General features: G+C 32.1%; 14 protein-coding genes across 22 annotated transcripts in view; 7 read left to right on the forward strand and 7 right to left on the reverse strand.

Annotated features, from left to right (window-relative positions):
* Nucleotides 1-428: 428 nt before the first annotated feature.
* Nucleotides 429-6425, reverse strand: LOC125858117 (beta-galactosidase). Of its 2 annotated transcripts, XM_049537800.1 has the most exons (20): nucleotides 6084-6415; nucleotides 5807-5902; nucleotides 5612-5724; nucleotides 5465-5531; nucleotides 5252-5344; nucleotides 4988-5131; nucleotides 4179-4267; nucleotides 3968-4073; nucleotides 3783-3870; nucleotides 3463-3581; nucleotides 3214-3378; nucleotides 2927-3099; nucleotides 2706-2815; nucleotides 2311-2420; nucleotides 2102-2212; nucleotides 1911-2021; nucleotides 1593-1798; nucleotides 1173-1509; nucleotides 921-1068; nucleotides 785-875 (listed from the first exon to the last, which is right to left on the reverse strand). In XM_049537800.1, the coding sequence occupies exons 1-19, from the start codon at nucleotides 6249-6251 to the stop codon at nucleotides 958-960; spliced, it is 2517 nt and encodes an 838-aa protein (XP_049393757.1). In that variant the 5' UTR covers nucleotides 6252-6415; the 3' UTR covers nucleotides 785-875; nucleotides 921-957. The 2 variants fall into 2 exon arrangements, with proteins under 2 accessions (XP_049393756.1, XP_049393757.1); XM_049537799.1 differs by having other exon boundaries at nucleotides 429-1068; nucleotides 6084-6425.
* A 17356-nt stretch (nucleotides 6426-23781) lies between these two features.
* On the reverse strand, nucleotides 23782-30617 carry LOC125860284 (uncharacterized). The gene is made up of 7 exons (XM_049540210.1): nucleotides 30325-30617; nucleotides 30108-30229; nucleotides 29041-29130; nucleotides 28178-28230; nucleotides 27192-27294; nucleotides 26865-26970; nucleotides 23782-24334 (listed from the first exon to the last, which is right to left on the reverse strand). Exons 1-7 carry the CDS (start codon nucleotides 30548-30550, stop codon nucleotides 24321-24323), a joined length of 714 nt encoding a protein of 237 aa, XP_049396167.1. The 5' UTR covers nucleotides 30551-30617; the 3' UTR covers nucleotides 23782-24320.
* A 992-nt stretch (nucleotides 30618-31609) lies between these two features.
* On the forward strand, nucleotides 31610-35787 carry LOC125860798 (uncharacterized). Of its 3 annotated transcripts, none has more exons than XM_049540818.1 (3): nucleotides 31617-31823; nucleotides 32143-32322; nucleotides 35235-35787. In XM_049540818.1, exons 1-3 carry the CDS (start codon nucleotides 31781-31783, stop codon nucleotides 35552-35554), a joined length of 543 nt encoding a protein of 180 aa, XP_049396775.1. In that variant the 5' UTR covers nucleotides 31617-31780; the 3' UTR covers nucleotides 35555-35787. The 3 variants fall into 3 exon arrangements, 2 of the variants coding, with proteins under 2 accessions (XP_049396775.1, XP_049396776.1); XM_049540819.1 differs by lacking the exon at nucleotides 31617-31823 and adding an exon at nucleotides 32043-32049; XR_007445878.1 differs by lacking the exons at nucleotides 32143-32322; nucleotides 35235-35787 and adding an exon at nucleotides 31917-32035 and having other exon boundaries at nucleotides 31610-31823.
* A 3010-nt stretch (nucleotides 35788-38797) lies between these two features.
* On the forward strand, nucleotides 38798-42409 carry LOC125859968 (cytochrome P450 90D2). Its single transcript, XM_049539829.1, has 8 exons — nucleotides 38798-39098; nucleotides 39756-40080; nucleotides 40645-40794; nucleotides 40912-41160; nucleotides 41542-41631; nucleotides 41712-41897; nucleotides 41980-42101; nucleotides 42202-42409. Exons 1-8 carry the CDS (start codon nucleotides 38860-38862, stop codon nucleotides 42296-42298), a joined length of 1458 nt encoding a protein of 485 aa, XP_049395786.1. The 5' UTR covers nucleotides 38798-38859; the 3' UTR covers nucleotides 42299-42409.
* An 8560-nt stretch (nucleotides 42410-50969) lies between these two features.
* LOC125858589 (protein FLX-like 3) lies at nucleotides 50970-58607 on the forward strand. The gene is made up of 5 exons (XM_049538415.1): nucleotides 50970-51173; nucleotides 53715-54252; nucleotides 54382-54527; nucleotides 58086-58165; nucleotides 58271-58607. Exons 2-5 carry the CDS (start codon nucleotides 53726-53728, stop codon nucleotides 58352-58354), a joined length of 837 nt encoding a protein of 278 aa, XP_049394372.1. The 5' UTR covers nucleotides 50970-51173; nucleotides 53715-53725; the 3' UTR covers nucleotides 58355-58607.
* A 7136-nt stretch (nucleotides 58608-65743) lies between these two features.
* Nucleotides 65744-68636, forward strand: LOC125860179 (thioredoxin-like 2-1, chloroplastic). The gene is made up of 4 exons (XM_049540077.1): nucleotides 65744-66105; nucleotides 66555-66734; nucleotides 67794-67958; nucleotides 68292-68636. The coding sequence occupies exons 1-4, from the start codon at nucleotides 65923-65925 to the stop codon at nucleotides 68349-68351; spliced, it is 588 nt and encodes a 195-aa protein (XP_049396034.1). The 5' UTR covers nucleotides 65744-65922; the 3' UTR covers nucleotides 68352-68636.
* Nucleotides 68637-68785: 149 nt separating this feature from the next.
* LOC125860178 (phospholipase D alpha 4) lies at nucleotides 68786-72477 on the reverse strand. The gene is made up of 4 exons (XM_049540076.1): nucleotides 72385-72477; nucleotides 71449-72003; nucleotides 69783-70974; nucleotides 68786-69342 (listed from the first exon to the last, which is right to left on the reverse strand). The coding sequence occupies exons 1-4, from the start codon at nucleotides 72469-72471 to the stop codon at nucleotides 68909-68911; spliced, it is 2268 nt and encodes a 755-aa protein (XP_049396033.1). The 5' UTR covers nucleotides 72472-72477; the 3' UTR covers nucleotides 68786-68908.
* A 5506-nt stretch (nucleotides 72478-77983) lies between these two features.
* Nucleotides 77984-78817, forward strand: LOC125860202 (PRA1 family protein F3-like). The gene has a single exon (XM_049540113.1). It carries the CDS (start codon nucleotides 78076-78078, stop codon nucleotides 78622-78624), a length of 549 nt encoding a protein of 182 aa, XP_049396070.1. The 5' UTR covers nucleotides 77984-78075; the 3' UTR covers nucleotides 78625-78817.
* Nucleotides 78818-79807: 990 nt separating this feature from the next.
* LOC125860603 (uncharacterized) lies at nucleotides 79808-83525 on the forward strand. The gene is made up of 10 exons (XM_049540600.1): nucleotides 79808-80157; nucleotides 81071-81133; nucleotides 81600-81681; nucleotides 81822-81899; nucleotides 82064-82142; nucleotides 82249-82294; nucleotides 82654-82760; nucleotides 82933-83002; nucleotides 83312-83394; nucleotides 83492-83525. Exons 1-10 carry the CDS (start codon nucleotides 79960-79962, stop codon nucleotides 83520-83522), a joined length of 837 nt encoding a protein of 278 aa, XP_049396557.1. The 5' UTR covers nucleotides 79808-79959; the 3' UTR covers nucleotides 83523-83525.
* A 630-nt stretch (nucleotides 83526-84155) lies between these two features.
* Nucleotides 84156-89366, reverse strand: LOC125860671 (inactive protein kinase SELMODRAFT_444075). 2 transcript variants are annotated; one of them, XM_049540672.1, is made up of 11 exons: nucleotides 89063-89366; nucleotides 88711-88817; nucleotides 87766-88059; nucleotides 87212-87366; nucleotides 87021-87115; nucleotides 85905-86926; nucleotides 85429-85589; nucleotides 85144-85220; nucleotides 84921-85068; nucleotides 84652-84801; nucleotides 84156-84551 (listed from the first exon to the last, which is right to left on the reverse strand). In XM_049540672.1, exons 3-11 carry the CDS (start codon nucleotides 87944-87946, stop codon nucleotides 84300-84302), a joined length of 2241 nt encoding a protein of 746 aa, XP_049396629.1. In that variant the 5' UTR covers nucleotides 87947-88059; nucleotides 88711-88817; nucleotides 89063-89366; the 3' UTR covers nucleotides 84156-84299. The 2 variants fall into 2 exon arrangements, with proteins under 2 accessions (XP_049396629.1, XP_049396630.1); XM_049540673.1 differs by having other exon boundaries at nucleotides 88671-88817.
* Nucleotides 89367-100363: 10997 nt separating this feature from the next.
* LOC125860674 (inorganic pyrophosphatase 1-like) lies at nucleotides 100364-115940 on the reverse strand. Of its 3 annotated transcripts, none has more exons than XM_049540679.1 (4): nucleotides 115707-115940; nucleotides 101268-101389; nucleotides 100987-101185; nucleotides 100364-100860 (listed from the first exon to the last, which is right to left on the reverse strand). In XM_049540679.1, exons 1-4 carry the CDS (start codon nucleotides 115842-115844, stop codon nucleotides 100495-100497), a joined length of 825 nt encoding a protein of 274 aa, XP_049396636.1. In that variant the 5' UTR covers nucleotides 115845-115940; the 3' UTR covers nucleotides 100364-100494. The 3 variants fall into 3 exon arrangements, with proteins under 3 accessions (XP_049396636.1, XP_049396635.1, XP_049396637.1); XM_049540678.1 differs by lacking the exon at nucleotides 115707-115940 and adding an exon at nucleotides 101481-101672; XM_049540680.1 differs by lacking the exons at nucleotides 100364-100860; nucleotides 100987-101185; nucleotides 101268-101389 and adding exons at nucleotides 114748-115123; nucleotides 115216-115414; nucleotides 115494-115615 and having other exon boundaries at nucleotides 115707-115928.
* Nucleotides 108057-109313, reverse strand: LOC125860675 (inorganic pyrophosphatase 1-like). The gene is made up of 4 exons (XM_049540681.1): nucleotides 109156-109313; nucleotides 108943-109064; nucleotides 108662-108860; nucleotides 108057-108569 (listed from the first exon to the last, which is right to left on the reverse strand). The coding sequence occupies exons 1-4, from the start codon at nucleotides 109291-109293 to the stop codon at nucleotides 108213-108215; spliced, it is 816 nt and encodes a 271-aa protein (XP_049396638.1). The 5' UTR covers nucleotides 109294-109313; the 3' UTR covers nucleotides 108057-108212.
* A 3472-nt stretch (nucleotides 115941-119412) lies between the features above and the next one.
* Nucleotides 119413-121121, reverse strand: LOC125860673 (inorganic pyrophosphatase 1-like). Its single transcript, XM_049540677.1, has 4 exons — nucleotides 120885-121121; nucleotides 120680-120801; nucleotides 120394-120601; nucleotides 119413-119952 (listed from the first exon to the last, which is right to left on the reverse strand). The coding sequence occupies exons 1-4, from the start codon at nucleotides 121020-121022 to the stop codon at nucleotides 119596-119598; spliced, it is 825 nt and encodes a 274-aa protein (XP_049396634.1). The 5' UTR covers nucleotides 121023-121121; the 3' UTR covers nucleotides 119413-119595.
* A 15898-nt stretch (nucleotides 121122-137019) lies between these two features.
* LOC125860672 (serine/threonine protein phosphatase 2A 55 kDa regulatory subunit B beta isoform-like) overlaps nucleotides 137020-142788 on the forward strand; it is an 8107-nt gene continuing 2338 nt past the window's right edge. For 2 of the 3 annotated variants that reach the window (XM_049540675.1, XM_049540676.1), the window contains exons 1-9: nucleotides 137040-137479; nucleotides 139805-139908; nucleotides 139999-140097; nucleotides 140328-140447; nucleotides 140722-140928; nucleotides 141640-141731; nucleotides 141830-141948; nucleotides 142072-142195; nucleotides 142399-142522. In XM_049540675.1, the coding sequence (XP_049396632.1) occupies nucleotides 137362-137479; nucleotides 139805-139908; nucleotides 139999-140097; nucleotides 140328-140447; nucleotides 140722-140928; nucleotides 141640-141731; nucleotides 141830-141948; nucleotides 142072-142195; nucleotides 142399-142522 (1107 nt within the window). In that variant the 5' untranslated portion in view covers nucleotides 137040-137361. Of the gene's footprint in view, nucleotides 137480-139804; nucleotides 139909-139998; nucleotides 140098-140327; nucleotides 140448-140721; nucleotides 140932-141639; nucleotides 141732-141829; nucleotides 141949-142071; nucleotides 142196-142398; nucleotides 142523-142788 lie in introns of all 3 variants that reach the window. The other variant, XM_049540674.1, reaches the window with a different exon arrangement.

Below are 142788 nucleotides of genomic sequence, written 5' to 3' on the forward strand. Positions count from 1 at the left end.
AGGAAATTTAAGTGAAAATGAGTTTTTTGTGTCATTTATAAATTAAATAGAAAAAAATGATTTTTTTTTCTATATTTTTTATGTATAAAACTAAAAATCTCTCGTAAAAATGACAAGATTAAAAAAAAATTATAAATAGCCTACGAAATCAATTCTCCTGAATTTTAGTGCTTAGATGGATAAGAGGAGATCTTTGATATAGCTATCTATGTGTTGAAAGATCATTTATTCTCTCCTCGAGATAGAGTAAGATTTGAGTACACTTTATTCCCAAACCTCACATATAAAATAACAACTACCTAAGTAGTTGAAGTATTAAAGAAACAAAACTTTATCCATGTAGCAGTAAATTCACAAAATTATTTGGTCACATTAAAATTATTGAACCTTGCCTGGGAACAAAGTCATAAAAATACTGAAGAAGAAGATTTCAAAAACATCTGTTGAAGAGAATTTTATGTTTATGTCACATCATCATAGTAGCATTTTTGCAGGTACAAAGCAATGAAATATTGCTATTTTTACATAAGATAAAAGAGTATTAAAATCCTGAAACCATAATACTTGCAAATTCTAACAGTAACAATATTTACACATGGACTAATCAAGAATCAGTCTCAATGTGCTTCTTTTGTTACAACTGCAGTATCTAGGCCAGCTTGTGCAGACCTCGACTATTCCTCCAGAACCACCTACCTCCCACTAGCACAATCTCGATGCGCACTTGAACCAATGACTATACTATTGTTTTACATTTGCAAACCAATATCAACTTGACATTATATGTACAGAATCTTGGGCCATTGCAATTCATATGAGCCTCAAATGGAAAGGTGTGTTGCATATCTGTACAACTTCACCTCCATCAAAGCCAACTTTTTTATATGTAATGGATCTTCAAATATATATCTTCAGACAACTAACTGAAACCACTTTATTTGTTTATCCTCAGTGTCATCAACTGCAAATAACCTCAACTGAGAGTTTCTTCATAACACGTGGACATGGATCACCTCCAAAAATCTCTGGTGTTACAGGTACTGAGCACGAGTTTTGCCCGATGCAATACTGGAAAAAGAGAGAGTTGTTCAATCAGGTCTCTACAGAAGATAGCTACTTCAAGAATGAAAAGAAACAGGTTTATCTAACAAAGAGTAAAGATTTGTAAATACCCTTTCAAAAGCATCATATGAGTGGAAGGCATGGCAACTTCCTTCACGGAAGCTTCCGCAGACCCCCTGTGGTGTTCCAAAGCTTGCAAATTTGATTGAAGTAATCTTCTGACCAGAAGCACACGAGAGGTGAGCTTTAGGCCTCAGTGGTTTGTCAACTTTACCAGATGCTTGCATTTGCCAATTCACCAACTGTGGTTGCCATTCGTTTATATCTGCACAAACACTTGCAACTTCTCTTTTTACCAAAGAGATTCCATGAGGCTCTCCTCCCGATTCCTCAAATAGAACTAACAAATTTCCAGTAGGATACAGCCAAGAACGAGGAACATGATACCTGAATTATATAATTCCCAGTTAAGTTAAGTTAGAGCTTCTTGTTACATCGAATGAAAATGCACAAGGTTTACCATTACTTACATTCGTTGTGAAGCCTCTCCACAGTTACTAAGGCATTTTTTCTCATTAAACCAGCCTGCATAGTTACAGGCACCGCAGTTGCCAGATGCTTTATATCCAGGCCAGTAGCGTCCGAGGCTTTGACCATTTATCCACACTTGTCCTTTGCCCATGGTATTCAAGTCTAAAGCCAAAGGATCATTTCCAGCTGGAGCATTGAAAGTGCTCTGTATAGATAAGACAAAAATTTAAGTATGCCTTCCTTGCAGAGGGATGACTTAATGTCAAAAATGTACAACTAAGTTGGTACAGAAGAAGGTTTAAGTATGAGGTATGCACCTTGTACCAAGTGAGTGGCTGTCTCTGAGCCACCAGAGAGCCCTCGACCCATTCAACGGACGAGCTACCACTGAGTGAATGAAGGCTCAAGGCCTCTCCTTTCAGACCAACCTGATAAAAATGTGGAAGTTTAGATAACCATGCATTGGAGCATCCGGCTTATTGTTTTGGAACATTTTATACACACTAACCTTGTAAGACCATTTCTGCCATGTTAAATCTCTTTTCCCCTCGTCAAGACCACTGAGTGAAACTGGACCAAGAACACCAGCATTCCATGTCTCAAAATGTGGGCCAATATTCTGCAGTTGAGCACATGAGGAAGGAGGCCAAGTAAGCACATGTTCGACTAATATGCATATATAATAAAGTAAGAGGGCAACAGTGAGAGAGAACACACCGGAAGGCCAACAGCAATGCTCAGCAGAGAAATCTTGTTAACACCTGCTCTCAGATTTACAGCTTTACTGAAACTTAGTTTTGGTTTTTCTAAACTTCCATATGCAGTTCCTGCAAGAAATTTGAACAAAGAGATGTAAATACAAAAACCGCCACAATGCGACAGGGTGATAGGGCCTTTAGTTTTTTTATTATTACACAAACTGTATACTTATTGTATTTGCTTGATGAGACCAAATAGCCCTCAGCTTTTGATTTAAGAAACTTTACAGCAAACAGATAAACTGAAAATGGTCCACCACTTTTTCCTTTTTAACATATAACCAGTAGTATAACGCGCACAAGTAATGATTCAAATTGTAAATCACGTCAAATACAATTAATTATGCCACATACCTGCTAATTGACCATTCACAAAAACATGCAATGCATGGCCAGCTGACATGATCGTAAGCCAAGGCCATTTTCCGCCTCTCAAAAACTGTTCTCTTGAATCAATCTTGACACTGAAGACAGAAAACAATCATAAACATGTGGCTGATCCAATGTAATTCAAGTGTGTGTGTTTTTCTTAATTCAATATGTGGAGAGGAGTCGAACGCTACATAGGCACTTACTCGGTTGAATACCACAAATAATCAGACACATCTCTTGTTGTATTTATCTGTTCCAATAGCCCAACAACTGTAAAACTACTGTCTTCATAAGATGATGTCTCTTCATTGAATGACTGCCAGGGCAATCCTCTGCTGACTGGAGTCATCTTCATCTGAGCGCTTTGAGCACCAATCTTCACATGGAAACAATAACGTTATCAGTTAGTTAGGAGGCAATCTCCAGGTCATGAATGATTCTCTAAACAGCATAAACTATTTCAGGGAGAAACTATAGCCTTTCTTCTTACCCGTGCTGTATTAAATACAGTGTTCTTGCAGTCGGGAAGAATGCTGATTGACCATGGTGGCAAGTTGTAATGCCTGTTTGCAAATGACACGGTAGCAAAAGAGTGTTGGTCATAGTTTGCAAGGAATGCAGCACAAGAGCCAGACTTCGACGTAAAAACATGGGCCTGTAAAAGAAATGAAGCTCCAGTTACTCTCAGTGCGAATGTAGTAATAGTGACCAGTTCAAGAAGCACTCAGTTAAATCTCACCTCCTGCTGGTGTCCAAGTGCTGTCACAGCTGGATCTCCAGAGACTAAAGCTGGTTCACAAAGCTTTATTGCTCTATGCAGATCTTTCAGGTGACCCCATTTAGGTTGTCGCAATAATCCTAAAGACCAAATTGAAAATGTTAAATTGGGCTAAATAATACATTTCTTAAGATGCAGATGATCTCTTCTGAGTTTCTTCCTAGTTCTAAATCATGGACTCGATACTCAATAAATCTCATCCATAAGAAGTTAGAATTAACAGCTAATTGACTAACTGAAGAAACTCAATCTAAACAAGATTACAAAGAAAAGGTGCATACCATATTCATCAAGTGGTGCATCATAGTCATAACTAGTAGCAATAAATGGACCACCAGCAGTCCGTCCAAAGTTTGTTCCTCCATGATACTGTGGCAAAAAGGGAAAAGAAAATCATAAGCAACATAATTTTCTTGGCATCAGAAGAAACACCAACACTCTTGAATATCAGAGATGATAAACATACCATGTAATAATTGATGAAGGAACCTCCCTTCTGTATAAATTTTGCAACAGCAAATGCCAAGTCCTCAGCAGGACGGTAAGGAACTGGATTTCCAAAACCAGTAAACCTGCCGGAAAAAAATTACGACAGAAAGTTATCCCCACATGAACTCTAGCAACATAAAACTAGAAATTTTATTTATTTAATGCATTGGAAAGATATATGTACTTACCATGCAGTCCAGGCTTCAGTCCATATCTTTGGTTTATAAGCCTTGTTTGGAGAAAAGTAGTCACAGTAGAAGCCATTGCAAGCATTTATCTGAACAGGGGAAAAAGGTATATCAAAGTAGGAAACTGAACGACAAGGATAAGGTAAAAAAAGAAAAAAATTATCACCTAGATATTTTAACAATATTGACAAAGTAGAAAATTCAGATGCAAGAATCTCAATGTACTGAGCAAGATTACACATATTAAGACTACTATGGTACTGACTCCAAAGAGTGAATACTCCCCCACCTCTAACTTTTCACGTGACATGTTTAAGACCATAAGACTCAAAAGTCTTTACTTTCTTAAACTTCGTATCAAGTCAAAACCAGACAAACAAATTGAAACAGAGGGAGTAATACATTATTTTGCATAAGACTACAAGGGGAAATATGGCAGAGGTACATTACAAGAGTCAAAGACCATTGAATGCTTGATGAAGAGAAAAGGAATACAGGAAGTAGTTGGAAACAAAAGCAACCCATGTGCAGAGTAAGTTTTGCAATTCTGGACCATCAAGGGGACAACCATTGGCACTTAAGAACCCCACTAGGAACAGGAAACATAGAATGAAAGAAATCAACAAATATAACAACAACATCAACGACCCCTCAATCCCAAGCAAGTTGGGGTCTACTCTATGAACTCTCACAGAACATTTTGATCCATTTAAACTCATTCCAGACCAATATCATACAAAATAAAAAATAAAAAGAGATATAACAAAGATAAGAGAAAAATACTGAACTGTAACAAGGTCAACACTTACAATAGGATCAGGAGCATCGTCTTGCTTGCACATAACCCATGGGACACCAGTGTCAAGACCCACAGCCATTTTGGCTGCCCACTGTGCGTAAGATTTACCAGGTGCTCCCAGTTCCCATTCCATGGGTCCATATTCATTCTCAATCTGTCAAAAGTTTCAAAATAAAGAAAATCATCAGCCCCCCTTATGTTTTGGAAAATCATAACTTCTTTGCAACCAACAATAAATGCAGCAATATTACTGAAATGACCACTTCTGAACAACCTGAGATAGAATTATTGGCCCCCCTTGAGTTTCATACAAACGTTCCGCTTTCATCATATTGACAATCTTGGTAGTGAATTTTTGCATTGCAGCCTAAGGTACAATATTTTGACATGAAAGGGTATACAGTAAACAAAAATTAGAAACCAATCACATCAAAAATAGAAACTTTTTGAGAAACACTAAAGATTAAAAATTTTCATATTCTCTAACCTTGAAAGGTCCATTATCTGTTCTGAAACTGATACCTGGAACATATTTGAGCCAAACAGGAAAACCCCTGAAATCAAAACAGATAAAGTAAGCAATAAAATCCATTATTATTCTTTTTGCATATAAGATAGTAATTTTGATGAATACCCAAAATTCCATTCAGCACAAGCATAAGGTCCAACTCTAAGATGGACATAAAGTCCTGCTTGGTGCACCAGCTTAATAAACTTCACTAAATCATATCTCCCTTCAAAATAATACTGAGAACAAAAAAAATATATATCAAGAACTGATAAAAAATACCAAAAAAAATAAAAAAATAAAAAGTCCAATTTAACTCACTTTCCCTTGTTGAGGCTCATGACCATTCCAGAAAACATAAGTCTGAATCACATCCACACCTCCTTCTTTAGCCTTTTGAATAATACCTGGCCACATCTATATAACCCCAAAAGAAAAAAAAATCAAGAATCCACTTTCAACAAAAAGACTCAACTTTTAACATTTATTAACACACCCATTCATGCAAAAACAGAAAAAAAAAAAAAAAAGGAATCTTTTCAACAAAACATGGAACATAAATAACTAAACTTTTGAACTACATTTCACATAACTCTACCTCAGGAGTGCTTCTTGGGTAATGAACAGAACCAGAAATAAGTATTCTTCTTTGTCCATTTACAATAATAGCCCTATGGTCATATGAAACAGAAGCTGTTCCAGAAAAAACCCATGAACCCAACAACACAAACAACACATTCAACATTAGTATAAGCTTACAACCCATGTTGTAAAATTATCTCCTTTTTTATCAAGATTGTGCCTTTTTTAGGCAAAATGAAATTTTTTTTGCCCCCTTAAACTTTATTTTTCTTCTTTTTCAAAATGCAAAAAATAATGAATTTTAGCTGTAATAAATGAGAGTGAGTAATAAGTGTGAATAAATGAAAATTGGGAGTTGCAAAATATTGATACTTTGCAGCTGCTTTTAAATACACAAGAATATGGATTGTTTGAACATGAATGTGGGGTCCATTCTTGAACTTTGGACCCACAAAATGGGACCCATATACGCGGAGCATCATCCAACAAATTAATTTTTCAGTTTTTTCAAAAAAAAAAAAATTAATTAGAGAATTAAAGGCCTGTTTGGCTGTTGTTAAAAAAGTGATTTTTTTATTTTAAGGCTGATGTACAAAGATTCTTTACGGTCGGTTCCTGTGTTTTTTTAGGAAATAAGCGTTATGTTTGCTTCTGGTTTGGTGAATTCTCAAAACGATTAATAGCGCGTGAAGTGTATTCGCGAGGTTTTATCACATGTAATTGGTAAGTGTATTTCACGTTGTAGGATAGAGCGTGGAGTAGAATCTGTCTTGGTAATTACGTCTGTAATTGTGATTAGATTTTCTAATAAATCACTTTTTGACTGTGTTGTTTTGTCTGCGCAACCTCACGGATTAGGTTTAGCCTAATTTATAGATTGCTCGGATTTTAAAAAAATATTGTGATACTTGTGTTGGATTTGTATAATTTGTGAATTTTGTCATTCACGACATTTGAAAGAGTTGGAGCAATCATAATAATTTAGCGTCAATCATGGGCAAAGTGAATTTCACAAAATTTAATAGTTTTAATTTAAAATGATGTATATAAATTTAAAAAATTATTTAATATTCTCTTTAGTCTATATTAAGCAAATTGGTGAGGTATAGCATTTTTAAAAAAATAAATATATTATGATATAAATGAAATGCTATTTTTTATCATTGTCGTTTTGATTATTCTTAAAATATTCTCTTAGAAAATCTAAAGTAGTTAAGTACCTCGTTAAATGAAAGGTAAATATATTTTTGTTATATAAAAATCTCCACAATTCTTTTAAACTTTGAAGAATATACCTATTTAAACTATTAAAGATCTCAGTAATTTACTTAATATGAACCAAAGGAAATATATATTTATAAAAAATCATAAACTCAAACATCATACTTTTAAGAGTTATGTTGTACTGTAAATGGTGCTAATATATGGTAAAGCATTGAATAGCCTTTAAGATTCCCATGAATATATGGTCCATGTTTTAAGCTAAATTATATAGCATGAATTTATTGTGATGAAAAGTGTGAAAAAATAATTCCACTATATAAACTACACTTCCTATTAATTTTTAAAATTTATATCCATCTCTAAATGCATTTATTATAATATGGTAGATTTGTTATCTGATCCAAACTCCTATATTCCAACTTCAAATTTATGGATAATGAAATTATTCCATTGTAAAAGATCTAATATCTACTTATCGATATTTTTGAAAAGTTCAAATAACATATAATGATATCATATTTTATACGGAACCAAATCTTAACCGTAATAAAACTTAAATTTTAATTATTTTATTTTATTTTGGATACACAAATATTATTAATCTAGCAAATATTATACATTATCAGACCTAAAACATAAATGTTCTCTTCCTTTGCCATTACAACTGAACATTTCGACTCGAATTCTATTTATAGTATAACTTTTTTTATAAATTTATATTTACTGTCAAAAAATAAGTATCAAATATAGTTATACTTTATACCGTTAACTTAAAATTCAAATCTTTCATCCGTTTTCTTCTCTCTTTTTTATTTGTTTTATATAATATTTTTTCCTTATGTGATAATACTTAGAGGCAGAGCTAGAGTGTGATTTATCGTTTATAGAAATTCAATAATTTTTGTATAAATAGTGACGAGACAGGAATTTTTACTATTAAGATTCAAAATATGAAAAATAAGCATATGAAGAAGCCAAAGAGAATTCAGCTTCTACGATATATTATAATACTAATAATAATTAACCATATATAAACAACATAATATTTCATCGAAGGATGTTCAAGTAAATCTCCTTTGCTCTACCTAGCTCGACTTGTATGCATAAACCAAGTATAAATAAATATTTGTCTATGTTTATTAACTTGAAATTGCCGTAGAAAGTTGTAAAGTTAATACTCGATGGAATTGTGCATGTTGAATGTTAGCGTGTGAAGGTAATCAAAAGGAAAATGCGAAATCTTTCACTTTCAGTAATCAAAAAAGAAATAATTATTTGTTAGTTTACTTGCCGGGAAGAGAAAGAAAAAGAAGTAACTAAAGGAAAATCAAACAAACTAAAATTAGTTATTCCTTTCTGTTTTTTTTGTTAAAAAAGTCTTTATTTATTTTCCTATAAACAAAGCAATATGTTGCATGCACTTCTCCACTACTCACCTCTATGCATCATTGCACACACCAAACACCATTCATTTTTTCCCTTTAGATATTTTTTTTTTGTTTTTTAACTTTCCCTTCTTTTAAAAAAAATAATCTTTATCTCTGTATTATCAGTGACGGTGTTAAAATTTTCATACAAAATAATCAAAGAAGGTTCAATATCTATCACGTATACATAAAAGTAATTTCAATCACATATAAATAATATAATTTTCTATTAAAGAAGATTTGAACGAAGCCCCTGACTAGCCCCAAACTGGCTCTGCCTTCGTGGTACTATTAAGTATAGTGGAAGCTTAAGTTAACAAATTAATCATCTGAAAATATCAGTTTCTTCAATTATCTTATGATTTAAAACACGCTTGATAAATCAATAAGGTGACAATTCTTTTTTTCCTTTCCTAGCTTGTTGCTATTTTGATGTGTGTCAAATCAATAAATATATTACGTGTTTGATTTAAGGTACATTCTTATCATTTCATCGTGATTTTAGTTAGATAAAAATCAAAGAAAAAGTTAAATGTCGTCAAATCAATAAATATATTACGTGTGTAATTCTTTTATGTACATTTTTATCATCTTATCGCGATTTTAGTAAAATAAAAATCAAAGAAGAACTCATGCATAATCAAATCAATAAATATATTATGTGTATATATAATTCTCTTATGTACATTCTTATCATCTTACCGTGATTTTACTAAAATAAAAATCAAAGAAAAATATATGTATCATCAAATCAATATATATATTATGTATGTTATTCTCTTGTGTACATTCTTATTATCTTATCGTGATTTTTAGTAAAATAAAATTAAAATTAAAAAAACTTAAATATCATAATTATAAAGATTTTAATATTTGCAGTGTTGGAAATAAAAGTTCATATATAAGGGATTTAAATACTTATTTAGTATTGATTTGTTTGCATGTTCCTTCACGTTGAAAACACTCATGATTTTTTTTAATTAAAAAAATATTATATAAACCACGACACATAAAAGGAATTATAAAACATAAATAATTATGCAAATAATTACTATATATTGTCAATATTATCTATAGAAAATCTTTCTTAATTCTTCAATATTGTCTTGAATATTAATATAATGAAAGCCAACCAATAACCTTCCTGCAACGAACCTTCTTTCACTAATAAAATGGTATATATCATCGCAATTGGGAATTAAGAATAATGAAAGTGATTATGTTAATCAAATAATGCTTGAAAATGCCCAAATAATGGGAAATAGTAGGAGTAATTATTATTTAGTTTAGATGGATCGTGCAAAGTTAACAATCTAGTGTTATTATGATACTAATCAGCAACGGCGGAGTCAAAATTTTCACTAAAGAATTTCAATATATATATGAAGAAGTTGCAATAAAGGGGTTCAACATCTACTATATGTGCATGAAAAATCATTTTAATCACATATAAATAATATAATTTTTCGTCGAACGAGTTTGAATGATCCTCTGAACCCTTAGTAGCCCAGTCCCTACTAATTAGAGTACTCCAATAAAAAAAAAAAACTAGTGATTTGATTGATTATTTTCCTTCTAGAGAACACATGATATCTCACTGTAATGCACGTAGAGGAGGTGAATTATTTATTTGAAAAATAATGCTGCAAATTTAATACTCTAAAATTGAGTTAATTGATTGGATCGTGCAATTTTTAAATTATGTTGTTCAATAATTCAATATATTTTGTCAACATTTTGGTATATTTCTTTATTTCTATTTATCCCTTGCAAACAGTGTGATGTGAACGAAGAATTAAGAGTCAACTTATTAGTTTATCTGATAACTGTATATATTTAAAATATTTAATTTTGTTTTACATGAACGTGACACCACTCTTCCCACACCACTAATAGAATTATTATAGTTCCAAGTCCAAAAATAATATATTGAGATTTTGGAACAATTATATTATATATATCAAAATGCTACCTTCCAAATCATCAAGATCTTTTTACTGCTTCATTCTTAATCAAAAAAATTGGGTTCTAGTTCCCTCTAGTTATGAAGTTACCTTTATTAGGGAGTGCATTACCTCCAATGTGAAACTTTCCAACACAATATGAATTTAGTCGGACTCCAAATTGAATATTGCACATTAATTGGGAAACAAATAATTCTTTATTTTATTTTGAAGTTCCAATTCAAATAAAGTGCCAAAAAATAAACACAATTAGGTATTGAATAACTAATGAAAAGAAAAAAAACGTAATATCGAAGTAATTGTAATGTGGAGGACAAGCTGGTGAGTGGGACTTGCTTCTAGCTAGGGCCATCTACCTTAATGTTTGAGTTGAAATTAGGGTTTAATCATGATTCATAAGCTAATCTACTCAATCAATTACCCCTTATGTTTTATTTTATGCATCTTGATGAGACTCAAATTTTTAAAATATAAAAATAATTAAATTTTATTTCATTAAACTTAAGATATATAGTATAACATATTAAGAATACCTTTTAAATCTTGTGAATAAAAGAATGTTCGGTCAGTTTTGATATAATAAATCAAAAATCAGTCTGGTTCAAATCAAGCTCCCTTCCCAAAACTCCTTTAAAGCCCGATTCTCTAATCGGGACTAGTGTAACTCAAAAAAATGGCCCAGCCCGGCGCGACCTCTAGACACATATTTCTAGGACCATCCGTTTTTGGCTTAATTTTTTACTGTACGATGAGGCATTTAACACTTGACTTTTTATTGGTACATAGGTTTCCAGTAGATCAATGACCACTCAGGTGTGACCATTGTAATTTAATTATCTGTTTTCAAGCCACTCTTGCCAAACATTTTTGATATTTCAATTTCATTAGAAAGCCAATGTACATAATGATAGAAATTAAAAAAAAAAAAAAAACTCTAGACTTTCATTTTAATCTCTAGAGAATATGGGAAACTTAAATTACAATGGGTAATAATGAGATAGTAATAATCATGTGTTTATTATTGCTTACTCTTTCCTTCAACAAATTTAATAAGATGGACATGACTTATAATTGGATCAAATATTGGAGACAATGGGTGGTTACTTTTAGGTAGTATATAATATCTAAAGGTGATTTTAACTCTCGAGGTGAAGACTGTGTAAACCATACAATGAAAAACTCATCATCTCATTCATCAAGGTTATACAAGAGTTCAACATTATGTAAATAAAATTTAAATGGAATTGACTCTGATAGTGTAATGAGAATGCGAATTTTGAATTTAAATTTTCGTGAATTTAGGAAATAGCAAAGGAAGACAACCTTAGTAATGAATTTGGAAGACATGTCCAAATGGGAGTAATCCAATTGGGTTAGCTAGCTAGAAACAACTGGAATATTGCACTAACATTAGTTGCTAAACAATTATGAAGCTGTTGCACATGCTTTTTTCACATCAACAATTTAATCTTGTTAAGTCCCCACCCTCCAACTCCCAACTAGACAAAAAAAAAATAAAAAATTTCTGGTAACGTATCGATATTATAGATTACGATTTAAAAATTATTCTTCAATAAGCTAAAAATCTAATAAGAAAATATTAGATAACAATAATTTTTTTTGTAATGTAATACTTTATCAGACTCAAAACTCTATATTTACATAATTTTAAAAAAATCTAAATGATGGACTTAAAAGGGAATTTGCGTAAATTGGCAATAATTCATCTCCATTTTTTAATTAATAATCTCATAAAAGAAATAGCGACACACTATCTTACGGTGGGCCAGCAATTATGTGATAAGAGAATAAAAGTCCAAGCCAAAATTATAAAGTAAAGAATCTAATCCACAGCACTTTTTCCTTTAATGTTGTTGCGTTGCCTTTGAATATATACTTATATTCTTATAACAAATAATTAAAATTTCATTTTGAACATGTCATTCAGTAATAAGTAAGATTTACATATATGATTGAATATTTTTATCATCAATCGATAGATTAAAGAGTGAAACGTAAAAAAGAAAGGAAAAATTCTATAAGGTAAACATGTGGATCCTATGAAATGCACTTTTTAACTCCACCGTAAAAAAAATAATTATCATTACTATTATATATTTCTCTTATTAGAATATATAACAAATTATGTATGATGCATAAAGTTCCCCAAGTATCTTTCCCTTCAAGGATAATGACAATAACATATTATATAAGTTTTACTCTCTCCGTCTTATTTTATGAGATATAATTTAATTGAATTTAGAAATTTATACGATTATAAGTTATTTTATTAAAAAATAATTTAAAAAAAATAAAATAAATTATTCTAAAATATGGATAGGTATATCTTTCATTTCTACTTTTCTATCCCTCCCCACTAACACATTCACCACACAACATACCAACAGATAAAAACAAAATAAATGAGGAAAATATGAAGTTTATAGAAGATTTTTGTTGTGTTCTTGAATGGAGGTTATTGATGGGTCAATTCACAAAGTAAATATAGTAGTTAAAGGTGATTCAACATTGGTTCCATGTGCATATGCCATTTCATCACTTATATTATTCTTGATTCATTTTCGCATTAAATGATAGAGAAAAGTTGAAATCTGAAGAGTTCATTTGAATTTCCTTTTATTCAAAAATACAACGTCAGTTACATTTTTCACTCCTCACCTAATATCTTTTCTTTTTTGGGTTTCAAGACAAGCATAATTCCTTGAACCTAGCTAGATAACTTAATTATGAATTATAGTCTATTATTGGAGTTGCCTAACTATAATGTACTTTTATATAATCATTTTTGGTGTCCAAATTAACTTATCTAATTGTTCATTAATGGCATGAACTCAAAAGCAAGATGAGAATGCCGATTAAGCAATAGATAGTGGGGCCATAGTAAATAAACCAAGATGAGGATGACAAATCAACCACACACGTAGGACCAAAAGTACAACAACGACAGCCACCAATCATTTTAAAATTTTTTTTTTTTATGATTATTATCATATACACTTGTATTTTTACCATAAATTAAACAATTTTGATAATAAAGCAACTTCAAATTCTAATAAATCTAAATGAGTTTGCTAAGCACAAAATATTTCTTTTAAATACTTATTTGAAAAGTTACTTTGTCAAAATTGATCTGATAAGCATTTTTACAATCTTGATCAGACAAGTTCTAGCCTCTAAGTAATATAGAGCTTAGTGATCCACAAATTGATTTTTCTATCTTGAATTCTTGATTTTGTTAAGGTTTTCTTTTGATTTTTTTAATCATATTTGAGTTTTACTAAACACAATAGCATTACTTGTTTAGAATATGAAAGTCTTGATCAAATCATATCAAATAATATGTTTTTAAGTATAGTTTTACGATTTACAATTATTAGCTATCGGATGACGCTCTATCGATTTCGATCCCAACTGATTTTTGGTGCCATCGAAGATTCTTGTTCTTGCATGTTCATCCATTAATTTTCTTAAAAAATAAAAGTTCAAGATTTTCTATTTTAATTAAAGAAAAAATGTTGGATGGGAAAATGGCCACGTAAATTTCAGAGAATAACTTGTTAGTTTCTTCATCTCATCATATAGTAATGGGCCTTGCTTCTTTTGGTACACATATATTTACCTCTAAAATCTCATATTTCTTTAATGTATTTGAGCCAGTATTTAATGTATCTGAGCTATATATTATGTATCTGAGCTAGTTTTTAATGTATTCGAGCTACATATTATGTATCCGGTTTATGTTATAATGTATCTGAGATACTCTTTAATGTATCCGAGCTACATATTAAAACTATGAACTTATCCCATTACGACAGTAGCCATTCGGAGAAAAATGTGTGGGTCATATTTTAAACCATTAATGAAGTTGCCTAAACAACAAGCTAGTAGTGATCATCTTTGCAATGTCCTCTTTTTTTTAAAAAAAAAAAGTGGGCCTATTATATCTTTCAAATTTTTATAGTTTAATCGATAAACAATAAGTCATAATTCAACCTATTTAACAAAAGAAACAATAATGCATTAGAATAATGTCAGGTTCACAGATCGACGTAACTGGTTCAAATCATACTTAGACCATTTTTTCTATTTGTTTGTGAGTTGTTAGTTGCAAGTAGGAAGGACAAATATGTGGGTATTGGTAATATTTAAGATTGGATAAAAGAAATGGGTATTGGTAATATTTAATTCATAAAAACAACAAGCAAACAAATGGGTATTGGTAATATTTAATTCATTTAAAAGGGAAAATTATATAAAATAACAAATTATTAATTCAAATTAAATGTTATAATCACAGTTTGATTTAATTGTAATCCGTAGCAAACTGTTGTCATTCACCTCTCTTCCTGAAATTCTCGCTCGTCACTCTCGTTTTCTCGCTGGCAGTCTCTCCTTCGCCTCTCTCACTTTTATACAAACACAAATGTATAAAATGAATTTGTGTTTGTATAAAGTGAGAGAAAAAAACTATATATATACATCTTTTCGTTCGCCTCTCTCCCCATAGAATCTCGCTCGCCACTCTCACTCGCCTCTCTCACTTTATACAAACACTAATGTATAAATTGTGTTTTCTTTTGTCTTTCTCTCCTTCTCGCTTTATACAAACACAGATTATACAATTGATTCTTTTGTATATGTATAATGAAATATACATATTAATAGTCATAGCAAACATAAGGTTTATTATGAAGGGCAATTATACAAACTATAGCTATAACATACAAATATAATTTTTATATTTGCTAAACCTAAAATTTACTCTTTTTAAAATGGTGAGTTATCCAACCATTTTTGTCAATTCTAGTCGCAAATCACGACTTAATTTTGTCATCAATAATAATAAGAGAGTTAGTTAAGAAGACATAACTCATAGCATAAAGTGTACAAATATTTTATTATAAAGTATGTTTTAATATTCAATTTTTTTATGGGTAAATTACATAAACCACATACTTTTAAGACAAAATTACAATCTATCCCTTAAAAATTTATAATTACAGAAATCCCTCAAACGAATATAATAATATAAGCGCTGATACATTAATCTGATGCGCGATATACATTAATCGTTAAGTAAGATATATTACATTTTATACATGATACACTAATCTGATGTACATTTTTTACATGATACACTAATCTGATGCGCGAAATACACTAATATGATGTACATTTTATACATGATACACTAATCTGATAAGCGAGATACACTAATCTGATGCGTGAAAATGAGAAATTTTGGAGATTTGTAAAACTTATAGGGGATAATGATGATAAGTAAACTAAAATGTGGGGTTTCTGTAATTTTTGCTTTTTTTCTTGGAAGATTGAGGTGTGTCATTATTACGTAGACCAGAAAATAAACAAATAACTCATAATATCTGTCGTGCCAAAAAGAAGAGCACATTATCTTTAAAAATAAAATACATATTTTGTAAGGTGGGGGAAAAGATATATTAGTGTACTACTTTTTTCAAGCATAAATATGTTGTTGTCTTTATATTGCAACCTGCGATTTAATTCCTTTTTAAATATAATACATTATTTCAGAATCCAACTCCAAAAAGAAAAGCATACAATAATTATATTAAAATTTACAAAAGAGAATTAAAAGTTAGAGCTATATATATATTCTAGGCTTTATTTGGAAATTGAAGAATTGGGCACGATAGCTAGCTCAAACCAATATTATTTAATATTTTTCTACTTGCCGAACCTATCATTTTAGTCTTTATAGAGTAAGCATAAATAACATAATAGTCATTAAAACTACTTCCAACCATAATGTTACGAGTTTAAATAATTTATGATGTAATATTGACTCTCTTATTGAAACTTAATTTACAGTTGATTTTAACAATAGTGTTATATAATACTATTGTTATTGATACCTCATCTTCCAATAATGTATTTCAATATGTCACTTTCAATTCATATTTTAAGAAAGTTTTAACACGTGTTTTCATTCATATATTAGATAATTAAGTTAATCATATAAAAACATGTTATTTCCTCTATTATACACTTCAACTTCAAAACATTTCGCGTTCACACAAAGTTCGTAAAAGAGCTACACCCTCAGGGGGTGAAATAGATAGTCTATAATAATGTAAACACTAGTAGAGATAATTTTACCGTTGATCCAAAATAAGAAAAAAAAATAAAAAAAAAATAAATAAAATAAAAAAAATATATATATATAATGCAAATGGTTACGTGATGTGTGCCACTAAGATTTATATTCTTGAATAATTTTGAGAGTTAAAAGTACATATGCATTTGTGTCTTTTGCGTGATTACACTGTGCAGAATAGCGCAACCGCCAATTTTAAATGTTCTATTAAATACCTAATCACTTGACATATATAATGTTCCAATAAACCAATGTTAATCTAATTAGTGGTCCGGGTTTGATTTAATTTATAGTATAATTTACCTAAATCACGTAGTGTTAAGAGCTAATTACATTATTTTCCTATTCTTTTTCAAATTACAAAAATTGCTTAAACTTTATGGATTTTGGATACATCATTAGACTTCCGGATACATCACTGTATTTTCAGATACTTCACTGGACATCCTGATACATAAGTGAGGGATGTATCAGAGAGGGGAGAGATGTATCAGAGAACGGATAGGACATCCGGATCCATCAACAAACATCCGGATACATAAGTGATGGATGTATCAGAGAGGGGTGAATGTATCCGTGAGGGGATGTATCAGTTAGAGGAGAGTGATATATCCGAGAGGAATTTTTGAATTTTTTTAAATGGTAGGGAATTAATCCCAAATTTATCTAACTCCACATTGAATTACATATTATGTCTGGTTCGATGAAATAGGGATTTGTTCTATCAGCTTTTAGTTCTGATATATTCGGTTTATATCCAGTAATAATTAAGAAAATACCTTTTTAAAAAAAAAACATTCTTTTCTAAGAAAGTTGATCTTCTGTATGATAGTTTTTTTCTATTTAAATTATAACTGAACGTAGGAGATCTTTTCCTTTATCAATCCTGATAATTATTTGAGAAAAGTAAAAAAAAACATCTAATTTGAGACATGTACCAACAAGGTGAAAGTTTAGATAATCGACTAATTTAGAGAAAAAAAAGGTGTGGAGTAAAAGGCCAATTCAAATTTACCTAATAGATTGAACTTACTATAGATGGGCCAGGCCTTGCCATGATTTACTGGCCCACTTCCTCCTTAATCTAATTTCAGGCTATGGGCCCATGGGCCTCTCTATTTTAAGCATAGATCCGAGGAGAAATTGTGTGGGTCACGTTAAAAGGGTCAAGTTGCATACCAAAAATAGTGACTACTATTTCTATGTAAGAAAATAAATATAATACAAAAAATGTATGTATTAAATGGGATATTTCTAAGAAAAAGATAAATATTAAATCTATTTTATTTTTTTAAAAAAAAAATATAAACTTTTTTGGGAAGTAAGATTAGAAAATAGAGTGGGATTTGTATGAAGTGAATGTATGAATTATTGAAAAAGTTGGAAAATAAGAATAAATTTGGGAGATAGTTGCTATCTCTTATCTTGCAAGTTGGTTATAGTTACGTGTGAATTTTAATTATATACATTTAATTTATATATATCAACTATATGTTACACTTTTTGACTATGATCTTATCCAAACCCAAGATTTTGTCAATAATTTTCTCATATTGCATGAACATAACAAAAAAACATGTATCCTCAAGTGGCTTATGGAAGGAGTAGTGTGTACAAAGCTTAATCTTATCTTGAAAATTAAAAAAATTATTTTCGATAGACTCCCAACTCAAGAAAAAGCATATTAAAGTAGATTGAAGAAAATAAATAATGGAAATCGAGATCAAAGCCAAAAAAATATTTAAGATAATATGACAAAGCAGAACAAAAAAAATTGTGCAAAAATATCAATACCTATACCTCAATCCCAAACTAGTTAAGACCGAACAACAAAAATGCCCAAAATAAAGGAGAGTAAAAGTGGGAAGTCATTATTATTATTTGCAATATGTGTTAATAATAATAAAAAAGCCTTCTGCCCCTATAAAATAAAGACTGATACAACTTGCATATTAAACATGTTATTATATGTTTATAATAAAATGAAATAAAAGAAAAATGGGATCTAAATGAAATAAATGGAGTGGTTACTATTAATTTGGGAGTGCTAATTATGATATACCGTAATTGTTGTCTGAGGGATGAATGTAGCTTTCACTTAAAGAAAGTGACCCTTAATAAATAAAATCACAAAAGGAGATTTTAATTTTTATATTTTCCATCAATGAAATGCCTTGAATCTTGATGGATTGATGTGAAGGTAATTATTGATCTAATGTCCTATCATCCTCTAATTTTCTTAATAGAGTATTTAATAGGTCTATGATATTATATAAAATCAAGAGTCAAAAAACACACTTTTTTTTATTTTTAAGTTTCATATCTGAACTATTAGATGTGTAAATTTTCTATTTGAACTATGAAACACACTTTAACTATCCAGTGGTCACTACTATACGTTCAAATCTATAGTTGAATAATAATAATAAATAATATATTTAATATAATTTTGATAAATGAATTTAAAAGATTCCTATTTTTTGAGGTACATAAACTGTTTCTCATCAATAATTCTCAAATTAAATTTGCCTTGGCCAGTCACATCATTACCAAAAAGTAATGCGAATATTTACTGTTTAGGATAATCAACTGACCATATTATATACATTCACCTAATTAATAAGATGCAAATGATGATGTCTAATAATATTTAAAAGCAGACGCTTCATGTTAAAGCATAAAATTTATTTTAATGACTTAATTAATCTGTTAGTGTTACCCTAATTATTGTCCATGACAATATAGTAAGATCTAATTAACTTTGAGGATCATGCAGAATATCATTACACTTGCGACTCTTTTGTAGCAATAAGTTTGGAGTGTGGACTTTGCTTAAATACTACTCCCTCCGTCCCTATTTAGTTGTCCATATTTTCTCTTTTAGTTGTCCCTATTTAGTTGTTCATTTTGACAAATCAAGAAAGGATAACAATTTTTTTCCTATTATACCCTTATTTAAATAAAATTATCATAAATAAAGTAAATAAACTTATGAACTTCCTAGCATTGATTAATTATCTTGAGTGAATTTATTTTAGAATTGTAAATTGTACTATAAGGGTAAAATTGTAACTTCACTGTGCTAATCATTGTTGCCTTAATATGTGTGTCATTTCTAAAGTGGACAACTAAATAGGGACGGAGGAAGTAACATATTCAGTGAAATTCATAAAGTAAAATTTTGTTTAGTTATGTTATATGTATTTTTAATTTGCTTTAAAATAAATATGTATCGAAGATAATATGTATACTACACCTAATTAGAAGGACAAGATCCATTCTATATGTATTTAATGTAAATAATGTTGTGTAGAGTGTAGAATAATAAATAGTATACATGTCAAAATTCACCAATTAATGATGGGGTGAGGAGGAATATAATAAAATGATTGGTTAAACAATTGGACCAAAACTCATGTTGTAGACTTGTAGTAGGCACAGTGGCGGATCCAGGATTTTAAGATCATGGGTGCTCACTTTTTAATATAAATGTATAATTATTTTAATTATCGTGAAAATAAAAGGCTTATTATTAGAAATAAGACTTTTAGTCATAGGTTACCGAGCGAACTACGATTAATATAATTTTTTTTTTATTTTAAAAAAAGCTTCTAATAGTACGATTTTTTGACGAACTTTCATATTTTGAAGATATTGAATAATTGTATCATATCATTGCATGTTGACAACTACAAATATTTACACTTTGGAGTTTTTAGAAACTTAAGTATTTTGTTGTAATAAATGAGATATAGGAAATTCAAAAAGTGAAAAAATAAACTAAAAAAAAAAGTTAAGATTGAAATGTTAGCGGAAAAATGGGCGAAGATTGAAAAAAGAAAAAAGAAGAGAAAATGTTTAGTAATATATGAAAGGAGTTAAGTAACAAACCTAAAAAGAATTGCTTCCCCCGAGATTCGAACTCTTGTTATCTCGGGTGCTGAGCGCTGTATATTCAGCTTCAGAACCAAAGCGGCTAAAGCACTTTAGTGTTTGTGGGTGCTCAACTGTTTAATATATTAATTTTTAAATATTTTATGTATAACTTTATACATTACGCGTTGAGATTAGTGGGTGCTCGAGCACCCAAAATCTACAACGTAGGTCCGCCCCTGAGTAGGCATTGGGTCAATGGTGACTGTTTTGACCACTTATAAAGGGGACCATGAAATGAAAATAGACTCCTCAAAATCTGTTTGTTTTCCATTTTGTTTGAATACTTTTTTTTATAATCGAGTTGATTTTTTAGATGATCACTAAACTAATCATTATTATTTCATAAAGTCATCTAATTTATGATTTTAATATTTTTTTTCAATAAAAAATAATAATTTTATAATACTATCAATTGAGTGATCACGTGAGAACTAGGGGTGTGGAGCAATGTTCTTCAATCAGACTTATGAGATATTATCCGTCTGTTGGACTCAAAAAGGCCAACCAATCTGTACTTTTGGACCACTATGACTCTACCATTCTATTTTCAACTTTTATTTTCCACACATTTTTTGTAATTAGCGTTCCAGTTTACGTATATCTCAATCATTTTATTAGATATTTGTTATGTTTTAATCATTAACATAATTATCAGGTAATTTTATCCATCAAAATTTAGATAGATGAGGAAATTAAATCACTTAATTTTTAGTCTTTGCAAAAATTTGAACTCAGATCTCCTCATAATTTCCACCTACTTCATTGACCAGTAAGTTACAATTTACACTCCTAATTGTCGATCCCAAACTTCAATAAAAAAAGACGAGTCGTTGGAGTCTAACAACTAGCGTAAACCTAAAAGGTTTAATGTCCTAAAATCAAAATTAAAACATAAACTTGGAACCAAATCTTTTTAAACATAATTATCACTCTTTCTTCTTATTCTTCTTTATGAATCTTCAATGTTAGTACTGTTGATGGCAGCCATGTATGACTTGTTCAATCACCATATTAAATAATTGACAAAACCTCAATTGCTTTCTTCCATGATCCACTTGAAGAATCATCAATTGAATATATTGGAATGGATAAAACTTATATTATCTAGTCATACAAGAAAAGACTTTTTTTTTTTTTGCCTTGTTGGACTTGTCATCCATTTAGAGAAGCAACATAGATTAGATGCATTGTTCTAAATATGGACGGAACTAATCATACATACAATAACTACGACTCAATTCTAAACAAGATAAGATGGCATTCGCTAATATATGAAGTTTACAGTATGTTACACCATTTAAACCCGTCTCAATCCAAATATTATTTAAAATAATATGCTATTTTAGAATCTAAGTAAGAAAAAATGTTGTCCTCCCAAATGAAAGTGTTATCCTAGTGTTAATGGATTGGGTTGCCACATACACTTGGGGTTCAAAAGTGTTTATCCATATCAAGATACCACAATCAAATGGGCCCAATTTAATCCATTTCAAAAAGTCGATTCCTTGTCATGGCATAAATTCTGTTGATTGAACCAAAAAAAGATGTTGACGAGAAATATTATTTTTTAATATATATTTGTCAATATTATACTCCACAGATTTCTTCAAGGATCTGTATGGATATTAAAAATGAGATAAACACTTCTTTTTGGGAAAGAAGGAATGCTTTTCGACAAATATTTCCACGTCCATCCCTGTCCGATCATTGTCAACTTTGGCATCTCCATTTCATGTTTGGTCACTTAAAAGACTATATTTATCTACTACTTACATTTTAAATATATGTTGAGTAATGTTAACATTCTGCCTATGGCAAGGCCCAAGAAAGGCTGGGTGACTCGGATTGGTGTCATGATTGAACATGACGCTTGCTTGATGAACTTAGTTAAGAAATAAAGTTGTGCATTTGCTATCAGCTATAGCTTTTGACATGATAATAAACGCTTGTTCCTAATATTATAGTTCAGTGATTGGCTATTTGAACTTCCAATTTGTTGGTCAAGATTCGATTTCCTAGTAATCCCTCTCCTTACTCACAATTTATGTCATTTGTCTGCACTTTCCTCCTCCTTGACCTTTGGCTTTTCATTTTCACCTAGTAAGTGAACAAGTCAGGTAAAAAAAAAACTCAATCTAACAGTAATGCTGCTTAATAATGCAACTCTACCAGGTTGAAGCTCAAATTTTTCATTATATCACTTCTGCTACACGTTCCCCAGTTGAAAATAATGCGCGAAAAAATAAAATAAAATAGTAATAATCACTGAGGCAACAACGAATTTCAAATTCAGGTATTGAGCTGACTGGAAACTCAGTTTTAGGTGTTTGGAACAGGCATATATCCCCCAAGAAAATGGCCTTCTTCCTCACGTTTTGTCAAACAAATTAAGTCAACACTGTAACTTAGTGGACTGCAAATTAATACTAGAACTCTCTTGTCATTAAGCAAGAAAAGACTTGTTTATGCGTCATTTCCTTTACATATATCACAGCCACACCACATTGGAAAAATTGCAACAAAGTTTCAGTGCACTAACTTGCACAGAGATACTGTTCACTATCGGGGTCTTGATCAATAAAGTATATCACAAGTTCATTACAGGCATTGCAATTTCATTTAATGAGTATCACATTGAGTACAGAGATCAGATGTTAAGACTACAGAGAGACAATTTTCTACTAAGAATTTGAGACCAAGGCAAAAGTTCACAAAACCTGTACAAAAGTAGGCTTCTGGTAAGCAAAATAAGTACTATCTCTATAGGGGACAGACAAAGAATCTGAGTAGCCACATCGCCGTGCATCATGTTCTTGTTGTTCTCCCTGTATGTCAGGAAGATGACAGAAAAAAAGGAGAAAAATTGAAAATCAATTTATAATATTCTCCAGCCATGACTGTTAAGATGGAATGGTGTAGATTCATATCTCCAGCCGCTTTCATGGCCTATCAACAAAGGGAAGTAGAAGAAACTGATGGACAGATAAGAAATGGCAGGAGAGGAAATGCAGATGGTGAAAAATAGAAAGCCTCAAATTATTCTTTCCACAATTCAAGCTTAACGCATATTACATGACAAATGGACCTGATATAAACATAGTTGCTTATAAACGTGTCCATGTACACATTTACCCTCATAACTGACAACCGTGAATGAGTAATCTAAACACATACCTAAATCCATTTAGCTGATGATGCGTATAACTTTTGACAAGTACTCAAGTGGAGATCATATCTCTATTGTAAGTCTAAATGTTTCTCCATTTAAGAACTAATACGACTTCTTTTCTAAATGTTTCTCCATTTACGAACAACTAATACGACTTCTTATTTTCTTTCTAAGCTTTGAAATACTAGAAGTCCACTCACATCCAAGATCTTGTGATATTTAAATGATAGAGCACATGAAGAGGTGATGGCAACCTTCCTCAAGTCTCCACAAACTTTGTTTTTTTTGAGAAACTCATTTGTTTCAGCATGCTATTGGAAATGTTCGTCTTCTTTATCTACATAGAGCTTCATGAACTTCATCTCTTCCTCCGGCATCACCTTGTTGTACCTATGACATGCAATATTTGTCAAATTAAAAAATATTAATCTATTAAAAATAAACAAGATTATATCCCCCAGTCTAAACAACAGTTCCAGGCACGGAGCACGGATGATATTGAAAAGAAAATAGTGAGAACCAGTTTATCATGCACACATACCAATTACTAGGGCACTTTTACATCTTTCCTATATGGTGTATATTCAAAATGGCAACACAATAGCCTGCACTAACCAATGGCAAAAAAAAAAAAAGTTCCACCATCTATCTGATAACAAAAATTCAGCTGTTATAACCATCCGTGAATACAAAAAGAGAAGAAAAAAGCAACGAGCAAATAACATGAAAAGGCAGAATCTATGCCGTAACCCAGAAAAAAAAGAAGAGGAAGATAGCAAGGGCCTAGCGACTAGCGTTCAACATGAACAGGTAAATATAGTTTTTAACGACAAGTAGGCACATAAATTAGTCTTTCAATTTTGTGATAATCTTACTTAAAGGAAAAGGACATATCATATGCCCCTTGGAAATGGGTCACATATAAGATGAAAATACGAGTCAATTCCAGAAGTCATCCCATCCTCAATGTCATATAAAGAAAAAGTGTATTGGTCTTGGGGTGGGGGTGGGGGCCATCTTCAATGGAACAAAGCTTAAAATTTAGCTATGTACAACTTCTGTAGATAGCTTTAAGTTCTTCGACAAACAAACTATCATCGGAGAATATTTCACTAATTTATGTGTGAAGGAAAAAACACAATGATGTGGGCAGAATAGTGACTCATGTCTTCCATTTTTCAACATATTTTAAAATGTTCAATCCATTGGATTAAGAGTAGAAATTGCATGTATGACCTCAAAATTCCCGTTTTAGGTGCAAAATCTGTCACTTTCAGCAACTTTGGAATAACTCAAAATCAAGAATCCTGAACCTTGGAATGTAATATCATCAATGGCATAGGTAAACAACAATCTAGATTCAAGTTACTGGGATCTGCTTGGTTTTTTCTTCAGCAGGCTCGTATCAGTTGACCCTGAGCCAGCTCGAGTATAAATAACTGCATGTGCTACAGAGAGAGAGAGAAATGAAGAATCCCTAGAGATTTATGACACAGTGATTTATACTACTCCCTCTGTCCCAATTTATGTGACTTACTTTCCTTTTTAGTCAGTCCCAAAAAGAATGACACATTTCTATATTAAGTAACAATTTAACTATAAAATGTCTATTTTAGCCTTACTGAAATGATTTACAGCCACACAAATTTCTATCATTCATTTTGGACCACAAGTTTTAAAAGTCTTCCTTTCTTTCTTAAACTCCGTGCCGAGTCAAAGTACCTCACATAAAATGGGACGGAGGGAGTACTAATTTTGGATAAAGACTCGGGATATAATGTCAAAGAATGGACATCCACTGAAACACCCATCTTTCCCCACTCTCTGCAGGGAAGAGAGGTTAAAAGGAAATTTGAGGACCAAAAAGAGCCAATATGTTTTCTACATACAGGCAGAAAAGGAACAAAAGAAGAGAATGAATAAGGAAAAGGACTTTCATTTAGGAGTATGTAAGGTAGTATTCACTGTAAATAGCCATAATTTTGAAACCAAAGGAGCAAATGTATCTCACTTCAGAACTGGTTTCCATGTGCTACGAATGAACTCAAGTAAGACAACAGAACTAGGCCTAAGATGTGGTGGATTTCATTGAAAAAAGATGTGATTTAAAACTGTCTAAGAACTGTTTCAGCAGGAGAACCACTGTTGCAACTGTTAGTCACTTGCAGAAGTCAAACAGAGAAGGAGGGGGAAACTGGGGAAGAATTTATGCGGGAAATATTGATAGTGTTCTCTTAGCAGGGAAGCGGCAGTTAGGAAAAACAAATCTTCATCTAACAAAATATACTTGGCAGCCAGTAAATGCTTCTAGAATTATAAAGCCCAAGGTTCTATTCACACAACATGCACAAATTTACTGTGGCACCCAAAATATTTTCAAAAATTAAGGTGGTTGTGTACTTCAAGTCTGTATTCATATTCGCCATTGGTATTCTTTTTAGTCACCAAGTAATTTTATTAATCCATGAGAGTATCTATGTTAATTTTAAATGTTTCAATTTCATTTGAATAATATTAGGGAAAGTGCATATCAAAATTCTCAGGTCGAATCTGTTTTAGATTTTTACCCACTTTGCATCTTAACGCCTCGAGATTCTTAAAGTATGCTTCGAAAGAAAGAAAAAGAACCAAATAAAAGGCCAAAGTGACTACCGAAAGAATAGAGGACTTCTTTCTGAAGAAGAAGCTATAAACATAATACCAAAACCCAAATTCACCAACCCACAATGTGGAACCCATTTTGTCATGATAAAAACCATCTGAACCAAGTTTGTCACGGGATAATTATGGGCTCAACTCATAAACCCATTTTTGGATATCATTCAATCAGCCTGCATAAATATGGGTGGGCTAGACGGGTGATAGAGAAATGGGCTTAATTGCTAAAATTTTAGAGCCAAAGAAAGTAGAAACAGCTTACCATCTATTCTCTCCACAATTGGCAGGGAAGAGTCACCTATGTGGAAGCCCAACTTCAGCATGATTTCTTCAAGCCTTTGCACATTTGTAAGGTAGAGATAACCAACCTACAAGAGAAAAAACTACACAAAATTTAATTTTTAAGTGAAGAAAATCATATGTATACTGAAGATTGCACCTCCCAAAAACATTTCATCAGCTTCAGATATACCAAAATAAAAATAAAAATGATATACATGCATTAAAAAAAAGCACACGGCAATCAGCAGATGAAGAACAGATAAAGCAGTTAATTCAATATTCTTAACAGATGGTAGAAGAAACTGACAAGTGTTTCAAGTGAAGAAGCTCTGTTGTAAACAGCCACACCAGCACGCTTTTTCGTCTTCGTTTTGCCTGAACCAACATTTTTTCCCCAACGAAGCACACCCCTTTTAACATGGAAAAACATATATGGTCAAAATCACATGGTAAAGAGGAGGTTTTGTTTTCTTTACTAGTAACACTTCTTTTGTGGTTTAATGGGGTTAAATTAAACAATACATTTAAAGGATTGAGACATGTCAATTTAGATGCCTAACAGCCATCCCCCAAAAAATTCATCCATGAAATCAACAATTACGATTTAATGTAATGTAAGAGGCTATTGACCAATTGTTGAATTCCTATTAGGTTGAAAAAGAAAAAAGGAATGCTGAACTCGGCTGAGAATAGAAGCCATAAATTTGCCAAATATATTTATCATGTTCACCAATAAGATTAATTATTTTTTCAATTTGTCAAACGACTTATCTATGGCCATGCAACATTAATATAATTACCCTCCTCCAAGAGTTGGATTTTATTAGAAAAACCAGCATGAGTGATCCGGCTTCAACAAGCAAATTGTTCGTGTAGCCCATGTTTTATCATCTGTTTGGCACTAGCTACTTTTCAAAACAGTTGTAAGCCATAAAATATTTGCAACAAGAAGCATATTTCAAAAGGGTAAGTGTCAACACAGGATGAAGGCTTGACTACAAGATAGGAATATATAAAGCATTAAAGTTAACTTCATGGATATTTATGTCTATTGAATATATGAAAAAGCTAACTTGGGCTTGTTTGAAGAAGGAGAAAGTTGCTCTCTTAGGGAACTTTGTTTTTAATGACAGTGGTGCCTGACCAGCTTGCACTCTATTTCTTATATTATAAATCTGTCAGCACAACAAAACTTGAGATACCCGCAAATTTCTAAGATGAGGACTCATTCACATGTAAATCACAGATGAACATCCAAAAGGAAAGAAACCAGCTCAAATGCAATATATCTACCTTTCCTCTTCGGACAATATATTGTCGTTCAAAAGTTTCTGCAACATAGCATCCTGCAATAAAGTATCATACATATTCAACCAAGTATCATCACACACAGTAAGACCTCAAAGGTCCATGTCCAAGGAAGTGTTTCAAAGGAAAAAAGTTTCCGGAAGTAGGGGTTTGGGTGGGGGGGGAGGGAAAGTGATATTCTTGAATTGTTCTGTCTTAATACCTTCTCAGATACCTATCAAGAAGAACAACTCCTCAAATAGAAACCTAGGTAATTGAGATAAAAGAGGTTTTTTTTTTTTTTTTTTTTTTTTTTTTTTGAAACTGGTAAGGTTGTATTCTTCAGCATTAAGGGCATGCTGGCCACCACCAAAAAGTGTCAATTACAAACTTCCTATCAAATCTACAATCTGATCTGTATCTACTATACACAACTGTTTACACCAAAAAAGTAGAGATACTATACAATTCCATTTGACCTTTTTGAAACTGGTAAGATTTTTTTTTATTTTTTATTTTTTTTTTTTTTTTTTTTGATGAAAGATAAAAGGGGTCATCTTAAAACAAGTGTGCAGCAGAAAGAGTGAATTCTTAACATGTCAAAGCATGTATACCCAGTTGTCATGCAAGTAAATACAAAAGATTTCACATATTATGAAGAGTTTTGATCCCCATATAAATCCATAAAGAGGATATAAAAGGATTATCAAGATGATCCTAAAACATATTTGTCTCTTATGGCAGACATCAATAAGTACTCTTAAAACAGATTTCTCCCTTGAGGGAGACATCATATAAGAAAATCATAGAAAGCATATATCAATAGAATGAATCTTCATCAGGTCTTAAGACTTGTAAGGTAGCCATACTTGTGCCTCGCAACGTACTACTGCCATGACTCGATCATTGTACTCTTCGATGCTCAATGGTGGGAACAAAAAATGTCTTCTTGCATATAGCTGCACATCGAAGGCTCAACAAAATTAGATATACATTTTCTAAGTTACATCCCTATTGACTCTTCAATTTTGATACTGTAACTTTTATACATAACTACTACAAGTAATTGAAGAAAATCATATGTTCCCAATAGAAACCAATCATTCAAATTTCCAATAGAAGATACTGGAGTTGTACCCACCATTAATGCAAGTGACTCTAGGAACAGAAATGTAAATACCAATTTTGCTTATCTACTTCCTACGTAGAGGTAAAAAGTTGCCCTTAAAGATGTCACAATGCACTACAAAGAGAAAAGAAAACACGGGTATTTTCACATGCACATCTACTTCCTACACATGGTTGGAACTTGTCTTTATGAATGTCACAGAGAACGCAGAAAATCTACCCTAAGCAGCTTGTAGAGTTAAGAAGGTTACATGTTTGTCCTGGTCCAAGCTTGCCATCTTTTTAAAAGTAATATCTCCTATCGTATCAAGTTATCAGACACATATTACCGCAATAGTTGAAGTTTTATTACATCTAAACAATAGTATGCCCAAAAGCAAAACTAAATGTAACCTCTAAATGAGTTTAAATCGTTACTATACGAAAGTAATGAGGTTTTTCCCCCAACTAAGTGTTAGATGAGAGATTTTGCAAATTACAAGTCTGAGATCCAGATATTGGATGCTACTAAATCACCTAAGTTTGCCATTTTGGAGGCTGTTCCTCATCAGGTAAAACATTTTCGAACTTCCTCGCATGAGTGAGTGACACATATAGCTACTGGACCTCTCACCTAACAGTATGACTCAAACTTAATTCTCTCCTCTATATCAATCCAAAATAAAAATGGCATAAAAAAATTCTCACTGATGAGTATCACTTCAATAATATTCCAATAATTCTCCCAAATTTAGTACTCCTATGTTTTTCACACAAAAAAATAATAATAAATTGACAATAATCAACAAGTATAAGCGTGAATCAGAACCTCAAAGATGCAATCTCCAATGTAAGCTAGCGAGGCTGCATTAAACACAGACCGAGGCTTCTCAACTTTGTGTGCTCTTGGTAGCCATACGTCGTACCCCATATATGTTCCATCAGGTTTCACTATTTACATGACAAAATATAACATCAACATGTATAAAATACAAAGCACAAAATCAAACTATGCACAAAAGAGAAAGCAATTAGTCGTTTAGTACCTTCCGTAGACTTAGGAATTTCACGTTTGAGAAGGTCCGACACTGAAATATTCGACCGGCTGGTAGAAGGGGACAAGGAGATAGTTGAAATGGCGGATAGAGAATCAGGGGTTTGGGGTTTTTTAGGAGTTGTACGGTGAGGAGTGTACGGAAGTCTTTGGGTTGTGTCAACTGAAGAAGCTTTTACAATTGGGGATATGGAGAACAAAGGAAGAAGAATCGCCATTGTTGAATTACAGTAATTCTTCAGCTACTCGCGGGACAATATATCTTCAAAGGATAAATTGTATTCCGCGGCATTTGGTCCGTTTAGTAACGGAGTGTTTGTTAGGGTTAATTCTAACAACACCCCTAACTTGTTGCAATTGTAAAAAAAAGGTCCCATAACTTCTTCAGGTTATAATTTGATCTACTTCTGTAATTATATATATTAAGGGATGGGGAGAAATCGATAACATGACAATTCTTTCTTTCTTTTTTTGATAGATAAGATAAAACGTATGTCCGTAAACATTATACAAGATATCTTCAGTACTATCTATTTTCACAATTGTTAATACTACAAAAAGAAAAAGATGATGTTCCATGGCTTGACATTACCGCTGAATTTATGGCTCTTGTTTGTAAAACATCTTCTTGATCTTCCTTCATGAGATCACTAACAAAAGTAAGACGCTACTCGAAGATTCGGATGTCCTAGCATGTTAGTTCTGTACCAAAACGTGCTAGTTGATCAACAACTAAGTTTTGCTCTTTGTACACATGATTCACTAGTGGATTAAACAACTTGCTTAGGAGGTGCCTGCATTCAGCAAAAATAGGAGAACGGTCCGAGTAATTATAGTCTAGTTTGATATGAGATGAATTGAAATAGATAAATATGATTTGTGATGATTCACATATAACTAATTCAAATTTACTCAAAAGCATGGTAACAATCATTATTGTAGCTTAATTATATCCTCAATATATTGAGTATAAATTTATAAGATAGACAATATAAATACTTCTTAATAATAAAAAAACACACTTATAATTAAAGATCGGATATGCTTAGTTATACATTACAAGGATCAAAATTAAAATTAATGAAAGATGGCCAAAGTGTTACAATCCCTTTATTAAATTTGCATAAATTCACAAATAAATGATCAAAATTGAATATTTGAATTAATTATAGATTAAATATATTAATTAGATATCATAAGGACGAAACTCAGAATTTGCCTTTATTTCAAGGATTAAAAGAGCAAATTCTCTGCATTTTGTTTTAATTAATTTGTTTTTATTTTTTCAAGTCTGGGTTACCACGTCGTCGTTTTATGGCGACTGCCGTAATTTACCTCAACGGGAAGAAGAAGAAGAAGAAGAAACGACGGCCGGCGACTGAAGACTGTAAACAGTGTGAATTTTCAGCAGAGTAAAGAGGAAAGAAGGAAGCTATAGAAAAGACGTAATGGCTGTGTCTCCAAAATTATACATTAATAAACCTAAGAAAGGTAATCGCTGAATTATTTTCTCAATCGAGAAGAATCTCCTATAAGAATGACATTTTTTAAAATAATAATATCCGTTTCTATTCGGATTTACAGCGCAGCTGAAGCAAATTCAGCAACAACAGGCATCTTCTCCGACGCCGGTGTCGGCGCCGACGGCGCCGTCATCTATGGCGCGCGGTGTGGCTCCACCTCCTCAGCCGCCTAAGGAATCCNAAACCTAAGAAAGGTAATCGCTGAATTATTTTCTCAATCGAGAAGAATCTCCTATAAGAATGACATTTTTTAAAATAATAATATCCGTTTCTATTCGGATTTACAGCGCAGCTGAAGCAAATTCAGCAACAACACGCATCTTCTCCGACGCCGGTGTGGGCGCCGACGGCGCCGTCATCTATGGCGCGCGGTGCGGCTCCGCCTCCTCAGCCGCCTAAGGAATCCTTTATTCGACGTTACAAGTACCTATGGCCTATGCTCTTGGTTGTCAATTTCTCTATTGGAGGTTAATCTTTTACTCTTCGTTTTTTTCCATTGTTGGATAATGCCTTTTTAATTTCATTATAAGGTTCCGAGCTTTTTGAAATTAGACTTGGGCATTTTTGAGGATCTGCTTTATATGTTGTAATTTCGTTCCATGTCTGCTATGGTGATGTTATTGTTGGAGTCCCATGTGTTTGTGGGATGGGAATTTGGTCTCTTATATGGTGTAGGCAATTCATAAGTTAGTTTTTGGTGTTGAGTCAGACTCAAGATCCGTTCTTTAACATGGTATGAGAGTTAAACTCATACCCTTTCGTTGTTTTCGACATTGGTCCCCTTGTCTTATATTGTCCATGCTTTAGATGTCTAGTCCTGGGAGTGTTGGAGTGCCACATCACAATGGAATTTGGTCTCCCCATATGGTCTTCGGCCATCCTCCTTCATAAGCTAGCTTTTGGGGTTGAGTTAGGTCCAAGATCTACTCTTAAACAGTTATGCTGAAATTGGAGTTCACCGTAGAAAATGCAATCAAGTCTTGTTTAAGGAAAGTCTCTAGGGAAAGGGTGCAGAGTGTTGGAAAAAGTTGATAGTCATGGAACTTCTATTTAGTATTCGAGTTTCATTATTGTATTAGTAGACAAATTTCAGTCTTTAGCTTATTTTCTTTTTCATAATTCAATTAGGGTGTGGCTTATATCTCATACTGTCATTTCCATAATTCAGAAGAATTTTCTTTTCTTTGAGAATCCATTCTAGATGCGTACTTATCCTTGTTCCTTAGGCGGCAGGGTAAGTAGCTTTGATTAGGTAAATGACTGAAGAGATGATACAGAGTAATGTTGCAATAGGCCTAGAGTAACTATGTCATTGTTACAGCAGCTGTCAGATTTAAAAGAAAATGATTTACAAATGGGAGAAACCTCCAGTCATCCTTGAATTCACTAGTCATTTTCTTATCTTTCTTGCAACCTTCCCTGTTCCATTGTTTCTCTAAATTGGTTTGCTTTCTCTTCATTTTGGGTTCTTGTTGTATGTCAATAGACACAGTTTTCCTCATTTCTAGTTTGAGTGTTTTGTGATTGTTATGTGACACCACAAGCCACAAACAATAAACATAAGTTCTGTTGCTTATGTGTCAAGCACCATATTGGTTGTTCTGAATTTTGAATGATGTGATCCATTTAGAGTCCTAAACCAAAAAGGTTTAAATCCGAACAGACTGATATAAATAACTAGTAATGCAACCATCTTTAGTCTAAAAAGCCTTCACCTTGCCCTTCTGCACTAAAGAGGAAAATAATTCTCACATGTAGGGTAAGAGAGGGAAGTACGACATGGAGGGGTCTTGAAATACTACCCAAGAATGTCTGAACGTATACGGTTGAAAACTGCACTATCAGTGAAGATGACATGACAGTTTTTTGTAAAGCTTTTGTGTTTTGTACCTTCTTTGGAATATATTGCCCTGCATCCCCACGTACAATAGAAAACTTACCAAGCAGTTCATGCATCATGTTCGTTGCCATCATTATGGACGAGTAAGATACCTTTGGTGGAGGATCATTTCTACTCTTTTATAGTGATATTATAACTTTACGAACTCGAGTACTTTAAATACCATGGTTTCAAACATGAATGTCTTGAATGGTGTAATCCAGCTGGTTTAAAATGATGGTTTATTCCATCTGATTTATGATGGTTGAATGAAAGTTGTGTGGTCCAAATCTGGTGCAGATTATTTTGGTCAAAGGGACCAAATGATCATCAGAAATGTACTGATTCTTTTGGAATCGTGACAAGAACTTTCCAAAAGTTGTTATTAGCAGTGATGGAAATTATCAAAACAGACATATCCTTGTAAAATGGAACCATAGTCACAGTCTATTTGCTTGGACTCTTCAATAATGTCGAGAGTTACGTGTCGGACCCTCCAAAACTAGTGCCATTTGGAGGATCCGACATGTGTGTGGCAACATTTTTGGAGACTCCGAGCAACATATGACTCACAGTAAATAGTCCAGTAGTATGACTGTGCTTAAAGAGAATATTCATAAGTTTTAATTGTACTGTATCTCTTTTTTAAGTTAGTTTCAGCAAGGACAATTAATAATTTAGAAGCAAGCAATATTGATCGAGTCCACCAAACTTTGTTAAAGCACATGTTCAGCTCTGATTCCCATTTCTAACTTCCATGCTGCAACTGTTATTTGGCTTTAATTTCATCTATGCTCTAAACAGTGATTCTCTTTTAGATTTGACCTACCATTAGGTGAAGGTCCAGAACTTTCACTTGGAAGTTTCTGCAATCAATGCCATGTTAAACTTGAAAAAGAAGTAAGCATAGTTTGTAACTGTTTTTATTTGGTGCTGCACAGTACTCATGATTATATTTTAATATGGAATGGAATTGTATGAAACTGGATGTACTGTGAACTAAGATCTACTGCTTGGCTAGTAGTCCTTGTGCTGCTCTATCTTTTTGCGTAATTCTATTCTCCTAGTGATGGCGATAATGTTCTTCTAGAAATGCATACAAGTGGAACTCCTTTGTGTGCACTATATTTGTTTAGTGTAAACATGTGATGTTAATACGGAATGTTTATGTCATCTTCTTGTGCTGTAATTGTTACTGGTAAGAAGAAACAAAAGGTCAATAAATTGATCTTCCTGCTTTATTTGTCTCAATTAGTTTTTAAAAGAACAGAAATATTAGTTCAAGTTAATAATCATTGCTTCTTTTTCTGTCTCTCATTTCCATGTTACATTGTTAACTTGTAGAGTAGCATGTTTCTTTCCTGTATCCCCTTGCCATGCTCACAACCTTATGATACCTGGACAGCTATTTGCTGCCGGTCTTTACAGTTCTGTTTTCAGAATTCCGTAAACTTGCTTTTACATTCGTGGTACTTCCATCTGTTTTTGTGATTTGTGTAGCTTACCTTTTCATGAGGACAAAGAAAAAGGATGTGGGAACTGAGGAAGCAGAAATATTAGATGTTCCTGGCGCCTCTATTTCAACAGTAGCTGCTAGCACAGTTAGTGAAAAGGAAAAGGAAGTCACTGCTACACCTACTCTTCAGCCTGTGATTGTACGAGAACCAATACCCGAGAATCAACAGCGTGAACTATTTAAGTGGATGTTGGAAGAAAAGAGAAGAGTTAAGCCAAAAGATCAAGAGGAGAAAAAGCGCATTGATGAGGAGAAAGCCATTCTCAAGCACTTTATTCGAGCCAAGTCCATCCCAGTTCTGTAATTTTTGACTCTGACGAATTCCAATACTCGTAGGCTTGGATGAAAAATTTATCCTCAGGTTTGATTTTCATCTTTTTTTGGCTTTTCAAATATAAACACATGTTGAAGTAATGAATTTGCTTGGACAATGAAGTGATGTCTAATCCCTATCTCCAAATCTTTGGTTATTGACAAGAAATTTGTAAATACATTTGAACACTTTCTTACACAAATATGAAGATTGATGTTTCCTAACTAGTTCGGGATTGAGACGTAGCAACTAGCAATAATAGCATCAGTAATCGTTGTTGAGACTATTAGAGTGTCAACTCAAGCAAACAAGAGCAAGGGTCCAAAATCCCAACAACTGCAAAAGAGGCTCAGTTTCCAAAAATGATTCTTGACTGCGTTAGAATATTCTGCCTCAATATTAAGCTTCTTGCTCTTTTCATAACAATGGGAGCACTAAAAATTGCGAAAATAGCGATGGATTTTAGCGATAAACCATCCTATGTTCTTAAGTAACGATGAATTTCCTATGTATGCGAAAAGTTAGAATTAAAGAGTTGTCAAAAAAGAAAAAGACATTCTTTTTTAAACGGACTAAAAGAAAAACCAAAAGCAATTGAAACAAAGAGTATTAGCGACGGAAATTGAGCTTCCACGAAATGAGTGTATCGAATCAATAATTGCCGTCAGCGCATAATGCATCTAACTTTAGTTCATTCAAAAGTTTAGTTAGTAGTATTAATTTATCAAGGAAAAAGATAGAATCATAGTTTAGTGCATTAATTAATAGGATATACACCTAGTGTACAAGAAATAATATTCTCAAACGGTTTTGAAGCTAAGATTTGGTTAATATACTACTAACAATAACAATTTAAATAAAAAGGAGACGTATCTAAAGGAACTTAATGGAATGATGACATTAGAATGAAGCACACGCTTACACTAATGATTATTAACAAATTAAATCAGTTAGGCCATTCGAACAATCATGGAAAGAAGAACTTAATTAATTAATATTGGGGCATGGTACTTAATACTCTTAAATAATCAAAGCCAAAGACCAAAAGTTAATAATTACAGTCAAAGGGACAATGTTAATTAAAATTAAAATCACATATGTATTACCGTCAAATTTTATATGTCATCCTTTTCTATAAATAGTTAAACCACAATATTTGCCATTTTATAAAATTTATGCATAAATTACCATATTTTGCCTATTATACCCTTGATAGAGTAGTTGATTAATCTTGAAAATATATTCATCATTTATTATAAAATTGACTTAAGAAAACATTAAATAAGGGTAGAAGGGTAAAGTTACATCATTTCTTAATGCAAGTGCAAAGTAAAAAAGTGACATATAAAATGGAACGGAGGGAGTAAAAGAAGATTAGCTAGTCTTGCATCTTAATTAGTACTTAATTACTCATAAGAGACGTATAAATCAAGAAATTAAGGATAAGAATGGGATTAATTAGAAGAGAAGTTTGGCCATGGCTTGTGTAGGGTATTGAATATGATGATGATTATATATAGTTAAAGTGTTGGTTTTGTACTTAAAAAAATAAACTCACATGCCGGCACAATTGTGTCCCATATATATCATGATGAGCGTAGGGACTTGTATTATTATTTGATACTAATTCTATGTACTTGTATAATATATAGTTTACATATCTTAACAAACTTCTCCTTGTACCTACCAAGAATTTGATTTGCCTTTACATGTTAGTTTTGGACCACTTAATAAAATATTCTTCCCTTCTTTTGAATATATATATATAAATTTATTTTTGTTTGTTTAAATTAAAACTAACAAATTTCATCTCGTATGACATAGTGATTAATGAAACGGACAAAATAATGAAATTTCATATTCAAATTTTGACAAAAGCACAAAAAAATACTAATTTTTTTTTTTGTCTATATTATGAAGGATAAAAGTATGTTATCCAATATTTGTCAAGTATCTGGTAAAATAAATCGAGCACAAACCGATTCGGATACCACAGAGAAAAAGGAACTAATTGGCTATGGGATACATACACACACATATATATATATGGTTACCTTAATGACCATGCAACTGTATAGTTTGACCAATAATCGACACAAGCGGCCACCAAATCACTGGCCTCTACTTTTATACATTTATACATATTTTAGTGTATAGTTTTAATATCGTAGGATCTATTATAGCTTAACTTTTTTTTCATTTTTACCAATACAATCATATGGCTAGACTCTTTTAATGATCAATATTGCATGAATTGATGGTGGGTCCAAATTATTAAAGATGTCTACACATAATCAAGATAGATGCTAGACATGATTTACCTAGAGATTGATCCTCCTCATGATCACTTTGGGACAATTTTTGAAAATAACTATGGCCTATATATGAAAGCCAGTCGTTTGCGATATGCTTTTTAACTTGATCTCATTTTATAAGTACGTCCTTCAACTTCGAGTGTGAACAAATAGACACTTAAATTTGTATAAAATTATACAAGTAAACACACACGTCAAACAAACTCCAACAACCTTAATTATTTCCAAAGAAAATATAATCACTATTAAAAAAATATGAAATTAACTACAAAATTTCTTATTAAATTAAATATCCATATTGCTAAATAGCTCTTAGCTAGTTGGCTTTTCAAATGATTCGTCGTTAATCCATAACTAGGTGGGATTATCATGAGATTTTTATTGTTATGCTACAAAATTTGTCCATTGCTAATTTTTTATTTTCTTATAGCAAATAAAATATTCCCTCTGCCCCTAATTACTTGTCCATTATTGAATTGACATATCTATTAAGAAATCAATTAATGACATAGTGAGTTTACCATTTTACCCCTATTAATTATGAAGCGGATGAAAAGTTCGCATTTTTCAAAGTAATTAGTCATTTAATTGAGGGTATAATAGGTAAAAAAAAAATGGTCGTTTCTTGATTTGTCAAAATGGACAAGTAATTAGGGATAATTATAAAAGGAAAATGGACAAGTAATTAGGGACAGAGAAAGCATGGTTTAATTAATGTATGCCTTATTATATTTGTCTTCATCATGACTAATCCGACTAAATTAAAGTTTTCTAAACTCAAGTACCCAATTCCAATTATTGTACAAGATTCTAAAAAAAACACTTTTTCTGCTTTAATTACTCTCCCCCCCCCCCCCTCCACCCCCAACCCCCCAAACACAAATAATAACGAAAGGCGTTACAAACACAAGTTAAAAACACTACAAAACCATTTTAGTCTCAAACAAATTCTCTAGTTTTGCCTAGAAATAATTAAAGAAAATGATGTATAGTTATAGTATTTGGAGTTTGTTAGCAATTGCAATTTTTATCATCATTTTTCATAAGAAATTATTCATCATCATCAGCCATAGAGTGAAACGATACACAAAATCAAACATGACGATTTCACTACTTCCTTTGGGAAATCTTGGATGGCCTTACATTGGAGAAACCTTAGAGTATATTTCTTCTGCTTATACTCATTCTCCTGAATCCTTTATGGACAAACGTCGCCACATGTAAGTCGTTACATTCTATACAACTAAAATTAAAATTAGTTATGAACTTTGTCGTTAAATTTATACTCGCAACTAACAATTTTTTTTTTGATAAGATATCTATGTTGTTATTTGAGAGATTTGTGATGAATTTCATTTTTTATAGATTTGTCCGTAGCTAATTTCTTCACAAGAAAGCTATTTTTTTTTTAGTGATTGATATGAAAAAGAAGAAGAAGTCATTTTTTAAGGAAAATATTTTACATGATCTCTCGTTTATGAGTGGAATTTATTGTTTTGTAATTATTAGCTAAAGTTTTTATTAACTTCACATTACTTAACTTTGACCAACACTTAATTAAACCTTATTTTTTTCAATGTCAATTTTTTTTCAAAAAATATATATTTTCATCACTAGCCAAATTGTTTTCTACTTTGTGAGACTACAAGGATATGTTATTGTTGTTATAGTTGTACTATACAAAAATAACGGATAATTAATATTTTATGTAAAAATAATTTTTGTCGTATCAAACACATGCTTGATTTATACGAGTAATAATATGATCATTATCTTTCAAATTTATTTTCTCTATTAATGAGTCGTAATTAGTATGTTCTGTTAATTAAATTACTAATTATTTAGTGTAATATTATTTTATTTTTGGCTATTTGAAGGTATGGAAAAGTGTTCAAGTCACATATATTTGGCAGTCCAACCATAATTTCAACAGATGCAGAAGTTAATCGAAGTATTCTTCAAAGTGATGCAAAGACTTTTGTGCCCTTTTATCCAAAATCCCTAACTGAATTAATGGGAAAATCATCCATTTTACTAATTAATGGAAGTTTACAAAGAAGAATCCATGGCCTAATTGGATCTTTTTTCAAATCTCCTCATATTAAAGCTAGAATTACACATGACATGCAGAAATATGTACAACAATCTATGGCTAATTGGCAAGAAAATTGCACTGTCTACATCCAACACCAAGCTAAAAATGTTAGTTTCACTTTCCCCTATCTTTTCCGCGCTATCAAAAAATTGCTAATTTTCAATGAATGTTTAATTGGAATTTAGCCTGTCGGTAATTTTATTAGCAATTTTCTAGTAGTGCCACTTGTCTATTTTTTCAATCAAAGTATTTTATATTTTGGTACGGCAAGGGATTTAACTTATATGTTAAAAGTACTTTATAGTTTATATGCTATTAGCTATGGATAAAATTTTGTAAAATTTCGTTTAGCTACGTATTAGCAATAAATTATAAGGAAATTTAATTAGCTAAGAGCTTTTCAGCGATGAATTAGCTAGGGATTACTGATAAATTATTTCGTAGCTAATTTCATATTTTGCAAGCTTGAAACTAATTTGTTATACATTGTCCTATAGTGAAAGTTAGTAATTATGACTTGAATCGTGGGGTTTATGCTAAAACTTGATGAATTATGTCGTTAGTTAAAGTGAAGTCATTTGTTATAATTATGTTTGGGATATTTAAACATGTCTAATTTCAACATTATCGTTAATTTAATTTTATTTATTTTTTAATATGTAAATATTCAGATTGCTTTTCAAGTACTAGTCAAAGCATTGATTGGTATAGATGGAGGTGAAAAATTGGATATTTTAAAGATCAATTTTCAAGAATTCATTGCTGGTCTTATGTCTTTGCCAATTAATTTCCCTGGAACTACACTTTATCGTTCGTTACAGGTAACGTAATTTATTTTAGAGCAACTTTCACATATTTTATTATGGTTTGAAAAATAGTCGTAACGACTATATTGATCAGAACGAATTAAGTCATATATGGTTGTAATTTTATTTCAGGCGAAAAAGAGGATGGTGAAATTGATACAAAATATTATACAAGAAAAAAGGGAAAAGAACATTATGTCAACAGTAAATGATGATGTAGCTGATGTTTTGTTACACGATACAAGTAGAGAATTAACAGATGAATTAATATCTGATAATATGATTGATTTTATGATACCTGGTGAAGATTCTGTTCCAGTATTAATAACTCTTGCTGTTAAATACCTTTCTGATTCTCCTCTTGCTCTCCAACAATTAACGGTATGTATTTTTTCTACTCTGCTCTAATTTTTAGGGTTGAGTTTAGTCCTGTATTGATGAAATAAGGAGAAATTAGTCTTTTTATATGATGTTGGACTATTCACTTCTTGATCTAGCTTTTCGCGGGGTTGAGCTAGATCCAAAGGCTCATATATAACATAATATCAGACTTATGCCCTATTAAATTGTACACGCTTTAAATGTTCAATTCTTGACCTGAGGGGGGAGGGGGTGTTAAGTGTCACATATCGGCAAAAAAGACATAGGTCGTAGCTAATAATTTGTTGTCAATCCATTCTTAAACAAAATTAGCAATAAATTTTATTGTTTAGCTACATAATTTATTTATCGCTAATTATTTTTCGTGATGGTACTTTATAGGAGGAGAATCTAACACTAAAGAGGTTGAAAGAGAAGAAAGGAGAAACACTAGTGTGGAGTGACTATTTATCATTATCATTTACACAAAACGTAATTATTTGATTATATTTCAACTTAATTTATCAAACATAATTATTGAATTAGTAATTAATTACTCTCTTTTTTTATAGGTGATATCAGAGACATTAAGGCTGGGAAACATAATAATAGGAGTAATGAGGAAAGCAGTAAAAGATGTGGAGATAAAAGGATATTTAATTCCAAAAGGATGGTGTACTTTTGTTTATTTTAGATCAGTTCATCTTGATGATAATCTCTATGACTTCCCTTATCAGTTTAATCCTTGGCGCTGGCAAGTAAGCACGATAATTTTAATTTTTTGAAATATTTGTTTTAGTATATTAATTATTGTGATTTATATTATTTTTATACGTACAGAGCAAGGATACAAATAATTGTAACTTCACCCCCTTTGGAGGTGGACAAAGGTTGTGCCCTGGGCTGGACCTTGCTAGGCTGGAAGCTTCTATTTTTCTCCACCACTTTACTACTCAATTCAAGTATGTATGAAATTTTTTAGGAATAATTAACGATAAAAACTTGCTTAAAATTGAATTATCAAATTAAAATTTGAATTTTATTTTTTGAATATTCATATAGGTGGGTGGCTGAGGAGGATTCAATTGTCAATTTTCCAACTGTAAGAATGAAGAAAGGAATGCCCGTTCGGGTTAAAAGAAGAGAGAACAGTAGCTAGGCTTCATACAATAACATATATACATATGTTAGAAGAACAATATAAACGAAAGAGATTAGAAAGAAAGAAAAAAAACTGTTGGTTTTCGAACACTGGTGTGAAGGGACTATTCTTGAAGATTGAGTTGCGATTTTCATGAAGGAATAAATTAGTCCTCTTTATATATTTTTTGAACTATAAATATAGCTAGCATATATCAAAATTTAAAATATAATAACTGATCTACAAATTAAAATTATTTTACCGTTGTTTTTATATCATTATGTGAGATTTAAAATATCTAGTCACTTACTTTTTTAAAATCATTTCTTCACTTCTTTCATTTTTATTTTCTTCTATGCTTTTTGTTTAAGACTATCTCATCACACAAATATTTTTTCTTCTTCATTTCATTCTTACATTGTAATCAATTTGAATTGTTAGTAAAAAATAAAAATTAAAAAGGCACACGTAATATCATAACCACAAAAAATGTAAGCATTTTGCAGCTAAACATAAGAATGATTGTCTGAAATTAATTATATTTTCTGTAGTTCTATTAAAATTTAGTGCTACTATTATTATTAGTATCACTTATAGTACTAGTTCTACTTCAATATTACTATTTTTTCTGTGGGACCTTATTAGATATTTTTATTTTTTTGTATTCCACTTTCATATTATTGTTATTAATATGTACGAGCACAATAAAAGAGAATTAAACGTGATTAAAAGAGCAATATATGCTATAGAATTACTAAATGTTATATATTTTAATATTTTGATATTAGTGATGAAGTCATAATTTATATTTGCAGAATGTCAAAATATAAAGTAAGCACACCGTGGTAAATTGGGATATTGCTGGCCATATGTAGTTTTAAAAAAATTATATAAGGATGTTGTTGTTTTAGTTGTTTAAAAGAAAAAAAATGAAAAGAATGGCTGAAGACAGTATCCTTATAAATATGTTGTGAACTAGAATTGAAAACACGACCTTTTTTTTGGAACTTTTGCAACTCCTTAATTACTCTCCTAAATTTTTTAAAATTGTATCAAAAGGTATCAACACTAGTATATATACTTAAAAATTAGAATTTGACCTATCTATACAGTGTTAGAGGCGTATTCGGGGGAGGAGGGTCACCGAGTTCACGTGAACCGATGCTCCTCTCCCGAGATCATATATAGTAGTATTATATTTTTTAAAAATATATTGAAATATAGATGTGTGAACCCACACTCGGAGTATCACATAATGCGATAATGACTGGGTGCACCGCTCTATGTGAGGTTAGAAATTTGAAATTTTATATTTATCTTGTTTTATTTGTCTTTCTAAAATTAGATAATACTTCTCTAAGTGGTAATTGGTAGCATTGTTGGCATTTTAATTAATTTAATATATATATTAAATTATAATAATGTAGCTAAATATCGAATCGATCAAATATTAAAATTTTAACGGTTTTTCAGTAGTAAAAACTTAAATATCGAATCGATCAAATTTATCTCTTAGATCAACATTTTTATAATTATAATAATGTAGCTATCATCTCAAAATTCTAAATACGCTTCTGTGTAGTGTATTTATTTTTATGAAAGGATCGCTTAATACCCTCCGAAAAAATAGCACCGCCCTTGTTGGACATATAATATGAAAGCAAAAAAAGTATATCTATGGGACTATATACTATGTTGTAATGACATCATCCTAATAATTTTGAAGGCTTTAGTGAGAATTATATGTGCAAAGTTAGGAGGGACAAATGAGCGGGTCGAGTCGAATATGAGTCGATCGAAAATGAATTAAATAAAAATGGGTAAAGTACTAGACTTGACTCATAATTTAAATGGGTAAAAATGAGTTACTCAATGGACAAGATGGGTATCCATATTTACCCATATTATTATAAAATAAAAAGAAAATGGCTAAAGACAATTTATAAATATGTTGTGAACTAGAATTGAACACACGACCTTTTTGGGAACTTTTGCAACCTCTTAACTATTGTGCTAAATTATAAAATTGTATCAAAAGGTGTCAACACTAATATATATACTGAAAAACTAGAATTTGATCTATTTATACAGTGTTAGAGGCATATTCGGGTTAATTTAAGTTGATTTGGGGATTATAGGGGCACAAATAATGAAATTAGTAACGGTAGGGATAAGAATAACTTCATTTTAACGGTAAAGGCATAGTCAACTAATAAACCAAAGTTGAGGGGTATTTTTGACCCTTTTCCCTTTAAGAAAATATGTTACCGTTATATATTTATTTTTATATTTTTTGCGAGATTTAAAAAATCTGATTGCCCAATTGTTTGACTGTTTTTTTTTTTCATTCTTATCCTATTCAATACACAATATTTAAGAAATATCATTACCTACTTTTTCCCCCTATATATATCAAACAAACGCATAGAAAATGATCAAAATGGTCCTTAATGTATATGAATTACTTTATTTTGATCCTTAATATATTTCACATGATCTACATAGTCTTTAATTTATCATAAAAAATACTCAATTTGATCATTTGCCCTAAATATAACATGGACATGAGTTAAGTTTAATGTTGGACCCCACTGAAAAATAAAACCACCCAAAATATTTCCCTTTCTCCTTCATTCTCTAGTCCTCCCATCAAAAGCTCTGTTTTGAAGAGCTTGTATGTGTTTTTGCCTCAGCCATAGGAGGAACTTCCCTCTTCCACTTTTAAAAATATTACTTCTGGTTTAGATAGTTGAATTTTGCTTTTGATAAATATTTAAGGATCGAGTTCATATCATATTTCTTCTTTTGGATACATATGAAACAATTACATAAAATTATCATTTTGCTATTTTAATTGATTGATATTTGATTTTTCATCCTTTAACAGTTGATTTTATGTTTTGTTGAATATAAGCTCTTTAGACGAAACGATACAAATGAAAGAGATAAGAAAAAAAATATGATTTTGAAATATTGACTAGGTATCATAGAGGACTGATTCATTCTTTCAAGGAAAACACTATCAGTCATTTAAGATATCTCCTAATACTCATTATATAGTAATATCATGATGGTTGATTCATTCTAAAAAAAAATGAAACTCAATTTTACATGATACTCGTATGATATACATCATATACTGATAGGTATCAATATATAACTGACCCATAGGATGTATCATATATTAACAATATATTACAATGAATTGTTTTATTTCTTCAAGGAATAACTTAGTAATTAATGATACCCATAGTATATATCATATACTAGCATGATATCATATAGATTGTCTCATTCATTAGAAACAAAAACAAAAATAGCTCTAAATCCCCTGTGATACCCACATGATATATTTTATAGGAAAAAAACATAAATTCACCCTTGAACTTATCTCGAAAAGTCAATTACACACTTAAACTACCATGACGACCTATTACACACTTATTCTGGTTAAAAATATAACTAATACCACCTTCTAACGTACAAAATCAGTCACAAATACTAGAGTTCTGTGCACGCGCCTGCCAGATCTATGCAAGCATACACGTGTAATATTTTTAATTTTTTTCACCTTTTTCCCAACCAATTTTGCCTCTATCTTCTTTTTTTCACTTTTTTCCCAACCATTTTTACCTCTATCTTCTCTCTTTTTTCTTACCTGAATGACACCATTTTTGTCTTTGTTTTCTCTCTTCTTCCTTACCTGAATGACTCCATTTTCAATATTTTCTTCTGATTATAAAGCATACAAAACAAACTATTGTGACAAATAAGATCGACGGAGTAGCAACGATGGTTAGAAAGTTCGTGAAGGAGTAGGGAACATGGATAACAAATTAAATCAAAGTTATTATTCAATACAATTTCATACCACTTGTCATCATCATTGACATAATTTTGAACTCAAACCTTATATTTCTCAGCTTCTTTACCTTATCTAAACACCTTGCTTTCTTTTGGGTTTTTCAAATACGGGTCAAATGAACTTTAATTGGTAATGATTTATTTTGAGTTTTCTTTTTAGTTATTAGTGTTTTGATGGTAATGGATTGTGAAACTTGAAATAAATATTTTAGTTTGATACTGGTCCATTTTATATAGTCGAGCCAATTTTGATTTTGCATGTATAAATCATCATTGAACCCAAACCCTTGCTCTATCAAATTTGCAGCGCTATGTAAACTTGATAATCTTGATATTTGGGGGAGGGGAGCAATTACCTTTTCTTGGTAATAATTGTTTGGGAATTTAGGGGTTGACTCTTTAATGTTCTTTGATGATAATGGATTGTAAAATTTAAATTGGAAAATTATCTTTTTTGGTGAATCACTTTGCTGAATTAAGTATGAGTCAAACTAGTTGAGAATTCTCAAATAAATGATGAAATTGAGTGAGAAATTGTAGAGTTTTGATAAGAAAAAAAATGAGGAAGAAGTCTAAAGGAGAATGGGAGAAGATGAGCATGAAGAAGGAGAATAGCGAGGGGTGGGGGTCAAAAAAAATATTTTATTTTATTTTATTTTTGACTCAAACGCGCCTATTTTACTTTTTTATTTAATTTTATTTTCAGGTTAGCTTTTGGGTGATATTAATGACACTTTTATCAAGAATAAGTGTGTAATAGGTCGTCATAATAGTTTAAGCGTGTAACTGAATTTTCGGTACAAGTTGAAGGGTGAATTTATGCCTTTTTCCTATTTTATATTAACAAAATATCATAAAGAACTAGTTCATTTCTTGAGAAAAAAAACTTCTTCAATTGACTAATAAAAGACCTAATGCAATAGGTATATTGAGCAATAATTAAAAGTCCGGAAAAAAATAAATGTAACTAGTTTTAATGTCAAGAATAACAATTAATTAATTTCGGATCGATTGTTATTTTGAATATTTTTCATAAATCAAAGACTAACACAAAATAGGAGTAAAAGTGAAAATGATTATTAGGAGAATTTTTATTTGCACTAAAAGTAACTCTAGTTTTTGCTCATTACTATTCAATTTCAAGATATTACAAAAAAAAATAATGATTTAGCTAAGACTTTCGCAGTAACTGAATTGGTCCTTAAATTCACAGAACACATTTTTTAATCCTTATTAGTTATTATAGCTGTTCAAATTTATTATTTATTTTTAATTGATAAATTATATACTAATTAGACTAATTAGTGCGCAATTGAATATGCGTCTATTTAGATTAATTTTTTTTGAAGCATTATGTGCCTAGAAAAGACAACAAACTATTTAACACCTAAAAATTATTAGTTACACTAAATTGATTAACGTTGTCTTAAGTCTATTATAAAAAGTTTAAGTTTTTGGTTAAAATCATTCTTGAAGTATGACTTAAATCTAAAATACATCCTTGTGTTATATAAATGAACAAAAAACATCCTTTCACTATTCAAAAAGTTGCAAAATTCATCCTTTTGTCTATTTTTTTAAGAAACTCATCTACCAACAAAAAAATGTGTCAAGTCGAATGAATTTATGTACATCTGGTTAAGCTAGTCAAGTTGGGTGATTTTTCAATTTTTTAGAAATTGAGGATTAAAATCATATTCAGACAAAACATATTCAAATTCTAACTATTCTTTGTAAAAAGTATGGCCAAATACAACTCCAACTTCAAAATTTTCAAATAAAGTATTTTTTTTATTGTCATAACTAAACGCCTACATAATTTCACTAAATTTTCAGCATTTATGTACATTGTATAAAATGTGAATTGCATTGTATATAACGTACATACGTATTAAATATTTTATTAAAAAGAAAATTTCTAAATAGTTGGGCGTAATATTTTTAAAATTAAATTTTTACATAATCTTTCTAATCATCAGAACCTACAATATAAATATTTCAAGACTTATGTATTGTTGCAATTAAATTTACTTGATGATGCAAAAAAACATATAAACTAACAACACACAAAATTTAAATTATGGGAATGATAAATTCATTTCCTATCCATATCCTTATTCTTTTTAGGTAACTTTAATTTTCTCATTGTGGCTAAGACATGACTAAATTAAAAAATATATTTTTTTATTGGTACAATCAGTTTCTTAACATAAATAGACTGAAAGATGTTTCTTGTTATTTTTTTGGATAGTATAATGTTATATTTTGCTCACTTAGATAATATAAGGATTCTTGTACATTAGATTTGAGTCATAGTTAAGGAATGATTTTAACCAAAACAATAATTATGAACACCCGATCGGATCTGTCAAGAATGAGCTGACGGCTACAAGGGAAGCACTAACTGAAGTCCCTGAACCCGCAAGCCAAAGGTTTGACTTTCACCTACCTTTGCTAAAAGAAGAGAGAAAAGAGAAAGACAGATGACAGAAAGAAATCCTTCCAACCACGAAATTGAACACAAGACTGATTTCGGTCAGGTTCTTTTATCAATCTCCTGGCCCTTACTTAACTCCTTGTTTCGTAAATCGGTCGCCGATAGAAAAGGTTTTCTCACACTTTGAAGCATAAAGTTGTATATGTACAGATGGCAGAAAGAAATCTTTTTTCTTTTTTGGGTTATTCTCTTTTACCTTAAAGAAATTATGCTAGTCTTTCTGACTAAATAAGGTTATTTTTTGTACATTATCTCTCCGAGTATGATCGATAAAATAAAAACAATATAGAGAATATTAACTTGAGCCCGTAGGACGCTAACATAAATATCTGGGAAAAATTACTAAAATACACGTCTTATGTTTCCCGTATTTCTAATATTCCCTTCTATTTTTAAAAATCTCTAAAATCCCTTATTTCTTAATTCTAAATTATTTTATAACTAATAAAATTACCCGCGCTTTGCGCGGAAATTTAATATCATGGATTTATAAAGTAATACTTAAAACCTATCCATCATTAATAATTTAAAGAAAAATAAAAATTATTACATCTTATCATTTATCCTTAATAACATAAGCATAAATTTATGACTATAAATATACATACCAAGATCTGTAACATAAGCAATGGTGTCAGTGAGCCACTCAACATGAGCAAAGTACACAAATATTTATTGTGAAGAAGAAGAAGAAGAGGAGGAGGTTCATAATTTTCATTATTTTAATATGAGAGGAAATCCCTTTATTTATAGATAACAAAGGATAGTGTGAACAAATGTTTATTGTGTCTTATCGGAAATGTTACAACTATTTGGAAAAGTTGTAACCCTTCGGAAAGGTCACGACCTTTCATAAAAGTCACAACTTTTCATAAAAGTCTCAACTCTTCATAAAAGTCTCAACTCTTCATTAAAGTTGCAACTTTTCATAAAAGTCACAACTCTTAATTAAAGTCGCAACTTTTCATAAAAGTCACAACTTTTCATAAATTTCACAACTTCTCATGAAAGGGGAAGGGTAGTTTTGTAAATAAATAAATTAAAAGAGAATTATGGTTTGTGGTGGTGTCACGTAGGCGGGCCTAAGATTCTCTTATATATATACTAGATATGAGACCCCGTGCCAGCACGGGGCCCAATATATGTTACTGTTTCTGTTTTAATTTATGTGGTACATATGAAATTTGAAGTTAATTAATTTTTTAGTATGTTTTTATATATTTTAAGTTGGTAATTATTTGTATTTAGAGTATGTTTTACGTAAATATATTAGAAATCACAATAATTAACAAGTTAATATAAAAAAAAAACTTATAAAAAATTCATTGACTTTTGAAAATTCATTTGTATCACATAAATCAGGACCGCGTAATATATATGAAAATTACATAAAACGTACTATAACTCACAATAATTAGCAACTNTAAAAATCAAATAAATCAATTTTTTAATTTCTTTAACTTTTCAAATAGTCATCTTCTTCATATTTGGTCACAAATTGAGCACTAGATTCATACCCATCAGATCAAATTCTTCTTGATTTAACTTGTAAATTCAACTACAAGTTCACCAACACAAACTCAATGAACCCCAATCAAAAAATTTAAGTAATTTTACAAATTCACAAGACCCATTTATTATTTTTTAAGCTTTTTCAAACTTATCAATGGAGTTTTAAAATTTTCAATAGTCACAATCATTCTTCACATTATCTGCATCTCCTCGTTGAAACCAACTAATAAAAGAATGATACTAATATTTTTCAAACCTAAAAAACGAAAATTTTAGAAGAAGTTGAGGCTACTGATTTGTATTAAAAAAAAGAAGAAGAAGAGGCGGAGAGGAGGCGGAGAAGAGGCGGAGAAGAGTGAATGTGGGGGTGGAGAAAGAAGAATGGGCTGGAGAAAGAAGAAAGGTGAGGGATGTGGTGAGGGGTAGAGGAGAGAGGGCTGGTGGAGAAGAAGAAATGGTGGGTGTGGGTGAAGGAGGGTTGAAGAAGATGATTTTTTTTTTAATTTTGTTAAATTGTTTTTTTTTTAAAAAAAAATATTGTTTTAACTCGCTTCTAAGCGCGTGTAATCACGCATATTTCCAACTCACCAATATTAATGCCACATAAGCTCGGTCAATGGTCAGAGGGGTTTAAAATATTGTGTTTTGATGAGTTTAAGGGTTTGATTAGCAAAGTGATGAGTAGGAGGGTCCAACTGACAAAAGGAGCCAAGTACAAGGGTCTTCCAGGTCATTCCGCCATATAATTATAAACTAAATAGAAATAGATTGTAATTTCATATTAAAACTGTGATTCCTAAAATTTATGGTAGGCCCAATCCCCAAAAGGTCCATCCATGAGCTAACCATGATAAACTTTCATGGAATATATAATTTACTTTTATTTTCACTTGCACTTTCATCGCTAAAATACCCTAAAATATTTCTGCACAAACAATTCTGCACAGCGGCGGAGCCGGAGCCGGAGGCACCTCTACGGCTACTTGTCCGATCACATCCAGCTTTCTCTAGTTCCATAAGGTATGAAATCCGATCACATCTTTCGATCTTTTCGATTTGGCTATCTTCGAAATATCACAAATCTGCTTAAGTATTAAGCGATCTTATTGCGGAGACTTCTTGAAGAATCTTATTTCTTTGTTGCATTTCTCCTAGATAGAAGATGACTCTTTGTAAAGATCCACACGTGTAAATTGTAGAAATTTCTCAGGGACTTATTGATTATTGTTTAGTAGAGAAAAAAGAGATTTCTTAGGGACTTACTGATTATTGATTAGTAGAGAAAAAAGGTAATCCAGTAAAAGTGAAGAAGAAAGCAAGATAACAAAAACCTTAGTCAAGAAAGAATATAAGGAGACGGGAAAGGAAAGAAATAAAGAGAGTAGGTAAACGGCAAAACCCCACTCCTATGCAATAGCTCGCAAACCACACGGGAGAGTAACCCACACCCTAGCTCGACCCAGAAGGCAAACCCCTTGCTTTCGCTGGCAAGGGGTTTCGAACGTGAGACCTCCAAAATGGAAGTCTCAAGCCCAAACCACTAGGTCACCCGAATGGTAACAAAGGTGATTGTCTTATAATTCTATTTAAGGTTTAGCTCACATCTAAGCAGGCATCAAATAGTTAAGTAACGTTGTCTAGTGGTAGTTTTCTTGTGCAGTATCTGAGTCTACCAATAAAATGATTTCTTTTTTATGGATCAGTAAACTGCGTTTTGCAGTTGTCATTATTTTTCAAGTTGATCAACATTCAGATGTGCATCTTTTATGTCCGATCACATCCAACTTCCTCTAGTTTCGTTAGGTATGAAATCCGGTCACATCTTTGATTCAATCTTTTCGACTTGGCAATCTTTGAAATATCACAAGTCTGCTCAAGTATGAAGCGATCTTATTGTGGAGACTTCTTGAAGAATCTTCTTTCTTCGTTGCATTGCTCCGAGAAAGAAGATGACTCTTTGTAAAGATACACACGTGGAAATTGTAGAATTTTTATTAATTAGGTAAAAGTGAAAAAAAGAAAGCAAGACGACAAAAACCTCAATCAAGAATGAATTCAAGGAGACGGGAAAGGAAAGAAATGAAGAGAGTAGGTAGACGGATGTCAATAGAATTGAAATAAGAAAGAAGAGGAAAACAAAAGAGGTGATTATATATATATATATAAACAAACTTGCAGCTGCCACTCTTTGGGTGCGGACAGGGTAAAACCCCGCTTCTATGTAATAGCTCGCAAACAACACCGGAGAGGTAATCCGCACCAGGTTAGCTCGACCCAAAATGCAAACCGTTTGCTTTTGCTGGCAATGGGTTTCGAACTTGAGACCTCCAACATGGAAGTCTCATGCACAAACCACTGGACCACCAACGGATGTGGTTGTCTTATAATTCTAGTTAAGCAGGCATCGAATAGTCAAGTAACGTTGTCTAGTGGTAGTTTTCTTGTGCAGTATCTGACCCTGCCAATTAAATGAATTCTTTTTTTTGGATCAGTAAACTGCGTTTTTGTAGTTGCCACTATTTTTAAGTTGATCAACATCCATATGTGCTTCTTTTATGTCCGATCACATCCAACTTCCTCTAGTTTCGTTAGGTATGAAATCCGATCACATCTTGTATTCAATCTTTTCGATTTGGCAATCTTTTAAATATCACAAGTCTGCTTAAGTATTAAGCAATCTTATTGTGGAGACTTCTTGAAGAATCTTCTTTCTTTGTTGCATTGCTCCGAGAAAGAAGTTTGACTCTTTGTAATGATACACACGTGGAAACTGTAGAAATTTGATTGATTAGGAAAAAGTGAAAAAAAGAAAGCAAGATGACAAAAACCTCAATCAAGAATGAATTCAAGGAAACGGGAAAGGAAAGAAATGAAGAGAGTAGGTAGACGGATGGTTGTTTAAGCGGTAGCAATAGAATTGACCCTTTTTTTAATGGATTTCCTGACTTTTCTCCGTAGTATCTTCTTTTTGTTTTACTTTTGAATGAAATGAGTTTCTACTAGATTTTGTCTGTCTACAGGTTTGGATGTACTTCTGTGTATTTACAAGCTACATGTTTATCTGTCTTAACTGATTGACAATCTTAGTATTATTCTCACTCTACTCTTTCTTTTGTTAGCCTTTCTGAACTTTGGTCCTTAGTTTCAATACAGTAGATTTTTCTGGAATGCCACCAGGCAGTGATAGTCTGATAGACTTGTTTTTTTTTTTTTTATAGAACTTGTCTATCTCTATATACTATTTCCTGGAATTCCTCTCTCCCCCTTCAACAAAGGAACTTGAATTATAAATTTATGTCAAAATCTTTTTTTGTTTTCTCTTGGCATTATCAAGAATTGTAATATTATTAGGTCTGCGAAGCTTCCCTTAACTTCTGCAAATTTGTTTTTGTAACTTACATCTCCTGCTTTGTTTTAGACTAAGTTTTTTTTTGAGTGAACTGCCTTACTCACCTGCTTTGTTTAAGACTTAGTTGAACTGCTGTATCATTACTTGTTTCCAAGATAATTGTTCCTTATTGTTGTGGTCTAATCCTTTTTGCTGCTGTTACTCTTTTACAGCACTGTGTGAGATGGCAGGAAGAAATCGCATTCCTCGGGAAGCATTTGATAACCGCCGGGGCTTTCTTGCAGAAGGGCATATTGCCCGGGGTCCTATGCCTCGACCCACTCCTCATCCTGCCTTGTTAGAGGAGGAACTTGAAATACAACATCTTGAGATACGCAGACTTCTGGGTGAAAACAGGAGATTAGTTGAAGATCGAATAGCTCTTCAACGGGAATCAGCTGCTGCAAAGGAGGAGGTATATCGAATGAACCTTGCCATAGGTGATATGCAAGCGGAGCATGAAATTCGCTCCAGGGAACTTATCGAAAGAGGTTTGAAGCTTGAAGGGGATCTTCGAGCTACAGAACCTCTGAAAAATGAGGCTAAACAGCTCCATGTTGAAGTTCAGAAGCTTAATATTATGAAGCAGGATCTAACTGGCCAGGTACAGACCCTCACCAAGGACCTTGCCAAGCTACAAGCTGAAAGCCAACAGATTCCTCATTTCAGGGGTGAGATTGATGGGCTGCATCAAGAGCTTTTGCGCGCTAGGTATCTGCTCTTATTATTTTTTTTTCTTTTTATGGAGATATGATTAACATGGAATGCTGTTATGTCACAAACCTGCCCGGTGCCCATTAGGAGTTGAAACCCTTGTATTAATTTGCTCATGACTTCTAGGTCTGCCATTGAGTACGAAAAGAAGGCAAAAGTTGAACTCATGGATCAGAGACAGGCAATGGAGACAAATTTGGTTACTATGGCACGTGAAGTTGAGAAGCTACGAGCTGAGCTTTCTAATTCTGATGGTAGAGCATGGGCTGCAGGTATGCTCTTACAAGTTTATTCCTTTTATTTTAGAAGCATGTGAAGAGAAGCTTACATGTCTTCCTTTCTAGTGGAGGTACTGTTTTTCTGCTTCTCCAATTGCTATTGGGAGCAGATTTGACCCAATCCATCAGTAACCATTGATGCTAGAGTCTTGGGGATTTCTGATGCTGAAATGGCAGAGTCTAAATAGAATCATTAGTTTATTTTTTCCACAATCCATAAGACTCAGTGTTGGGAACTTTGAGAAGCATTAAAGTTTGGGCTTTGGGTGTCTGCTGCGTTAATTCCCATGATAGTGCACAATCGGTTTTTTCCTCTGAGACTGGTAAGCTGTATTTGTCAGCATTAAGAACGTGCTAGAGACCTCCAAATATTTGAACAATTTTGTTCTAAGACTAATTATGGAGACCCTAGAATCTCTACTAACTCGTAAGCCTCCTCTACATTAGCTTCTTTACATCTTAATTTTAATTATAGAATTAAATCTGTATTCGGAACACCTCCCATTTCTTTCCCTCTACAGTGTCAACCATATTCATGAAGGTCTTGCTGCTCCACACCATCTCTTTCCTTTGACTTTGTCCTTGAATCCTTCTACTACAAGCGACCATTGCTCAAACTTAAAGTAAGATTTCTTGTACTCCAGTTCACCACATGTAAGCAAATGGGCTATGATCATAACTAAGTTTAGGAAGGATGGACTGATCTGTAAGAATAGTTCCTCTCACTAGAGTAGAGAAACCTGTCAATTCTTGATGCACTCCTATGATTTTCTCCCCTTCTCAACGCATAAGATCCTCCAAATAAAGGAGGATCAAACCGTACCACATCATTAATCAGTTCTGAGAATTCAGCCATTTCCCCTGATATTCTGTTGCAATTTGTTCTATCTAGTAATGTTAAAATATGCACATATCTCCGAAGGCCCATCACATATACTTCTAACAGCATCCAATACCTAGCAGATTTCCTCCTTTCAATTTTTATCAGTCTGTGTAGACTACTCCCAGGAACGAATTGATTCCCACAAATTTGCAAGTTATCATCTGATTGCCACTATCCACTCTCTCTGCTGTCCCACAACACCACATACCCCCCACTACTCTCTATTCAGTTTTTTTTTTTTTTTGAAATAGGTAACTTTGTATTCACACAAAAGGACCTCATCAAGAAATTGATGAGGAGGGATTTACAAACCCTCAGGGGGTGCCATCATTCTCAAATCCAAAACCAAATTTTCAAAAATTTACAATTGTCCTATAAACTCCACTAAACTATCTACTTCCCCCACTAAATCTTGCTTACACCAAAAAAACAAAAGACTAAGGCATCTCATCTTGATCGTCTGGGCTAGTCCTCCCTTCAAAGCACCTTCCATTCCTTTCTTTCCATAGTGTCCACCAAATGCAAGCAGGTACATTTTTCCACCAATCTCCCTTTGATCCTCTCTTCCCAATTCCTTGCCAGCGTGTTAGTACCTCAAAAGTGGTTCTGGGCATTGTCCAATTAACCCCGAGATAATTTTAAGAGAACATAGATCTTTTGAATCTAGTGGAAGCAAACTCAATAACTATTCCCACACTTTTAGGAGATAATTTTATTTAGAGAAATATATCACAAACTTCTTTATTTACTGACTTATCGTATGAAATGAGAGGAAGTATGCAAGGAATGGTGATGGATGGTCAGAAATGAATCAGAAAGTTTAGAAATTGGAAGGAGAATAAGGGGCTAAAAATATAGTACTGTACTGTATTTGATACAAGACACAAGATCATCAAGGGAAGAAAAAGCACCGCCGTTTTCCTTCTTTTATGTCACATCCCCGATCAATTGTTTTTGCAGTGCAGCATAGCTTTTTAGAGTGCATCATAGACCTGGGTTCCCCAAGTCAAATATAGGTAAGTTTATAAAATTTGCAATAGTATTACGTGTGGTTAGAAAATGGAGCACGAGTGCAAGTGAACCCAACATGTAGATCCACCATTGGTTATATTTTTCCTACACATACTTCTATTTAATACAATATATTCCATTGGTTACAACCATGAGTCCCCCACCTTCATTGCAGCCGGCAGCCATTGCAAGGCACAATCTAGTTTTCTTGAACAACTTCCTTCTTACAGCTGGATTAGATTTCTTCAATCCGATAAAGCATATGTGTGACATTACATAATGCCTTAAAGTAGTGCAGCTATAGGCCTACCTGTGTCATGCTATTATGATATAAGGAACCTGATCTTATTATGTAGCTCTAGCCTCTATGTACAATTTAACTAAACTAATACTCCCAAAGAAAAAGAAAATAGAAGAGGAGATCAGATGGAGTGATCTATTCTCGTCCAAAAAAATATTTCAAATGGTTCAGTAAGGGCCATGTAGATTGAATTAGCAAAAGATCTACTTAACATTATCCTGTTGTTACTATGTGAATTCATTGCTGTAATTTTCTTATATTGGTTCCTTTCAAGTTTCTTATAATTTCTTAAATAGCTCTTATATAAGTATTGTCTATACGCTTTATTGGGATATTGTAATTTCTGTGTTGTGTTCTTCCCAATTTGCTGTCCCAGGTTAGCCTCCATGCTTATTCAGGTATTGCCTAATCTGGCAATCCTAGGATCTGGGAGCTATTCTTCTATAACCCAAACATGTTTTTTACAAGTTACACAGTGAACTCACATAGGTGAGTTTTGGGGAGGGTAGAGTGTATGCAAACCAAACATGCTTTTCATGAGATGAATAATTTTATTGGTAGTAGGGGCAAAATCCGCCATCGACATGCTTTTGTATATCAAAGAAGTAGGGATCACAAAAACATGTGATGACTCTCGGATCCAAAGGCCCCAAACATTCAGGTGGGTGGGAAGAGTTGCTGAGTGGTAATTTTTGCCTTGGATTTTTATGGGTTTTTAATGTATGAGTCACTTTAGCATTATCTTTTTAAATTTTTTGAGGCTTGAGCTATTACGATAGGAGTTCCTTTTTTAACCGGTTGTAGAGTTAGGTTACAAGGCTTTTAGTTGTGATTCCAAGTAAAATCAGCCATTTCTTGATCAGGATTTTCTAATTCTATTTAATGGATTGCAAGATTTGTACTTTGAGGCAAAATGGTCTTGAGACTTGGGAGTTGTATAGAATCTCATTCTGGAGTTGCAGTGAAAAGTCCCCTTTAGTTTCATTTGTTCGATGTTAGAAGTAGGCCTATCTGCCACCAAGTAACCCCCCTCCAAAAATAAAATGTAGATATAGGAGAAGATATATACCTTACATGATGGACTCCATTCCTTTTATAGGATCTTTTGGTAAGTTCTTCAAAATCCATCCTCTTACCTTCTTTAGCTAAAGGTAGTGAGAAGAATGATTACGAGTTGTACCTTAATAACCCTCTTCTGTTTGAGTAGTAGACTTGAAAATGTTTCACTCTTGATCACCAGTGACAAAATTAGATCATACAGTTTACACATCCAGAGTGGTTAAGCAGTTTAAGAAATCAGAGGATGCTTTGTTCTTTTGGTTGCTTATGTTAACGATTTATTATCTGTTTGCTAAAGGTGGATCATATGGGATGAGATATGGAAGACATGATGCAAGTTTCCCTGCACCTTATGGCGAGGGATATGGGGTTCATATGGTATGAATATTTCCAGTCACTTGATTGGGAGTTTATTTTAGTGGTCATAGCAAACATCATAGGTAGAGTCGACTTGGTGCATTGACATTCATCCATTATTCTCAGGGTGCTGCTGACAAGGGTCCTTTGTATGGTGCTGCTTCAGCTTCACGGGGAGGACTTGAGAAACCTCAAATGAATCGTCGCTGAGGTGTTCTCTGTTCGCTTGCTGTCCAATAGGAAGAAGGGCCTCTCTTTTATTCTTGTAGTTGTGTTTATATTTTCGAGTCTCTGATGTGGAACCATAATATTCGGGTACTGAAGTACTGTGTGCTGCCTTTTATCTTAAACTGTATAGGGTAATTAAGGCTCTTCCATAGTTGATGGAACTGGATTTTTTTAATTAATGCCTAATGTTATGACTTTGTAGTTTAAATAGCAATGTTTGAGTTCGTTGCGTACATATTCCCTGTCCAGTTTGTGCTTTCTGAGCATTTGATTGTCTTGATAATTCTAGCGAGCAGTTTAAGTTTCTATTATCACGAAGCATTTTGCAAGGAACTAGCTGATGGATTCAGAAGTATGATGGTGTATTTAGTTATCTTAGTAGATAGTGTAGAGAATATGAAGTTGCCAATGTTTTGGCCTACTAGCGGTATTTTGGGATGTGGAGCTTAACCATGAGGTGGTTTGCTTTTTGGACATCACAAACCCGTGATTTCTCGATTTTATTCTTTTGGACTTCCCTTGAGCAATGTATGTTGGCACTCATACTGGCAGAAGAAGTTGATGCAGTGCAATAATCCGCATCAGAATATGCACCACTAGACTCACTTGAAGAAGTTCTGCACTGCATATTATTACTATTCTGCAAGCATGTAGGATATTTTCTTGAGGCCAGAGTAATTAGTATAAAGTGGAAATGAATGATGCCCCCACAACCGTTATGGTAGATTGCTGTGTGAGGATTGTATTGATGATATTTCTCTCCTGTTTCTTGAAAATTTTGGGAGGTTCTTGTTAAGCTGCTCTGGTAGGTTACATGTTTTTGAAGAAAGTCAGCAGCAGTGCATGTTTGTCTCATAAATGTTGCACTTGATAATGGCAGTCTGCTCTTGTTGTCGTCTGCTGCAAACATAGCAATGCTATGAAACTGTTGTTACTATCTTATCTCAATTTCATTTGAGTTAGAACCACGAAGTTGATGGTTAATGATGAACTCAAATCGTTATGAGTACTAGAACAACGAAGTTGATGATTAATGATGAACTCAAATCGTTATGAGTACTGGAGAGAAAGGATTGTGCCTTGGGGAGATAGCAGGTTTAGTATTACTCAGTGTTTACTGTGGGTTGGTATATCAAGTTATCAGTTCTATTGGAGGCTGCCACCACAGCTCAAAATAGATCAACATGGTCTTGTGACTCTTGTCAGTTCTTTGGAATGATCATGGTTACAAGTTGAGGGACAGGCAGAGTGGTGAAGCTGGCATAATCTTGGAGTTGAGAACTGAAATACCCTCACTGATCTGATTTAACCCATTTTCGAATTTGAAAATGCAGCATCCACGACAACTTCTGGGTAATTCTTCCTTAACCTTTCGCTTAACAGGTGGCTGTGCTATAATGCTCATAAGGCCAGTCATCCTGGCTGCAGCAATGGAAACCCGAGTTGCTCACATACATTGAGATGGTCCTTGAAATCTTGAGTGAAGACAGTGGAAGCTACATTGGCAAGTGATGACTGCCTATCAAAATTCCATAGGCAAGTATTCTGTTTCGATGGGCCCTAAAATTGTACTATCTTTCTACCAGAGATTATACTTGGATGTGCTTCTCTATCTTCTTTCTGTCTCTGCGTTTATGTTCAGGAATATTTAGATGTAGATAACTCCCATTCCCACTCTTCTTCTGTATGCTTATGAAATAAGACTTTATTTTCATCAAGACTAATTCTTGCCGAGACCAGCCTAATGTTTAGGGTACTGATTGTGATGGTTATAGTCTAGGTGTAGGTCTTAGTTACACTAACCTATAGATCCTGGGGTTTTCTGAACCTTTAGGAGTTGTTTGGATTGAGGACAAGTTATGCATGAATTAGTTATGTAGGGATATATACTGCTGACTTTTTTTGTTGGTCATTTAGCAGTTCAATCCATGCATTACTTAATACGACTATTCCTCACTTCATCCCACATAAATAATACATAGTTTCCCGCATTTGTATGTTTATTTATGTGGGAAACAAAAAAAATCTACCAAACATTAGATTAAATTTCCTTCATCCCCCACTAAACTTGGTATAAACTTATGATGAATTTGGTGGAGATTATATACCTTGCAACCCAAACCAAATGGGCCCATATTGTTCTTATTATTATGCTCTGTATCCATTCCTTTCCATTTTACTAGTTGCATAGAAATATTATGGGGTTGAGACGCATCCTTGTTTTATCAGACCACTGCAATTCATAATTAATTGAAAGGAAGAATATATTTTGGGTTCCATTGACTGGGAATGCAGTGTGGAAAGGAGTTTATGTTGAGATTTTCAACTTTTAGCCTTTTGTTACCAGTGCTTGCTTCCTTTGTTGTGTTGTCGCTTCCCCTTGTTGTTAGGGAACTGTTTATAGGAAGTTCCTCTTGGGATGCAAATGGGAAACCAACGTTAATCAATTGAGGAACTGATAAAAAAAAACATGAACTATTATTTAGTGAAACCAACATTGATTTATTGAGATGATAATTAAAAACACATATGAGCTATAATTTTTTCACGAGTTCAACACCTCAACTATTAGTTCTTTTTTCCTACTTGAACTATCATTATCTATCCTTTTCCTGCCTAAATTATCACCATCTATGTATAAAATACACCTAGTTGAGTAGATTGTGATAGTTCAGGTAAGAATAGGGAACAACGGATAGTGACACAAAGTTACTGTTTTTTTAAAAATAAAATAGGGAACAACTGACAGTTGGCCTAATCAGTTTTGAGGTGTGTTTTAATACATAGATAATGATAGTTAATGTAGGAAAGGAAAACAACTAATAGTTGAAATGTGAAACTCGCGAGAAAGTGATAATTTAGATGTGTTTTTTTGACCCTTAACTCTAATTTGTTATATGAGGATTTCACTTCGACATTCAAGTATTTACTGTATGAGCTGCTAATTTACTTGTCCTGGGAAAGGACAACATATTTTTAACAGTGGTTGAAGATGCAAGTTTCGTGAGGATTCATCATAATTTGGTCAGCCTATCGTAGTCCTCCTCTCTTCAGGCTTTAGACGGGTAATATGAGCAAGCTCACATAAGTAGAGTTCAGATGGGAGTGAAATGGGTGATGAAGAGTTATATAGGACACTTTTAACTTGTTTGGGATTGAGACGTAGTAGTTATTGTTTGAAGAAACAATTATGAATCTACCTTGCTGATAGTAGGCACCTTATTTTTGGATGACAGACACAATGGTACAGATGAGACGTAATAGTTATTGTTTGAAGTAACAATTAGAAATCTACCTTGCTGGCATGTTATTATTGGATGACACAATGGTCGTCCTATGCTTAGTTTCATCTTGCGGTCTTTTATGTAGTAGTTGAAACACTTGTCCTCTTTAGTAGAGGAAGCCAATGGTACTAGAACTATTTACAGTGTGACAATCTTGTATTTATGTGGAAGCCAACTTATTTTGAGTGTAATACTTGGTTTTGGGTGCTTGAATGGGTGACCTTTTACCTGTAGTTGGTAAAAGACATTTAAAGGAATCACACTCATATCGGCAGAAGGTGGAGTGAACTTGGTTCTTTGCTTGATCGTTGAAGTTGCTGACATGTAAAGGTTAACATTAAAATTTGAACTATGCTTGCTTTTCGTTGGCAATTTTCGTGAGGTATTTTATGAGGTTTTACTGTTCAATCCTCACTGAGGACAGTTGGGTTTTAGTTCAGGGGCAAATTTGGAAGAAAATTAAGGTTAATGGAGGAATCTGTTGGCATTTGAGACAAGTAACCTAGGTGCTGTAAGTTCCAGAATATCTTGGCTCACCATCGTGCAAGCAATTCTACAGAATGGACACTATTGTTCCACTTGGATTGCTCATTGATTTAGTCTTTCTTCTCTACTGCGACAATAACATACCTTGTATAATCTTGCAAGTGGGGTTTGAGGAGGATAAGATATACACAAAAAGGCGATAACACTCAAACTACCTACCAATCTTCTACCATAATCCCAAACCTTCAAATTATCCTATCTAGGGTCATGTCCTTAGTAAATTGAGGTTGTGTCCTAGTGTAATCATCTCCCCCTCAGTTCTTTTTCACTCTACCTCGACCTTTACCTCTCCTAACTCCTACTACAACCAACCTCTCACACCTCCTACTAGCGCATCAATACACACGGCCTTAACGGTCATACCAAATTGTTCTGTATATGTATAGGTTTTTTCCTGTGTTAGCATGCCCACACACCCATTTGAGCATCATCATCTTTGGAACATGGATGTTTTTGACTGACCAACACTTCGCTCTATTCCGTAGAACTTACCCTTAAGCTTTGACTTCACATTTTTATCTCACATACTTTACATGTAATCCTCCATTTCACCCACTTTGCATCAATTTGATGCAAGACATCATCATTAACCTCTGTCTTCTGTCCAAAAGAAAAAAAGGATCAGCGTATCTTGTGGTTCTATCTGATGGTTGGTAGATTTCCCTATTCACATTCCTTTGTCTTGTTATGTGGTTCTCAAACTCACCATGCTGTATGTAGTTGCATTATTCTCCACAAATCTCTTGTTTATTATAATCATTTATGATTCTTAAATTTTCTTGCAAACAGTGTTCTCATCATAGTTCCTTCTTTCCTTTTTTGCAGATGAAAGCTGGAAGCTTTGTTCAATTTACCTTTACTTTTATCTTGCTGTCTTTATGCAATGGTATGACATTTGTGGGCGGCTGTTGTTGAGGAAACACTCAAGGATCGAGTTACCCAACTTGATGGCAAGGGGGCAAGTGTAGACGATGGCAGAAAGGCTGTGGGAGCTCATGACGTCTGATTTAAGCAATGCCTATGAATGATAAAGAGGGGTCTAGGAACTCATGACGATCTGATGTAAGCCAATCTGAATTGGGGTATTTCTGAATGAGATTGAATGGTCAGCAAAAGCAATTTAATTGACATTCCCACTTAGGGCTGAGTTGAAAGGTGTTCTTATGATTGGGAGGAGCTTTTGACTGTGAATCAGCTCACACCCCGGCATCCTGGATAACTAAATCAACATATGTGAGTCGCATAACAAAAATTTCAAATGGACTGACATGTTTTTAAACATATTTATGGTCCCAGAGGTTGTGTTTATGAGCAGTAACACAATGTTGTGCATGCAAAAGCGGGACTCTAACATTGAGGGGATCCAAAAAACAGCTTGTTGGATTGATAGTAAGATCACAAAATTTACCAGGACCAACATGGCACATACATGATATGGAAATATCGGGACCGTAAGGTTGCATAACCAGATCTTCACAATGCTGAAAATGTTTGCATCAGCATACTGGGTTCACATTTGCCATAATTTTATTTGTCTTGTACTGGACAGCTTGTTGCTTATTTTTCATTATGTTATCAATTTCTTTCTACTGGGAATCTCAATGTTAGATAAGCGTAAACTAACATTTCTTTGAAGCTCATCAGAAGAGGATCCTTTGCCTTTATGGGTAATAGTAATACTAGATAGTGGGTGTCCGTGCTGGTCACAGACGTTAGCCCTGACACGGTAGGGAACGTCTAAATTCAGAGCTGTCATTGCCTCTTGCTTATACAACACTAAAGCAGCTAAACAATACCTCTTTTACCTACTGCCAAAGGGTCGTGGTGGAGTGATAATGCCTTGGGTACAGAGTCACCACCTTTGTTGGGAGTGGTAAATATCGGAAAACAAAAAATTACATTTTTTTTCAAAGCCTGTTGGGTATGAAACACTAATTCAACTTCAGGAGTTTGAAACACAACTCCAATTTTCAAATATAATTTAACTTTGAAAACAATTTTTTTTTCCAGATACAATGTTCACGGTAACCCCTCCCCCTTTACACAGAATATATGGGGAAAAAAAAAGTACTTAGTAGAACTCTGGAAATCTCCTCATTTTCCTATTCTGAATCGACACAGAACATAATTTCGAAGCTAATACAATGGATGGACATAGCAGCACAAATGAGAAAAATCAATAATCAGAATAAGAGGCACAAGGCAAAACTCTCTATCTGACCAATCAAATGAATTTGATCTTTACTTTAAGCATTATCACCAAAATACACACATGCAACTTCTTTGAAGACCAATATTGCATATAACCAATTATTATATGAATTTCAGAAGTGCAATTTAAGCAAATCTTAATCGATATAACAAAACAAACAGAGAAAAAAAAAACAAAGGGATCTACAGAGAAAGAGAAATTGAAGGAAGATGAAATTAGGGCCTAAGAGGAGAGACCGAGTAACTGAAAGGAGAAAAAATGGGAGAAGAAAGGGGCATGCAATGAGACAAATTAAAATATTTACTAAAGGGGAAACATATCCACACCGTTAGACAAAGAATACTTATGTTGAACAAGCTTAAAAAGACACATAAATGCTTGAGGTAATCTTGGATGAAATTTCAAAAGAAAAAACTTGATGCTACGGTATAGCAAAACCTTACTCTATTATGCACTAAACTATCACCCAAGTCTATCACACCGAAAAATAATATAATATTCAATTATCTACTGACCTTTTACCCTAATTTGCGACCTTCATACCTTCCTATATAATGTCATGTATTCCATAAGCTGAAAATGTGTCACCTTTCTGCAATGCTTCTTCGGTTTAGACCTCTCCTTAAACCCACATTAGCCAACCTCTTACACCTTTTCACTGGGGCATCTACATATGTCCTTTTTACACAACCAATTATTGTAGTCTCACTTTATTCATCTTGTCAATTTTGAAGGTTATTGCCACCTTGGCACGGATCTTATCTTTTCTAGTAAGCTTGAACATTCATTTCAACATACTCATTATTCGTAATTATCATATTTTGAACATTGGTATCCTTAACTGGGCACACTTAACCCCATAAAACATAGTTAGCCTAGCCATCACTTTTTAAAATGTACCTTTTAAGTTTTGATGGTACATTCTTATCACATAAGACTTCGGTGACGAGACTATATTTTGTTCACCCCATATGAATATGATTTGATATTGTAGTCAATCTTCCCATTTCTTTGAATTAATGACTCAAGATACTTCCAACTTCCTTTCGTGAAATGTTTTGTGTATCAAATCTCACTTCCACACTAACCTTAACTCCAGCCTATAGTCAATTCGGCCTTGAATCTCATCAATCAGTACCATGTCATATGTAAATAACATACATCATAACACATGTTCATGAATACGACACATCAATTCAACCATCACCAAAGTAAATAAAAACGGATTAGAAATCTATTTGGATTTTAGCTCCATCATACATGTCATTAATAATAAATATAGAAATTGCTAGTGAATGGGATTGGAAGGAGTCGAATGAGCCCGTGAGCAAAAGCGCTTGGCAAAAATTACTCGCCATTATTGGGTCAACAAGCATCCTGCTATGGAAGCATAAATCACCAGCTTCAACTACTTCACTCTCTCTGTTCATCTTCTTCTTGTGGATTCTGGAAATTTGGGAACTCGAAATTATTGTACTTGTTGTGATGTGAAAAAAGAGAGACGGAGTATGCAGGGCCACTCTGTGTTTTCACTTAAAGTTTCTTCCTTTTCCCCCTTTCCTTCAAACCCCACATACTCTTCATTGCCCTTTAAAGCTGCTAAATTGAACTCATGGGGGAAAAGGGTTGTTGATTCTCGTGTTGTCAATCCTTTTGATTATGCCCCAAATAAGCCTTTGCTTTATTTCAAGGTAATTTCTGGTCTTTTCTTGTGTTATTGTGTGTGTTTGAGCAAGCCCTTCTGCATTCTCAATTTGGAACTATTCAATTTCTGTTCGCTTATGGCTCATAAATTCATTGATCTAAACTGAAATTTGGGGGATTCATAGTTAATTAACATTGAATTACATTAGATTATCGAAGAACCAGTTGCTGAGTGTTAATTTGTTTATAGAGGTGCGGAATTTTGGAGCTTTATTAAAGACTAGGTAATCATCTCAATTGACTTTAGCTGCTGCTCGTAATCGTGCTCCATTCCCCTTTCAATTTGGAAAAAGAAGAAGAAAGACCAGTGTGAAGCTTTTTTAAAACAAATAACTAGGGTCTAGTTGTTCCCTTAGCTACCCGTTTTGCGTAGATGAAACATTGCTGGTTTTTACTTCCAATGTGAAACAACAGTGTTCTTTTTTCTGGACATCAGGTACATGCAACTGCTGCTGAAACTGATCAACCAAAATGGTGGGAAAAGAATGCCTCAAATATGGTTGACATTCATTCAACTCAAGAATTTTTAGATGCTTTAAGTCAAGCTGGAGATAAATTAGTGATTGTTGAATTCTATGGCACATGGTGTGCCTCTTGTCGTGCATTGTTCCCCAAGGTGAGTATTTAAGCTTTCCCTGAATAATGAGCCATTGCTATTCTAAACTAAGGAATGTATTGTTCTCGCAAATATTACTTGGATGTATAACAATACTCACCACTTTTGTTCTGCAATCCTGTGGTTTGTGCTCTTTCGCTGATAGGTCTAATAGAGGAATGAATTCTAGTAACAACTGCTTCATAATTACATAATCAATCTCATTTATGTTTTTTTTTTTGATATATCAATTATGAAAACAGAAATGCAGTTAGAAGAATTTCGTAACAAGCGGCCTTATTGTTTGTTGATATTCTCAAATTTTATAGTCCCCACTCACTCCCCTCCACTTGGAAGCCTTCTTATAATATGGACAAAGTGTTTTTGCACAAGTATCTTATATCTCCTTTGCCATTTTGTATCTATTGGAGCTTGTGGGAAAAAAGAAGTGGGAGAATGTTCCCATGTAATTGCAAGTAAAATCTGTTGGTCCCATGACATGGTCATGGTTTTCTCTTAAACTATAAGAATCTGTTTCTATTCATGTTATTGGAAGTAAAACTGCTGGACATAGAGCTTCTTTATGTTCTGACTGTTGAAGAGAGGGCTGCACTCAATTTAGGACGTAGTCATTATTTGTCTGATTGTACTCATTAAGTTATAAACCTCAACTGGCTTGAGATTTAGGCACATAGTTGTGTTGCTATTGAATGTGTGGTATGTGAATTTTACTTTGGTCTCACATCTTTCTCTTATAACTATCAGGAGTTGCTATGTTCTAATGTTCGATATTGGGTTTATTTCCTTATCGATTAGTTTCAACTTACACAATCATAATATGTTCTTAATTTGCTCATTAGTCTGGTTTGGCCTCATTAAGTTTCTAGTAATTTCTTTTGTCGTCTTGCTTATGTTTCACTGTTATTACAGTTTTATATTTTCTTTTTCCTTTTAAAATTTTGGTTTACCCATCAATGCTTTACCAGTTTTACACACCTCCTAGCAAATGCCAAACGAGATTGTGCTGTCCAAGATATCCTTATAGATAATTTGTTTGTTTTTACACTTTTCAATGGCCAGGTCTGCATGATTGCGGAAAAACATCCAGAGATTCTTTTCATTAAGGTGAACTTTGATGAGAACAAGTCTTTGTGCAAAAGCTTAAATGTAAAAGTCCTTCCCTATTTCCACTTCTATAGAGGAGCTGACGGTCTGCTGGATTCCTTTTCTTGCTCTCTCGCAAAGGTAGGACCATGAAGTGCATCAGTGTGTTTTTTATTGTGGTGGTGCTTCCTGTTTAGTATACTTGGGAATAACTTGTATCTAGTTAACCTGCGTAACAATGTACTGATTGACACTATCTGATTGTTAATCTCGTCCCTATTAGTAGGAAGTCCATTACTAGGATATCTTTGGTAAATGAAATTTCTTAACTGATAATGTGGTGACCTAAATATTTCTGTTTAGTTCTGGGGAAGAAGATTTTCATTACAGTCTAAGCATATGTGCTGTTACTCATGTTCTTACCTTTCAATCAATTTTCCTTTGAAAGTACTTACTCTGGAAAATATAATGCAGCTTCAGAAACTAAAGGATGCCATTGAAAATTATAACCCAGCTCATGCAAAGGAAAGCTGAAAGGCACTGGTGATTCTCAATTTCCCTGAAGTTTTCTGCAGTCCAAATCATCTTCGAAAAAATTGTTTGTACTATATTTTGTTTCAGAACCTTATTGCAGATTGCTATGGGCTGTGTCCCACTCACAGTTTTTCTTCTATAATATGCTGGAAAGCTGCACATAGTTTTTTGTACAAAGCACTCATTTTTTGCCTCTGCTGTGATCTCTCTCATGTGATTATATGGTAAAAATTTGAAACAAATCACTATCCTATGTGTTTTATAAAGAAGAATGGAGTTTCAGAATTTTATTTTGTTTGAAATCCATGGAAATGGCAAGAACCTTAGAGACTATTGTGCTCACAATGTGCTTATATACATATTCATTTAAAACTACTACTGTATTTCTTGTTCTTTATATTATATTGCTCTAGTCTGTAGTCACAAGAAACTGATTGTTTCTTCTCTTTGTTATTTTACAATCAAATTTGCCAATATAATGAAACCTACTACTACTATTCAGCATGTACAGAATCATCGGTAAAAGGGCTCTGAGCTTCCAACTTGTTATTTTCTGTCTATGTAGTAATTGTAGGTGCTAGAACTTTTGATCTTTTCCCTTTTATTGGTGCTTCAGTATCGGGGAAGTGACCATTTCTCTCCATAAGATCCTCTACATGACCTTCTGCAGTCACATTCACAGGGTAAGTAACCAAATGAATACCCTTCATGTCTTCTACTTCATCTTGATCGTAAATTTTCCACATTTTGTCTCCGATGGAACGGATTCTATTCACACATTCCAAACTTTGAGGGTGGTGAAATTCTTGCTCCGCTTGTCCAGTGTGCTCATACCACAATGACAGACGATATGCATGAATGTCCCTTTGATCTATGTCTTCTTCTTCAGTTTTCGACTGATAGCATCCTATTGCAATCTCAGTGTCTCGTTTCCCATCCATGGACCTTTGGTTTATGTTAGCTGAACCAATTAATAAGTATGTATCATCCACTGAAAATTTGGAGAAAGAATTGTTAGCACGTAAGCTTTATTAGTCTAAATGATCAATAATATGACATGCAGAAGTGGCAAATGAGCGAGTTGGGTCAAACTTGGTTGAGTTCAAATGGGTCAAAATAAGTTGGATCAAGACGAGTCAAATGACAGGTCATAACACAACATGCCCAACATAACCATCTTCAATCTCCAATTGTGATCTTGCATGTTGGAGTTTGGGTTGCATTTTGACCCGTCAGATATACTACTTAGCCAGTTTGACTCAATAGTTTGATGAGTCATTTCAAGTTCAACACGCTGGATCAAGCCATCAGACGGGTCATAGCCCAACTAATTTACTCTGGCATGTTGAACAGGTTACTAGAAAATGGATTGATTTTACCGCGTCCAAATTAACACTAGATGAGTAAGAGGTAGAAGAAGACTTTTCATACCTATCATGAGCTTGGAGTGGACATAAACCATGAATCTCCTATTCTTTTGAGCTCTCCAGTACTGTGATTCTGGATGTGGAGAATAGGGAGGAGCAAATTCTCCTTTGATCTTTTCTTCTCTGTTTGCAAGACAGAAGAAATTCAAGTAATCTCTAGGATGCCCCTGTTCGCCACTTTCTTTAATCGCTTCACCTATAAATTTATACATCATCTTCATAGTTTCCCGAGTCCAGTACAAGATATCTTGCACTGAATCGCTCTCTGGCAGTCCTTCTGGCCACATTGGTACCACAATGTACACAGAAAACCGTTCCTTAGCTCTGATTTTATTCGCAATCTTTAGAGCAATCTCGATTGGAATTAAGTTTCTGCAGCCACAATGTTGATCTTGCTCCCAAAGGTGGCATCCACCGATGAAATACTGATTCTCGATGTATATAAATCTGTCAGCTCGTCTGATTGCTTCAACATAAGCTTCATGGATACTTCTTTCAACTGTCATGTTCCTAGGTAAAGGGCATGCGGAGACATGATCAATTGATCGGAAGACTTGAACGTTCCAATCCCGATCAGTAGAAGCCATGTTTGGCTGATTGCTGAGTTCTGGAATGGATCTTATGGGAATGAGCAAAGAAGGGCCAATTTGCTTATTCCATCTTTGTTCAAAATTGTTGAGTATATCCATAGCCGCTTGCCCTGTGACACGAGCGTGAGCATCGTGCCATGGTTCTCTCGGCCCTCCTTTGTGCAGGCTTGCACCTGATAGGCTTGTTTGATAAAAATCATAGCAATGTGATTCTGTGTTGAGAGTTCTAAACAGGGAATGCTCTTCTGTGTCGTATCGACCATCACAGAGATCTAAACCACCAAGAAAACTAGTAATTTCTCGACTAGTTGACGATAAATGACTTCTTGAATCTACTGCTATCATCTTCTGATGATGTGCAAAGAATGAGGGAAGTTTATGGTGTAATCTGGGAACCAATTTGCATACTACTTTTGTGTCTCTGAAATATGCTAAAGAATCTTCGTCGTGTGTTCTCATCACTCCCTTGTTCTTGATGATTGGTAAGGATGTTTCATCGTCCCAAAGCATGATCATCACAGCTACACCTTCCTCTGCTTTACGCTTCAGCAATTCACCTAGCTTTACTCCTTTTGCATGTGTAATTTCTGCACTGGGATCGCGGACCTGAAAAGAGAAGGCACCAGTGTTCCAAATGTTGAGAAAATGGACATTAGGTCTAACTCAACCAAACTTGAACTCTACTACCAAAGCTAGCTCTTTCCTCAATATATCTGGGAATATCTAACGCCCCTACCTCATGAAGCGTGTATAACATAACATGAAGGCCCTTCCTAGATGTGCAATGTAACAAAACATTCATTCTTTCTTTAGAAACAAACGAATGTCCCTTGGACAAATAACCTCTGTATGTACCTTCAACCTAGCTCGAAATTCTTTCTTTACTCTAGAGTTCTGATACCATGTCAAGAAAATCGACATTGGGTCTAACTCAACCTTATTCATGAAGTGTGATTTACACAAAATCATAAAAAAGAGAACTCATTCCTCAACTAATGTACCTCAATCTAATACCATAACACACACATAAAACAATGCAACAAAAAAAGGAAAGGAAATGCAGTAGTTTTTTCTCCTTACCAAAACCATCTTAGGATTGAAAGACCACCCTGCAATGTAAACCAAATGCTTTGCACCCTCAATGGCTCTGTATATGTCCTCCCACAAGTTTTTAGGTCTCGTCTGAAATGGAGGTTGGAACGTATGTTGGTGATGTGCATCCTGATAAAGAGTCACACTGCAGTTTGATCTTTGAGGAAACGTCGAATTTTTTAATCCTGTGAATGCACCATTCTCTAGTATTCTTCCCCAGCTTGGTTCGTTTTCTGCTGGCTTGAACCAAACAATGAACTGCAACTTCAGTTTCTTCTTTGGCTTCTTGTTTTCAATGGAAAGTGGAAAGAATCCCTCGATTAAACTCGTTTCGTTTAGGAGCTTGTTTGCCTGAATTGTGAATTTCCCTAAGATGGAGCATTTTGTCTTCAGAGTAATGGTAACTGTTGTGTTTGGAGAATGAGCACAGAGGATTTGAAAAGTCTGGTTCCAAACGCGATCGCTTTCTAGTGTTGTTTTTGCTACTGTTTTGTTATCAATCTTGATTGTCACAAATGCAGGTTTTCCATTTGATGAAATACACTGCAAAATATAAAAAATAAGAAGAGGATTTTAGGCCTTAATAACTGATTGTTATTGCAGCTCAAGGGCTCTGGTCTACTAGTGGTAAGAGTGTAGCCCGTGATGTGCTGATTAGACACACTTTACGAGTTTGAACCACAAAATGTAATGGTTCTTCTTCCACGAAGATTCAGACAAAGCACTGAACAAGAGTTGGAGAACGAATACAAAGGTCAAAAGGCTTTATTATTGAGAAAGTATTAGAGGCTACCAGCAGTCCATCACGGAAGGAGATGTATATTGAATGATCAATTCACCATTGAGAACATTTAGCCTCAAATGACAAATATCGTAGTGTTCTAAATCAAACGAAATCTAATGTGCTATTCATAAATCACTTACCTTAAAGGGAAGAGATGGCTTGCGAGACGTGGCTCGAAAAATTGAGACTTCAAGTGTTCCATGAAAAAACTTATGTTTACCCTCCATTCTATTCTTTTTGCAGGTCTTCAAAGTATTGACAATATTTGGTTGATTATATTATATTCTGAGAGAAAAACATCAAAGAAACAACACAGAATTTTTTTGTGTTCATGGGATCACATTTGTATGTTGATATATAATGGTTGGTAAGTCTATTATTTTAATCCAAAGACAGCTATATATTTGGAAACTTGGAATACAATTGAGATGTTGGAAGTGGACAAAACTTAAAAACATGTAAAATTCATCCTTAAAGGCAACGTTTTCCCTATCCCACAAATGCCTAGATAATCGAGTTTAACTTTTATGCACGGATAATTAAATATTTTTTTATACTATCATATTAGCTAAAATATAACAAGAAGTAACGGTCAATAATTAAAACATGAAATTTGTAATCTGGAAGTAGATTGGTCTATATTTGCTTTAGACTAAATCTTTCTTTCTTTCTTTTTATCAATTATTTGTCCAATTTAATTTCATACACTAATTATTTGTTGGTCTAATGTTTGGCACGTTGGATTAATGCACTCCATATTGTCTATTTTGTTTATTATTATTATCGAACAAACAACATATATTCTTAGTTTAAGGGTATCTATCTTTTCAGGATCTAAACGAACTAATTAATACTAATTTCTAGAAACAACAATAACATTACCCGATTACATAGAAGGTAGAAAGATTATTTCTGATAAATCTATAACTCAAGTAAAGTATATCAAAAATCAAGTATTGAAAAAATATGCAGTAGTAAAAAAGATATGCTAAAAACAAAAGAAGAAGTGAACAAAATCAAAGAATATAATAGTAGGTATAATTATATTAATAAGAAAACTAAATAACTCGATTACCTACTAAATTTCTACCTTAATCCTCGACTTCAATATTCTCTCGTAGAAAGAATAGAAAAGGGAGGGAAAATAAGTTAGGTGGTACTGAAGATGATAATTACGCAAACGGATCTTTTGCCAACTTTCTTTATTCTATTGTTGGAAAATTTGGCAACCAAACTGCTGAGTCAATACAATATATTAGTATTATTATTATCATTATTATTTAATTCAGACCTGTAACTGCTTTTGATTTATTTTGTCCTGAATATAATTCTTTTCAGAAAATAATTAACTCAAAATGTCCTGAATAATTTTTTTCTTAAATAGTTGTAGTGAAGCCTCTCGTTTTTGTTTTTATTTTTCTGATTATGTTTCTTAATTTCATTGTTGATATAATATAACTCATGATGATCCATATATGAATAATTTTCAACCTGCAAATTATGGATGTCATTTACTAATTTAAAGAAAACAAGAAAATCTACTGCAAAATTCGTGATTAATCCGTGTTCCTAATAAAAGAAATTAATAATGCCCAAACAAAATATGGTATCTTTTGTGATTAAGAAAAAGACACATTTATCTAGAAATTTGCAATACAAAATTCCAACTTGATAGAGACTTGATCAATTCTCGAGTTCGGAGCCAAAAGGATAAAAAAAATTGTCAAAAATTTCAAAAGGGCATATCAAATTTTTTTAAAATCAAAAAGGCAAAATTGCTCCTACCGAAGCGATTTCCCTCTGACAGAATGACTAAAAATCGTTGCCCTAACAGCGATTTTGTCCAAAAACTCTTTTTTTATTATTATTAAAAATCGCTGCTGTAAGTCGATTGTTTTTTTTCTTACATCGCTGCAGGGGCAACGTTTTTACTTCATCCATGTCACTGCTCTTCCTTTTTCCACCTTCTTTCATCACTTATCTTCTTCTTTTTTACTTCTTCCATTTAAGAAGTTAAATAATTCATATTCTTAATGCTCTCTTTTGTTCTTCAAATTAAATGTCTTCAAATGTCCAAAATTCAACCCATCACCATTACCAACAACATATGCCTCATAAAAAAATATTGAATTAAAAAAAAATAATCAAAAGGGGCAAGATTAAACACATCAAAAAAAAAAAATCATGATTTTTTTTTAATTTTATCAAAATCGCTGGAAGTATAGCGGTTTTTAAAAAAACTTTTTTTAAAAAAAATTCTTAACCACAATCGCTGCTATTTTGAAGAAAAAAAGATTTTTTTTTTGAGAAAATCGCTGCCAAGGTAGCGATTTTTATTTATTTTTAACATCCTAACGGAGAATTTTGCTCTTTTGGTTAATTCTTTTTTTAATGTGCCGTTTTAGTTTTTTAAAAGAAAAAAGTTGCCCTTTTAGCTTCGGACTCATCAATTCTCAAATATTCAATACAAAATTCGAATTTCTTAGAAAAAAGAACTTATTTAGATTAAAAAAAATTATATATATATATATATATATATATATATATATTTCTAAAACTCACGAATTTTCAGTCAATGTCCACACTTTTACTTTGATTTAACAAACAACTTCTTCGATAGCGATAAAGAAAACAAAAAAGTTTTCAAAAGGTTAAAATACTTGCTTTACTCTTCTTGTATGTTTATTTTGTACCAATTCAAATTTATCAACTCGATAGATTTAAATAACAAATATGTACTTAAAAGAAAAAGGAATAAAGTTAAGTAGTGTCACATGGTGTTCCTGATTGTGCTCTCGTTTGCACTATATATTGATTGGGTATTTGAAGATCCAATAATGCGTCCCCACTTGACTCCAATTCACTTGGGGACGTTCAATCTACCACCCACGTTTCCTCAATGTTCAAAACCGAATCTAAATTAATAACTCAAAGTTTTTTTGAAAAAATCTTTTGGCTAGAATGATATTTTATCTATGTTATTTTATATTTTAAAATATTTTTATCCTTTTAAGTAAAAAATGAAAAAAAGATCAATTTATAAACTTTTTTATATATCGGTTTATTGGTTCTTAATGATTTGAGGTTATTTTTTTAAACACGTTAATTGATAATCCGTTAGTAAATTAATAAATTATATTTATATTTTTTGGTATATAAAGTCAGAGTTTAGTTTTGTACTTTCATTTTTGACTATCTCAAACTTTCGGTTATTCTACAAGGTGTTAGTGTTTGCTTTTGAGAAAAATGTGGTCTGTCAACTCACGTGCATGGTTCATTTGGTTTGTTCCCTTGAATCTAAGTGATTCTCATTTTTGTGTATAAAATTTAATAGTTTAATGATTTTATAATTATTTAGCATATTTACAGACAATCAACAAATTTCAAAATCAAATCAAATTGATCAATACGACGTAACACCCTCATCTTATATTACCATGAAATACCAATTTGTGTCATAATAAATGAATAACAATCATAAGAGTTTTACATATATTTTTCACCTTCTATTTCCTTTAAAACTAACTTTTATATCGAGTAAAAATCCCAATAAATCATGTTATTATTAACAATGAAATAAAGATATTAAAAATTATTTTTTAAAAATCAGTATTATCATTTTATATTATTGGAAAAATAATAAATATACCCTCAAACTATCGTAAATGGTATGTAGATACCCTTCATCATATTTTTGGGACATTGGTGCCCTGCCGTCCAAAAGCTAGAGCATATATGCCCTTCACTCTAACGGAAGACTAAATAGGTACACGTGGTGGTGCAATCTGATTTATCGATTCGATATTCAATAAATGTCAGGTCGATGAATAAGATTATGACACATATATGTTCATTAGTATAAAGGGTATATATACTCTAATTTTTGGACGACAGATGCACCAATGTCTCAAAAATATGACAGAAAATATTTACATACCATTTACGATAATTCGAAGATATATATTGTCTTTTTTCTCTATAGGTAGATTATTAGATAGAAAAGGGACAAAAGAAGAAAAACAAATACTAAAAAATAGCTTTTTGCGTGTAGAGTGAGACAATGCACGTGGTATAAGAGGGCCGGCTTCGTTGTTGCCATCCCCCTCTTTAACATCCATCCATGTCCCCACGACGTTCTTATCACCCCTCACCTTCTCCCACTACTTTGCTCCATTAAAAAAAAAAACAGTCTAGCTCTATTATCGAGCTTCATTAAGTTTTCTTTTGATCATAGATTTAAAATTTTAAAATTGCCCCTCTCCAGACATTCTGCCCGCTCCCTCACAAATATGTCCTTAGTGATCAATTGTCACTTAATATATTTTTCCTTTTTCTTTTTGAGTGGTACATTTATGTCTTATAAATTCTAAATGGTAAAGCTCGAACGAATCTCAAATAAATGAATTGATTTTGTCATCATTATTATCCTTCAAACCCTTAATTCCATGATGAATTTCACTAATGAAAACTACTGATTAAATCATCATATTAGGTCCAAGTGAGATCTAACTTCAGACAAAAATGAATATGTTTAAAGTTCTTACGCTATCTATAAAGTTTATATTCAAAGGTACTCCCCTTTAGGTGTATCAAAATACTAAACTTTTGATTAGACTAATAATATTTCTCCGTCCCATTTTATATGTCATTCCTTTCTATAAATAGTTGGACCACAATACTTGTCATTTTATAAAATTTATGCATAAATTACCATATTTTGCCTATTATGCTATTGATAGAATAATTAATTAATCTTGTCCTTATTAAAATAAAGTTGACTTAAGAAACTATTAAATAAGGGTATAAGGGTAAAATTACATGATTTTTTAATGCAAGTGCAAAGTAAAAAGATAACATATAAAATAGGACGGAGGGAGTAATAATTAAGAAAGTAGTTGCCGTAGTCAACAAAGAAAGGAGTTAATATAATTTTTCTTTATTTTATTTTTGAAAACGCTTTAAATTTATCCTTAATGACGATATGTCATTGCAATAAATTTTAAGATTATTAGTTCTAAAAATAGTTAATCACTTACCCTTCAAACTAAAATATCATTGGTTTCAGACTTTCGGACTTCTGATCTATCTTTCACTCTAGTGGATAAGTTAAAATTTCTCTAAATTATCGTTATTTTACTAGTTTTATATTTGGACTATTGGATGATTCTGTTATTTCCTTAGAATACTAACTTTCTTTAGATAAAGAAAATTTGATTGAATTTGTAATAAAATATTTGTGATAAGTTGTTGAGAAGCACGTAAAAGATGAAATATGTTTTTAAATGCATCTTTCTGGCACAATTAGTATGGTAGTTCAGGTGTGATTTGTAAACACCAAAGGTATAATATAAGTACGAAACTTATAAAACAATAATAATTTAAAAGAAATAAAGTGTTTAACGTATCTTTTACATTTTTCTTCACGTATGTTGTCACTTGAAATTCGTTAGTGAAAATTTTGTAATTTTATATTCAAGCAATATATGAATTTGATGAACACTCAATAATTAAGATATGGAATTCATAAAATAGGTGATAATTGAACGGATTTTTAACCTATTCAACTATCATATTAACTTAACTTATTATAGATTTTAAATTGTGAAAAGGAAAAAAAAAAAAAAAAAAGTAAAGAAACTCCGTGAAAGAATGATCCGGAGACAGCTATCAATTGCCACGTGTCACTCAGTTTTTTGTTGATATTTTCACATAAATTATAAACTATTCAACATTTAGACGACTTCCCTCATTCACTCCGTCCCCTTTTTAGCTTCCATTTTCACTACATCGAAGAAAAAATCCTCTCCGTTTTCAAAATCTCCGGCGAGAAAATGACGAATTACGGCACCATACCGACGTCATCTTCCGGTCCGGTAAACGTGGAGTTCATCAGTAGAGCAAAAGATGTGTTAAAGGAAGGTTTAGCTGCTCGTAGGCCATGGAAGGAGATGTTCAATTTCCACTCCTTCAATCTTCCATCCGGAGTCAGCGATGCTATATCACGAATTAAGACAAATTTCTCCTTCTTCCAGACGAACTATGCTATCATAGTGCTCGTTATTGTCTTCCTAAGCCTGCTCTGGCACCCAATCTCACTCATCGTCTTCATAGTTCTGATGGCCGTTTGGTTATTTCTGTACTTCCTCCGTGACGAGCCGTTAGTGATTTTTGGCCGTCTGATTTCTGATCGTGTGGTTCTGATTGTTCTATCTGTTCTTAGTCTCGCTTTGCTGCTGTTTACCGGCGCTACATCTAATATCCTGATATCGCTAGCGGTCGGCGTGTTTGTGGTGTTGATTCATGCTTTGATAAGGAAGACTGATGATTTGTTTTTGGATGAAGAAGGTGCTGGGTTCTTAAGATCTGCTCCATCGTCTTAGTTTGCTGTGTTAATCCCCAGTCAGTTGAAGTTTGTCAACCAATTGTAGTTTTTTTTTTGTGAATTTATGTAATTTCCGATTACTTCTTCGATTGATTGTTTGTATCACCATACACTTTTGTTCATTTCTCGTTGAATTTGATCATCGATGAATGGTGGTTTGTTGTTATCTTAGTGAATATTTTATTCTGCAATGCGTGTTGTATTTAGTAAATGTCGGCAGAAATAATTTGGGGAGATGGAAAATAACGTGTACTTTCGCGATACTTCGTCTGAATTGGACTTATTAATTATCCGTAAATAAAAGAAGTAAATTAGAAAGTTCACTACATGCCTTTCTTTTAACTTAGCATCAACACAGACAATTATGATCTTTAATTTTGATGTTCCCAAGTAAGTAGTTAAATTAGTATAAAATTAAATAAATAGAAACATTCGTCTTACATGACATTCTATATGATAATTTTGTGTCTAAGTGACGTTCTACGTGTATTATGTTATGTAGAACATATGTGTCTTTTTATTTAATTTCATACAAATTTAAATGCATACTTCTGCACACTCAAAGTCGAGGTATAATTGTATATTAAAAGTCAAATTAAGGGCCATATTTATATATTATGTATTTTTTTTTGTTCTATCCACTCTATAAAAGCAAAAATAGTATTTTCACTTATTTCTCATTTTGAGGGATGCAATATGATGATTTCTCGTTCAAGCTTAACTATAGAGTTCTAATAAAATCTAGTGCATTAGTGTTGGATGCTTCACTTATTATTTTATTAGCATTTATGAATTCAAATTAGTTAAGATTGATGTTAATTCAAACTAGGAAATAGACTAGTAATAGGAAGAGTTGTTTCACGTAATTTTTCATATTAGTAATCATAGTTTTATTTTTGTAGTTGTTTGTTTATTCTTTTCTTTTAATTCACTTATTTCACAAATAATGAAATAGTAGTACTAAATTTTGGCGTATAATAATATATATAAATGGACTTTTTCCTCCTATCTATTGATGAGTTACTGGAAGGTAATATTTACATTGTCAAATAACTTATAAAAATAACTAGATAAATTGTTATTATAAAAATTAACTTAATGTCATTTTATAAAAATTACTAATTTGCTATTATAACTTAAATTCATAGTATCATTTTTAATCAGATAAAGCGCAAGCTGAGAAAAACGAACCCGTAAAAAGAAGTGGGCATACTTGTGCACTGTGCTAAAGGTGTTGTACTTGGCGTGAAATTCAAGCGAGTATATCGTAATTTACCGTCAAAGGCCCTTTCATTCACCTCCTCTACTGCAACCGGCGCAGGCCGCCGTGAAGATGGCTCACGTACCGGCGTACGATCCTTACTACGTAACTCAACCAGTATATGCGTACAATAACGAGCAGAATGATATAAAAACGCTGTTCGTCTCGGGACTTCCTGACGATGTTAAAGCTCGTGAGATTCACAACCTCTTCCGCCGGCGTCCTGGTTTTGAATCGTGTCAGCTCAAGTACACCGGTCGAGGAAATCAGGTATCCTATCTTTCCTAATTCGCCGCCTATTTGTAGATGCTTAAATTTTCGCTAATCTATTAAGTGATCTAGTAAGGTTTTTTGAGTCGCCTATGTTAGTAGTTATGCTTCATTTTAGCACGAATCAACTGTCTAATTATCTGCATTACTTGTTGGAAGAAGTTAATTTTTTTCTACTGAAAACGATAGAAGAGGAATTGCAACTGGATCAGTTATTCACATGGCGGAGGTGATGGCAGAGGTGGAGTTCAGAAGCGTTTAGGATACGATTTATCAATTTCTGAAAGTTATAGTTGGTTCAGAAGCGTTTAGGATACGTTTAGGCTTTCACTTTTTATTAGAAACAATATAGGGTTTCACTTCGTCACACTTTACTGATTAAGATTTGGTGAAGATAGAATTGTCTCTTCATTGTTGTTCGAAAGATACACAATGCGAACAGGTAGAGGCGGAGCAAGGATTGCAACATTGTGTTTTTTGGAATTCCAAATGATGACTTCATGTGTTAATATTGAGGTCTAAACTTAATATTTTTCTATATTTAATGAATTTCTTAACAAAAATTCATTATTTAAGCAAAAGTTATTGGGTTCGGCCAAATTTGTATCTGGGCATTTAGCTCAGCTTCTACGAGCAGACGAAGGCAAAGACCATATTTACCTTAGCTTATTCCACATACAAAGAGACTCTTGTCCAATTTCTCAGGTGGGGAAGTGAAATAGTTACATTTGTTTGTTATTCTGAAGACAACCTGATCAATCTGTTAACTTTATTCTGGTATGAAGTTTTTCAGCAGTTCTCAAATCAAAATTGATAGCGAAAGGCTAAATCCTTTTTTTTAATCAACTGTAGTATCTATGCACCAATCTTCTATTTACAATTGTGTTTCTAATCTTCTTCTTCCATTATGCAGGTTGTTGCCTTTGCTACTTTTATTGATCATCCATCAGCAATGGCAGCCATGCATTCCCTGAATGTGAGATATCTAATCTGAGTAGGTCTAGTTATGTTCCACATTCTGTTTGGATTTTGGTAATCACATATATGCTTCTTTTAAGACCACCTTATTCCAAAATGTTCTTATTCTTTTCTTTTTGTGTTCTGTATAAAAGATAAAGAGTCTCAGAAATATTAAATTTATCCAACTATTCACAACCAGACCTTGCCTTATTATCTCGGCCTCTCAATTCATCTGCAAATAAGTGTTTTTTTGCATTATGAATTGTGTCTGTTGATTTGGTTTAGTTTTGTTGCTAACACTAAAAGCCCACAATGTCCATTAAGTGCAAAAGGGAACAAACAAGTTCTGTTTCTGCTAACCTCCTTTTAGTTCTAATTTGAGTTTTTACTACCTATCTTGAGGTTCATGTAGACATTCAACTTTTGCTTCATTAGTTTAGTCAATTGGTATCTTTCTTGTCCTTTACCAATCCCAATTCCAGGGTGTAAAATTTGATCCTCAAACTGGATCCACTTTGCACATTGAACCGGCAAGATCAAACTCTAGAAGAATACAAATTCCAGGTATAAATTTGTTGCAATCATTGATATTTATTTGATATCAATAAAGTTTTTGCATCCAATAAAACGGGAATTATTTTTTTTCAGTTCTTGTTTTTTTATAATTATTGCTTCTATTGGCTCATTTAGATGGTTACTGACAGGAAGAGGACCTTATGTAGTTATTGACAACAGAAATAAGTTCAATGAAGATGCCGAAGGAGGCACATCAAGCAATGAAGGTACCAGCTTTGATCTTTGCTATATGGTTCCACTACCACATTTAAGATGTCAAATATATCTGTTTTCTCTCATATGCTTTTTGTTTAAGACTTTCTATAAGGAAGTATTTTCATCAATTTTTTTACTGAGAATCATAAAGTGTTGGTACTATTTGCTTATTCAGGTGATATTGATTCTGCTGATGCTTCCGAGCCCGAGAATCCTGATTCTGGGACAAAGGATGATTCTTCAGAAGAGAAACGGTAAAGCATTTTGATAAACTAAATTTTACTTATAAAGACGTGTGTTATTTGAGGTCTGTTGCTTTGATCTGTCATGGAAAGCTTATTATTCTCTATCGTGGAACAGTGAGGAGAAAGTAGTGGAGCCTGACTACGCTTTGGCCCCGAAAAGTGTGAGTCTATATATTACCCTCTATCTGTAGCATGTGTTGTATGCTGGACATAGGGACTGCAAGCAGATTAGGTGAAGCTCTGAAAGTGTGCCCTTCAAATCCTGAAAATTGGAATGAGCGTGTGTAAGGACCATATACATAGATAATCACCAAATGTGCAAGTGCTGCAAATTACTGTTGCAGACCTGACTTAATTACAAATTACATATATGTTTAGTTCTTAGTGAAGAGAGACCTACCTTATTTCACTATTGGAGCAAACATCTAGGACGAGTCTCGTGGATTTTTACTACTGATGAATTCCTCTTTCTGAAATTCTTATTAATTTCCAAGCGTTTTATTTGGATTTGATGTTATAGGAACAAAACGAGAAGACAACAGATGGAGCACAACCATGTTCCACTCTGTTTATCGCCAATCTTGGTCCAAATTGCACTGAGGATGAATTGAAGCAAGTTATTTCTCAGTAAGTTCCTGTATAACTCCCGCGCAGGAGGGTGTTCACCTTCGCGTCTTTCTTGAGAACTCAGTGTTCATATGGTTAAGCAATTTGTTCCGTTAGTGCTAGCTACAAATGGAAATATTATAAGTTGCTAAGGCAACCTAAAACTGACTGTATATGTTGCTTTTACTGCCAGGTATCCTGGATTTAACACCCTCAAGGTGCGTGCAAGAGGCGGGATGCCTGTTGCTTTTGCTGATTTTGAGGTACCTCTCTCAGCTTCTTATTGTGGCTACAGCAAAAATGTAAATTTGCTATCAGGTCAAAGACTTAAAAATGAAGCTAATATACCTGCATTTAAAATATCATAGAGACATGGTCATGTGTTTGGAATTTTCAACCATTCTGGTCTCTGCTGCAGTCATTAGGTAAAATTAGACTTCCCCTTGTGTAAAAGGGAAGTGACGTTGGAAAGTACACGAAGCACCATACATCTACATATGTTACTAACTGGAAAAGGGATGTTACTTTAATCATATTTCTATCAGTTATGTATGTAGTTTTTGTTTCTATAGGGCGTTGAGCAAGCAACTAAAGCACTGAATGAACTTCAAGGAAGCACTCTACCATCTTCTGATCGGGGTGGCATGCACATAGAGTACTCCTCTCAGTCCTTATCATCCTACTGCAAGTACATTCTGAGTATTTACATGTTTGTGGCACTGTTACTAAAATTTCCCTCCTGTCCTATTTAGGTATGCGAGATCCAAAATGAGGAAGCCATAGATACTTTCCCCTTTTTTCCTTTTCCAAAAAAAAATCGTCACCGACGTACTGGCTACTCTTGTAGTGCTGAACTGAAGATATTTGCGGTGCTTCATTTCTTCAATGTCTTTATGTGTTATCCAGATTTAAGAGTGTATGAAGGTATTTATGGACAAATTAGATATCATTCTCAAGACACTAGCATGCGTGCAAATGCGTTTGTTCAACTGACTTCACATGGATTGCAACTAACTAATGTAATTGCGCATCGACTCTTTAGAAGTTTTGTAACTAACTATTAACTTCCTTAGCATCTTGTAGCTCACATTCATCTCATTTACTTCTTAGCTACAGCCATGCCTTTTTGTAAACCGAATTTCAGCTCACATGTCCCATCGAGTTTATTGCCAACACATGTATCTATTTCATTAAATAACAACAGCTTATGGATGAGTTTGATGAGTGCTGTCTGCCACATTGGATTGTCAAACTATGCGGAATTGTAAGCAAGCTAGCAATTAAGATTGTGAAGCTAGGTTTCTCTTTAATCAAAATAGCGTTCTTTTCTTTGAGCTACATGAATAAATTTTAAGATCGAGTAGAATGACTAAACAGTTCTCATTTAATTATAAAATACAAAAACACGTAGACAGGACATCAAATACAAAACATATACTACTATATTACGCCTACCTTCTATACAAGGATATAATAAAACAATCACATGGCTTTCGGCAAAACTGCCTGCCTGGCTAAATAAAGCAGCAAAATTGTATCTTAGTGTCAAGATCAATTTATCTACAGATGGTCCCTAATATGTTGTCCTGGATTGTGATCCCTGTCCCAAATATTAGAGGGATTCCTTTTGTCAAATGAGAGCTTGGCACTGAATTCCTCCGATCCATCGCTTAATAAGGAACCACTGAACCTTTGATACTGTTGCTGGGCATCTGACCAAATCCTTCCACTATGGTTTCCAACATCATATCCAGGTGTTGTTGACAATTTTCCAGATTCCATGATAAGATCGCCTTCAAGTATTCGAAGTACCTTCATAAACAATATCCACACAAACATGAGAATTAACTTATACCAAGCACAACGAATCATGTGAATGGTGCATAGACTCGATCTTGTCGGTCACAATTACCTGAGACATGCGAGGCCTGGCCTGAGGATCCCGCCGTATGCACAAAGATGCAGCATGCAACATGCAGTATATTTCATGTTCTGAGTAGCAGTTCTCTAGCCGGGGATCTATTAGCTCATCAACAGCACATTCTTGTAACAACGGACGCGCCTAATACAAATCAATCACAATATCAGCTACACATGAAAGGGAAGGAGCGCGCTCTCATTCATTTTTCTTCATGTCAGCAAAAAAATGATGGCAAATTAAGGTTAAAACTAAATAGATACCCATTCTGTGAGACACTGCTGGCCTTTAGGCCTGGTAATATCCACTGCCTTGCGTCCTGTAACAAGCTCCACCAGTACCACTCCAAATGAGTAAACATCAGCTTTTTCAGTAATCTGACCACTTTGAGCATACTCGGGTGCCAAGTACCTGAATTTCACAAATTAGACTACTGATTCTCTGCAACATATAATCACAATATACCAAACTACTTTCAAAGCCTACCCAAATGTTCCAATTACTCTCGTTTCAACGCCTGTGTCACCATCAGGTTGCCACCTAGCCAAACCAAAGTCTCCAACCTGGAAAAAGAAAAGTGAATAAGATAATTAGATTTAGAGTGCTGCATCAAAAGGTAGACATAATGCATCATAGCACAAGTGATGCAACTTATTTTGTGTTTGATTCCACAGATAGACTTTTAGATGATTCAATGCAAGCCTTAATTAGTAATGTTTAGATTAATATGTATCATTGAACTTTCAACTGAGGAGAAAGAGTCTTCCATACAAGTGGTTCGAAGTCGTGGGTGATGAGAATGTTGTTGGGTCTCATATCTCTGTGGACAATGCAGCCCACTCTGCATTCTTCATGAAGATAACGTAGACCTCGTGCAGCACCAACAGCAATTTTTTGACGAGCAGACCACTCCAAAGGATCTCTCGTACGACCTGTGAAAATCAGAAAATGATTTTTAAGAAAAATTAAATTAATTTTATATCTAAAATAATCCAACTAGGTACATCACAGATGCTAGGCGACACAGATACAAAATTCACCTTAGGTAATTACAAATAAGTATACTAAGAGAGTGAGCTAAAAAGAGCATCTCTTCAGATGACATGATTTTTGCATGTTCCTATTCACACAAGGTATCTTCACCAACTAGATAGGGGTCTATTTACTGAAAGAAAAAACACACATTCATGAGAGCTGTCAAGGACAGAAGGGAGGGGGGGGGGGGGGGGNGGGGCAGTATCACATACCATATAGATGAGAATCTAACGATCCGTTGCATATATATTCGTATACTAGTAGTCTTCTGCTGTCTTCAATACAGAATCCTATCAGCATTACAACATTTCGGTGCTGTGCGCAGCTGAGAACTTCAACTTCCGAGCAAAACTCTTGATCCCCTTGAGAACTTGCCAATTTGTGTTGCTTCACAGCAACAACTTGACCATCTGGAAGGACTCCTCTATGAACAGATCCATATCCTCCCTCAGCCAAAAAATTTGCTTGCGAAAATCCTCCAGTTGCAAGCTCCAGCTCAGCATAAGTAAACCACCTGGGCGGTTTACCAAATACAGGTGCCTTGTGTTGACAAAGTGAGCACAAGGGAGGAGGGCCAAGAGGTGCACTTCTAGACAGAGAAACTGCTTCTCTCACATTCCCACTGTACTCCAAATCAGCTCTATAACTCGGGGATCCAAAATCACTTTCCTCGTCAAGCTTACTAAACTTCTGCAGCAACGTCTTATTTGTGGAATCTTGTGGCCTGTCATGAGTTCTCAGTGAGTTCTTTCCTTTGATTTGCGAGAGTTCAGAATGTGAATTGATTATGTCCACAATCCATGGTTGGAACCTTAAACTTGATGATGCGGATAAATTCTCACTCTCACTCTCTGAACTCGATTCATCTACATCTTCCTGGGCAGCTAATAAATTTGCTTTCTTCAGATCCCTATTTACTTCAGCGACAAAAAATGGCGAAGTTCCAGGGTCAGAGCTTGAAACTGATGAAGTACCAGCTTCAGTCGTACTGAACATCTCTGGACTACTGGATGGAGTTACAAGTGGACCTCGAGAAGAATCCAATGAATCCTTCTTGTTTGATTCTTTTCCACATATTTGAGTTTGATCTGAAGATAATGTGCCCATGACATCAGGTTCCTTTTTAGGTGAGCCTACTAAATTTAAACGGAGAACTTTTGGTTGAGATCGCTTCATGACTACAATATTGCACTGCAATTCTTCCATGCAGCGTTTCTTCTCATGTTTGAGATGCCTGTAAAAACACATAGGAAGCGAAGTTTAATAGAGCTTGAAAATATAAAATCACTTTAACAAGACATCAGGCTCTGAAGAATTATATAAATTACTTGTCCAAGACAACCCAATTTGCCTGAGACTTCTTCGCCTCAGCAGCCACAGCTCCATGCGGTGTACCAGAAACAATTTTAATCTTGACATTTATCTGGAGGAAAATAAGAGTACAAGAAGAACCAAATGTTGACGTCAATGTTTATAACAATGTCACAACAGTGGAGATAACAAGAATTTGTATGCTTGCCTTGTTGGGATCATAAACATCATGAAGCTGAAGGATCATCTGGGAGCAATAATCTGTTATGTCGGACTTGTGCTCCGAACTATTTCCAGAATGCAACTTCCAGTGGCCACTGGCACAATCTCCAGCAAACCTAGGGAAACCCCATAACTTCCTACCTAGAAATGATTGTGTAATTCTTAGAAAAAGCAATTTTCTAGACCCTTTTTTGCAAAAGCACACAAGCAGCATATATATAAAAACATGGAAGAATTAGTAAATAAAAGATCCCTTCAGAAAGCAATGCTGAGAAAACATGAAGACAAATCAGCATCAATGAACAAATTAGGATTCAATAGCACACAAAGAAATTCGCAGCTGCAAGAACAAGTCCTAAACTTTACGATCTCCAATAGCGGAGCAGAGAAAACAACAAGCAAGAATTTCTCACTGATAACAGACTATTAATCAAAGATGCAATTAACTATTACAGAAGTATGCAGCTAGAGAATTCTAGCTAAACTAAATGTTCAGTTTTAGGACATCATAAATGGAAAAAGAAAATCCACAGAAATTACCAGAACTCTGTGAAGGCACAACCACGAGTAGTGTAATGCAATCACCAGGCTGAACAACATGAGTCAAAGACCATACAAGAGCTGTTTTGGGTATTTCCTTTGATGCCTTAACAGCCACCATCACTTTCTCTGCGGCATCAGAACTCATATCCTGTTTCCCTTTCTTCATCTCACGACTCATCAGAACACAACAACGTTTTCCTTTCCTATTTGCCTTAACAACTTTCAACTCAAATCAACATGCTAGACCATTTCTCTTTACTAGATTCTGAGAACCCACAAAGGAAATCATGTCTGCTCCAAACAAGAAGAAAACAATATATGCATTATTGTACTGACTGACCCACAAAAAAGATGTGATTCTCAAGCATATAAGCCTAAATGGCTGCTATTCTATCACAGTGACCACCTAATGACAACTGATAAGACCCCCTTTTAACCCTATAACTCTACTGAATTTCTCAAGAATCAACCTACTTTCCTTTTTCATTCTGTTCATTTCCAAGAAAAAGAACTGGAGAGAAAAATATAAGGAATCTATCAATGTGCTATAAAAAAGAATGAACAGTATGTGGCACATGATTTCTGCAAACATAAAATGCATTTGACAGTGATACTGTCCCACAAACACCACAGTCAAAAAGAGTTACCACATAAGGTGTTCTTTTTTAGTTTGCTTTCAGATCACAAGAGTCAAAAAATGGTGATAAAAAGGCTTCAGGTGAGAGAGATAATGAATCGGCGACCCCATTATTTTCCTTTGTATCTCCGAAATAGAATGTTGGAATCCAATTAAAACAGTGTAATTCAGAAACCCCCATAATAAGATAAGAACAGTTTCCTCTGCTACTTCACATCACAATATGCAAAACACCAAATGTCCAGAAAGCTAAAAGACGACTAACCAAATCGTTGAATTGACACAAGAGTTGAGTTTTCAGTGACCTGTAGCTGATTTATCGATAATAATAGTGACACCTCAAGCCCCTCCAAATCTCCACAACCAAAACCTAAAAAGCACTCAGATTATAGAACGAATCTCCCTCCTCCGCCTGCAAAATTCCAATATCAACCCATAAAAAAAAGATGTACAGAAACAAATGATTAACAGAAAACTTGGGTTTTTCCAGGCAAAGTAATGATGTTAACTATACAATGTGATGGGTTATAGCTGTATGTAATGTATACATACATCTCTATCACTATCTTCTTGTTTTTCCTCTGCTTTCAACATCAAAAACAGCTTTAAAGAAAAAACCAACATTCTTAAAAATTCAATTTTCAAGAAAATCATTACCTGAAAGAGATGAATCAAAAAAACTAGAAATGGGGTTTTTCAAAGTTGACCCACAACTTACAACAACTCATCAAAATCAATAATTTCTGCTGAATGAATGATGAGTTTGTGTTTTTCCAATATCAGTGAAAAATGTATATCTTTGCAGCTACAGAGATTTTTTATTATTTTTTTTGTCTAACAGTTGGTTTTAGACATTGTTATAGAAAGGTTTACACAGAAATATAGATATGAAAAAAATGATCAGGTGAAGAAGACAGCTAATTGTATATATATTTTTCTCTTTCTTTCTGCTTTGTTGTTTCCTCTTTCTTGATAAAGTCTATTTGCAGATTTATTTTTTTACTGTGTCAAACACAATCAATTCAATTCGAGTCAGAGATTTTGTTTGTTCACGTAAATGCCCTTCTTTATTAACGAAAATATCGACTTTGACCTTACCTCCAATTGTTTTTAGAAGTAATAAAAACAATTTTTTTTTTAATATAAGTGATAACATTGAATTCAGAGATGTATTAGAAAATTAGTTAAATGCACATGGATATAATTTTAATGATACATATTCACGTTTTGAATTGTTGGGTGTTTTTGCTAACTTTAACATAGGATGTGATCGTTAATTAATCGAAAAAATATTTTTCAATTTTTCTAGTGTTTAGTCAATTAAAAAAAGTTGATTTAAAAGAATTTGTAGATTTTTTTTTTTTTAGTAAAGGTAGAGAAAATAAGGGAGTTAGAAGTGGATCGAAAATATATTTGAAGAGGTGATTAAATTGGACAGGACATGTATTTACAATTTATTGTGGATATAATCTTAGATGTGAGGCTGTAAAGATTGTGGATTAGGATAGAAAACTATTAATAATTGAGTGTTATATAATTTCTCTTATCAATATTAACTATTTACTCACATACTATTTTGTTCTTCGATTTTAATATTACTTATTTTCTTTATTTTCGATTATGGCATGAGTAAATAATTAATAGTGATAAGAGAAATTAGATATTATTACATGTTTTTTTTTATTATCGTATTATATGTTGTTGATGTTGTGTTTTTTTGTTCCCTATTCCTAAGTGGGAGGTCAAACGAAAATAATGTATGTATTACAAAGTAAAAATACAAGTATACAACGCATACCATTGAATATGTTATTATCGTAATTTCAATAAGAAAAATATAAATAAAAATCTTGAATGAGCCAAAATTATTTGAGTTTGAAATTCTACAGCGCCCAAGTAAATTAAATGAAATTAATATCGAAATTTTGGATACTTCTAAGTTCTAACAGTACCAGCCAAATTGATGTCCCACAATTACTGCTACATTTTCTGTAAGCTATAGTAAATGTGTTCCATACTTGTCTTTTCTTTTTATTTTTTTTATATTTCGTTTTTCTATTTTGGCACCAAGTTCAACTACGTATTTATTTACAATTTTTTTATTTTTATTTTTAAAAGAATGGAGTAATATTTGTTTATATTATTTTGAATGAGCTGAAGATTTGCTGTGAAACCCTACTAAGGAATGGAAGGTGGCATTGCAGCATTAATTTTGTCCTTTTTAAAATTTATATAATATAGTATTTGTCTTTTTTTTCTTGGGAATCATCAACTTTGCAAGTAGCAGTGATGAATAAATATACCATTAGTAAAAAACTTTATATTTTTCTACATATATTATAATAAAGTGAATAGAGACAATTTTCAGCGTCTCAATGCAAATTTTAAATTTAGGAGGGAATTTGATACAAAAATCCAAGATTTTAAAAATAAAGGAAGAGATAGAATTAAAAAGAAGAAAGAAAAAGTTTAGTTAACGACATTAATATACCAAACTTTTATACTTTATTCCTTATTTTTCTTTCTTTAGAATTTATTTAAAATAACTTTTGGTGCCTCTCCAAATTATTGGTAGATGCGCTTGGCATCATACTATAGTTTTGCAAATAATTAGTACTTTCCTATTATTTTTCAATTGACATATAAATACTAAAAAGTTGGCAATAACACAGACAATATTACATATTGATGATCATATATCTATCATGACTAACTTTTATTTTAATAAAAATAATCACATCAATGATGAGATGTAGATAATTCCTCACCAATCTCATGTCAAATGATTTGTTGAGAACTTCTTTAATCAAAATGTAATCATACGATTATAAAATTTATTTCTTCGCTTGCTTTTGATTTAGAAAAGGTTCCATCAAATATAATAGTTTCAATTCAAATTTTGTATCAATATCAAGAAATTTACTATAATATATAATTAAGTTAAAATTTCAATTGTTAATGATAGTGTAACTATTATACTACTTTCTCTGTATCAATTTATATGACTCACTTTTTATTTTAATCAATTATAAAAAGAATGACATTTATAGCTTATTTTAGACAATAAATTTCAAAAGTTTTATTTTAAAAAAATTATATGTCAAGTCAAATTAACACATATAAATTAAAATGAGATAGTAATATTTAAATAATATAAATTTTGCATTTTGACTTTGTTTCTAATCCATTGGACCTGAGTCGAGGAAAAACAATTAGGGGTCGTTTGGTAGAGTGTATAAAAATAATGCTCAATAGAGTATATTAGTAATACTTGCATTAATAATGATTGTATTAGTTATGCATATATTATTTCTTATGCATTGTTTGGTTTGGTGTATTAAAAATAATATGCATTGTACAAAAAAAAATATTTGCAAAAGTATCCTCCACAATTATGGTGAAAAAGATGTAAAAATACTTTTGAGGAATAATTGAGTCTTTAACCATGCTAACGCAGGTACTAAATCTCTTTGCATTAAAAGGTTGTGGTAGAATGAATTTAGTTCTTTGACTCTTAATTAGAGTCGCAGGTTCACCCCTTTAGAGTTTAGCATAAGAAAAAATTCTTATTATGAAGTGTTTGTAAAAGTACTTTTGAGAGATAATTGAGTCTGAAAAAATTCTTATTATGAAGTGTTTGTAAAAGTACTTTTGAGGGATAATTGAGTTTTTAACCATGCTAATGCATATATAAAATCTCTTTGCATTAAAAGGTTGTGGTAGAATGAATTTGATTCTTCAACTCTTAACTAGAGTTGCGGGTTCACCCCTTTAGAGTTTTGGCATAAGAAAAAATTCTTATTATGAAGTGTTTTCTTCTTTAAGGGATCATATGCCGACACAAATTTAAATTAATTGAAATTTCAATTACTAGGAGAAACAGTAAAAACACCTAAAGCCTAGAGGTTTCCCCTTGTGGTAGTGCAGTACTGCTACACGGCCCCAAAGGCACGTTATAATTCAAATCTTTTTACTTTTCCCAGGCTGAGTACTGCACCGGTAAAAAAACAGGGATCCGGTATTTCTAGGTACCGTTCATCAAGCACCAGGTATCACTCCGGCAAGCACAATAATCAGGGGACGATATCGAAGAAATTCAATACTTTTGATATCTAAACAAAATTTTATAAAAATTTACAGAAACGGTCTTTAAACTATAATTGATAACCAAATGCATCTGACTGTACAATGAAGGAGAAGCTAAATTCTGACAAATTGACAGGTGAGAGGAGACGGAGCAGAATGAGACGTAACACGCCGTTATCCCATCTCCGTCAATCCCAAATTCACTGTGTATGCAGTTCCCGATGACAGGATAGACGGCGTATTGTAGTCAAAACTGTCAGCTAACGTTTCGCCGATTGACTCATCCTATCTTTATTGTTACGTTATCAGAGCGTTAACCTCATTAATACGGCACTGTAAACTGACGGCGACTCGACGGCGCTTTTCTTCCTCAGTTTATTGGGCGCCACTTCCCACGGATCATGTCTCGCTGCTTTCATCCATTTTTATTACGTATTTCTTTTTTAAAAACAATAAATTTATGCGTAATGCATAAATAAATATATCTTTTAATTTGATTTCAATAGTTAACACATAATTATTATGATCTATAACTTTGAGTATGTATAAGTAGACATTTAAATTTATACAGAAAATAGATGCATTCATTTTACCTAGCGTCCTATATGACAATTTTATATGTATGCCACGTAGAAAGTATAAGTGTATACTCTTATACAAATTTAAGAATTTACCTTTACATGTACAAAATTAAAAAATATAAATATCAGTTGAAATCAAGTTTAAAGACATATTTTTTAATTAGTTTTGACTTGATACGAAGTTAAAACAGAGTGAATATTAGTATTATTTGTGGAATCAACTTTTTTCTGCCCAAGTTCCGGTTTTGTTTTTTGTAACACTGAACTAGAAACGGTAATTGAGACAAATATTTCTTGTATTTATCGAATCAGACAAAAAATTAAGGGACAGCAAGTTCTTAAATAGAATTATTCAATATATATTGTTTATTTAACTCTTACTTAATTCATTACTTTATTAATAATGGGACACTGGCATGCGTTTCGAAAGGGTAATTTTTGTTTTTATTTGCTGATTCATTAGACAAAATATTTTGTACCTATAGAGACAAGAATCCTCATATCTATTGGATAGGCCATTAATATTGACCATAGGTGCCCTTCACACCTTCCCTCTCCCTATTTGTTTTAACAATTTTGTATTCGAAATTTACTGATATGAATGATTAGGATCACATGTTGCAAGGTAGGGATGCAGTGTTGGATTGGTGAAGTGATATAGAGTATAAATTTATACGAAATTTAAAACTAGTAAAACTACGCAATACTAAATTTGAATCCATAATTTTAAAATATACGATAAGTTTGATGCTAGAAACTTGATCCGTCTTTAGAGACACGTTAATAAATGTAAGGCGTTCTAAATGTTCCAAATTCGAGTATAAAATCTCTAATTAAAAATAGAAGCATACTTACTATCACATTAACACCTACTGTATATACATAAAAATAATTTGACGTATATGGTGAGATTTAAATGAACTCTCTTGTACCCTTAATAGAAGTTTAAAATAAAGGGGAAACAAGTGAAAGTTGGGTCCAAATTCCTTGTGGAATTGTTGGAGGTGGAATAATTGAAAGATTGATATAATCAAGGTTTGTTTGTGTTTGATTATAACATATAAGTAAAAAAAATCATGGGGATTTGAGGATGGAATCAAAAGATCCCAAATATCAAGGGATCATTGGGCCTTGTGGGGTCTTGTAATTATCAACTTGCAATAGTGGGCCTTACTTGTCCCTGAAACAATGGGCCATGGTGTGTGGTCCAATGCTACCTGGGTTTAACTTACGATGACGCTCCTTTCGTATTCAACTACCAACTCTCCTTTACTTCCGTTTGATATCCGTATTGAAGTTTGATTAAGATATTAAATAGAGAACATAAGGGAACTCATTGAAAAGCACTAATCAACGCATTTGCGATTAATGAACAAAAGTTGAAAATTTCAAAGATATACCTAATCCAATATAAAATATTATGTCACATATTTCAATATATGTAATATTATATCTGAAATTTTTTATATTGTTTTGCTAAATTACATATAAATTCTCTTGACATATTTATTTATTTATTGCTTCATACCAAACTCATCCTTTATGTATAATAAGTGTATATCCGTATATAACAAGTGTATAATATCTATATATTGATTAGAAAAAGTAAATAATGAATCTGACAGACTTTTTATGTAAAAATCCCATTTTTTATTACACAAAAACCCATAAAAACTTTCAAAAAAAATTATCCTACACTATATTTTTTTCATATTTATGACTTGAACTTGAAACCTCTCATTAAAACACCATATTCTAGTCTTTTGGGTAATTTAATTTTATTCCAAAATATATTAGTAATAATTTAGACAAATGTATTTGAAGTATATTAGTTAAGTGAGACGTTTAAGCGATTAACAAAACAATATTTTTCTTAAGAAATGAGCAAAACTTTAAAAGACATATTACAAGGATCGAAAACAATATATCATAAGAAATAAATATGCTGAATTTGTATTTTTCAGAAGTAATTGTGATTGTCATAAAATGCTCGTTTATTATAAATTGATTTCAACTATAATGTATTTATAAACTTTCATTAAAATTTAATGTCCGTTAGATTCAATTAGGCAATAATATATTTGATAGAGTTCTACCAAAGTAGCCTCATTAAAGGTTAATCAATTTAATTATTTGTACGGTTTGTGAAAAGTGGATTTTAACATCATACACTGGATTTCTGTTTTGGTTCTTTGCTAGAAATAAAGTAGACCTCCAGTGAGATGGTACGTTTTCACATGGAATCATCAACCATAAATCAACGAGCAGTAGCGAAATCAGAATTTTCATAAGAAATATCAGACGAAGGGATTTTAATTATCACTCCTTGAATACATGTGGCTGCGCCACTGCTAGCGAGAGTTGTAATGGAATAGTAATTGTTTTTCATTCCTTAATAGAGGTCTCAAAACGACGATACAGAAGAAGAACAAAACGACGTGCAAGGCTCGAGGGCAGGAAAAAGGAGTCGAGTCGATCGAGCCAGGCTCGATCAGGAGAAGCAATTAGGATTTAGCATAAAAAGAAGCAAGGCTATGGATACCATGACTAAATCACTTTGTGTTAGTGAGATCCTCAAGCATCCGAAATACATCAGGATTGGAAATGACATAGCATCGCTAAGTTTATGAATTGTTTTTGCTATTAGAAAACGTTTTACTTTCCGATACGAAGATTACTATTATAAATTTGAATGTAATCAAACCTCAACATGACATCTAGGATTAAGAAAAAAAAAACAAGAAAACATGAATGTACATACATCTCATCACAACAATTATATTTCACATGCATTGTAGGGGCAATCATTGCAATTCACTCATCACAATCACATGGGTGGTGGTCCTAAACTTTTGAAAGTACAGATTTCTCCATTGTCAATATCTTATCTGCTAATGATTTTTTCACACATACCAGATGATACTCACTGCATCATCAAACATGATGATAAATGTACATTCTATTTCTATTTCATGGTACTATAAATTACTAATTCTTGTTTATGAACATGTACTACTTATTCACTAATTCTCAATTCTATCTAGACTAGAATAACATATTGCTAACACTCTTTGACTATTTCTTGCTACTTTAATAGACTACCTTTTCTCTTGGCGGAGCCATCACCGAATTAGAGGAATTACTGATATTGCTTCGTTGAAAATTTTCATTGTATATCTATAGATACATTATGTACAAGCAAAATTATAAAATATAGTATATTTGAATCAAACTTTGTTTTTAATTTTTTTCATTTAAAGACATAAAATTGCTATATTAATGGTAAAACATTCATGGAAGTAATTACTAATAGGATGATGTTGAGTTGTCATAGAGTTTTCTAAATGTACATAGTCATATTTAATATAGAATTTAAGTATATTAAAATGTAGCACGTACGCCACGATATTTACATTTTATATATAGATTCAAGTTGCATTTAATTTGAGTTCATAACACGTATGAATTTAATTGAGAGCTTATAGCTATGGCCTACATGTTTAATGCATATATAATTTAGTAAATGTCTTTATCCAATGGATCACTTAATTAACTAATTTTCTAAATTGCTTGAAGACACAATTTGTTTCTTACCTAAATTATTTAAGACAAGTAGGTTTAAATAAAGTAAAGAGTTGCATGAAGAAGAACAATTTTGAGTAAATAAGAGAGACAATTTAGGTATAGCTCGACAACTATACCTAAACTCATTTATATTGTCATATAAATAATGAAGATTCCTTATTGTCCTATGAAGGAATGCTTAGAATGAATATCAAAATATACTATACATAGAATGGAAGAGTATTTGTTTATTTATATAAAAATTCACCCTTTTAGGTACAACATTTCGTATTTCAAAACCTAGTAATCTGATTAAATTAAAATTGTGTTGTGTGAGATTCATATAAAGAATTTTTTCTTACTTCAATTTTTTTTATTTTCAAGGGATTTCATCCATTTTACTATGTTCTTTCATGGTTATACGTATACTCTCAAATTTATAGCTGGTTTGGTATCTCTTTTTTTGGTGGGGATGGGGGGTTGATAGTACCAATTCGTTTTACAAATGTCCTTATGTTTATGATACTGCTGTCCATAATGGTAGGCCAGTATTTTTGATAATTAAGAGATTCAAAATATAAAAATAAACATTCAAAAGTATATATCAACATGATTTAACATATACTATTTACACATTAAAAAAAATTTATATATATCATAGTATAATTTTTAAATTAATAAAGGGAATTCAGATTTATTCTCTAGCGCCCCCTAGCTTCGCCTCTGATTGTCTAAAGCCAAATTAGATGTTGTTTGATAGGACGAGACAATCTGATTGAAGTCACATTGTATATATGCTTTTAGTTAAACAAGTTAATGTATTTGAAGGATTCACTTAATTAATCGTAAAAACATTCATCAAATATCATTCATCTCTTGTATTTTTGAATCGTGACAAACTTAATATAAGAGTAATTATTCACTTTTAAGGTAAAAATATAATTGTGTAGGCCGGCAAACTTGGTTTGGCATGAATTGAAAAGAAAGCTAACAAATCTAATTTGTCTTTTCTCTTTGGCTAAGAAAGAATTGTATTATTGGGAGACTTGGAAAAAAAAAAAGTATGTACAACTCCGTTCTATTTGAAGTCATTGAAACCTCAATCATTTGCCTGGTTTTTTCTTTAAAGATAAAACAAACAAAAATGTATAAAAAGGATTGGTTTTTCTTATTTGTTTAACAAGGAGACAAACATTGATAGTTAACTAAGTACAACATACTTTTGATCTACACAAATGTTTGGTGGATCTAAAAGATTCTACACATTTTTTAATAAGAAGGGAAAGGGCTTGTAAGATAGCAAAGTGCCACCAATATGTAGCTAACCCCATATTTATTTATAGTAATAAGCACCATCTACCTTTATTCTCAAAATTTTGATGTGATCGAGTTATCAATGGAACAAAAAGTTAAGAGCTTCTACATAGGGGTAAAAAAAAAAGCCTAATATATGTAAAGGTCACTTCGTAGATAACACATATGTATAATATGAAGAATCACTAACGACAATTATCGCAATAGTGTCCCACTATATATACTTAAGCTACTCTTATTAGTTGTCATCATCAACAATCACAATTAATTACTATTGTTAGTCACCCAACATAATCTTCCATCGTCACCCATCACTGTCATCACCTCTAACTATCATATAGTTTTTTTAAAAAATATTTTATTAATATAGTATTAGATTAATTTAATATTTTATTTAAAGAATTATTTAGCATTTTTAATTTTTTGTTGAAAAATAATTTTTGTATATTCAAATGTTGCAAAACAAACTAGTTTAATTATTTAATATTCTGATTTTAATACAATATCTTAATATTCAAATTCAAATGTTTTATTCTTAATGAAAATAGGTCTTAAATCACTTTCAATTTGTAAGTTTGTAAGAACACATTGGTGTTGAACCAAAAGATATTAATACTCATTTTTTCTACTTTTAGAGATATTAATACACATGGGCTTATGATTTGGGCCTTTAGTTTCACCGCCCTAGCGAACTATTGGGTTGAGGGACCCAGCCCAGACAACTTTGGAGTAGAGTCACTTCCAATAGCTTCAGTAAAGCTCTAAAAATACGAATCTCTCTCTACCTAATTAGGGAAAATTGTATGATATATCAAATTATTAATTCAAATTAAATGTTATAGTTATAATTTATTTTATTTGTAATTCGCAGCAAACATCCCTTTTTTTGTCATCTGATTCGATATATAACTAGCCATTTTCGGTATACAATTAGCCATTTTATACATTTCGGTATAAAATGTATATAATGTATTTGTGTTTGTGTAAAACGAGAGAAAAGTGTATATACAAATATAAATACATATAATTTCGTCCTATACACTTATAATTATATAAATACAGATCTTATTATACAAATTACAATGTATAAATTAATTTATACAAAATTGAACAATTTGTATAAAATTGGATGTATCTAGCGAATTATACAAATCAAAAGCTCCATAGCAAACATAAATTTTGCTATAGAGCGCAATTATGCAAACTATAGCTATAACATATAACTATAATTTTTATGTTTGCTATATATGAAAGTTGCTCACCCAATTATTTGACAAAGTCCAGTCTTAAGATTGACAATTGGCATGTGGTTGTCTTTCAAGTGTCTAATAATAAAAAAATTTGAGATGTCTAAATAAAACACATTCTAAGGTATAGTGGTGGAATTGTTTCACCTTAATTAGAGGTTTCGGATTTGAACCTTGGGTATAGAGAAAATTTTGTTAGGAGCCTNCCCCCCCCAAATGGGCCCTGCAGTGTGCGATCCAAATTTAGTCAGACTCCAATGCAGATTTCAGACACCGGGTGAAAAACCAAAAAAAAATAAAACTTTAAAAGTTGTTATATATTAAACCTAATTAAAACAATAGTATCTACTTACCAAATTCAGTGGCAGAGTTATAAATTTAGCAAATGATGTGTAAAATTTCTTTTTTTAGTTGTACTAAAAATGTGAAAAATTAAATATACATTCATTATACTAATAATATTTAATCTTCATATATGGACCACATAACTTTCCGACAAAAAATATACATCGAAGGAATATACACCGAAACCCCCTTTGCTCAAGGTATCTCTGCCCATGCTTGTCATAGGCTTCACTGGCCAGGTAGGGAACCACCAATAGGTCTATACTAGGGAAATTGTTCAGGACTGGGTGAATATACTCTTTATAATTTCAATTAAAGAAAATAATGCAGTGAAATTTTTATGTATATATATTATTTTAAAATATTTTATGTGTGAAAACGAATAAACTAAAAATTAGATACAAAATTATTAATAGTAAGAAATATGTAAGGAGTTATAAATCCAAATTTGAATACATGAATCTTCGGCCACAGCCACATCCATCGTGTGCCCAAGTCGAGATGCACATCATCAAGCAAAAATAACACTAATAACTAATTTCCTCAATGTTTTATTTTGTTTGATCCATATATTAAAATCAATTATTTTTTAATTTATTTATTTTAGTAAATTCAGAAAGTATTATTATTATTTTTGTATGCTATCCTTATTGATAAGGTTAATTACATAAAATAAACCTTAATAAAAGATATAAAGTAATGGCCACACATATTGTATGACCATTTTCGATATAGTGAAATCTTATCATGGATGCAAAATTTGAGTGAAACAAAATTAGAATGCAAAATATTACACAAACAAAATTAAAAAGTTAGATGGATATGTAATACTTCAAATAATTCCATAAAATACAAGTAATTAAAATCAATTCTTAATTGGTTGGTCTCTTTTAATGCTGATCATCAAAATACAAACTATTGACACCAAAAAAAGTCATTCATCAAAGTTTAATTAGTAAGGCACAGGGAGTGGGAGAGCTTTAGGCATGTCTTCATGAACTGCATTAATCGGAATCGTCGTCTGGAACTTGCACTCATCCGATAAAAATTGGTTCTCTTCGATGGTAATTGCTTTAATTATGTTAAGCAAAACGTGTTCTTGCTCTTCTCCATCACACCACCCATGGATTCTTGCTCTTATTAGATGGCGATTTTCGTTAATTAATTTCCAAACTGGAAAATCTTTCCTTGGCATAACGAAATCTTGCTCTTTCATCTTCAAGCTTGGGCAAAAATCTCCTGCTCCATCACCTAGATAGATCATTCTTTTCTTCCCTTCCTTAGCCAATGAGGCTTGTATTCTTTCTATTACAAGACCCTGTTAATACAGAAAATCATACATTAGAATATGCTAATAATTGTGAAATTAATAGCAGATGTATCACAACAATTTACGGTATATGGCAATGCACTAAATTCACGGATTTTGTATGAAGTAATTTACCTTGCACATGTTGGGAGGGCAAGTATTGAAGCTGCAGCCATGATGAACATCATGGTAAGGAAGAATTCTAAGTTTTCCTTGCTCATCAACGTAGCCCGGATTTGTGTTGATCTCCGTGAAGCAATCATGTATTCCTAGATGTTTCAAAATTGTCTCGATGTAGAAGACATTCGCATCGCTTACTATCCTCAAATCACACCTGAAGTAGCAACAATATACATTTAAGATCTGATTTTACAGAACAATAAAAAAACAGAGGAACTTACAAAATATATACGTACCCTAAAGCATGAGCAGCTTTAATGGCGGGAACAACATGGGGAATTACAGGTACCCGTTTGAGTACTTGTTGAATGTCGTTAATAGTTTTGCCTTGATCATGAAGTTCCTTCATCATTCTATCCTGTAATTTGTTTAAAACAGAGCAGATAACAGTTAGAAGAATGTAAATTAATTAGAATGTGAATTAATTAAGTAATCAAACGAAATCTAACCATAAGAGAGTTCCAAGGCATTGTAGGAAGAAGTCGATTGAACAAATCAGTAGCTCCCAATTCATCAATCACCCAATTATCGCTGTCCAGATCAATGATCGTCTTGTCAAAATCGAAAACCACAACAATTCCAGCCATTTTTTTTGTTGTTGAATCGAACAAGTATTAAATCAGAGAGAAAAAAAATTGTTTGAGTTTGAGTGAGAAAAACACAGAGAAGAAGGGCTTATATAACAGTGGGATTTGTGTTAGTCGGCCGTACGTATTGGGTTTTGCGTTTATGGTAAGTTTCCTATTAGCAGTTTGGTAGAATATTAACCCTTGGATTAAGTAGACAGTTGATCCTAAACGCTTAATCGTACACCTAATTTTGATTAGCGTGGGAATATTCTCGCGTAAATAGTAATTTTTCGTATTCCGCTTTGGAGACGGATTACGCGTGAGATTTGTTTGCAAAAAAGCAATAACTATCCTAATTTCTTTTCTTTTTAGGGTATTATTATTTTTTATTTTAATAATAGAAGTTTGAATTTGTTTGACTTAAGTTATTTCTAAATAGACAAATAATATATATATTTTTACCATAGCCTTTTCAAATATCTTCTAACTATTTCGAAATATTAACTAGTGTGACTCTATCACTTTTTATGGAAAATTGCCATAAAAATCTCTTCAACTATATAAAAAGATTTAAATATATTTTCATTCATCTCGTTTAAAATATGCCTCTGATCACCTTTTTATCATACTTTCATCCTTAAAATTGACAAATCTTTTTTTAATTACTACTCCTCCGTCCCATTTTATGTGGCACTTTTTAAATTCCGAGATTCAAACAAATTTATTTTTGACCGTAAGTTTTTCATAGATCTTTTAAACATTTTGAATTATCAATTATTGTGACTTATAGTACTTTTTTGTGGTTTACAAATATATAAATTTCATTTAAAAAATTGTGACTCTCGAAAACGAAAAGCTCCACATAAATTGAGACAAATGGATTATTATTTATTACGTGACGTATTTTTTTGTGTGGATAAAATAAAGAAAAAAAAGGAAAACTTACATAAATGTTCTATATTAAAAAAATATTTATCATTTATAGCAATAACATTTTTTTTCACTTAATCACTTTTAATACATTTATAATATAGTTTTAATACATATTACAGTGAGCAATTTATAAAACTCATATAATGCACGTTTTATTGATGAGTAATACATTTATCACACATTTTAATTGTCGGTTGGTTACGGTATAAGATACATCTTATTCATGTATAAAAAGTTGCATTAGCTTTACTATGTTTGGTAGAAGTTTTGTATTAGGTATAAAAGTCAACATAACTTATACCATGTTTGGTTGATAAGAATTTAAATGTTGTATAAAAGTTATTCATGTATTAATTAATACTGTGTTTGGTTGTATTTTTTGTAGTCCTACATAATTAATACCAACATAACTTATGAGGGATCTATGTANCCACTTCTTTGAATTCAAGTGAAATAAATTGGAGGGAAACAACATACACTTTTACAATTTTCAAGAAGTATAAAAAAGGGTATAATAGGAAAAAATTTATTGTCTTTTCTTGATTTGTCAAAATGGACAACTAAATAGGGACAACCAAAAAAGGAAATATGGACAAGTAAATAGGGACGGAGGGAGTACCATGTTTGGTTGATAAGAATTTAAATGTTGTATAAAAGTTATTCATGTATTAATTAATACTGTGTTTGGTTGTATTTTTTGTAGTCCTACATAATTAATACCAACATAACTTATGAGGGATCTATGTATAAAGTTATGCAGGGTAGAAGATGAAATAAGTTATGTGGGTATTAGTTATACATGTATTAAAATGATAAATTACATATTTACCCTATTAGTAATTTTTTTAAAATGGAATCTTTACTGTTTTCCTATATACGTTTGTTGTTTTTATTTCTTTTTATATATAGACCATTTTCATTTCTTTTAATTTATTTTATTTTTTTTAATTGAAAACTTTACTGTTTTCCTATCTACGTTTGTTATTTTTATTTCTTTTTATATATAGACCATTTTCATTTCTTTTTATATATTTACAGTTTTTATTTATTTATGTAAATATAAATATTTTTTTAATATTAGAAATTTGATTGTATATTTTTGACGGTACATATGCTAATCAAATATTAGCATTATATATTATTCAATATATTCCACATTTTATTAGTATGTATTATTATTTTGTATATAATAAATATTAATAATTTACAACAAGTTTAATATTCAATTGTCATGCCCCGAATCTACACCCTGGGAGGGACTGACACTCGAGAACCATTGTTGGCCCCAAGCGAACCCTTGACTTAGCTTACTTACTCAGCGGAAGACTTAAACACAAGAAACAGTCTCAAAAGGATAATTCATGTAATGTCTTAAAGAAATATTAAACTTAGCCAAAATGACAACTCAAGTCTTAAACGTATACAACTGAAAACGAAAAGACTAAAGAACTATAACTACTCGTCTATGAAGCCTTTAAAACAAAGAGGGATGTCGGGACAAGACCCCCGATCATCCTAACAACTGAAATACTAAAAGCAAAGTAAAAGGAGTCCTCCAGAATGCAATTAGGTTCACCAACTGACTGTGAGTGCTCAACGGGGCCCTGGATGTTGATCCTGATTCCCTGTGTCTGTATCATAAAACGATGCAGGCCAAATGACATCAGTACATTGAATGTACGAGTATGCGAGGGGAAAACTAAGCATAACATAAACTTGAAAGGAATCTGAAAGAAACACTTACCTTGGCTTTACTTAACTCATGAATAACTCAACTCAAATACAAAGTAAAACAACAATAATCGTGCAGTTTATACAAAGCATTTAAAACAGTAGGTAAAAACTCAATTTGTTAAAGAAATGCGATAACAACTCAGTTTACATACAAAGTAATATAATACTGTGAGAGTTTCTCTAACCGACAACCATCACTATGAGCCTAAGTGATGATACAACGTCTTGCCCATGCTGCCAGAACTGTCATATACTTTGCCGTCAAATAGAACGCCTTAACCAAGTGGATTCATCAGTCTATGCTAAAAAGTACTTAATGAATCATCTAAAAAGTATGATCATTTTCTACCCATGATGGCTACATGGTTTATGGAGACTTGAGTTATTATGAACTCGCATCTCCATATCGGTGCTCAATACTACTCCTAAAATATACTTAGCTCTTATATTTTTAAAACAAAAACTTTTTCTTTGATTTGAGATAATTACTCAAAACTTAGCTTAAAAGCTCTCTTGAAAATCAGTGTTTTCTTTCTTGCTCAAATGTGAAAACATTTTTAACTCTTAGGAATACTTAGTTTCCGTATAATCTTTGAAGAAATGAACTTTTACTCTTACTCTTTAGTCAACTCAAAGCTTAAGTCTTAAAACGACGTTAAAAAGTTTGTAAAAGACTTTTGGAAAACTTTATGAACTTCTCTTGACTTAACTCTTCACCTCTTGACTTGACTCTTAACTTTCCTTGAAATGAATTATGGATTCAAGGTTCATGATCTCATGTTTATGGATGATTTCATGATGTGTAGACGTTTCTTAGAGTATTGGAATCAACTAGAAAACATAGGTACGTTTCTAAGGAACTAGTACGGAAAGATGGGGGAAGAATGAGAAGAACTGGTGTCTCTTGCGCTCTGAGCAACGTGGGGCGTCAGAGGGAAAACTTCAGAAGCAAGGGTGGGGCGCTCTGGCTGGCACGGCGCCCCAAGACCAAAACTTCAGAGGTCTCTTCTTGGGGCTCTGAGAGGGGCGGCGCCCCAGGCCCCTGCCCAGGTGCACTCCGACTTTTCTTGCTCGTTTTTCAACTCTAATCCCCCTAAATAAACTTGGTTCTTTCCCCTAACACTTAGGAACAACTAAATCATCAATATATGCAAGATCCAACTCGAAATCGCACCTAATTACACGAATCAATCTCAAGAAACTTCAACAACAAGAACCTACAAGATTTCAAACGAATTAACATCAAGAACTCATAGGTTTTGCTTTCAAAACTATACAACTTCGCTGAATTGAATCATGATTGGCGCGTGGGTGAACTAACCCAATGCTATGTGATCTCACATACCTCGTAAGGATCACCCCTTGACAAAATCCGCAAGCGATTCTTGAAGAACTTGACGATTCTTGCTCCTTCTTCTCTTTTCTCCTCTTCTTTTCTCTTCTCTCAAAACCCTAACTTAGTTTTCAAAAGTGTAAACTGACCAATTTCAGTTTAGACCCCAATTTAACTCCTAAAAATGAAATTAAGTAATTTGGTAAGGAAAAGACCAAACTACCCTTCCAAAATCCGGATTACACTTTTTTTATTTGAACAACCCAACTTCAAATGAGAATATCTCACTCATACAAACTCGAAATCGCGCAAACTTTGCGGCGTTGAAAAGATAATTCCAAGATCTTTCCTACGGTCTGTAGAAGCACACCTAACTCATCCTGAGCTAGGAGTTATGATTGTTTGAAGTTGACGAAAAATTCAAACTTAACTTGAAAATTTCCAGATTTTTCATTCTTTCCTTAAATTGACTATTTCCAATTCTATCTCTTTCTAGTTCTTTCAATTAGCGAGATGTCACATCAATAGTTAATAATTCATGTGTTGTAATCTCTACATAACTAAATCCATATAGCTAATACTCGCATAATTAAACCCAACATAACTAAACCCTGCATAACTAATACTTGCATAACTAAACCCTGCATAACTAATACCTGCATAACTCTAACCAGTAACCAAACGGCCCCTTATAATACAATGTGTTAATTTCTTGCCAAACAAGCATAATATATTATAAAAAATAATTATAATACATATATATTGCATATATAATTCACTTTTAATACATATTGGAGATTTAAAATAGTATTGCTATGTATTGCTTTAAATGGTAACAAATAAAAAGTATCGCTAAAATTAGTAAATTATTTATTAAAACTTATCCATCCAAGTAATTTTTCCAAGAAAAAACTACAAAATTTGGACCTATTTTTACCTAAACTAGACCAACCCAATATAATTATTCTGGTCGGATCCACGGTCCAAACTATTTACTTGACTGTGTATATATATATATATATATATATATACACACACACACTCTAATGGTATCAATTAGTAGTATTTTCACTGAAATACTGTATGTTCCTTTTTAATGTCATCAAAGTATATATGATATCAAAGAGTAACTGAGTAATATATTTACTGAAGCACTGTTTCTAAATACACATTAATATTTAAAAAATAGGAGATATGAAAGTAAGTGATAGTTTCTTTTACATACAAAGTAATCTTTTCCCTTAAATAAAATCTCCAACCAACCTAATCAATATCCACAACCCCGTGACCTGATTCAATTATATCTAATAATAAACCTGGTATTTCTCTCCAAACAAAAATAAAAAAATTCTATGCTTCCTATTTTTTATCTCTTAAACCTGGTAAAAGTAAATAAAAAATTCTATATTGCTAACTGCTAAGCAAGACAAAGCAAGTTTTTCAGTAATTGAGAAAGGTAACATATTTATAGAGTTCAAGTGGAGAAGTGAAAAAATAACAAAGTAAAAAATAGATATGGTGGATACATTAGTAGTGTGTAAATTGTAAATATTTCGCACCAAGTGTTCAATAGGTACATTCTGAACATCTAATACTAGAAATAATCTCATTCGAGATGTCTAAATAAATACATGTACTTACAACTTCAAAAAATTGTTTATGTTCTAGTATTACAAAAGCCGATGCCCTTAGATAATTCTATGTTTCACGCTACAATATTTAGAGCCAGCATCAAAACACACTTTCAGTAGTACTTCAAATAAATCCATAAAATACAAGTAATTAAAGCCAATTCTTCATGTTGATCATCAAATGCAAAACGTTTGGTTAGGAACAAGTTATTTCATAATTATTAATCCTGGATAAGTTATTCCGTCATGTATATGAGATTACTTATCTCATTATTAAGGTATAAATGGTGGGATAAATAATCTCAAGATTACCTAATACCTCCAATCAAATGCAGGATAAAATATTTCTGGGATTATTTCACTTTATACCCCTAACACGAAACGATTCCACAAGAAAAGGTCATTTCAACTTACTCAATTAGAAGGCATTGGGAGAATATGTTTATAACTCTAAATTCATCAATTTTGTATGAAGTGCGAGTAATTTATTTTCACTTTGTAGATTTGAGTTAGGTACCGGAGATAAAAGATGCCTGGGAATATTAGTTTATGGTAAGTTCCTTTAGCAGTTTGGTGGGTCCTAAATGCATAATCTTACAGCTAAAGATGAAGGTTTTCCATTACATATAACTTGATTTTGAATTGTTAATTATTGTGACTCCTAATACTGTTAATATAATTTTTCAATATGTAAATTTTATTTCAATAACCAATATATTCATTATATTTATCATAATCACATGATGCGACATTGTTAATATGAAGAGATGTATGAAAAATTGTAGTATTTGATTTAAATAGGAATCTATCATTAATTTCGTTGAACAACTAAGTTGGTGTACTTAAGCATTCTTTGTAATCTAATGATCGAAAGTAATTAATTAAAGCCAACTCTAATCAGTTTGTTGTCATAATTGATCTGATATCTTTTTAAATGTTGATCATCAATACACAAATTACACTTTCATGAAAGCTTAATTACTATGGTAGAGGGAGAGCTTTTGGCAAGGCTTCATGAACTGTATTAATCGGAATCGTCTGGAACTTGCAGCAATCAGTTGAAAAAAATTGGTTCTCTTCGATGGTAATTGCTTCAATTATTTGGAGGAGAATGTGTTGTTGCTCTTCTCCATCACTCCACCCATGAATTTCTGCTCTTATGAGATCGCAGTTATCGTTTATTAATTTCCAGACAGGGAAATCTTTCCTTGGCATAACGAAATCTTGCTCTTTCAGCTTCAAGCTTGGGCAAAAATCTCCTGCTCCGTCACCGAGATAGATTATTCTTTTATTCCCTTTCTTAGCCAATGAAGCTTGCATTCTTTCTATTACCAAGCCCTGTTAATACAAATAATCATATATTCATTAGAATATGTTAATAATTGAATATAAATCTAAATTCATGGGTAATTTTTTTACACGTTATTTACCTTGCACATGTTGGGAGGGCAAGTATTGAAGCTGCAGCCATGATGAACATCATGGTAAGGAAGAATTCTAAGTTTTCCTTGCTCATCAACGTAGCCCGGATTTGTGTTGATCTCCGTGAAGCAATCATGTATTCCTAGATGTTTCAAAATTGTCTCGATGTAGAAGACATTCGCATCACTTACTATCCTCAAATCACACCTGAAGTAGCAACAATATACATTTAAGATCTGATTTTACAGAACAATAAAAAAACAGAGAAACTTACAAAATATATACGTACCCTAAAGCATGAGCAGCTTTAATGGCAGGAACAACGCGGGGAATTACAGGTACGCGTTTGAGTACTTGTTGAATGTCGTTAATAGTTTTGCCTTGATCATGAAGTTCCTTCATCATTCTATCCTGTAATTTGTTTAAAACAGAGCAGATAACAGTTAGAAGAATGTAAATTAATTAGAACGTGAATTAATTAAGTAATCAAACGAAATCTAACCATAAGAGAGTTCCAAGGCATTGTAGGAAGAAGTCGATTGAACAAATCAGTAGCTCCCAATTCATCAATCACCCAATTATCGCTGTCCAGATCAATGATCGTCTTGTCAAAATCGAAAACCACAACTATTCCAGCCATTTTTTTGTTGTTGAATCGAACAAGTAAAGTATTAAATCAGAGAGAAAAAAAATTGTTTGAGTTTGAGTGAGAATAACACAGAGAAGAAGGGCTTATATAACAGTGGGATTTGAGTTAGTCGGCTGTACGTATTGGGTTTTGCGTTTATGGTAAGTTTCCTATTAGCAGTTTGGTAGAATATTAACCCTTGGATTAAGTAGACAGTCGATCCTAAACGCTTAATCGTACACCTAATTTTAATTAGCGTGGGAATATTCTCGCGTAAACAGTAATTTTTCGTATTCCGCTTTGGAGACGGATTACGCGTGAGAATTGTTTTCAAAAAAGCAATAACTATCCTAATTTCTTTTCTTTTTATGGTATTATTTTAATAATAGAAGTTCACTTAGTTATTTCTAAATAGACAAATAATATATTTTTTTTTACCATAATTTTTTAAAAATATCTTTTAACTATTTTAAAATATTAACTAGTGCGACTCTAGTACTTTTTATGGAAAGTGACAAAAATTCTCTTTGAACTATACAAAAAGATTACAATATATTCTCGTCCATTTATTTGGTTAAAATATGCCTCATATAACATTTTTATCCTAATTTCATCCTTAAAACTAACAAATCTTTTTTTAATTATTACTCCATTTCATTTTATGTGGAACTTTTCGGATTTCGAAATTCAAACAAATCTATTTTTTATCGTAAATTTTTCATAGATCTTTTAAACATTTTGAATTATCAATTATTCTGACTTATAATACTTTTTATGTAGTTTACAAATATATAAATTTCATTGAAAAAAATTATGACTCTCGAAAAATGAAAAGTGTCACAGAAATTGGGACAGATGAAGTATTATTTATTATGTGGCGTCTTTTTTTTTGATAAAATAAAGAGAAAACTACACAAATTGGACCTATAAGGTAAAATATTTACCTAAACTCGACCAACCCAATATAATTATCCTGGTTGGATCCACAACCCTAACTATTTACTTGACTGCTCCCTTGTTGTATTCACTGAACCATTGCTTCTTGATCCTTGATATCATCAGAATATATATATATATATATATACACACACACACACACACTTTGATAATATCTATATACTCTGATGGTATCAATTAGCAGTTTAGTATTTTCATTGAAATATTGTATGTTCCTCCTTGATGCCATCGAAGTATATATGGTATCAAAGTGTAACTGGGTAATGTTTTCATTGAAGCACTGCTTCTAAATATGCATTAATATTTTTAAAAAATAGGAGATATGAAAGTAAGAGATAATCACTACAAAAAAAACTCAAATTGCCAACAGATTATACTAACAACTTAAGTTGGTTAGTATTCTACTAACAACTTAAGTTGGTTAGTATTCTACTAACAAATTACCAACATATTTCTAACTGAATTATATTTTAAAACTTAACAACGAAATTCTAACATATTATCAACCAAAATCTTACTAACTAAGTATTTTAGTTGGTAAATACGGCGGGAAAAATGGCGTCAAATTTAGCAACATTCTATCAATGAATTACCAACTGAAATATTACTAACGTGCACCTTTTGTTGGTAATATTACCAACGAAGTATATATCGGTTGATAAATATGACAAAAAAATTGTTTATATAATTGATTAACATATTACCAATGAATTACTAACCAAACATTTACCAACGACAAGATTGTGTTGCTAAATTTACCAACCAAATATAAATGTGTTGGTAAATTAGTAACGAAATGTAATTTGTTGGTAAACTTGCCAATCAATATCCAATTAATTGAAAATTTTGCCGACAAATAAAGATTGTAGTTAGTACTTTTTATGGAAAGTGACAAAAATTCTCTTAGAACTATACAAAAAGATTACAATATATTCTCGTCCATTTATTTGGTTAAAATATGACTCAGATAACCTTTTTATCCTACTTTCATCCTTCAAAATAAAAAATCTTTTTTTAATTATTACTCCGTTTCATTTTATGTGGCATTTTTCGGATTTCGAGATTCAAACAAATCTATTTTTTATCATAAATTTTTCATAGATCTTTTAAACATTTTGAATTATCAATTGTTTTGACTTATAGTACTTTTTATGTAGTTTACAAATATATAAATTTCATTTAAAAAAATTGTGACTCTCGAAAAATGAAAAGTGTCACAGAAATTGAAACAGATGAAGTATTATTTATTATGTGGCGTCTTTTTTTTTTGGATAAAATAAAGAGAAAACTACACAAATTGGACCTATAAGGTAAAATATTTACCTAAACTCGACCAACCCAATATAATTATCCTGGTTGGACCCACAACCCTAACTATTTACTTGACTGCTCTCTTATTCTATTCACTGAACCATTGCTTCTTGATCTTTGATATCATCAGAATATATATATATATATACACACACTCTGATAATATCTATATACTCTGATGGTATCAATTAGCAGTTCAATATTTTCACTGAAATATTGTATGTTCCTCCTTGATGCCATCGAAGTATATATGGTATCAAAGAGTAACTGGGTAATGTTTTCATTGAAGCACTGCTTCTAAATACGCATTAATATTTTTAAAAAATAGAAAATATAAAAGTAAGAGATAATCGCTGGTAAATAGTTTCTTCTTTTAGATACAAGTATTCTTCCCTAAAATAAAATCTCCAACCAACATAATCTAATAATAAACGTGGTACTTTCTCTCCCTTAAACAAAAATAAAAAAAATTCTATGCTTCCTATTTTTTATCACTTAAACTTGGTAAAAGTAAATAAAAAATTCTTTATTGCTAAGCAAGACAAAGCAAATTTTTCTGTGATTGAGAAAGATAACCTATTAAAAAAGTTCAAGTGGAGAAGTGAAAAAATATTCTAGTATCTCAAAAAGAAGTGTTCATATTATTTTCTATATTCATCATATTAAATGGGTGTTAATATTAATTATCTTATAAATCAGTTTGAATGTTGGTCATAATATGGCTGTTGCCAACGTATTTTTCTCTTAATTGACCTTCAAATGATTTGCCTTTATTCTTCTTTATTGGCATTAATTCCTTTTTCTTACCGTTGGAGGCTTTAGCCTTATGTATGTTTCCATATAAATCTGGTCTTCCTCTCTCACAAAGAGAGAGAGAACACAATACATATTAGAGAGTAAATCATTTCTACTATATTCTATTGGTGTGTTGGGTTTTTTTCTTTAAATCTTTGTTAGTTTATGGCTCCTAGTTTTATACTAGAAGAGCTTGTTGAATCCTGGGGATACACTTATATCGGGTGAAATATCCTTAAGTGTGGTGTCTTTGGACACGTCTCAAGCTATGAGAATTTCCTATAAGAGAGAGTTATTGGTGAAGTACAAACTTTGGTGAATTCAGTACAAGTGTTCATGATGAAGGTATTTTCCGTAAGATATGGTCGATACATTGTCTTTTAATTTGGTCATATTAGTAGTGTGTAAATATCTCGCACTAAGTGTTCAATAAGTACATTCTGAATATATCTTTTTGAGCGTCTAATACTAGAAATTTAGAGTTGTCAAATGGGTGGGTTGGGTTGAAATTGAAGATATTAAAATGGGTTGAAATAAAAATTGAGTTGGATTCTGACTCGACCAAATTTATTTTGGGCTCAAATGGGCTTAAAAGCGGGTTGAGTCTTGACCCGCCAAATTTGATCCGCTTAATCTCAAAAAATTTAATATATTGTTATTCAAGTTTTATAACCACAATTTGAATTTCAACTCAAGAAATTTTTTTTAAAAAAGTTACAAATGGATAGATAAATTCTAAAAGATATAAAATAGATAGTAATTCATACCTTCAATATAGTAAAATACATTACACCAATGAAAACAATGAGTCTTAAAACGGGTTGAAATTGGAGATTAAATTGAGGATTCTCTTGAAATGGGTTAAGACTTGATGGGTTGAGATTGAACTCAATTCAAATTATCTTGAGCCCAACCCTTAAAATTATGGACGGATTGAGCAGATTACCTATAATTGAGTTCATTTTTTATGCCCCTAATAGAAATAATCTCATTCAAGATGTCTAAATAAAAACAACTTCAAAAAATTGTTTATGTATTAGATCTAAAACAAACACCCTATTTATCAAACTGTTGTGGATTCTTGGAGGTTTCTATTGAGGAGGTTGGGGAATCCAGTACTACACCATAACTTCCGGCAAGGTAATAAATTAGCAGACTTTTTGGCAAAGGAAGGATGCAGGCTAGATACTATTACTGAAACTGCTATATATCCTGGTAACTTTATCTATTTTGCAAGCGGACAAAGACGGAGTTGCGACTACTAGACAACTATCGGTGTCTATCTCTACTAAACTAGCTTAGCTATGTTTGGGAATCTAAATGTCCTTAGTAATGATGTAACTCATACTGATGCTGTTACTACTATAGAAAATAGAGACGCTAATGTACCTACTACTAATGTTGTAATGTTCTAATATACATAAAAAAATGTCCCCGTTTCTACCAAAAAAAAAGCCGATGCCCTTAGATAATTCTATGCTTCACGCCACAATATTTAGAGCCAGAATCAAAACACACTTTCAGTAGTACTTCAAATAAATCCATAAAATACAAGTAATTAAAGCCAATTCTTCATGTTGATCATCAAATACAAATCGTTTGGTTGGGACTTGGGAACAAGTTATTTCGAAATTATTCTTTCCAGGATAACGTATTCCGTCATGGGATTACTTAAACCATCACTAAGGTATAAATGGTGGGATGAATAATATCAAGACTACCTAGCTAATATCTCTAATCAAACGCAGGATAAAATGAAATTATTATTCCTTATACCTCACATCAAACGACTCCACGAAAAAAAAATCATCTCATCTTACTCAATAAGAAGGCACAGGGAGAGTTTTAGGCATGACTTCATGAAAATATCCCTTGTTCCAATCTTTTTTCGAGAAGAAGGACATTAAACCGTTGAAAAACTTTGTAGATTTGAGTTAGGTAACGGAGTTAAAAGATGCCTGGGAATATTAGTTTATGGTAAGTTCCTTTTACAGTTTGGTGGATCCTAAATGCATAATCTTACAGCTAAAGATGAAGGTTTTCCATTACATATAACTTGATTTTGAATTGTTAAATATTGTGACTAATAATACTGGTAATATAACTTTTCAATATGTAAATTTATTTCAATAACCAATATATTCATTATATTTATCATTAATCACATGATGCGACATTCTTAATATGAAGAAATGTATGAAAAATTGTAGTATTAGATTTAAATAGGAATCTATAATTGATTTCATTGAACAATTTAGTTGGTGTACTTTAGCCTCTTTGTAATCCAATGATATTTAAAAGTGAGAGAGAAAAAGTAATTAATTAAAGCCAACTCTAATCAGTTTGTTGTCATAATTGATCTGATATCTTTTTAAATGTTGATCATCTATACACAAATTACACTTGCATGAAAGCTTAATTACTATGGTAGAGGGAGAGCTTTTGGCAAGGCTTCATGAACTGTATTAATCGGAATCGTCTGGAACTTGCAGCAATCAGTTGATAAAAATTGGTTCTCTTCGATGGTAATTGCTTCAATTATTTGGAGGAGAATGTGTTGTTGCTCTTCTCCATCACTCCACCCATGAATTTCTGCTCTTATGAGATCGCAGTTATCGTTTATTAATTTCCAGACTGGGAAATCTTTCCTTGGCATAACGAAATCTTGCTCTTTCAGCTTCAAGCTTGGGCAAAAATCTCCTGCTCCGTCACCCAGATAGATCATTCTTTTATTCCCTTTCTTAGCCAATGAAGCTTGCATTCTTTCTATTACCAAGCCCTGTTAATACAAATAATCATATATTCATTGGAATATGTTAATAATTGAATATAAATCTAAATTCATGGGTAATTTTTTTTCACGTTATTTACCTTGCACATGTTGGGAGGGCAAGTATTGAAGCTGCAGCCATGATGAACATCATGGTAAGGAAGAATTCTAAGTTTTCCTTGCTCATCAACGTAGCCCGGATTTGTGTTGATCTCCGTGAAGCAATCATGTATTCCTAGATGTTTCAAAATTGTCTCGATGTAGAAGACATTCGCATCGCTTACTATCCTCAAATCACACCTGAAGAAACAACAATATACATTTAAGATCTGATTTTACAGAACAAAAAAAAACAGAGGAAGTGACAAAATATGCGTACCCTAAAGCATGAGCAGCTTTAATGGCGGGAACAACGCGGGGAATTACAGGTACGCGTTTGAGTACTTGTTGAATGTCGTTAATAGTTTTGCCTTGATCATGAAGTTCCTTCATCATTCTATCCTGTAATTTGTTTAAAACAGAGCAGATAACAGTTAGAAGAATGTAAATTAATTAGAATGTGAATTAATTAAGTAATCAAACGAAATCTAACCATAAGAGAGTTCCAAGGCATTGTAGGAAGAAGTCGATTGAACAAATCAGTAGCTCCCAATTCATCAATCACCCAATTATCGCTGTCCAGATCAATGATCGTCTTGTCAAAATCGAAAACCACAACAATTCCAGCCATTACTTTCAGAGTATGTATGTAACAAACGAAACAGAGAGCTTCCAATTTCTTACTAATTGTTTTGAGTTTGAAGTAATGAGGGGTCTTTATATAGTTGGAAAGAATGTTTGTAGATTTGAGTTAGGAAAAGTAAAAGTAAATACTAAAAGATACCGTCCGTATGTATTGGGTTTTGAGTTTATGGTAAGTTAGTTTTTGTAAAATATTAACCGTTGGATTAACTTAAACTAAAAGGATAATCTTATGGCTAAATACAAGTGTTTTCCTTTAGCTTTATACACTAATTTTGATTTATGGAAAATTTGGAGCGGGAATATTCTCACATATTCCGCTTTTGGGTTCCGATTATGATTCTAGGCGGCTTATCTATAAGGTTAAATCTGTAATTGCATGTTGTTTTGTTTATTTTAGGTAACACGAATTATGCTTGAGATTTGTTTGCAAAAAGTTACTATTTTGAAGTTGATTTTTCAATCCTTTTTTGTGTTAGATTTTTATCATAAGATTATTTACTCTACGCTATAGTGTAATTTGACGCGTAAATAATTACGATGTTGAGATCAAGTTATAGGAGATTGAACACATACTATAAATTGAATTTTAAAAATCTAATTAACACACTATCTGCATTTATGTACTATTTGAAATACCTATCATAGAGAAAATATTTTTAACATGGTACTAACCTTCAAGCATGAGCGGAGCTACATGAGCTCATGGATTTATCTAAACCCCTTTTATCGTAAAATTACATTTTATATATAGAATTGATTATTGATTTATGTGTATATGTTTAACAATGAAGCCCCTCACATTTTAGCTTGTTGTTGTTACTTTCCATGATTTATCACATTTTAACTTGTACATTAGCATGCTTATTTATTTTTTTGAACCCCCTCATTGAAAATATTGTCTTCATCACTGTCTTCAAATATATAAGGACACGTGACTTTCATCTAAGACATTTTTGGGGTAGGGTGTTTCAAAAAAGCTCTAGGGCGCAACTTGAAGGTGTAGCTCTCTAGGGCGTAAGACCTAGAATTTTGGGCATTTTCAGGTTGTAATGATATATATATATGTGTGTGTGTGTGTGTGTGAAGCAACTCTCGTGGAAAATGACGATTTGATAAATATTTTTTTGGATAATTGTAATTTGTACCTATTTGCCTAACATTGATAGGTAAGGGTATTCATGGTTTGGATAAATCGATCCAAATCGAATCAAATCGATTAAATAAACTGATTTAATTTGGGTTTGGTTTGGTTTGGTTTTAGATTTTTAAAAATCGATAGTATTTGGGTTGGTTATGATTTTTTTTATTAAAAAAATAGACTGAACCAAATCGAACCGACAAATTATATACATATATTTTATTATTATACATACATAACATATTTTTTTTATTAACAATTTTAAAGATCTTATGTATGTTTTTATCAAAATTTATTTATAATTTACTTATAAAAGGAAAAATGTCCAAGGTGAGAATATTTATCTTATTGGTTTCATGTATATGAGTGTCTATGATTAAAATGTCACCGACTCTTCCTTCTAGGCCAAAATAACGAATTTTGAAGTTTTATTCATAGTAAATTCAATGTTGAAAGTTATGTAATGTCAGCCTTTCTACTATTTTCGTTTTGAATGGATTGTTGTCACTTTTTTTCACGTTTTGAATGAACTGTTTCTTTTATTTTTTATCTATGGTTAATAACTGAAAATCAGATCAAATTGAACCGAAACCGATAACAATCAAATCGATAAATATATTTTATATTTGGTTTGATATGGTTTAGATAATTTTAAAATCGATTATATTAGTTTGGTTTTAATTTTAACCAATAACCGATTCAAATCGATCCGTGAACACCCCTATAATGATAGGATAGAGATTTCACACAACTATTGTATGTTTATTTATTCTTTATTATTACTCATACCCTTTTTATCCTTTCCTTCTTTGATTTATATAAACAATAATTAGTGCAAATATTAGTTGAGGATGATCGGGGGTCCTGTCCCGATATCCCTCTTTGTTTTAGAGGCTTTGTAGACAGGTAGTAGTCAAACGTCTTTATATTATCATTTCATATATTAAGATTTGAGTTTCCATTTTGGCCAAGTTGAATGTTGACCATTAAACATTCTGAGTTATTTCACTAAAGTTGTTGGAGTAAGTTCATTTGATTATAGTAAAATGTTTAGAGTCTTCCACTGAGTCAATAAGCCAGGCCAAGGGTTCGCTTGGGGCCAGCAATGGTCTTCAAGTGCCGATCACGTCCAGGATTTAGGCTCAGGGCGTGACATTAAAACACTTGACCTATATTGATGATTACTTTACTAAAAATTAATGAAGCGGAGCAACTTCCATTAAAAACAAGCCACTTTTGTAATGATTATATATATATAAACTGTCAACACATGATATATATTAATTTATTTCGTGTAATGCAAACATACATATGAACGTTTTTATGTTTTTCTTAGTATTTCTTTCTTTAAAATACCAAATTAATCTAATGAATTTAGCTTTAAAAAAAGATAAAGTTACTATTAAAAAACAAAATGTAATAACTATTTTGAAACGAGGGGAGTATTCATTCTTTTATTAGGTACACATTACAATATCTAGGAGAACAGATACCTGCTTCTAGATATTCGAGCATAATCCTATTTTTATTTTGCTGTATAGTTATAATCATGAATCCACTATATATTATATAAACATATAGTAGGCAGCAGTCCCATTTATAATGTATCGATTCCATTTAGTCACAGGGTAGGACAAGTGGAACAACCTTTTTTGCGGTGTCTGAATGGTTTGAGCAAATTAATTTTACAAAATACTTAATATCTCTCTCAGTACAATTATCGATAATTGTATTCATCTAACTAATCTCAAATGTTTCTTGTTCAATATCTCGACTACTTAAAAAGTTTGACTAGTTGCTCTTCCGACCCAAAGTGAATTCTAGGGGAAGGGCAGAGCTCACCCTTGCGATGGGACCAAATTTTAAGAGGTGAAAAGAAATCACTTATAATGCATTATTTGGTACGCATGAAAATATTTTCTCATGTTTGCTTTGTTAAAAATTTTGAAGAATATATTTGATAGTTCCTTTTTCGGAAAGAGATTGAAAGTAAAAATAATAAGCTATACATGACATTACACATTAATTATCTGTTTTTCACCATTCAACACTTCCGCCCCCATTTAGGCAAGAGTAACAAGAGAGAGAACCATAAGTAATATACTTACTACTATTTAACAAGGTTGAAAAAAATCTAAATGAAAGCTATTATCTCTAATTTTATTAATCAAATGACTTTAAATAGCTATATTAATACAACTCTTATCATAATTAAGAAACTAAATATTTTATTGAATCAATTATTCTAAGAAATATGTAACAATAACAAGATGCAACATTCAATGAAATTCCTTTGTAGATCATATTGTTCATGTTGTTTTATTATGGCATAAATGTTTTTCCTTTATCAGTTCAACTATTTCTTCTTTAACAAACTTGGAATGCAAGGTAAATAGGAATATAAAATTAATCAACATGATTCAAAATTCCAATATTATTAAAAAAAAAAAGTGAGGGAAAAGATAACAGCGTTACACCCCCCACAATATTTAGAGCCCGAATCAAAGGCTCAAAACCAGGGCTATTTCAAATAAAACCATAAAATACAAGTAATTAAAGCCAACTCTTAATTAGTTGTCACAGTTTAATTTTTGCTTAATTAGTAAGGCACAGGGAGAGCTTTTGGCATGGCTTCATGAACTGCATTGATCGGAATCGTCTGAAACTTGCAATCAACAGATAAAAATTGATTATCTTCCATGGAAATTGTTTTGATTATCTGAAGCAGAATGTGTTCTTGCTCTTCTCCATCACTCCACCCATGGATCTCTGCTTTTACGAGATCGCGATTTTCATTTATTAATTTCCAGACAGGGAAATCTTTCCTTGGCATAACAAAATCTTGCTCTTTAAGCTTCAAGCTTGGACAATAATCTCCTGCTCCGTCACCGAGATAAATCATTCTTTTCTTCCCTTCCTTAGCCAATGAAGCTTGTATTCTTTCAATTACTAGTCCCTGTTAAGTGTTTAACACACAAAAAATTATACACTAGAATATTGATTTGATTCAAATAAAGAGGAATTTTTGCTGGGCTTTTGGTAAGAAAGTAACTACTCTATTTTTTTTCATTCTGTGGGGACATAGATTATGGAAAACGTGAAGCTGAGGTCGGGTACAAAACGTGAAGACATAATAAAATCAGCATATTCGAATAATCCTAAGTACTTCCCCATTCCAACTTTACGTGACTCTTTGAATTTCGAGAGTAAAATAATTTTTTTATCACATTTTTTAACATCTCTTTTAATTTTTTTAATTATGTGACATATAGTACTTCTTATCTAGTTTCCAAATATATATTTAAAACCCTAAAAAATATATGCCTCAATTGACAAACAAAATTAGGAAATTTGAACTGTCACATAAATTGAAACAAAGAGGTATCTCGTGTTTTACCTTGCACATGTTGGGAGGGCAAGTATTGGTGCTGCAGCCATGAGAGGAGGTGTGAAAATCATGGTGAGGACAGATTCTAAGTTTTCCTTCTTCATCAACGTATCCCGGATTTGTGTTGATCTCCGTGAAGCAATCACTTATTCCTAGATGATTCAAAATCGTCTCGATGTAGAAGAGATTTGCATCACTTACAATCCTCAAATCACATCTGAAACAACAATGCACATTTAGTTTGAGTAAATCCAATTTTCACAAAACTAAAACAAATTAATGTACATATACTTACCCTAAAGCATGAGCAGCTTTAATGGCGGGAACAACCCGAGGGATTACGGGTGCCCGTTTCAGTACTTGTTCAATGTCCTTAATAGTTTTGCCTTGTTCATGAAGTTCCTTCATCATCCTATCCTGTAATTTGTTGAACAGATAACAGTTAAATCAAGCGATTTAATTAGACATAATAGAAGTATAAAATTAAGGAGAAAACTTACCATAACAGAGTTCCAAGGCATGGTAGGAAGAAGCTGATTGAACAAATCAGTAGCACCTAATTCATCCACCACCCAATTATCGCTGTCCAGATCTATAATCGTCTTGTCAAAATCGAAAACCACAACAATTCCAGCCATTATTTTTTCGATCGAATCGAATGAATTTTGAGAAATAAAACAGAGAGATAAAAATTCTCTTCTCTGAACACAAAAGATTGTTTTGAGTTTGAAGTAATGAGAACTTAGAGAAGAAGAGGCCCCTTTATATAGTGGAGGATTGAGTTACTTAAAAAAAAAGCCAAGTAATATTAGCCATTGGATTAACTACTAATTTTGATTAACGCAGCTGATTAAGGGGAAATTAAGAGCGGGAATATGAGAGAATATTCGAAGGTAGGAACTTCAAATGCATTTTTGCAGCTTTAGATGGAATATTCCCATTTTGGGTTCCGATTGTGATTCTCGGCGGGCTAATCTCTAAGGCTAAATCTGTAATTTTGCAATTGTTGTTTTTCCCAAGTTGAAACGGATTATGCTCTAGATTTTGTTTCCAAACAACAATTACTACTATCTTTTGTTTATTTCTTATTACATTAATTAATATGTAGTGAATCTAAGGGGTCAATGGTTTGGTTTGATTAATTATTATTTTTTATATTATTTATAAATAATTAATTTTATTTAAATTATGTTATAATGATGTGTATAGGATTATTGTGTTTGTATTTTATCAAATTTTAATATAATTTATGACATCATTTCACAAAGATTTGAAAAAGCTATGCTACAAATATATTTTGACTGCAAATTAAAAGAATTAAATAGATAATAATTCATTTTAGCCTCTCAAATAATTTTTTTTATGACAGTGGACCGCTAAGACAAATGATCCTAATGCTCAAATTTTAAAATAAGGTTTGAAAAAAAAGTCATCTTTGTAACGATAAGAATAAGTATACGCTAAATTGTTAACGTCTGATATATATTAGTTTATTTGCATAAATTCAAATATAAATTTTAATTGATTTTGCAGATAATATACATTATTATCTTTCTTTTTTTAATCTTACGTTCTTTTTACAATAGATCTTCATTTTTATGCAGAAGAGATGTAAAAATATATTATTATTTTTCAATTCGTAAATGACCAAGAGATCTCATCTCCTTCCGGTGGCAAGAATTATGGAATAAGTTCCTCGTACAAATTATTATTCTTGATATACACAAATTATATATAGAATTACAGGAGCAACACTACGTGGCACGTTAAATATTCATTCTTGATTAGGCAGAGTACAATAATATTTAGGAGCACATATGCTTGCTTCTAGATATTCTAGCATAATTCTATTTTCATTTTGCTCACGTTATATTCATGAATCCTTTAAAAATATATAGTACGCAACAGTTCCAATAATGCATCGATTCGATTTTTAGTTATAGGAGAGGACAAGTGGACTTTTTATATGGTGTTTTGGTTGGCTTGACCGTATTTAGATTAATTTATGAAATTTATTATTTTTCATCAGCAAATATATAAATCGCTTTGTTGATCACATAACTATCAAAATTTAAAAAAGATAGGGCGGGGAGAGGGGGGGACCACTTAGCTAGGGTGTACTATTTTACATGGAACTTCAAAGCTTGTTTTGGGGGCTTTTAGTATCGATATTAGTACTATTCATGTCTGAATATGTTCTCGCACGATTTGTTAAATTTTTTGGAGAATATTTAATGTGAAAAAACAAGTTGTTTGAAAATGAGAAACTATTCTAATGTAAGTAAAGAAAATAAGTTTTATAAATGACATTACACATTAATTATCCATTCTCCAACCTCTAACACCTCTACCCCGCCTCCATCTCCATAACTAAATATTTGGAAAAATGAAAATACTTTTCATTTTTATCAAACACATCTTTAATTAATATTTTGTCTCTGTTAAAATTTATGACTCACATTGTTTATTTTAGAGATAATCAAAAGGTGGTCGATAGCTTTATTTTTCCTCTATTCAAGGATGGATATGACATAATGGCAATCTGTTTCAACACTATTAGCGTGGTTTATGAAACGCATTTTATTGCAAAAATTACAAGCAACAGCTTGACAATAAGAACATTTGACCTTTTGCTAAACAGGCAATATTCTTTGCAATTTTGATTTAATTATAATTTCTCTCATATTTTGTGGAAGAATAGAACGTTTTAATTATGTGACTGGAATGGTTGTTTAAATTAATGGTCATCATTAAAACAGAGGTAATAAGACTAAAATAAATAGTTTTTGGATTCTTCATAGACCTAGCTAGAAGTGAAAAAACAAAAAAAAAAAAAAGAATAGGAAATTAAAGGTACTTTTGTTAAAACTAACACGTCTACATTACATTGTTTCTACGCGACAAAATAAAGAGTTAATAACTTTGATGGTCACTCAGCTATCAACTATTTTAACAGAAAGTCACTCAACTATGACTTTTTTGCACAGAAAGTCATTCAACCTATGGACATGGAATTTTTATTTTTAATCAAAATTTTAAGAACCAAATATATATCCATTTAAACCATTTAATGATCCGACCCGCTAAAAATATAATATTGAAATTTTTATTTAGGTATTGCATTTCTCCAAATCTTTCACGACTGCATTGAAAAAATCATTCCGTGTCAGAAAAGAGCTTGCTTAATCTTTCAATCATGAGAGACAACTATATACAGGATTTTGTTGCTGAGCTTTGTTTCATTAAGGATTACTCAATTTGCTAAAGGATCATAATTAAAATAAGGAGAAGATTCTCTTTCACAATCATTGGAGCAGTAATCAGCCTTAATTAGGAATGGATCACAATGAAAAGCACAAGAAAGCATCCCCATTTAAATATATAGATGGATGTCAACCTTAGATATACTAGTACTAGTGTGAAAGCAAATCCCACAGTATTTCAACCATCGAACATTTTTTAGTAGACGGACAAATTGCCCTTATGAATCAGGGAACAAGAATGACACAAATTTCACTATTGTATTAGATAAAATGACTCAGTTGATGGAATGGCACTAAACCTTGTATCCTCACTGCCATTCACTAGAATAGAGTAGAGGGTGGTGCTGAAGAAGAACACTTAGGAGAAAGAAGGAGACAATAGAGCTTGATTTAGGGAATTAATAGTAAAATAAAAAGTTTAATATCATATTTTAAGCGGGTCGGGTTAAATGGGGCAGGTCATTAAATGGATATATATATTTGGTTCTTAAAATTTTGGTAAAAAATAAAAATTTCATGTCAACAAATTTTAGTGAAAAAAATAATTAAATAGGTTGAGTGACTTTATGTGCAAAGAAGTCATAGTTAAATGACTTTTGAGTTAAAAATGAAAGTTGAGTGATTTTCTATGAAAAAAGTGGATAGTTGAGTGACCATCAAAGTAATTAACTCACAAAATAAAGGGAGGAACTTTTGTTTTCTTTCCTTTTTCGAAATATCGATGGTGATACTTTATAATTTTTCATCAATTATAAAGTATGATTATCAGTATCTGACGTTACTGAGCCGACTAATACATATTGATATCGTGTAAAGCTTTTTAAAGAAAAAAAAAGATATTTCGTACGAGAAACTTCTCCAATTCATTAATCCTTCTCAAATATATCTCCATCCTATTAAAAGTTTAAATTTGAGATTTCTGCTTAAAGATTATTCGATTATATTCATTTTACCGCAGTATTTTTTTAGTGGTGGTTGATTGAGTTAAACTTAGAGCTTCTTGGTCATTGACAATCTAGCTACTAACAAGAATATATTGTTGTTCCCTCACGCTCGACACAAATAAGGTTTCTATTCAAAAGTAAAAAAAAAAAAAGACTCCTTAAGATTTAACTCCACCTAAAAATTTCTTGGTTCAAAGTGAGTTGGGTAAATACAAGTCAACAAATATGTTAAAATCAAATCTGACCAATTCAAATGTTTTGTTATAAACAACATTCCTTTCTTTTTCTTTATATAAAGATAAATAAATAAATAGTACTAGTATGCTGATTTTGACACCCATAATAACAACCTAACCAATTATAAAAAGCTAAAGAAGCACATTCCAAGAATTGTACGTATCAAAATTACTTTTTAAACACTACTTTCTTACATTAAAGATCTCATCTATAATTATTGAACTTTATTATTATTATTATTATTTTAAAAAGGAAATTATTTAAAGTCGATAGCGTAAGACAACTTTTTGTTGGCCTGTAATTCCCATCTTTAATTGGTGCTAAATTTACGCTTCATGATATTGTGGGATCTGATGATCTGATTATGGAATGATATTTTTCTTTTTAGTGTTTTTTCGTTCCGTGATTAATACTTATATTGAAGTTTAATTTAATTTGAATTTGTGCATTGCATATGTTATTTTATGTAATTCCACTCTCAACAAGATTTTTTTTTCATTCTCGTGAACTCGAATTCCAGGCAATTCATGTTAGTATCATGAAATGATATTTTACTCAATGCTGTCGATAAGGCCTCCAATTAGATGGCGTTATAATCTAGTACTAATTATATTCTAGTATACAATTTACAGAGTATATAATCTACAACTAACTAATTTAAAGATATTTAAAAAGGTCTAGTTACGGTTAATTAAAACATTGGTTGACAATTCTTATTAGAAACAACATTGTTTTATAAGAACGAAGAGTTGGTTCCAGCAGGAAAAAAAGATAATTCAAATTAACACATTATAAATTGGGATTGTGCATGGTTGCGTACGCAACACAAATTAATATAATTTTTTGGCTGCTTATGACAATGATTAGACCTTTTGACCAGAAAAAGGTTTGAAGATTAGGTGTGACTCAATTTAACATCATCAAAGGTTTTCCTTCTAGTTAAGGGGTGCATTCCATTTTCAGTTTGGTGTTGTACTATTTGATTTTTGATTTTTTCTAGTTACGTTAATTGATTATGTCAATAATTAGAAACATAAATCAAATTATATTTGTAATCTGAAGAAATATATGTGTGTGTGAAATTTGTTTTTTTGGTTTATTTTTCTAAATTTGAAATCCAACCAAAAAAAACAAAGAAAGTAAATTTTATTAATCCAAAACAAAAACAAAAAACCAATCCAAATTAGAATTCCGTTCGATTTGATTTGGTTTCTCGATTTAATCCAAATAGTGCACACTCCTACTTGTAGGGGTAGTTTTCGAACAATTGAATGTTAAGCTCGGTTGACTTAGCTGATTAAAAGTAACTTATAAGTAGGGATGGAGCTAGAAGTTCGAATTGTGTATGAGTTCGATCGAACCACTAACTTTTGCTTAATTTGTATAAATATACTATTTGAGCAAAATTTTATTAAATATGTACAAACTTCTTAATATAAATACACTATATATCCTATATAACTAAGCACAATTTATTGAAATCCTTCGATTTCTTAAGGGCAAGTGAATTTTTAAAGGGTTTGTTTAAACTAGAAATATCATATAATATGAATCGTAAAAAAATATATTTTCTTTCTATAAATTGAGAGTAGGAGAAGGAAAAATGAGGATGGGTTGGAGTATTACACAATGAAAAATTAAATCCTCGTAAATAAAATTAAAATTAAAATAATCAATCAATTGAAGTACTAGATTTTTCTATTGCAAATATATTGGGTTAGTCTCCTATATTAATGAGGATGGATCATGATGACGAGTGCACAAGTTTTTGGTCCAAGACATTACAATAATTATGGGTGTTACGTGCATTGCAATATCTCATAAAGTAGTGGCAATAATTAACTTAATTAATTTGTGTGTCGAAAGGTTTTAACTGATTTTGACGTACGGAAACAAGACAATGCATATAATAATAATAAGAAGAAGAAGAAGAAAATATAATTAGTGCCTGCTTTTTTTTCCATAGCTTTAGGCCTTTAATTATGTCACTCACATCATCATTATTATTATTATTACTACTACTGATGTTGTTATTACTGTTATATAGTATTAGCTTTTCGTCTCAATTTTAATTTGATACTAAGAAAGAAGGAAACAATTTCGATATGTATTCTAACTTCTAAAAGATTTTGTGACCATTTGTGTGGTCATAAACTATTTTATTAATGTTAAAAGAAAAAAATTAAGTTAATTTTTTTTTAATTATAAAAATAAAAAGTTTATCACATAAAATGGGATAGAAAAATACTAGGCTCTCCATTTTTAACATGATAAAAGACATCAGTACATAATGTTAATTATCGTTCAAGCAGTTGAATATATAATTATTCATGTTTCATATGGACTATTTGCAGATATACTTTGCGCATATTATTAAAACGAAAAATTAGGAAGATCAGTTTATAATAACAAGAAATTAATGAATACTATTGGAAGCATAAAAAGATACAAAATATATAACTAAAACACTGGCGCTATGAAAATATAAATTGTTACAACTCCTTATGTTGCTACTTTCTAATATTTGACGCAATATTAAAATGATTAAAATCTCAGAATGAAACGAGTCAGGAATCCATAACGACTTCATTGACTTATTAACAACATTTCAGATCGAAACAATTTATAAACGTTTTGCTCAGTCTCTCCTCACTTATTAACAGTAAATTTAAAAGAAATAAAATAAAAAAAAAGGCGTATTGCATTAATTTCAATTGGCCATGATGAGGGAACAAAAAGATTCTGATGAAGACATTACAACAATTATGGTTGTTACGTGCATTGCAATATCTCATAAAGCAGTGGTAATAAGTAGTAACTTTAATTAATTTGTGCATGGAAAGATCCAACTACCTGATTTTGACGTACGGAAATAAGACCAATGCATATAATAAAATTAAAGACAATTTAATTTAGTGCCTGCTTTTTCTTTTGGTTTTTTTTCGAAGCTTTAGGCCTTTAAACAATGTGATTGTGACCCACATTACTAGGATTATTACTATTATCAACATTATCAAATTTTTTAGTGCAAAATGTTATCGTTCAAGCACTAATTGCATTATTATTTTAGTTTCCTAGGGGTTATTCATTGCAAACTCTGCATGTACTATTATGACAATGTAATTTTTGGCAACACACTATTTCAAATATGCGTAGCAAAAATAAGGATGTTTAGATGGATGCCTGGTCATATGACTCATATATATTCGGAGAGATAGGATTTGGAAGTATGAAGTTATGTAAGGTGCATGCATGAGAGTGGCCTCTATGGCAAACAAGACTAAGATGGTTCGGACGACTCAAGAATTTGAAGAGGTGCATTGATACGTCAGTAAGGAGGTGTGTTGTAGTAGAAGTTATGATAACTAGGTAGAGCCTAGAGTAGGTATGCGTTGAAGAAGAATTGGAAGAGGTGTTTAAGACAGTATATAACACAACCTCATCTCACTAAAGGTATGAACGTAGATATATGAAGGTACGAAGATCGTCGAGAATTAGAATGTGTTGTTGCACTTTATAAGAAAGAAGCATGGGGCTAGCTCATCACTTTATCTCCTTATTACTAGTAGTATTATTTAGTAGTCGTGTAGTTTTTATCATCTAATGTGTATATTAGTGACAGAAGCGTATTCAGGATTTATAGATAATGGGTGCACTATTACAAAAAGGTGAATCTAAGACATAAATTTGACTGATTAGATTCTTTTACTGAAAACCATTAAAATTTTAAAATCATAGGTCCAAAGTTAACTTTTATTTATCCAAACCAGTTACAAAATCTTAGAAAGAAAACTAAAACAAGACAGATAAAAGATTCAAATTTCTAACCTCACCTAGAGAGGTGCACCCCATCATCATCGTACTACATTATATGATACTTCGAGTCTGGGTTCATGCATCTATATTTAAATATTTTTAAAAAATATAACACTACTATATATAATTTCGGCAGGGGACCATGAGTTCACGTGAACCCGGTGACCCCCTCCTGTATACGCCCCTTAGTATTACTGTTGTCTTATTTATATGTCTTGTATTTAGCTATTTTGAAGAGTGGTATTATACTGAATATTGTTATCCTTATTATTGTCGTACAAATATTCCAATAGAGCTGATTAAGAAGAACAGTTTATAATAACAAGGAATTAATTAATACTATTGGGTGCATAATAAAGCGATATAACCAAAACACTACCGACAAATCAAATTATGGAAGAATTCTTTATTCAGTTATAACTTTTGCTTATAAATTTAACTGTTAAATGCAATTTTATATTAATAGCACAAATAAAGTTAAAGAAATAATATCCGTCCAAACTTTATTATAAATTTCTATTTCCTTGTCGTATTGCCTTTATAATTCGCAGTTGAATATTGTAATTTGTGTGTGATATTCTAAAGAAGAATTAAGTTCATGAAAGTCTTTTCGACTTTTCATTTTTTGGTTGTCCCTAGTTACTTGTCCACTTTTCATTTTTTGGTTGTCCCTAATTACTTATTCATTTTGACAAATCAAGAAAAGACAAAAAAAAAATTACTTATTATACCCTCAATTAATTACTTTGAAAAAGATAGAACTTCTTGAAAATCTTAAATTTTTAATTCATCTAGTTCATAATTAATAGGGATAAAATGGTAATTTCACTATGTCATTAATTGTTTTATTAATAGGTGTGTTAATTCAAATGTGAACAAGTAATTAGAGACAAAGGAAGTATTATATATTTACATACAAGGTTGTATAAATACTATTGCAAATATCATAAATTTCTCTTACAACTTATAGATCACAATCTAAAATTCCTTTTAAGTAAACTGAAAATTTATGATAAAATGAAACGTTATACTACAATCTAAACTTGTAATGTTAAACGATAATCTATTTTTATTTTATTTTTTGGTTAGTTTCAAGGGCTATATTTGGACAATTTTTAAGAAATAGGAATAAAATTTAAATAATGGCCTAACGATGATATTTGAGTTAACCAGCCTGTAAGAAATATGTTAGCTATAGATTTAAAATCTAACGCAACGATATTGTTAGGCAGTATAATATTTTTGAAAAATTCTCTTAACGAGATTCTAATTTAAGCCCAAGTTCTACTACATGCCCACTACCCCCCAGTTTTCCAAGCCCAAATATATGGGCTAGTCATATCACTCGTAACTTTGATTGGGCTAACATTCAGACCATTAATAATTTAGATCTTTAGAAACTAAGGCGAACAACACAAATCTTACTAGTTTAGGACGTAATTACGTGCCTTCCCATGAGTTATCAAAAGTACTAATTGTGCCAGATATTGGTTACTAGATACATGTATTTGGAAGCACACATGTATCTCAAATACATGAAGTTAAATTAGATGTAATTTGTTTAGATATATTGTATCCAGGTGGATTCGCATGTATCTGAGATACACTAACTCTCTCACTCGGCTCTTTCATACATCTCGATCACCTCTCACCCTATGAACCTGTATTTTAGAAAGTATATGAAATGTATATGGTCTTTCAGATACATATATCTAGTTTGATTTGCATGTAACGGGAATATACATACTCTCTCGCTCACCTCCCTCATATCTCGCTTGCATCTCTCTTCTCCCTTTCCCCGTCGCCTCTTTCCCTATGTATTTACATTCCAGAGTATGTTTGATAGTAAAAATATTTGCATCTAGGTATATTTAACTTGAAATATGGTATGAAGTTATTTAGTAGTGAGTCAATATGTAATTATTTTAAATTATAAGAATAATTAGTAAACATGGTAAAAATTTAATGTAATTATGTACTTTTACGTAAAACCTAATCTAATCTCAAACATCTAGTTTCGAAAAGTCAAAAGATAAGCTTTTACCATTTATCACGTGGAGGGTCCTTCAAGAATGAACTGATTTTTATACTATATGAAACTACCAATTGAGAAGTTGAAGGTGTGTTCGGTTGAAAAATAAACAAGTTAAGTTCATTTTTAATATTTTTCTGTTCGATATATAAAATATTTGTATATAATTTAAACATACTATAAAATGTGGGTGGGGTTAATGAATATGACCGTTGGGTGGTGGGATATCGGGTGGCATTATTTATTTATTGTAAAAAAATATAAAGTATATGAAACTAATAAGCATACTGTTCAAGTTGTATGAAACACTAAGGAGCCGTTTGGTTACGGTATAAGAGGGCATGTTATTTATGTATAAAATATTGTATTAGTTTTACTATATTTTGTAAAAAAAAATTATTAGGTTGAAAAGTCAACATGACTTATACTATGTTTGGTTGATAAGTTCTAAATATTGTATAAAAATTATCCATGTATTAATTTATACGATGTTTGGTTGCCTTTTTTGTAATCCTACATATTTAATATCTACATAACTTATGAGAGAATCTATGTATAAGTTATGCAGGATAGAAGGTGGAATAAGTTATGTGGGTATTAGTTATACATGTATTAAAATGATAAATTACACATTTATTCCTATTATCGTTTGGTACAAAGATGCATAATGCAGGGATTACTAACGCATGGATTAGTAATGCATGGATTAACAATGCAGAGATTATTTTTACCAAGTGTTTGGTTTATTGTTTCCCACCTCATCTTGTGTTTGGATTAAAACTTTATAAGAAACTTCTTTCCAATTATACCCTTGAATTATTATGCAATTGGGTTAAGGTAAATAATTACCGGCCAATATTTTTTTTTTATGACCTTCTGACTAGCTATGAAAAGAACAATTTTATTGTCATGTTTGTCTTTTTTTCACTTAAATTATTTGAGGATAAATAAATGTCATCTTAGTAAATTGATCACTTACAAAAAGTCAATTTTCAATTAAAAAAAAAAAGATAAACTATCAACTTTGAAAATTGAAAAGACGGTAAACAATTGTAAAATTGAATAAACCACCTACATTTACACATAAAAATTGCAAGTTGTAATTTTAATATATAAATTGTTCAAAATACAAATAATTAGAAAACTGCACAAACATATATATATATAAACAATTTATACCTTCAATTAAAATCACAAACTTATGTGGTGATATATTTGCCTTTTTAATTAGTTAATGTTAAACAACTCACATTTCAAATATTGTATTAATTTGTATTGAATTTATTTAGTAACAAACAACTCTCTCTAAATAATTTGTAAGCTAATTTATTTAAATAAATTTACTAACACAAACATAAAACATAAAATCAAGAAAATAAACAAAATAATTAAAATGATTTGAGGGATATTTTTGTCTTTAATAGACTTATCACATGGTATTATATCCCATGTATTACTAATACCTCCAAATGGAAGGTATTAGTAATACACCCTATAATACCATGTAGGAGGTATAACTAATCCATGGATTAGTTATACATAGACCCAATTTCCTACCAAACATAGTACTAAATAATATCATACACAATACATGGACTATTTATTTTAATGCGGCCTACCAAATGATCCCTTAATTTATTTTTAGTTTTTTTTTTTATTGAAAACTTTACATAACTATTCTATTTTCACAACTATTTTTGTTTCTTATTTATTTTTGTATACAAACGACTTTTTATTTGTTTTCATTTAAAATCAAAATATAAATATTTATTAATATTATGAATAGGAATGTCTAATTTTTATAGCACATATGCTAATTATATATATTCGCATCATGTATTACTGAATGTATCCACATATTTAGTTATCATGTATTAAATTTTTATTTAGAATGTGAATTTATATATAATTTATATATCTGGTATACTAAAAATGTACAAACAACACATGCATCAAATTGATAGAAATTTACATTATATAAAATAGGATAGTATAATGTACTTGAAATATATCAATAGTATTTTATTTTTATAAGCTTTATACATTAAAAAAACAAAGAGAAAAAAAACACAGAATTCCTAGTTAAGTACATATAAAATTCCTTTCTTTATTTTTTTAAGGGAGAATTTATACTATTTGCTTACTTATTTTATTTGTAAATAATATATATTAATTTATATTAAAATCAATATTCAATAGTTAATAATTCGTGTAATGTAATCTCTATCTAATTAAATAACACATACATACCTAATACTCTTATAACTAATACCTGCATAACTAATATCTGCATAACTAAACCCTGTATAATTAATACCTACATGACTAAACCCTGCTTAACTAATACCTGCATAACTCTAACCAGTAACCAAGCAATCCCTAAAGGATGAGTAGTGACCAAATCATAAATGTGAGATTTTGGGTCTAAAACAACTTTTAAAGTTAACTTACTTAAAGGATGAATAGTGACCAAATTATAAATGTGACATTGCACTCATCAGGGGTCAAATATGGTCTAATACTGAATGCGTGAACAATTTATTCGAGGATCTATATATATTGAGGGTCTGACTTTTATACTATGTTAAATGGACTTTGAATCTATCTCAACTTAAAAAACTAACTCAAGAAATGAGAATTATCTAAATTATATAAAGGTAAAATAAAGAATCCAACCATCTCCAATGTGAGATTCCATTCACCATTTAATTTATTTTATATTTTGTGAGAAGGTAACGACCTCATCAGTTAATTTAATCTTCTTAATTGCCTTATCGAGCACTAAATGATACTATGATTTGCTTGTACATTACAACCATGTGTTTTGACATTCTAATCTCTATAATGAATAGAAGTAAAAAATATATAACAAATCTGACTTCTTATATTATAAAAATGCAGGTGTTGGAAAAATACAACCAAATGTTTGACATTTTAATTTCTGGACCGAATATAAAGTAGAAATTATTAACTAAATAAGTTTACATTAGCTTCGAAATTCAATTATTGCATTTGAAAAATTACATGCTAAATGATTAATTTATTCTATCCACAAATGATCAAGTAGTTAATTTATTCAATCCACCAAAAACATCACATCATTTCTAATCTTTCACACAACTACTACTATATGGGTTAATAATTAAATGAAGAAGGCAGCATCTTCAATCTAAAGGTGGCAACCTTTAATTTTACAAACAAAATAGTGCCAGCTTTGCCAGATCGGACAACGTTCGTTTTAGAGTACCAGTCAAGCTCATTACTAGGTAACGAACGAGTCGAAACAGATGGTGATCAGAGATGGACAGCGTAATCCTACGAGTGAAATCTGAAGAGGATAATATATACACAATTATTATTTTGTAAATATAGAAAAATTATTTTCAATAGATTCTTAGGTGATCTTCAAATTTGCTATCTCCAGTATTTCAATTTATGTACCACTATTTCATTTTAACACAAAACTTAAGAAATAAATGAAGATTTTTTGTATGATCTAAAATAAATCTTAAATATTTATATTTATAAATCATTTCATTAAGAATATACAAAAGAATTTAGTTAAGTTGTGTTTTAATTATAGGAAAAATAACTTTATTTTTGAATAGACTCAAGAGAAAAGTATATAAAAAAAACATTTTGGACATTCTAATTACTATAACTTATTTTAATTAAATACTTAATAAAACTATTCTATTAAACACTTTATGCTTAAATTTTTCCATTTATATATTTTTAATTTAACAATAAATTAGACAAGGGAGTAAATAATAAATTAGACAAGGTTATAAACGTCATTTCAGGTAACGTTACCTTTGTGTCTTGTTCCAATAACGCCAAGTGGAGTACAGAAATTCAATAAACATATTTTGTAGTACTAATATTTTTTCACTAACCTCACCTACTGTCATGCTCGCTCACGCGACTGACCAATAGCATACGAGCTCTTCCTTTATTTCTCTTTTTTTTTTTTTTTTCCACATGGTGAAAAAAGTGAGAAAATAACGAATGATATTTCATGTTGGTTTTAACTATAAATTGGGTAAAGTAATCACAAAAATTATTCCTATATTTGTGCACACATGAAAAAAGTTAAAAAGCTTTATGACAATGAAAAACTTTAGAGGACTAATTTTAAAAAGAAAGTTGCGTTCAATTATTTTTTTTAAAGGAAGATTTAGTTTATCGAGCTGATGATTTATAAAAGTAATTTAAATTAAATTTTAAGTTTTAAAATTTGTCAAACGTGAGATCTTTTTATTTTCATTAGATACTTTAAGCGAATTATGTTTGTTAGATTAAAAGAAATTTTGAAAAAAATAATTCAACTAGGAAGACTAGGAAAGTTTCACCATAACCACAATGCGAATTTTGTATCAAATACAAAGAAATAAATACACAGAAATTTCATCCCAAAAAGCAGCAAAATCTAGAAAACAGACAAAAGTAATATGAACGACAAAAAATATATTCTAAATAGAGAAAATTTCACAAGCAACCACTAAAATAAATTTAATTAGGCTTCATAACTATAGTTTGCTAAATTTGATTCGTAACTACATGTTAGAGGGAGGAGAGAGAGCAGAGAGTGGAGAGATGTGAATTGTATATGTATATCTGTCAAATAATTGTATATATGTAACTGATATACATATGTATTTGTATATCTGACGAGCAAGACTAAGAGAGGGAGGAGAGAGGCGAGCGAGAAAGGGAAGAGAGTGGAGAAAGGCGAATTGTATTTATATATCTGCCATATAATTGTATATGTATAAAAGAGGAGAGAGGCGAGAGAGAGGAAGAGAGGAGAGAGGCACGCATAATTATAGCAAAAATTAACGTGTGAGTGGTAATTAATAGAAACTAAAGCTATATTAGCTAATTAACTTGTATATGTTTGCTTATCCACATAATTTCCCCTTCTAAATATGAGATCTCGCTATTTTTTAAAAATAAAAAAAGTTATTGTCAAATCCAACATTAAAGTTCTTAAATATTTAAGGAAAACAAAAAGTATTCGCTTTCGACAAACATAAATGATAAATTTTGTCTTCATTTCTTTAAATTTACCATCAAAACATGTTGGTCAATTATATTTAAAAACACATAACTTGTTCGCATTTTGTCTTATTATTATATTTATTCTTCTTATTAATATAGCTTAAATTTCAACAATCTTTCAAGAGAATATTCAATCGCAAATTGCTCAAACACGCTAAATTAATCACCAATCAATAAACTGATTTCACGTCTCCAACTTATTGAGAAAAATTCCACATCATCCCTTTCAATTTTGATCGAATAACTTAAAATTCAATCTCAAATTATAGCTTCCTTAAAGTCAAAAAAAAAAAGAAGGGTTTTCTTTAACTTCAATGTCTCATTATAGAGAAAATTGTAAACAAAAAAAATTAAATAAATTAATTTATTCATTTTCACGAGACAAATTTAACAATAACTTCATTTGCTGTGACACAATATCGGTAAAATTAGTAGAGAGGGCTTAAGTAAAAACAAAATACTACTTATAAAATAAAGGAAAAAGGGCCTAATATACCCCTCAACTTTGCTATTTGGAGCTGATATGCCCGTCGTTATGAAAGTGGCTCATATATACCTTTACCGTTATACAAACGGCTCACATATACCCCTACCGTTACAAAATGAGCTCACATATACCCTTCATTTAACAGAAGTGAAAAAAAATAGTTTTAAAGTTATATTTTTGACTTTTGATTTTTTTAAAAAATTATTTAGGGGTATATATGATTTTTTTAGCAAATTTCGAGGTATATTTTAATTTTTTTGGACATAATTATATTTTTTGACTTTTTGATTATCATTATTTGAGTTTCTTATTCTTATTTTATGTTTTCTTTCATTCCTTAGTGTAAAGAAAAAAATTTAAAACTATTTTTTTCGGATATAATTTAGTTTTTGTATTTGAAGAAAAAAATTGAGTCATCTATAATAAATTTTACAAGAATATTAACAAAACTTAAATAAATTTGACAATCAAAATAATAAATCTAAATTAGTCATTGAAACAAAAAAAAGTTAAAAATAATAATATATGTTTGAGGAAGATTAAATATACCCATATGGGATTATATTTTTTAAAAATAATTAAAAAATTTAAACAAAAATTAATTTTTTCACTTCCGTTAGAGGAAAAGGGTATATGTGAGTCATTTGTATAGTAATAGAGGTATATATAAACCACTTTTATACTAAATGACAAAATTGAGGAATATATTAGACCTTTTTCCCTAAAATAAATAAAAAGGTGGGTAGAGAGAGATAAATGTATTATTGATTGAGCTTAGAGAGAGAACAGTGTTCTGTTCTTCCAAAGACAAAAGAAGGGCAAATTCCCTATTTTCTCCTTCCCCAATCCAATCACAGAAAAAAATTAAAAAATAAAATAAAATTGAGAATCTGAAATTAATCTGGAATTGAAAGAGGGCATGTGCTCTTTTGATAATGTTTGGGAAGTTGTAATGGTTGAATCTGAATCCAACATTTTTCTATGAAGTTTACCATTTTTCAAACCTAAAAAACCGATCGCTTTTCATGAAGTGATTGATTTTCTTCATCTGATTCTTCTTAATTCTTTCGATTTGATTCATTTTCGTTTATTTTCGGCTGTTGAAAGGAAGAAAAAAATCATTAAATTAGGAGAAAAATGAACGGTGGTGATGGTGGAGATGTCGCGGCAGCTCCGGCGGGTCCACCACCGCCGCTTGAGTGGAAATTTTCTCAGGTATTTGGTGAACGTACGGCCGGAGAAGAAGTTCAGGAAGGTAATTTATTTTATTTTGTTCATAATTTTTATTTCACTTATCCGTCTTTTACATTTGGATCCATAGTTGGTTTGGTGTCAGTGTTGGGATTAGGGTTTTGGTATCCGTTTTTGATCGGTTATGCGGTAGTACTGTACTGAAAGCTTATTAAATCTGTTAGATTTCGATTACGGGTTTGATTGAGTTATGGAGATTTTAGCCAATTGAGAACCTTTAACAAGTTTGTTGTTACTTAGAATTTGCTTAACTTGTGTCTAGATCTAGATGATTGTTTTTTCGAGTGTAGTTTGTCATTGTTCTCAATTTAGTAGAGGACTATGAAGTGTAGGTTTTTGACTTTGATGCAAGCGTCATGTTAAAGGGCGGTAGCTGCTGTCTTCACTTGTTTCTTTGGTGCTTTGGAGTGTTGGAACTTTATGTATGCACAAATGTAAACCATGATGGTGTGGTGGAACTGCACATGCAATCATGTAGCAATGGTTAGTATTGAGGCAGTCACCAGACATTCTTTTAGCTCCATGCACTAAGCTTTTGATCTTTAAGGTATGAGTTTGGGCAATTGCCTCATTTCGAATCAGTATGGAAGTATGTATAGGTAGAGATAAGAATAGACGTGTCCCATCGCCTAAATTGTCAGAAGATTTGATGTTGCTAATGGGGTGTGAGCTTTTATTGATGTCTATTTTGCTGCAGCACAGCAAAATGTTGTTACTTTCTTATAAAGTACTTCAATTTGTCGTATGAAATGTCTATATATCGTTTAAGGCTCCGATTAGATAGTCCCAATTTACTCTCTTGGCTTCTAGATGCAGTATATGCAATGCCTTGGGGAGTTGGTCATTCCACTCTTTATGTTTCAGTAAGTAACTCAATGTAGATCACTATAGGTTTGGTTGTCCTTTTGTAACTAGGTTGGAGTGAATGTCTAACCGAAGTCTGTCTAGGTTGAATGTTTGTAACACTTTGTAGATGCTACCCTTTTTCTTTAGCTTCCCCATTAAGATTGTTCTGATGTGAGAGTAGTAAGTTTCATGACCTTCAATATAAGGATTTGAAATTTGTTCTGGCTTTGTATCTAGCTACTCAAGTATCTACCAACATGAATAGTATATGCACCGGAAGATAATGGGGAGTTGGATTAGTTTGATGTCATTTTACCTAATTTGCGTAGGATTTTAGTTTTAAGAATGAAACTGAATCCGGATTTCTCTTTGATTCAGCATCCTTAGCCATGAGACTTTCTTTTCCTAAATTATGATTCATGGTGTGTATCAAAGTCCGTTCTTTTTTTAGTTTATACCACAGTCAAGCTCCTTTTGCTCTTGCATCTGTTTCGTTTACTTCTACCTCATGTTTTATTTGTCTGAAATATGCAGACTGTCCGCTGCAGAATGAAGGATGCACTGAGTATTAGTCTTTGGTCATTGGAGTTTTCATTTCCTAATGCCAACACATGTTTCTTTTATTGCCTCTAAAGACACTTTCATATGCCATTTACTAGTGATCTTATGATCATTGGAGCTTTCCTTTCCTAATACCAACACATGTTGTTTCAGAAGTTGAAGTACCTGTTTGCCTAATACCAACACACATGGTGTCCGAAGTCCAAGCACATGGATTTTTTTTTCTGACTTGTGTTTTTCTTCTTATTGTTTCTAAAGGAACATGTATATTCAATGTGAATGCATTTAGTTTTGTCAGCACTCAGCACTAAGATCCTTTTGGTCATGTTGCGATGATCTCTGAACTTCCAAAGCCATGGCTGCATCAATTTCACTATTTTTTTTCACATCTATTCCCAAGTTCAGATTCACAAGCTACACTTTTCCTATATGTACAGCTTCTTGTTTAGTTTGACTCAAGCATGCCTTCAGATTTTGATTTTGCACACTTGTTGGTGGTAGCAAACATTCAATTGTTTCTTTCATATTTCCTTCAAGCCAGTAATATGTTGTACTAAGATAAAAAGAACAGAAAATAATTCTTGTTGAACCTGTACATGAATCCATCTCCATGATACTCATCTGGTGCTCCATGTTGTATGAAATTATCACATGGTTTGACTAGTAACAGTGGCAATTCATATTATCTAAAATTGTTGCATAGTCAACTGTTGGATCATTATAGGATCTGCAGATGAGCTTAATTTAGAAACAGAATTTTCAAATCAAATTTGTACTGTAAATTTATTTGAAGTGCCAGGATAATGCAGACGTACCATTTCCAGTTGCATGGGGAGTTATATGCTTTGCTTCCTCTCTTCGATGTTCAGGGCACTTAATTTTTTGAGTATCATGATGTATTTTCTCATCATTATTGTTGTAGTTGATATCATCTCTGCAATCGAGTTCGATAAAACTGGTGACCATCTTGCTACTGGAGATCGTGGTGGTAGGGTTGTATTATTTGAAAGGACTGATACAAAAGAGGTGGGTTTCTTCACAATGCAGCTCAGAAGATATATTAAAAATTGGAGGTTGTTTCTGCTGATCATGTCTCTTTTGCATTGTTTTATTTAGAATATTGGAAGTCGGAGAGAGCTAGAGAGAATGGACTATTCAGTGAGTCGGCATCCAGAGTTCCGCTACAAGACAGAATTTCAAAGCCATGAACCTGAGGTATCTGGCAGTTCTTTGTTTCCCCTTCTGTATTCTTCGTTTTTGGTGTGATGAAAGAGTAAGGAGAATATTAATTATCTGGTTCTTATGTACCATTTTCCTGTCCAGATGCAACTATGTAGGGTTGAATTGCCTCCTGCTGCTATTTCTCATTCTTCATTTGCTTTACTTTCCTTCTTTTCTTGCTTCAATTAGTATTTTAACTTTTTCCATCACATCTTTCTGTTCAGTTTGATTATCTGAAGAGTTTGGAGATTGAGGAGAAAATCAACAAGATCCGTTGGTGCCAATCGTCTAATGGTGCCCTCTTTCTTCTATCCACCAATGACAAAACCATAAAGTATTGGAAGGTAACTTAGTTCAATGTAACGTGCTAAGTTTAGTGTTCTTCCATACATCCATGGCTCAAGATACATTTTTGCTGTTGCATTGATGAGCAATATTGATTGTTAATTTCAAGTGTGATGGGGAGCTATTCTGATTGTTGTTGAGATGTATACTAGTTGAGAGTTGACTTATGTTGCATCTATTGTCTACCTGTGAAGCCACTTCTCTAGTGGCTATTATTTTTGTGGGTTCCTTATCAATGTGCTGAGGTGTTCTTTACTTCTTTTGCTGATTCAGGTCCAAGAGAAGAAAGTTAAGAAGATATCTGATATGAATATTGATCCTTCTAGAGCTGTTGGAAATGGCAGTGTGGCCAGCTCTAGTGTTTCTTCCAGTCCAAAGCAATGTCTTGCAAATGGGGGTTATGCAGATAGATCTTTGAATTGCTTGAGCAATGATTTGTCGTTTCCACCTGGGGGCTTTTCCTCATTACGTTTGCCTGTGGTAGTTGTACTTAAGCTATATATGCCCTGTATGTTCAGTTGTTTATGGAATGTCGAATATGTCTATGTGCATTACTTTTTTATTCATCAACCAAGCATTTTAATTAGTGTCTGTGATCGTACTTTAAGGTTTTATGGAAAAGGAAATGCGAGCAATGTCATAAAGATACTTGTTAGATAGTACCAAGTTATTTTCTTATTCGTTACACATAAAAAGTAATAAAAAGTAACAGATCTCATGAAGTCGCAGCTTGAGTGGAACAATGTACATGGTGTTTCTGGGCTCCTGGTTACTGAGAAGACTGTTCTTTCTAGTCTCTACTAGTTCAAGTTGTTGTCTGTAGTCTCAAAAAAGGTACTTGGTACTCTTAACATAGTTAATTGTGCACCCAAGGTCTGATGGAGGGTGAAAATTTTAATATATACAAGCCAGGACAACCTATTCTCATGTGTTTATGTGCTTTTGTAAATGGCTTTGGTTTCTCTTGCATGATATGGATACACAGACATTGCTTTATCTTCAAATCCTCAGCCTTGGGTCATTGGAACTTAAGTGTTTTCTGTGCCTTCAATTTTTCTCTTGATTGGTAGAAGAATTTTGGTGCTTTGCCGCATCTCCTCTCCCCAAGACAGTTGTTACCTTTTAAAACTTGACATGATGTCCTCATTGTTACTCCATTTGAATCTAAAAGCTTTGCAATGTTTATTATAGGTTACAAGTAATGAGACCAGCCTTGTTGCTCGGTGCAGAAGAGTGTATGCTCATGCACATGACTATCACATCAACTCTATTTCAAATAACAGGTGAAGATATTGCTCTTGTAATTCTGCTTCGCCATGTTGTTTTTTCTGGTTTACGAGAGCTCATGGTAATTTGTCTGGCCTTTTTCTTTCCAATTCAGTGACGGTGAAACATTTATATCCGCTGATGATCTCCGGATCAACCTTTGGAACTTGGAAATAAGCAATCAGAGTTTCAATATTGTTGATGTCAAGCCAACAAATATGGAAGATCTAACTGGTAAGTTTTTCGTCAGTTCCTTTGTTGTGAGAACCTCAACTAGGTCATAAAGTTTATTTTTTGAAAGTGCCTTGTGTTATATCAATAAATGCTTAGACTTAAACCATATTTTATTTATTGCAGAGGTGATAACTTCAGCAGAATTTCATCCTACTCATTGTAATACGTTAGCTTATAGTAGTTCAAAAGGGTCAATTCGTCTCATAGATCTGCGGCAGTCAGCTTTGTGTGACTCACATTCTAAATTGTAAGTTCCACCCTTCCCCTTATTTCTAATTTTCAATGCATGTGGATTTGTTTCTTCTTTATACGTGTTATTGTCCAGCAGAAGATATAAAAGATAGATGAAAATGTTCTGGAATAGAGCTACTTTTGCTAAGCATAGATATGTCTTTCAAATTACTTCCTGATAGCTCGATTGATTAAAAATATTGGTTCCTTGTTATGCAGGTTTGAGGAGCAAGAAACACCCGGTTCAAGATCTTTTTTCACAGAGATAATTGCTTCAATTTCTGATATTAAATTTTCTAAGGATGGAAGATACATACTCAGCCGTGACTATATGACCCTAAAGGTTGGTTCCTTTTACTTAAAGTTTCAGTGTTTCACAAAATCTTTGGTGGAGTATTTGAGAGCTGCACCAATTGTAGTGTGCTTCACATTTATACATCTTACTTTGTAAAAGAAGCTGTTTGATCTGTAAAAGCTTTGTACGAAAAGCATAGTTCCGATTAGGTGGCATAAGCATAGCTCATGACATGCTCCATGGTCTTTATTGTGCACATTACCAGCTCTTTTTTGAATTTGGAATTGAGGTTTGATGGATTGATTTATGCATAT

Source organism: Solanum stenotomum, chromosome 3 (assembly GCF_019186545.1).
Source record: "Solanum stenotomum isolate F172 chromosome 3, ASM1918654v1, whole genome shotgun sequence".
Lineage (NCBI taxonomy): Eukaryota > Viridiplantae > Streptophyta > Magnoliopsida > Solanales > Solanaceae > Solanum > Solanum stenotomum.

Excerpts from the sequence above, each read along its gene's own strand:
- LOC125860798 (XM_049540818.1), top strand. The coding sequence starts at position 31,781 with ATGGCTGTGTCTCCAAAATTATACATTAATAAACCTAAGAAAG. Across the intron at positions 31,824-32,142 it reads CATTAATAAACCTAAGAAAG|CGCAGCTGAAGCAAATTCAG; the intron begins GTAATCGCTGAA and ends TCGGATTTACAG. Across the intron at positions 32,323-35,234 it reads TGTCAATTTCTCTATTGGAG|CTTACCTTTTCATGAGGACA; the intron begins GTTAATCTTTTA and ends TGATTTGTGTAG.
- LOC125860671 (XM_049540672.1), bottom strand. The coding sequence starts at position 87,946 with ATGAGTCGTGAGATGAAGAAAGGGAAACAGGATATGAGTTCTGATGCC. Across the intron at positions 87,367-87,765 it reads TGTGCCTTCACAGAGTTCTG|GTAGGAAGTTATGGGGTTTC; the intron begins GTAATTTCTGTG and ends AATCATTTCTAG. Across the intron at positions 85,590-85,904 it reads GTTAGATTCTCATCTATATG|GTCGTACGAGAGATCCTTTG; the intron begins GTATGTGATACT and ends TGATTTTCACAG.
- LOC125860178 (XM_049540076.1), bottom strand. The coding sequence starts at position 72,471 with ATGGAGGGTAAACATAAGTTTTTTCATGGAACACTTGAAGTCTCAATT. Across the intron at positions 72,004-72,384 it reads AGCCATCTCTTCCCTTTAAG|TGTATTTCATCAAATGGAAA; the intron begins GTAAGTGATTTA and ends TATATTTTGCAG. Across the intron at positions 70,975-71,448 it reads TCAATCCTAAGATGGTTTTG|GTCCGCGATCCCAGTGCAGA; the intron begins GTAAGGAGAAAA and ends TTCTCTTTTCAG.
- LOC125860603 (XM_049540600.1), top strand. The coding sequence starts at position 79,960 with ATGGCTCACGTACCGGCGTACGATCCTTACTACGTAACTCAACCAGTA. Across the intron at positions 81,682-81,821 it reads TAGAAGAATACAAATTCCAG|GAAGAGGACCTTATGTAGTT; the intron begins GTATAAATTTGT and ends GGTTACTGACAG. Across the intron at positions 82,295-82,653 it reads ACGCTTTGGCCCCGAAAAGT|GAACAAAACGAGAAGACAAC; the intron begins GTGAGTCTATAT and ends TTGATGTTATAG.
- LOC125859968 (XM_049539829.1), top strand. The coding sequence starts at position 38,860 with ATGATGTATAGTTATAGTATTTGGAGTTTGTTAGCAATTGCAATTTTT. Across the intron at positions 40,081-40,644 it reads TCCAACACCAAGCTAAAAAT|ATTGCTTTTCAAGTACTAGT; the intron begins GTTAGTTTCACT and ends GTAAATATTCAG. Across the intron at positions 41,161-41,541 it reads TTGCTCTCCAACAATTAACG|GAGGAGAATCTAACACTAAA; the intron begins GTATGTATTTTT and ends GGTACTTTATAG.
- LOC125860674 (XM_049540679.1), bottom strand. The coding sequence starts at position 115,844 with ATGGCTGGAATTGTTGTGGTTTTCGATTTTGACAAGACGATCATTGAT. Across the intron at positions 101,390-115,706 it reads TGCCTTGGAACTCTCTTATG|GATAGAATGATGAAGGAACT; the intron begins GTTAGATTTCGT and ends AACAAATTACAG. Across the intron at positions 101,186-101,267 it reads AAAGCTGCTCATGCTTTAGG|GTGTGATTTGAGGATAGTAA; the intron begins GTACGTATATAT and ends TTGCTACTTCAG.
- LOC125858589 (XM_049538415.1), top strand. The coding sequence starts at position 53,726 with ATGGCAGGAAGAAATCGCATTCCTCGGGAAGCATTTGATAACCGCCGG. Across the intron at positions 54,528-58,085 it reads TGGTAGAGCATGGGCTGCAG|GTGGATCATATGGGATGAGA; the intron begins GTATGCTCTTAC and ends TGTTTGCTAAAG. Across the intron at positions 58,166-58,270 it reads AGGGATATGGGGTTCATATG|GGTGCTGCTGACAAGGGTCC; the intron begins GTATGAATATTT and ends CATTATTCTCAG.
- LOC125860179 (XM_049540077.1), top strand. The coding sequence starts at position 65,923 with ATGCAGGGCCACTCTGTGTTTTCACTTAAAGTTTCTTCCTTTTCCCCC. Across the intron at positions 66,106-66,554 it reads AGCCTTTGCTTTATTTCAAG|GTACATGCAACTGCTGCTGA; the intron begins GTAATTTCTGGT and ends TCTGGACATCAG. Across the intron at positions 66,735-67,793 it reads GTCGTGCATTGTTCCCCAAG|GTCTGCATGATTGCGGAAAA; the intron begins GTGAGTATTTAA and ends TTCAATGGCCAG.
- LOC125860202 (XM_049540113.1), top strand. The coding sequence starts at position 78,076 with ATGACGAATTACGGCACCATACCGACGTCATCTTCCGGTCCGGTAAAC.
- LOC125860673 (XM_049540677.1), bottom strand. The coding sequence starts at position 121,022 with ATGGCTGGAATTGTTGTGGTTTTCGATTTTGACAAGACGATTATAGAT. Across the intron at positions 120,602-120,679 it reads AAAGCTGCTCATGCTTTAGG|ATGTGATTTGAGGATTGTAA; the intron begins GTAAGTATATGT and ends TTGTTGTTTCAG. Across the intron at positions 119,953-120,393 it reads GCCCTCCCAACATGTGCAAG|GGACTAGTAATTGAAAGAAT; the intron begins GTAAAACACGAG and ends AACACTTAACAG.
- LOC125860284 (XM_049540210.1), bottom strand. The coding sequence starts at position 30,550 with ATGGCGATTCTTCTTCCTTTGTTCTCCATATCCCCAATTGTAAAAGCT. Across the intron at positions 30,230-30,324 it reads AATTCCTAAGTCTACGGAAG|TGAAACCTGATGGAACATAT; the intron begins GTACTAAACGAC and ends TCATGTAAATAG. Across the intron at positions 26,971-27,191 it reads CTTCTTCACTTGAAACACTT|GTTGGTTATCTCTACCTTAC; the intron begins GTCAGTTTCTTC and ends TTTCTCTTGTAG.
- LOC125860675 (XM_049540681.1), bottom strand. The coding sequence starts at position 109,293 with ATGGCTGGAATAGTTGTGGTTTTCGATTTTGACAAGACGATCATTGAT. Across the intron at positions 109,065-109,155 it reads TGCCTTGGAACTCTCTTATG|GATAGAATGATGAAGGAACT; the intron begins GTTAGATTTCGT and ends AACAAATTACAG. Across the intron at positions 108,570-108,661 it reads GCCCTCCCAACATGTGCAAG|GGCTTGGTAATAGAAAGAAT; the intron begins GTAAATAACGTG and ends TTGTATTAACAG.
- LOC125858117 (XM_049537799.1), bottom strand. The coding sequence starts at position 6,251 with ATGGGTTGTAAGCTTATACTAATGTTGAATGTGTTGTTTGTGTTGTTG. Across the intron at positions 2,421-2,705 it reads TGTGAATGGTCAATTAGCAG|GAACTGCATATGGAAGTTTA; the intron begins GTATGTGGCATA and ends AATTTCTTGCAG. Across the intron at positions 1,510-1,592 it reads GGAGAGGCTTCACAACGAAT|GTATCATGTTCCTCGTTCTT; the intron begins GTAAGTAATGGT and ends TATATAATTCAG.